At 38.6% G+C, this 121,452-nt stretch overlaps 1 protein-coding gene and 2 long non-coding RNA genes across 5 annotated transcripts; 1 reads left to right on the top strand and 2 right to left on the bottom strand.

Annotated features, from left to right (window-relative positions):
• Positions 1-11,159: 11,159 nt before the first annotated feature.
• On the bottom strand, positions 11,160-20,130 carry LOC131273243 (uncharacterized). The gene is made up of 3 exons (XR_009180389.1): positions 19,530-20,130; positions 17,995-18,120; positions 11,160-15,593 (listed from the first exon to the last, which is right to left on the bottom strand). It is a non-coding gene; the product is annotated as an uncharacterized lncRNA (long non-coding RNA).
• A 123-nt stretch (positions 20,131-20,253) lies between these two features.
• PCMTD1 (protein-L-isoaspartate (D-aspartate) O-methyltransferase domain containing 1) lies at positions 20,254-96,910 on the top strand. Of its 2 annotated transcripts, none has more exons than XM_058275522.1 (6): positions 20,254-20,544; positions 57,277-57,703; positions 72,375-72,477; positions 83,379-83,550; positions 86,018-86,141; positions 93,708-96,910. In XM_058275522.1, exons 2-6 carry the CDS (start codon positions 57,397-57,399, stop codon positions 94,073-94,075), a joined length of 1,074 nt encoding a protein of 357 aa, XP_058131505.1. In that variant the 5' UTR covers positions 20,254-20,544; positions 57,277-57,396; the 3' UTR covers positions 94,076-96,910. The 2 variants fall into 2 exon arrangements, with proteins under 2 accessions (XP_058131505.1, XP_004479895.1); XM_004479838.4 differs by having other exon boundaries at positions 20,341-20,540.
• On the bottom strand, positions 45,312-111,053 carry LOC111760988 (uncharacterized). 2 transcript variants are annotated; one of them, XR_002794489.3, is made up of 5 exons: positions 108,511-111,053; positions 80,554-80,682; positions 58,252-58,398; positions 49,727-49,792; positions 45,312-46,115 (listed from the first exon to the last, which is right to left on the bottom strand). It is a non-coding gene; the product is annotated as an uncharacterized lncRNA (long non-coding RNA). The 2 variants fall into 2 exon arrangements; XR_009180387.2 differs by lacking the exon at positions 49,727-49,792.
• Positions 111,054-121,452: the final 10,399 nt, after the last annotated feature.

The following is a 121,452-nucleotide window of genomic DNA, read 5'->3' as shown; positions in this document are numbered from 1 at the left end:
ACACTGGCTTATTTCTCCTATTCCTTGGAAACCCAGGTGTGCTTGTGCCTTAGAGCCTTTGCAGGTGTCCCACTCCTGGTACCCTCTTTAGACTTCATCATGTCATTCAGTATCTGTTGAACTGCCTCACCAGAAGGCCCTCCTTTGTCACTCGATATAAAGTAACACCCATATCACTCCCAATCACAATACCCTTTAACTTTTTTTCATAGCACTTATCATTGACATTATTTTTTTATTTGATTACTTTTTAATTGACTGCCTCCCCCTACAAGAATAAACACTGCACTAGAGTAGGTGCCTGGCCTATTTTATTGATTTTTTTTTAAAGATTTATTTATTTTATTTATTTCTCTCCCCTTCCCCTGCCCCAGTTGTCTGTTCTCTGTGTCTATTTGCTGCATGTTCTTCTTTGTCCGTTTCTGTTGTTGTCAGTGGCACAGAAATCTGTGTTTCTTTATGTTGCATCATCTTGTTGTATCATTTCTCTCTGTGGGAGGCACCATTCCTGGGCAGGCTGCACTTTGTTTCACACTGGGCGGCTCTCCTTATGGGGCGTACTCCTTGCACATGGGGCTCCCCTATGCAGGGACACCCCTGCATGGCACGGCACTCCTTGCACGCATCAGCACTGCACATGGGTCAGCTCCACACGGGTCAAGGAGGCCCAGGGTTTGAACCGTGGCCCTCCCATGTAGTAGACGGACACCCTAACCACTGGGCCAAGTCCGCTTCCCTTATTCATTGTTGTACAGTCAGGATGTAGAACAGCAAATGCAATAGTTTGTGCCCAATAAAAAAAAATAACATGTGCCCAATAAATGTTGTTAAATAAATGAATACATTTTTTACTTCATTTAATACTATAATCATGTGAGTTGGAAGTACATCTCAAACCCATTTCAAAGTAGGTTTTGGTCAAGATACATATAAATTAAATAAAAATCTCCCTTCTTCTAACCAGTTCATTACACAGAGCCTATCCACTAACTAGGAGAGCATTGTAAACTACCCCCCTTCACTGCCCCTATTCCCCATCCCCTAGTACACTGCCCCCTCCCCCAATATGCTGCCCGCATCCCCCCATTCCCCAAGTATACTATTCCCATCCCTTGCTTCCATGGTACATTGCCCCCATCCCCCTATTCCACGTCCTCCTGTCCATTACACTGCCACCACCTTGGAACTGCCCATCCAGTCCCAAGGGAGGATGACCCCAGGTTCTGGAGGTAGGGCAGTATCAAGTATGCAGACCCCAGCCTGCTGCTGCTGTCTTGACAAGGGGACTGGGAGGCCAGGAGGGCAAAGAGACCTGCAGCAGGTCTCTGAGTGGGGCATGTCCATCTTCCTTGTTTTGTTCTCTCAATTGTCTTTGCATCATGGGACCAAGTGAACTCTTTTGGTCTACACATGAGACATGAGACTGGGATTGTTATTTTTCTTAATTAACACATCCTTGATGAGCAAAACTGAGCCATCGGCCTTAGGGAAATGTAAAGGAAGGGGACATGGAGACCATGATTGGAATTTCCTACACATGGGGAGCTGGAGTCTGTCTGAAATTGCATGCTGGAGACCCAGCCAGAAGACCAGGGATTTTAGTTACTGCAAAGTCTGTTCTAATCATCCATGATGGCGATCCTCTGCTAACACATGTCCTTGGGGCATCTTTGTGCAGACTCTACATCTTTTCAAAGTTTGGCAAAACCTCTGTTTATATCTAGCAAAACTATTTAAATTTTGGAACAGGAATATGTTGGGAATTTCCAGGAAATAATAGGATCAGATAGGAGGATCTCCTCTAGGAATATGTTGGCCATATTCACACACCAGGAACTCAATGAGTCCTGTGGTCCCAGGAAACAATTAGCAACAAACAGACACTGGTTGCCACACAAAGCACAGGGAAGGGTCAAATATTGTCCTAAGCAAACATTGCAGCAGCATGCTGACAATGGAGAAACCAATGGGGTTAACTCTAGGATGCAAAGTGGCACAGTATTCAGAAGATGCTATCTAGGAGTTTCTTTTTATTTTCTTCCTCTCTCTCTTTCTCTTCTGTGACTTGTCTGTCCATGAGGTAGGGTCTACACATGGCTTATTAGTATTTCATCACCAGCACTTGACCCACTGGTGTGTACGATAGTTTATTTCATGTGTCAACTTAGCTAGGTTATGGTGTCCAGTTGTTTGGTCAAGCAACAATTGATGTGATTGTCACAGTGAAGATATTTTGTAGGTGGATTAGAATCTATAATGAGTTGATTACATCCTCAGCTGTTGCATCTACAATCAACAAAAGAGTTTGCCCACAGAAAGGAGGGGAGTTTCCGCATTCTACCTGTTGGAGGTCTTAAAACCAGAACTAGGGATTTCAAAAGTCAGAAAGAATTTCTACTTCAGCCAGCCAGCTTCTGCTGGAAAACTCAACTTCACCTTCCTCAGTTTCCAACCTGTGGCCTGCCCTCTGGAATTCATACTTGCCAGTCCCCATGGTTGCATGAATGAATCCCCATTTTCATATATATATGTTTCTCTGGAGAACCCTGACAATTACAGGGTGTGCAGTAGATACCTGTGGAATGGTTAAGTGGTTGTGATAAAGGTGCCAAGTTAAAGGGAACAATGGCAATAGAGTTGTGGTCAGAGAAGGATGTCCAAGGTGATGAAGGCTCTGGAAACCTGTCGCTTTAGGAGCAGTTGAAAGATGGACTTAAAGGAAGTATTAGACGTACATGTTGTTGCAGGGAGCAAATGCTGAAAGCAAAATAAGGGCCACTGCTTGCAAACTAAAATAAATGGATTTTTATTTACCAAATAGATAGTTGGAAAAAAAATAGGATTATACTATAATGGGATGCTTTATGAAAACATTTCAAGCAAAGGCTAAACTGGCATATACCTAGAATATTGTAATCCCCCTAATGAATTAGAAATTTGAACGAATGACTTTTTCTGAATCCAGGCATTTATGTATCTATGCATTCCTTTAAATAAATTTAACTTCCAACAGGTATTGCTTTGTTCAAAAAACTAAACTTTGGGGGGCCTTTATGACAATGAGGCTGAAATGGGTTTCTCAAGATGCAAGAATAGTGCCGTTCTTGGCAATTGCTTGCATTTATGTTCCTGCTCAATGGGTGCTTTGGTTCTCAATAAAGATATTAATGTTCTCCCAAAGCAAGCAGGGAAAAAACACCTCCCTTCTACTCCCTTCTAATATAGCAGCCTGAGCAAAACACACAGGACAGAAACAAAGTGGGTGGAATGTGGACCCTTCCTTGGTGGCTGGCATAGAAGGAAACAACTCCCACAGAAGTACTGGAAACAGTGACTCCCTTCTCCGCTGGAGGTTGGTTCTTCTAGCTGCTTCAAGAGGCAGGTTCTGGTTTTCTGGATCTCTTGACCTGACCCAAGGTACCTTACAGCCTCTCCAAGCATAACCCCATCGAGTGGCAGTTTGTATAATGCATTGCTCCCTGCAAAGAACAGGCCTTGCTCTACGGCCTCCCTCCCAGCTGGATTCAGGTCTGACAGCTCAGCCAGGCTCCCACCTGACATGCCACCATTAACTCGTCAACATTTACTGCCTCCAGCCAGGAACTGAGACCAGAACTTTGCCAGTTCCTATAGCTGCTAGGCCAAGCTTATTTATTTCAATGTTTTAAAAACTATGGTTTATTTAAAAAAGAGATGTTTATTCATTCATATATAGACAGTGGTCACCAGAAGTTCTGAGAGGAGGGAGAGGGAAGAATAGGTATAACATGGGGCATTTTGGGGGGACATTGGAATTCCTGCATAACATTGTAATGATGGAAACTGGCCATTACACGTTTTGTCAAAACCTATAAAATTGGTGCAAGTGTAAACCATAATGTAAACTATAGACCATGATTAGTAGCAAGGCTTCATTTAATATGTGTTCATCAGTTATAACAAATGTACCACATTAATGAAAGATGTTGTTAATGGGAGAAAGTATGGGAGGGGGAGTAGGTGGGTACGGGAATTCCTTATATTTCCAGAGTAATATTTATGTAATCTAAAGTTTCTTTTAAAATGAAGGAAAAAAAGAAGTGTTTATTGAGATTGTCCTGATGATTCTTGCTAAAAGCCCAGAACATTGAGAAGCCTTTTTGTTGCAGCTCTGTAGATACGTTTCTAACCATGACTTCTGGAAAATGCTCCCAAAGAAAGGGACTCTCAGGACAAAGAACAGAATTAATGAGAATCGAGTGACAAATAAGTGGCCCTAAAAGTATTTTTTGTCACCTTAATGTTTTAGAAATTTTTCAAAATAGCTTTAAGGATTTCGAAGTGAGGGAATCATTATTTGCCAAGAAAAAAAAATGCATCCCATAAAAACAATCCTGAATGTATTAAGACCTTTACTGTGTGTGTCTGAAAAATAATATTCATGAGCAACTCTGGGAATACTTCTCAGACTTTCAGAGTATGAAAAAACAAAAGAGCACAAAGGCACAAAGTTCTTTTAAAAATCACAAATGTGCTGCCTCAATTCAAAGACATTTTATGGAACTCAGTTATTGGGTGGCTGTGTAAACCTCCTGCTGGATCATATTTCATTTGTATGGTCATCTGGAGTAGACTATTAGATTCTCCAGGTGAACATATGTTAAACTCACTTGGCCAGTTCAGTATCTTGTTTCTACACAGTTTTAGAGATTATGGGCCCTTTTCTTGGCTTTCTATCCTATAATGGTCTAAGCATCAGCACCTGATTGTCAGTGTTACACCCTTCAGTTCTGATGATTATTTTTACACTCATTTTAGTAAGTCTGTGTCAGTCTCTGAATAAGTAGGCATGGAACATGAAAGACACAGACTGCTACATTTTTGCTTTGACTCTCTAATTCAAATTATCTATCTCTTTTGTATGTCTTATGGAGCTGTGGGATTTGAATAATAGTTCATTATTGCAATGTACAGGATATAAAAATCATTTGGCATTTTTAATATGCCTAAAGGCCCATGGAGAAAATAAGTATGTTGAAATGTCCCTTAAGCTTCAGTATTGTTTAATAAATTATTGGTTCACTGAATCATTCTATCTAGATGGCTTTATAAACATTTTCTTAGTTTCAAAAACAGAAGCAAACAAAAACCAGCCATGGAAAATGTCAGGTACAGTTTAAGGCATTGTAGGATATGAAATTGTTATTTTAATGAGATATTTCCAGTTCAATTTCATGTACCTAGTATTAGCAAGGGTGTTAGAATGTTAGGGGTTAGCCAAAAAATATACATACAGCCTTTCAGAAAAGCAAGGTACCACACACTGTAGTGGATACTGTGCTAAGCAGTCTTAAGGATGTGCAAATCCAGTTCTTTTCAAAATTAAGGGAATCCATAAAAAACATTATTTTCTCATATTTATACCCTTGCTTAGCCACAGGTGTTGGAAGAGCTCCTAGGGCAGGAGTGTGCCTGGGCTATTGATGTGTGGGGGAGGGCGGTAATCAACATGGAAATCAGAGTTGTGTGGTAAATTAGCTCAAAAATCCAGCCGATAGCTTTCCATTGGTAACAAAAGGTCCACCTGCAAAATGCTCTAATACAATTATGATATATTAAGTGCCAGAGGGGAATAACCACCCAAACCATGCCAATAATGCTGAAAGCAGATTTTCAAATAAAATACTGTATTCGAGTGGTTCTATTAAGCGCACCAATTTAATTTTTAGACTGTTATTTTTTCAGGAGGTACCAGGCATGTACATGCGAAGCAGACACTCACCCACTGAGCTACACTTGCTCCCCATAAGCACACTAATTTTGAAACTACTGTTTTTTCCCCATTTGTAATAAATAGCTTTATTGAGTCATAGATTATATACAAAAAATTTACCTATTATAAACACAATCCAATGATTTTTAGTAATTATATAGAATTATGCAATTATCACCACAATCCATTTTTAGGTTTCCATCTTCCCCAAAAGTTCCCTTTGCCCATTTGCAGCTAATTCCTATTCCCATCTCCCTAAGCCTTAGGCAACTATGAATTTGCTTTTTCTGGATGTTTCAAATAAATGGAATCATGTAATATGTGGTCTTTTGTATCTTGCTTTTTTCATTTAGCCTAATGTTTTCAAGATTAACCCATGTTTTGGTATGTATCAGTAGTTCATCCCTTTTATTGCTGAATAGTATTTCATTGTATGTTACACCACTTTTTAAAATCCACTCATCAGTTGATAGACATTTGGATTGTTTCCAGTTTAGGGGTCTTATGAATAAGGCTGCTATGAATATTTATAGACATGTACTTTTATTTCTCTTGGATAGGTTCCTAGGAATAGAATTGCTGGGTTGTATGGTAAGTACATGCTTAATGTTCTGAAAAATTGAAAAACTATTCAAGTCATACCATTTTACATTCCCACCAGCAATGTATCAGTGCTCCAGGGTCTCCACATCCTTGCTAATACTTGGTAGGATCTGTTTTATAGTATAGTCTTGTCTTATGGTTTATATGATAATTAATACTCTTAGTTATTGGGTGAAATTGCCACATCACACTCCTGCCCCCATTTTAGGAAGAGAGGGAAAGGGAATCAAAGATTTGTCTTTCTTGCTGGTAAAGCTGGATTGGAGAACGTAGCTTACATTTATGGCAAACAAAATTTCCTAATAATGCCCTTGCTGGATTGAAATTCCGCAGGCTCTCCTCCCTTTCACCTGCCACTCTTGGATTCCCAGCCTACCCAGTGAAAGGATGCTGGGGAGGAGAGAGGCAGGCAGTAATGCACTGGGAGCAAAGAGCAGGGCCCAGGGTCCAGGTGCCATGCCAGGTCACATCCAGGTGACAGGGTGGATGTCAGGTGCTCAATTCTCACTGGCGAGAAGGCTGAAATTGTTCCTCATGTCCAGCTTCCATTGGGGGAGTGGAGCTGAAATTCCCGTTGGAGACACAAGGAAAGCAGAATAGAATTCCCTTTCAACTTGATGACTGTGTCCTTCTTGTAGACATTTGCAAACCTCTTTCGTAGGTTTCCTAATGATATCAACCTTGACATCAATACCTTCCATGGACATAGGATTTAACACTACATAAAATGCTACCTCATAAATTATCTTGTTCTAATTTACAGGTGGGAAACTGATCCTCCAGTGGCTTCCACAGCTAATGAGTTACAAAGCTGGAACCTGAGCCAGGTCCGATGCCAAGTCCTGCATCTCCCATTTACAACACAGCTGCTCAGCAGAGCAGCTCAGTCACTGTCTTCAGCAAAGCGTGCTGTGCAACTGACTACTTTTTTTAAAAGACAAAGCAGTATCTGAAATAATCACTAATTAAACCAATATTATTTAAAAAACAAACTACAGCAATATTATATGGACACTAGCAACGTGAAGGGACTGCTTTCTCAACTCTTGAGCCAATAGAAGTAGATGCTTCATGTCTTATATACACTGTGCTGTTTTGTTTCATACCACTGATCTGATGGAAAAGGACCCCCTGGAGAAATTCAATGGCACTACTTCTGTCTAACTATATTGTGCCCCAGAATCCTTAGCACCAAGGAGGTACAGTCCAAGTCATTATTCTCACATAACTCTTCTCTCCTTAGAGCCTCCTTTGTGATTATCCCCGCGGTCATTTCATTTTTACTTTAATAGCTTCATTTCACATGCTCTAGTGAAGTGTTTCCCATACCGTGTTCTGTGTAACATTAAAGTTGAGCAAGATAGTACTAGGCATTCTGTTAAAAAAAAAAAAATTCCCTGGCCCAATACTTTCAGAAAACTTTGGGTTAAAAGAAATGTAAAAATGTTCTTTACTATAAGGATTCTTTGAGCCTTTACTATGCCATGCGAATTGTCAAGAGGGACTATTATATCCATTGTTTCCTGATATATTCATTTCCAAGCTTTTCTTATGGAATGCCTATTAATATATTGTGGAGCTATGGTACTCCCCAGGGACATCTTTGATTATACACTTATCATGAAATAGTGAAGATTTATGTCTGAAAAAAAATGGTGGAGAGTGTTTGAGGGTTGACTCTGGTAAGGCAAATGTTTGCAAATTAATGGTATTAATTGGTAAATATTGAGGGCAACCAAGCTTACTTACTTACATGTTATGATGATATGGTAAGAATAGTTGTCCAGGAACCATTATTGTGCTCATACACCCTGCTGGGGATTGAATCTTGTCCCTTTTAAAAGTATGTTCAGGTCCCAGCCCCTGGTCCTGTGGGTATGAACCTATGTGTAAATAGGACATTTGAAGATGTTATCAGTTAAATTGTGCCCAGACTGAACGAGGGTGGGCCTTAATCCAATATGGCTGAAGTCCTTATAAGCAAAGAAAATTGGACACAGAAAGAGAAGCCGTAGGAGCAGCTAGAAGTTAGAAGTCAACAGAACCTGGAAAAGAAAGAAGAAATTCTGTTTCGACTCAAACAGCCAGCTTCTCCCACGGAATTCATGAAAACTTTCATCAGAGTTCTCAATTTGCAGATTGCCTTATGGAATTCAGACTTGCCAATCCCTACCATAAGCCAATTCCTATAATAAATCCCTGAATGTTTTAATATTTACATACGTGCATGTGTGTATCTCCTGTCAATTCTCATTCTCTGGAGAATCCTAACACATCCCCAAATTCTATGAGATAGAAACTGTTATCCTCAATTCAGCAAAATCAAGGCTCAGAGCTTGATCAGCAGCTAGTAGAAATTGCAGAGCTGGTATTCAAACACAGTTTGTATAAATCTACATCCAACTATTTCCTGTACTTCTCCATTCTAAAATGTAACCTTAACCCTGAATAACCTTAGATACTATCTTCTGTGCCTATCACAGATTGAATTGATGAAGTTTGTGACCATATAGAACTTAGAGCATTTCAAATACAAACTGAGAAGAAAATATCATTCTAACATTATTTTAATGATTCTAGGCTATGGCACTTAATTTTCACAAAGTCCTTGAGAAATTAGAATTGTCTGGAAACAAAAGAGAAACATCATAAATTTTGGGAAGTGGATTTGGCTCAATGGATAGAGCATCTGCCTACCACATGGGAGGTCCAAGGTTCAAACCCAGGGCCCCCTAACCCGTGAGGTGAAGCTGGCACATGTGCAGTGCTGATGCATGCAAGGAGTGCCATGCCATACAGGGGTGTCCCCCGCATAGGGGAGCTCCACGTGCAAGGAGTGAGCCCCGTAAGAAAAGCCATCCCATGTGACAAAAGTGCAGCCTGCCCAGGAGTGGGGCCAGACACATGGAGAGCTGACGTAGCAAGATGACGCTACAAAAAGAAACAGATTCCCGGTGCTGCTGACAAGAATATAAGTGGACACAGGAGAACACACAGTGACACAGAAAGCAGACAATTAGGGAAACGGACTTTGGCCCAGTGGTTAGGGTGTCCGTCTACCATATGGGAGGTCCGCAGTTCAAACCCCGGGCCTCCTTGACCCGTGTGGAGCTGGCCATGCGCAGCGCTGATGCGCGCAAGGAGTGCCGTGCCACGCAAGGGTGTCCCCCACGTGGGGGAGCCCCACGCGCAAGGAGTGCACCCCGTAAGGAGAGCCGCCCAGCGTGAAAAGAAAGAGCAGCCTGCCCAGGAATGGCGCCACCCACACTTCCCTAGCCGCTGACGACAACAGAAGCGGACAAAGAAACAAGACGCAGCAAATAGACACCGAGAACAGACAACCAGGGGAGGGGGGGAAATTAAATAAATAAATAAAATCTAAAAAAAAAAAAAAGAAAGCAGACAATTGGGGAGGCGGTGTGTGTGTGGGGGGGGTAAATGGGAGAGAAATAAAAAAATAAATCTTAAAAAAATTTAGGGTAGTAACACTTGATAATTCTGCTAGAAAACAAAACACTTTTGAAAGCTGTGAAAAATGAGCTGTGGGAAGCAGTTTTATATTCCTCCATATCAATGTCTAGTACCAGATGCCTTGTGAAAAGATCCCAGGAGCACAGGGTGTGTGTGTGAGTGCATGTGTGTATGCATGAGTGTAATTTGTGGGGGTGTTGCTGGGAAAAAAACCCAAACTAAAATGGAAAATGCAGGAGGACTTTTTCTTTTTTCTCCATATTTGCACCCAAAGGTAGGAAATGGCTTTAGAAAGACTTGGTCTTTAGGAAACTTTGCAGACCTAAAGTGTCTCTATTGGGGGCAATTGGAGAAACGAAAAGTGGGATGAGGGTCCATAGGCTTAGACTAGGAGAGTCCCTCTCTGCTATTTTTTATTTTTCTACCCCTTGCCGAAGCGTTGTATCTTGATGACAGAGTAAGCTGTGGGTCACCCCGAGGAAAGTGGTCACAGCAAAGTAGCAGTCTGGCAGGAGCTTTGAATCAGGAGCCTGGGGCCACATGCCAGCCCACCATTCACTTGTTAGCTGTGCAAACTTAGATCTGCTAACTGAGTCATTTAAGCTTCTTTTTCCTCAGCTCTGTTTCAAAGATGATCATACTGAACTAACAGGGTCATGGGAAGGAAAGAGGTAACATCTCTAATATGTTTAGTATGTTGATGGGCACTTAGTAAACATACCATAAATGGTAGCTATAAGAGCTGATCATTGGGGGAGGGAGGGCAGATATTAGCACAGAATAAGTTAGAACTTCCTAACAAAAAGGTAGCTCATTCTGGCCCCAGAGGTGCTAAATCTTAGACTGGACAAACTCTTGTTGAGGAAGTTATAGAGAAAATTCAGGATTGTAGATGGGCTTGTTCCATCTCAGGAACACTGACTGCTGTTTTTCTTTCTCAGTTAGCTCACCTATGCTGTGTTGTCTTCCTCTCCCCACCACCCAACTTCAGACTTGGATGAATCACTAAGTAATGTGGGCTCTAGCTTCCTGTGTGTGCACTGAAGGGCCAGATGACACAACTCAGAGTTGTGGGTGATAGCTCATTAAGACGTGACCCTTGAACAATAAGAAATGGAAACAGGAGGTGAAGGGGTAAGTAAATCCGGCCCTCCTTTCTCTTTCCTATGACCTACTTCAGAGAAATCCTGTCTGTGGACAGGCTTGAAAAGGGACCTTTTTGCAGCGGATAGTGAAATGTTCTAATGTATCATATTACAACGTATCACATATTTCTTAGCCTTGTGCTGTGTCCTAGTTTGCTAGGCTTCTGTGACAAATACCACACAATGGGTTGTCTTAACTGCAGGAATTTATTGGCTCATGTTTTCATAGGTTCGATGTCCAAAATCAAGGTGTTGGCAAGGCCATGCTTTCTCCCTAAAGCCCACGGTGTTCTGATGCTGTACCGACACAGTCCTTGGGCTCTTGGGCTTGCATCTCTGCCTGTTGTCACTTAGTAGCCTCACTCTCTTCTTGTGTCTGCTATTCTCGGTTCTGTTGTCTTCTGGCTTCTCCCTCAGGCTTTCTCTGACTTCTGGTTTCTGATTTCTTCTCTATAAGGCTTCCAGTAAGATGAATTAAGACCCAACATTATTCCACACCTTAACTACAACTAACTTCTTCAACAGGTCCTATTTACAATGGGGTCACACCTACAGGGATGGAAACGATGATTAAGGGTGAATTTACTGGGGTATCTAATTCCATCTACTGTACTTTGCCTTTTATCCCCCACCTCACCGTTCTGGGTTTGCACCTCACAAAAATGTTTTAGCAACTTAATCCTTGCTTTCTGATCTACTTTCTAGAAGACAGGTGGTTTTTGTGTTTTGTTTTCAATCTGATATATGCTTTTATGTCATTAGACAGGACGTCATATAAACAATAACAAAAAAACCCTGATTTCTTTTCTTAGCATTTGCACACCTCTTCATAATAAACTCTCTCATTTTCATGTTAGGTTTTTTCCTTCTCAGCATGAATCATATTTTTTTGTCATTTTCTGTATGTCTTGGGCTTCTGAGATTGGTGCTCCCTATATCAACACTATAATTTGTATGGGAAAACAGGCCATTTCAGCGTCTCTTTGCCAGACTCTGTGACAGATGCTGGGGATGAAGTATAAACTGGACAGATAGGGTCCCTGGTTCTGTGTAGCTTGTAGTCAAGTGGAGGTAACAGAGAAAAACAAAACAAGGACATACAAAAATGACTAAAGTTGTGATTCATGCTGAGAAGAAAACAACAACAGGGAACTGAGAAAAAGGATGATGTGGAGAGAATCTGCTATAAAGGAAAGTCAGAAAAACCCTCTCTGAAGAGGCACTATTACTCATTATCCCCTTGAATAATGAAAAGGGGAGTAGTTGGTGGGGTGGGATGGGCTGATGGGAGCGTATGTGAGATATTGGGAAGAACTTATGCAATATCCCTGAAGTGGGACCCAGGAGCTGTCTTGAGCCTGAGGCAGACACAGAGTCCAGGCAGGAAGAGGTTGTACACATGGGCATCAGTCAGCTCATACAGGTCCTAGGCACCAGGAGCTCAGATTTTAACTAATGTGCAATGGGAAGCTGCATGAGATTTTAAGGAGGGAAGTAACATGATCCAATTCAGGTACTAAGAATTTCACTCTGGTTTCTGGAGCAGGGGAGAGTAAGTTATTGCAGTAGGTGGCATGAGAGGCATCAGTGACCTGAATCAGTAAATGAATTTAGGGGAGAGAAGTGAAGGATTCCAGATGTATTTTAAGGGGAAAATCTACACAATTTACTGATAGATTGGATATGACTATAGTTGGATGGGAATCATAAGCTATCATTAGGTTTCTGCCTTGAGAAATTAGGTAGATGGTGAGAAAGATTGGGGGAAAATGGACAAGTTTAGTGGAAAAAAAGAAACAGTTCAGTTTTAGAAACATTACTTTTGAGTTGTGTACAGAGATATGTAAGGGAGAAGTCAAGTAAGATGGCAAATGGCAAAAGTATGAGGTTGGGTTTCAGAGAGGAGCCCTGGGCTAGGAGTACAAACTTAAGGGGCATCAAATATTGTTGATATTTAAGAGGAAAACCACCTCATTTTGGGATTGTTTAGAGAGAGAGGAGGACCAAGGACTTAAACCTGAAGAGAATCAGTGGGAGGTAGGGGAGGGTTGGATGGAGAAAAGAAGAGTATAGAATCCTGGGAGCTAAGGGAAAGGAGCAGGGCTGGAAGTAGAATGAGCAGCTGCATAGAACGGTGCTTAGAGGTTGAGTGAGAGGAAAATAGAAGACAGAGAAGCGTCCATTGCCTGGTATGACAGGGAAGCCAGTGACCTTGAGGAGATGCGGTATGTGTGGGCAAGCTCAGGGCTGAAGCTAGACTAGATTTTCTCAGAGTAAAGGTGAATTCAGGAGAGATACAAAGCATTGGTGACTGATAGGGGAGTGATAAAGGATCAAGGGATGGCTTCCACACTGATGGGAATAATAGAGGAATGAGGGAGAGAGTGATGACTCCAGAGATAGGAGAAACCAGAATGCAACTTCTCCAGCAAACAGAAAGGGAAGGCACAGAGCAAGTGGAAGAGATTGTCCCTTGATATGAGGAGAAACATTGCTTCTCCTCTAACAGGGAATAAGATGGGCAGACACGGGTAGATGTATATATTTGTTGGCTGAAAGGTGAGGGATGCCTGATTTGTGTCTCCTATATTCTCAATGAAATATGTATAGGTAGGAGATTAGAAAAGAGAAAAGGTTTGAAACAATTGCCTGGGGGAGTAAGGACTTCATTCTGTTAAAGAAACAGAGTAGGATTCCCTAACGGTGTTAAGGGCCCATTTCAGTTTTGTGACTAATTTAAAGTGAAACCATTCAGCTTGGTTTGTAATTTCCTCTAGCAACATGCAGCTGCTGCAGAAGGCAGAAGAAAGCACACAGGATTTTCATCAGGCAAGTGTCATCACCACTAGGTATTAAAATAACATATAATTTTGAGAGGCTTAAAATAACATAAACATTTAGATATAACTTATTCTCTTTGTCAAATGTTAATTGCTACCAGTGACACCTCGAGATTATTCTGGTTCCCTCTGAGTTTGAATAAATCAACTTGCATTAAATCGTTCATCAGGATCAGAGACTTTCTATGGCCACATCTCAGGGCTTCAGAATACTTAAACCAGAAAATACAACTCTGGAGACTAGAGTCAGGGATTTTTCCCAAAAGCAGGTCCCAAGGGAAGATAAGAGTTTGCTTGAGGGGCAGAAGACCAAGCCAAAGTTCCACCCAGTCGTATGACTTGTAATTCACTGATTTCCCACTTTCACATATAACTGTATAGCTATTTATTAAGGAGCTAGTAAAGGTTACAATTCTGTGTTCATAGCCTAAAATTGACTTTTATTTAGATTTTAGGTGGGGATAATACCAGGAAGAAAAATAAAGCTTAGCAAAGGGTTAGAGAGGGAAGAGTGTTTAAAAAGGGTGATGGAATTTTTTTTTAACGTGGAAATAAGATGATGGGGTAACATTTAGGCAGAGCATGACTGAATTGAGTCATTCCAAGTTGAGTGAAGAGCAGGTAGGAGCTAATCCTTCCAGAAGTCAGAGAGGAAAGTAAAGTCCAACAGAGCCCAGAGCTTTGCTCTTTCCAATAGTTGTTTGCTGAATTACAGACTGGATGGGGACAGATCTGCCCAGGGGATTCTCCTTCCTAACCAACAGTACTTTGTATATAAAATTTGACTACCTATGGCTTTCATTGTAAACCTTGCAACAATGAGAAAATAAAACTGTTCTCAAACTTCTAGTCCTGTTTCCAAATTATTAGAGTAGCAGGATTGTTTTGCCTGTATTAAAATGGTCCTTCTGTTATTTGTTAATTTTAGTGGCTGTTTAGTGCTCATAAACAAAGTTAATAGAAACCTTGAAGGGGATCCAACACTGTTACCTATAAGGAAGAAAGACATATAACTAAATACTTTGTACATAGTCACAGGATTCTCAGTTTTCATAGACAATAGACAGACACCAAAATAATGCTCTCTACCACTTCTGCTAAATGGGATTTAGTGTGTAACCAACTCTTGTCAAAACAGAGAAAATATTTCCCTATCACAGTATTATCACATGAGCTTTTTCCAAATATAAATTCACCTCCCTGCCAAGACACTATGACAGAAGAGCTAAACAACTCTGGCATTAAAAGTAGTGGAAAGAGGGAGGGAAATAAGTTCAAATTTTAGAAGGAATTCTCTCATGTATATAGTAAATATGCAGTTATGTGTAGAGTTCTATACTTCCTCCTATGCCAACACATCTGGAAATAAACCAGAGGGTAGATTTTCATTTACATAAGTCCCAAACAGTTTACTTCATTTAAGCGATGCCTTTTACAGGAAAGTACTTGGCATCTGGTTCTTTGCCTCATAGTTGAAATTATGCTGCTGCTACAACTTCTATTATAAACAAGTTGACCAGAAATCATGAGTTCTGGCAGTACCTCCGAATCGCAGTGGCTCCTCAGTCTTTCTCCCCAGTAAATGACTGAGAAGTAGATCATCTGCTTGGGCAGAGGCGATTTAGGGAGATTGAAAGTAATACCATGCAAACAGTTGGTCTTTCAATCACTGGTTCAGTATATTTTTCTCTGTAGAAGGTATGAGAATTCCATTTCCTCCTGCTCCACAGCTGATACATGTGGCAATTATTTAGGCGATTTGCTATTTTGCAAAGGTGAATCCTAAAAAATAAAAAAACTGTTTAAGAACAATAATTTAGGGCAATGAAGCTGGCTTTACCCTTAGGCTACACCTGTCTCCCTTAAATGCCTAACAGATAATAGGACTACGCATGCTAGATTATCTTTGCTTTGTTTTTGTAACAACTCTATTACAATATAATTCATATACTACACAATTCACCTTTAGAAATGTACAGTTCAGTAGTTTTAGAATATTCATGGTATATTCTAAATTTAGAATATTTTTATAACTCCCAAAAGAAACTCCACACCCATTAGCCATCATTCCCCCTGTGCATCCTTGGCTATCATTAGGTCCATCAGTCAGTGGGCTGCACAAGACAAGACTGAGGTCAGTGGGAGAGAGGAGGCGCAGCAGTTTCCCACACTTTTCCCCTGGCTTGCTGGAGACCACAAGGCTGTCAGCACCCTGAACATTCTCAACAAGGTCATGACCACCTAACTCATAAACATTCTCAACAAGGTTGTGACTTGACACTCTAGCCTGAAGATGGATGGCTTGGCTTTGACACTTGTTGCAGAAATATCAGTGATGAATGGTGGCACCACTGGCAAACTGGGCTTGGAAGAATTCAAATATCTGTGGAACAACATCAAAAAGTGGCAGGCCACAAAAAAGTGTTTAATGTTGACCACTCAGGGTTCCACCTGCATGAGCTCCTCTACGGCATGATCATGGCCTGCTACTCTAATGTGAGGGATGGAATATAGAAATCTGGCAACTTCATCAGATGACTGGTCAGGCAGGATGCTATATTCTGTGCCTTCAAATCTCTCAACAAAGATGGCACTGGGAAAATCTTGGTGAATGTCCGGGAATGGCTGCAGCAGACTATGATTTTTGATTTCGTTTTTGCTTTTTCTTTATTAGAGAAATTGTGAGTTTACAGAACAATCCTTCATAAAATACAGGATTCCCAAATACTACCTCACCACCAACACCTTGCATCAGTGTAGAACATTTATAACAACTGAGGATAGCACATTTTATAATCAAACTATTAAAGTCCATGGTTTAACTTAGGGTTCATTGTTTCCATCATTTTTTATAAAAAAATTGTTACCATAAATATCATCTGATATTTCCCCTTTTAATCATATCCAGCCCACTTACTACCTTGCCATAGGAGTCTCCCAAAGCAAATCCTGTCTGAAGTCATGTCTTCAAATGTCCTGCTGACTCACAGGCCTCTGTGCGCCCAGCTTCTCAGTCACCCTGCTCAAAACACCCATCTCACACCCATTCTATAATGCCCCCATGCCTCCTTTGCCAAGTCCAACACTATTCCTTTCATGTCCCAAGGGCTCTTCTCTCAGTTCTGGGAGGATCACTCCAATCCTTATGTACCCTGTCATATCCCTTCACAGTCACACACACACATCATCATAACCAGACACTAGTCTTTCCAGGCCCCACAAGCCCCAGCGCCTTTGTGTGCATTTTGCTCTCAGCCTGCCCAGGCCAGGAGGAAATAAATGCTCCCTAGTTGCTATTTCATTAAAAAAAAAAATTGACTACAAATGTACAGTCTTATTTCTGGACTTTCAGTTCAGTTCTATTTTATTTATTTTTGTCTATCCTTATGCCAATGACACTGTCTTAATTATTGTAGCAACACATAATCTCCAATTCACTGGACTCAACTGGGACAACTAACAAGGAGATGATGGATAAGGAACAGGAAGTGTCTGCAACTGCAAGCAAGATAGTTCCATTCATCTACCCCTTGGGATCTAAGCCTGCTCTCAGTCAGAAGCAGAGTGGGGATCACCATCCCCAATTCCTCAAGATGCCCTTAACTGAAGTAACCTAATCAAAAGGCCTATTTACAATAGGTTTATACCCATAGGAATGGGCTAGCTTTAAGAACATGATTTTCTACAAACCATCACAACTCAGAACTTCTCTAATAAAAAAGGGGTAGGGGCACCATAGGACTATGCAGCACAAACAGTGAACCCTAATGTATACTATGGACTATAGTTAGTATTATATTTGTAAGGATAGTCTTTTAACAATTGTAACAAAGGTACTACCCTAATACAAAACGTTAATAACAGTGGGGTATATATGGGAACTTTATTTGTTGCATGATTTCTAGTAAACCATCAACTTCTGTAATGAAAAAAAACATATAAAAATAGATAAATGGAGAGAGCTATATTATAGATGCCAATCCTCTCAAAAGTGATTTATATATTTAATATAATAACAAAAACCCTTAGAAATTTTTTCTAGAAAAGTTAAAAAAACAAATTTGCATAAGGTAGTTCGTAAATAGTTGTGGGTTTGATAGTTTTTATTGGGGGCCTCCCTCAGCTGAACACTGAAAATTGATAAAATAGGTATTTAGCAAAAGATATTTAAAATAAGACTTACTTGATCTGGGCTTCATTCAAAGCCTTTGAGAGGCATGCACACTTCTTGAAATTATGGGTAAAATTGTCTTGGCATTTGTTTTAGGGGTGAAAATTTTGCAGAACTTCCATCAGAAGGATATGTGCCCTCAGAAGAGTCAAGAATACTCAATTAAGGAAAATTCAAAACCAAAGAACACAACAGATTGAATTCAGTTCAGCTTAATAAGCATTGATTGAATGTGTTTATGTATTATAGCTGAACTAAAATATTAAAGAGCTATACCACCACATTAGGGAATTTTCTACTTAGTAATAAAGTTGAAGCAACCTAGTATGAAGAACTAAGTTGTTATAGAAAATGTTAACTGCTGTTGCCAGAACCAGATTTGCTCCAACAATGGCTCAAAAACTGTAGGAATAAATTATCTGTGGGCTATCTAACCTAAATCTAAATAAATCTTTAAATAATTATAGATGTCAGAATAGTTTCAAATGTATCCATTCAACAAATGCCAAGTACTAATGTTGCAGCAGACATTGTATTAGGCCTTGAAAACAACACATCAGGCATGTGTCCAGCCTTCTTGGATCACAAATTAGTACAGCAGTCAGACACAAAAGAAAAATTATAAATGAAAAGTGCTAACCAGGAACATCATCATAAATGATTTGAATGTGTATATGAGGTGGTGCTTTGAGGCCTGAGCATCATAGGAATGTGATGCCTTCTTTGCTATTCAACCATTTACCAACAAGAAATAGCACTCCATATTATTTATGAACAAATTACTAAGAGTGTTATTAAAAACATCTCGTGTTCAAGTTTAATGCAGTAAGAGTGAAAAAATGTCTAGGACTCTGAAAAATTTCTACAGCAGAAAGGAGAAAGTAAAGAACATACGTAAAGAAAGCAAGGAGAGAAAACAGGAAAGGTGTAAGTTTTGATGCTTTCAGTTATTTTCCTAACTTGACCATTTCTAATATATTGCCTGTGTAAGCTATTGTCAGGTGATAAAATTTCTGCCTGGGATAGCAGAAAGCTAATCCTGTTAAGACTGTCATCGTAGTTTGGAGTGCTTTCAAACCAGGAAAAGAGCTAAAGAGCGCTGATGGAGCTAAGGAATACGTGACCCACCGCTCTACTCCAAAAGGCAGATCGAGAGATTTAATACAGTTCAGAGGTAAATACCCCCGGAGACACGTTCATAATTTAAAGCCAAATAAAGTGAAGTCATTGACTTGAAGGGCAGGTAATCTAGCAGCAATTTTGTTCTTGCTTGTCAAGTTATTTCGTCATTTCGGCTTCGACCGAGCTTTTCTGTTCTTTCATGTTTGTTAATTTATATACTTTGGCACGGAATCAACCTTAGTGGGGATTAGTAAGAATAGCGCTCAGACCTACAAGTGCATTGGAGAGGCACATACCAAGACGAGTAGTGAACAAGAAAGCAGAGCATGTGGTACAAAAGTTATAGCATTTAGGAGAGACATAACGCCTGTTATGCATACTACCAACTCACTGAAAAACCCTATGCAGTTCTCTAGTCCTCTTACAAGTGTGAACGGCGTGCTTATTAATTTGCTTCATCCTATCGCCTGGCCCTCTCTCCTTTCCTCTTCTCAACTTCCCATGCCTTTCCCTCAAAATCCTCTCCTCCTGGTAATGGACTCTGGAATAGTTAAGCACACCAACAGAAACTTGCTTGGCAGTATATCTTCACCGGTACTCAGTCCTAATTTTGCTGAAGGAAGAACACGTTTTAGCCGTGAGGTGGACCACCACGTTCCCGAGGGGTCCGAACGGTTCCCGCCAGAGTAAGGGCTCCGCGGACCGACGCGAGGGCCGGCCTCACTCAGGGATTGAGCAGGCGTCAGACTCTAAGGTGACGCTTTAAAAGTGGCGCAATCTTAAGAAAAACACTTGGCTCTCCGGGTAAACTAATAAGCACCCTCCACAAAAGCCTCGGTAGTTTCGTGGGGGCCGCCTCCGAACCCAGAGAAGCAGCACTTGAACATGCAGGACATAGCGAGGCTCTTTAGCCGACCGCGAAGAGGACCCTACAACCCTCGGCGGGGACCCCCTACACCGCAAGTCCCTTCCAGGCGAGCTCCTTCACTGTACACTGAGTACCTTGGCGCAAAACTTCCCGCAGCCGGCCCGCCCACGCGCGCCCAGACGCTGGGAAAGGGGTGGGCAGGCTGACGCTCTGCTCTCGCGGGATCTCCTCCCACGGCCGCCGTTCCCAGGCCTTTGTCAGGCCTCGCGTTGTTTGGGCCCGGAGGCGGGGCGAGCCCGGAGGGGGGCGTGCCCAGGCCGTGCTGTTTTGGGCGTCCTCAGCCCGGCGGCCCTCGTGCCCGCGGCGAACTGCGCATGCCCAGGCCCCCGACGGTCCTCAGGCCGCGACGGTCGGGCATTCCCCGTGGTTCCGGCCCGCCCCTCCCCCGGCGGCGCGGCGGGCTGTTGTGGCGGAGGCTGGCAGCTGACTACCGCGGACCCTGCGGAGCCCTAGCGCCTGGATCTGCGCACCGCTCGGCGGGCCTGACTGACCCCGCCGGGCGACCCCCGTAGGTAAGGTCGCCTGCGGACTGCGGGTCGTGCGGGTTGGGGCCGTCGGCGTGCTTGGGCGGGGGCGGGGGAGCTGAGGGGAACTTGGGAGACCGACGCTCGGGGCTGAGGATAGCGGGGGGCTGAGGGGGTGGGGGTCCGAGGGCTGAGGGAGTGCGGGAGACGGGTGCTGCTGGGGAGTTGAGGATTTGGGGGGCGGGTGGAGGGACCAACCGAGGGGGGCTGAGGAGCCGGGGGGCAGAAGGGGTCGGGCGAGAGCTGGAGCGGGGGCGCCAAGTCCTTGGGCCCGGCCTGCGGCTCCGAGCGGGGGCTGCGGACCGCAAACTCCGGGATGCTGCCCCGACAGACGCCCGCGGGTCTCGTAGGACCTTCTCAGACCCACCCCGGGACTTTGTGTTGTTTTGATGTTAAAGGAAGAGAGTCAGACCTACGTGGGCTCGGGGAAACCTTGGGGGCTGGGGCTGGGAAGGGATTTAAGAGGTTAGAGAGGGCGCTAACCTTTACTTTCTTTTTGTTTGAGCGCCTACTACTGTTTGTGTTAAGTGCGGTGCCGGATTTGGTACTTAGGTACTTCCAAAACTCCCATTGGGAAGACCCGTGAGTTGAGCCAGAGGGAGTAATTTTGCAAATTCGACTTTAAAAAACAAACAGACCAACAATAAAAGCCAACTTTTATTACTGTGTTTTTGTGTGACCCTTTCTAAAAATGGAGAAATACTACCTGTGTTTTAAAAATTACAAATAAGAAGCAGTTTGGTCCGTAAGAGAACGTATTGCTTTTAGCAGTAATTATTTCCCCCTAGTTATTATTGTTTTTAAAATTTCTAAAGTACTATGGGCTCTTTACGAAAAAATTAAGAAGCCAAACAAGGCTTCGAAAAGCGGTGTGTTAGCCATTCAGATTTTTCTTCTGTCCATATAATGAGTCTGTTTTAAAAACAAAATTGTGGTCATATATTCTATATCGTTTTATTAGTCAAAATATCTAAAGCATTTCCCTCCATTTCATTACATACCTTATTTTTAAAGACTATATAGCTATCTATGTATTTAACGCTATGCTGAAAATTGTCTCCAGTTTTTCGATAATCAGTAGTTTTAAAAAAGAGCTGTGAACCAGTACATTAAAGGGCGTAGTAAAACTTTGAGACTATGGGAGGCCAGACGTGGGTGCTTTTCATATTAAGCAAGTTGAGTAACATGTTTACACAGAATTTAATGGTATCTTATATGAGGCTTGTATGACTTCATAAAGCAGCCTACTAAAATTATTTATTTATTTAGTGCCTTTTTCAAAGGAAATCTAAATTCCCTAGGGTCAGTTGAAAAAATTCAATTCCTTAAACATGTACTGGCTGACCTGTGAAGAGGTAAGGCCAGAGGCTCACTAGTTTGTATTTCAGACAACAACAAAAAAGCACCCAGGGATTAAATATTTTGATATGTAAGCCACAGGGAGTAAGCTGCAGTGGAAGGATGATATTAGACTGCTTACTATAAAATAAAAAGGCTAGTGAATCCCTATTACATTGTGCCTTTCTCTGTGCAAAAGAACTGGAGGCTTTGCTGATTTAATTACCGACTTGGATTTATAAAAAATGTACTGTATTCAAAACTCTGTGTAGTCGCTAGTGAAAACAGAACTGTGTAATATAACCATAAAAAACAATCTGGTTTCTAAACACTTATAGCCTGAATTCTTAGGCTAAGTTGTGTGGCATTTTATTATTTGGGGAATTGTGTTTAAAAGGAACCAAAAATAACCTTGGCATTTCAGTTACCCTTGTTGATAATAATATGCTCTTTCTTATGTAAAATTCTTACAGTGACATAAAACCCTCTACTGTAGATTAATAAACAGAGGCTCTGAGAGGTAACTGAATCGCTCAAGATCCATTGGCTTTTTAGTGGTTGTCCTTGCAGTATTCTGAAGGATGCTTAAATCAAGAACCTTTTCTTACTCTGCCATGCTACCTTTCATTAATAAATACTGCTTGATAAAGTTGATCTTAGAATTTCCTCCTCCTCTTTGAAAGGTTTTTTGAAAATAGAGACATGAATATAGTCATGGTTTGAAAAATAATCTGAAGGATAAATAGTGTGAAATTATAATGGTATCATTTTAGATGAGGTATCTGGTTGTTTATTAAAATATTAAACTTGACTTGATGCTGTTAATCAGGAAGATGAGAGATCGAGTTAATCACTCTGCTTGATGCCATGGTAAATTTGGATATTGTAATGAATTGTAATTTCTCAGGTGCTTATTCCTTATAAACTTGGATGGATAACCTCATTTCCTGAAACTTTTTTTTATGAACCCAGTTGAATACTTTGTAAATTAATATGCTAAAAAGAATACAAAGGGGGCCTTTAAAAGTCTGAAAAGATTAAAATGTGCTTATTTCAATTTTGGTATTTTATAGCCCCTTAAAAATGTACCATGACAACTTAATATGGTATGTGTCATAATATTATGGAATATTAATCTGTTTTAGTTTTCCAGCAGATGTGACAACTGAAACATGGCAAATACTGAAGTTAATAAAGTATGATCAGTACTTTGCATTTGAGAATAAAATGACATACAGGAAAATATTTGAGCTTTTATTCTTGGCAATTTTTAAGTATGGTAACTGAATTTATATCCAAGTGGTATATCTTAGTCATTGATTTCCTTTTGGACAACTTATACTGCATGATAATAGGTTTTATTGTTGTGGGATATAAAAATACTTAGCACCAGAAAGATCTCTCTAGAGTGTTACAAATTACTGAGAGTTACGAATTACTGAGCTTTGCTATTGGAAAAGGGAGGTAGATGAGTAGGGGAAGCAAATGCTATGTGTGTGTGCATACCTTCTTAAAAATAAGAGATCTTATTGCTAATAGGAAGAAATAGAAAGTTTATTTTCCAATTTAACTGGAAGATACTTTTGGGGGACATGTTCACAAGTAGCTATAAAGAAATAAACTATTTAAATCCTTTGAATGATACCAAAAAAAAAAAAATATCCTGAGTTAAAATCTAGTTGGGATTTAAAAAAACTCATTTGTGTAAAATAACTTTTGTGGATTTGCATAAAGGGCCTTTCCCCTGGTAGTTGTGTTTCCTTTGCCTGTATTGGAAAACTCATTCTTAGGACTCAGCTCAAGTCATATTATGTTTGTGAAGCCTTTTCTGGCTCCTTTGTACCTTCTACAGTTATTATACTGTTGTATTGCAACTTCTCACTTTTTTTTTTTCTTCCTACTAAGACTTAGCCACTGAGGACTGAGGACACTCTGTTCATCTTTTCATCAAGTAGGACACTTTTTGGCAGGACATAGGCATTAACATGTATTTGCTGAATGAGCACTTTATGAAGATTTTTATGGAGAAAATGAGATCCAAACTATGTTAGTTTGGATATACTCACTTTGTATTGGTCATTGGACAGTTGTTGACCATAGGGCAAATGAGGTGTGGTGGAAAGAACATGCCACTAGCCTTTGTGTAACCTTGAGCAGTCAAACTAATAGGGTGTCAGTTTCTTCATCTTTAAAACAAGGGAGGGAGCATTAGACAATGTATTCAGCGAGGAGCCATGTCACTGCTGCCATGTTCAAAAAACTCAGTCTCTGCCTTCAGGGTTATGGATCTCTTAGATCTAATAGATCTCTGATCTATTCCCAGTTTTATAAATATTGTATGTAAGTGGTAATTTAAAGGGAATACATGAATTTTCTTAACTAGGGAATGGAGAAGGAGAGAATTACAGATAAGCAAGGATCTCCCTTTTACCTTTTTAGGAGTGAGAGAAGTGGGAGCATCTAGTAAAGACAAAAGAAGATAAAATAGAGGGGAGAACATCTGAGAATAGCTGTCATAGTAGACAAAGGGAGAGGGTTTCCTGAAAGAGTGGGTGATCAGTAGAGTTATATGTATAGATGAATGTCAAGGAAGATGAGAACTTAAGAATTATACTTTTTGAGCTTTGGAGATACTAAAAAAATATCTAATTATAATTATTACCTGTTAGCTGTGTCCTGCTGGGGGTTGAGTTAGAATAATTAATACTCTTCCATAACTTGCAGTCTCTTTTAAAACTTTTATAATCACATTTTTGCAAGTCACTTCAGTTTATAATCTAGAATTGCAATGAGCATCTGAAGAACTGTGGTGTATCAAGTACCTTAAAATCTGTCTCTTTCACAGTTAAAGATCTCCAATTCTTTCTTTCCACTGAGTTTGTTCATTTTTCTCATCTTCCCTCCTAAGTATGGGTATTAATTTAGGATTAGTTATCATCTCCCTTTTTAGAGCTTTATTCTCCCTCTTTGCTGAGGTTCCCAGTTGTGTGCCACCAACTTTGTTTTCTTTCTTATGCTTTAGACTTACCTTTCATATTCTCCTTGATAAAGTCTTTACTTGGCTGTCATTTTGTTATGTTGAATAATATATTCAGAAATAAACTTCTTTTCCATTGCAAATTTAATTTTTCTTCCCTTGTTTCCTTGTTTATATTAATGACCATAACATTCTTTTAGTCATCTAGGCTCAAAATAAAAAGGTCACTTTTGATTCTTCACTCTCTTCTTTTCAGAAATAATTTTTTTGTCATTTTATTTGCATTGTGCTTTCTGATTCTCCTGCTTCATTTCTATTCTTCCAGCAATCGTATATATTTTTTTTTTACTTTTTTTTTTTTTATTGATTTTGTAATAATATTACATTAAAAATATATATGTGAGGTCCCATTCAACCCCACCCCCCCCCACCCCACCTCTCCCCTCCCCCCCCAGCAACACTCTTTCCCATCATCATGACACATCCATTGGATTTGGTAAGTACATCTTTGGTCACCTCTGCACCTCATAGTCAATGGTCCACATCATGGCCCATACTCTCCTCCATTCCATCCAGTGGGCCCTGTGAGGATTTACAATGTCTGGTGATTGCCTCTGAAGCACCATCCAAATCGTATATTTTTAACTCTGCCTCTATTATTAACAAGTTGCATCTCTAGTTTTTAGGTCTTACCATACATAATGCATATCAAATTTAGGACTATGAAATTGTCCTAAATGAAGCTATGACCATATTGTTTTACTTGCCTCATACAGAAACAACAACAACAACAACAACAACAAAAAGCCACTTACTGCTCCTTTTTTTTTTTTTTAGGAGGAACCGGGAATTGAATTTGGGAAACAGGCGCTCAACCACTGAGCTATACCCAATCCCCTCATAATAGTTTTTTGTTGATAGATGCTCTTATTCCGTTTTACTTCTGTATAATCTTGAATGTAGCATTTCAAAAAGGTGAGGAAATTGAGACTTTGCAAGTCTGGAGGAATTATTATATGTAAATAGTCCTTGCTGCTAATTGAGAATTTAGTATATCTTAGTGGTGGTGAAACATTTGGGATTTCTTTTTAAAATGCTTTGTTCATGATTATAAGATAGTGAAACATTCTCAAATTAACCAGTTTTTCATTCTGTCTACCCTCAACTTTATAAAGTATTAATCACAAATACTTGTTTGAAGATCTAAGTATTAAGCAAGTATAAAACAATTCATTGATTTTAAAAATAGGTAATATATCCACTTAGTTCAAATTTTAAGTGATACAAAACATATATAAAGTGAAAATGACTCCCTTCTCAGCTTCCCAGTTATCCTACTGGAAGGTAGGAACTCTTATCTTCAGAGTGATATACTCTGAAGTTAATATAAAGAAGTTAATATTTTTTGTGTATACAAGTAAATATGAATTTTCCTTTTATTTAAAGAGGTACTTTGCAGAAAGTTTTTCACAAGTATTTTTCACTTCAAAATATCTTTAATACCATTCCATATCAGTAGATGAAAAGCTTTTTCATTCTTTTAAAAAATTTTTATGCAGCCTCCAGTAGATGCTTATATGTAGCAACAACTATGGCTTGTTATGTATATACTGTACTTTATTTAACCGTATTCTCTACTGATTGACATATATATTGCTTCTAGTTTTTTACTCATAAGCTTTGAGGAAACTCTTTGAAGGGAGAGACGTAGAAAGGAGAAGTTCTTCCCTGGTAGGGGAAAATAAAGTTTGAAAGCTGAAAGGGTTGTTTCTTGTTGGGGGGGTGAAATGGGTTCCTTTTCAGACCTGATGATTAATAGATATGTGAATGGAAGAATGGTGGAATCATGCAGAGACTCTTGTCGGAATTCATTATTGACAACCGAATTGGAAATGAGAAAACTGAAAAATCTCAAATAATTGATTGCTAAAAGAAAAATTGCCTTCCATACTTGTATTAGTTTATTTCTGTTTGTTTCTATGGGGAAATATTTTTGGACTCCTAGATCACAAAACTAGGAGCATGTTTTTCCTTTTATTCTAGTAATAGCTTTTATGATAATGTCTTAATTATTGAAATAAAGATATGTGGAAGGGGAGGGATAGAAGCTACATTACAAAGGGATCATATAGAAGAGTGGGGATTGCGGTGATGATGGGAAGCTGTTTCTAAGACCATTTATCGGCTTTGAGCAAGGGGCAGCATTGCCAGTGTTTAGAAATTACGTGCTTAGAAATGATAGAAACTGTCTTGGAGACTGTGGACTCTTGTGAATTTAACATAGAGAACTGTTCAAGGGATAAACTAAAATCCCTGTGTATCATATTGAGGGAAACGTCATGACCTACAATGCAGTATATTTTATGTGATTGTAAATTTTTTAAATTGTAAAAGTATTCCATGTTAAAAACAAGATTTAAACTACTGAAATAAAGGTAAAGTCCTCTTCCTCAGCAAACTCCCCTATCCGTGAAGGTTATTTGTGTAATGGTTTTTAAGTTTGGTGTGATCCCTTCACACTCTTACACATGAACAAAAATAATGTTTGTCTATGTTAAGAATGTTAGGAGAAGCCTATTACATAGCAAGTAAATTGTAAGAATAGTAAAGTCAGAATCTTATTGAGTAACAAGTAAACAAGATGATGAAATACAAGGTAAATATTTAATGTTCTTTGATTACTTCAGCCCAAGGATGCTATAAATATAAAGTATTATATAAACTGAAATAGCTACTTAGTTTCTGTAGGTGATCTATCAGGTTATGTATAACAAGTCATTTTCTTCCCAAGATGTACTTAACTTTTTTAGTAGTAGTACATGATTTACTAAATAGTGATATATTATTTTTTCTTTGTCATTTTCCAGTCATTTTATTCAAAATAAGAGATTTGAAGGTTATTTTTTTCTGATAGGTATCCAAAAATTAGTTTTTAGCTTCTTAGGTATGCAATTTTTAATTTTTATTTTATTTTTTGGCGGTACTGGGGGTTGAACCTAAGACATCGTTTATGGGAAGCAAGCGCTCATCCATTTAGCTTCATCTGCTTCTTAGGAGGTACTGGGGATCGAACCCGGGATCTTGTACGTGGGAAACAGGCTCTCAACCACTTGAGCTATATCCGCTCCCTGCAGTTTCTTTTTATGATGGTACTTCGTTTGCTACCTAAGTCTATGTGTTTTGGATTTTGCATTTACCCCATTGCTGTACACGTATGATTCTCTTTTGCTCTATTACATAAACTTTACTAGACATACTGTGGACATAATAAGTAAACTTAATTATCTTTGTAGTCTTCTAATGACTAAGTGGATATTTTAGTTCCTGGTCAGTCTTTTTTTTTTTTAATTGTATGATTCCATTTTCTGGTAGGTCTTGATACTCAAACATAAGAGCAGATTTTGGAACAAATGAAGGTAGTCATCACAACTTTAGTTTCAAGGAAAGTCTAGCAGGGGTCTGTAGTGATTTAGCAAATACTATAAATTCCATCCTGAAAGAAATACTTGAAATATTTCTAAACCATTTTAATGGACTTGACTTTTTTCCTGCAAATAGAATATTTGAATTTTTATTTTTTTTATGAACCAGAGAAATTACTTAAAAATGGAAAGATTTAGTCTTTTCTGTAGTGACTTATGTAAATATTTGTTTACTATAACTGTTCATGAAATTGGTTTGGTTCTAAAGAAATGGTAGAAAAGTTTCCATGGACTAACATAAGTTCAACCATCTCATTGGTTTGATAAAAGACTCTATGTAAGTTTTCTTTTTCTCCTTCAGTTATCAGTATTTTTGTCACTGATTTATCACTGATTTTATTGTACCTAGATAGCATTTAATAAAGCAAACTCAGTCCACACTAATAAATGAGTATGTATACATATATACATATATCATACCTATGTGTGGATATCTGTTGTGCTCACCTCCAGGAGTCACCATTCATGTGAATACAGTACTAATGACTTTTTTCTGTACTGTTCCAGGGACAGTTAACACTGTTTTCTATGTGACTGGTGCTTCTAGGAATTGTGGAATACGAGACCCTGATACCTTTGGTGTTCTAACATTTTCACATTTTTATATAACTTTCAGTTTGCTTAATTTTCACAAGTCTTATCAGAGAGTCAGGCAAACCTGTGTTATTATTTCCATTTTATAGATACGTGAACTGAGACTCAAAGTTACTTCATATTTCTTAATGTGCTTTTCAGCTGTAAAGTGATGATGTTAGAGTCAGTGATCTACACTGTTAAGGACACAGGGTTTGGTATATCAAATTCCAGTTGTGCCTCCTAGTAGCTCTGTAATTGTAAGCAAGTTACCTAATCACTTTTCTTGTTTCTCATCCTGAAAAATAATTTTGTCATATGGAGTTTTGTTAAGATTAAATGAGTTAAGGTACGTTAAGCAGCCCAAAGTTTTTTATAGTAAGTGCTCAGTTAATGATATTGCACTAATAATCAGTAGTTAAGGTGATATTATTTTCGGAGTCTTATTCTGGTTTTCAGAGATTATGATATGAAGCAGTGTTTGGAAGATAGGATCTAACAACATCAGTGGCCTTTTAATTTGTGGCCAAACTTGGACCAACATCACCATGAAGATCGTAGGCATTGAGGCAGGAAGGGAAAAAAGAAAAGCCTGGCAAGGACAGTGATTGCTCCATAGTCAGGACAGGCTGTGGGATAACATTAGACCCAACATAGTTGTATGTGATAGAAAGCAAATTTGAATCATCTAGTAACACTAAAAGAAATGAGAAATTACTGCATTTCATTGGTACTTCCTTGACATATTATTATCACTAATATTCCTCTTATTGGCTCTGAACCACCAAGAAATGGTTGAACTGTGGCGGGTATCCTCTAAGTCTATAGAAGGACTTCCATTAATTAATTAATTAATTTTTACAAACAAATTTTATTGATAGTCTATTAATAAAATATAAATCCACCCAAAGTGTACAATCATTGCTATTTGGTATAATCACATATTTGTGCATTCATCATTTCAGTCAATCATTACAGCATTTTCGTTATTCCAATAATAATAAAAAACACAGACAAAACACTCATCACTTCTCAATATCTCTATGCTTGCCCTGCCCTGCTGTACATAGCTACTATTCTGTTTCCGTCTCTGGTTTATTTGTATTTTTATTTTGTGAAAACAGTCTTGTATATGCAGTATTACCCATATTCACATTTCAATGAAGGAATGTATTTTTAGTGTTCCTTCTAGTAATATACATGCCCTTAGAAGTTCCGTCTTAACTACTGTCATACCCATGTAATAGCTCTGCTAGTTAAAACACGATGATGTGCTTTCACCATTTCTATTCATTTGCAAAGATTTACAAACAATCTTTTTACCAGTTTTGCACAGATTAACTCTCAGTTTTCCATACTCTATCCTCCTCCTATTTTCTGGTGACTATTAATTCCATGAGTTTATGCAATATATTTGGTTTATAATTGCACAATCGTACAGTATTTGTCCTCTTGTGTCTGGTTTGTTTCACTCAACATAATGTCCTCCAGCTTTATCCATGTTGTCGTATGCTTCACAACTTCACTTTTTCTTACAGCTGCATAATATTCCATTTTGTGTATGCACCACAATTTGTTTATCCATTCATCGGTTGATGGACACCTAGGTTTCTAACTGAGAATCTGCTTATTTTAAGTATTCCATATCAGGGAGAGCATACAGTATTTGTCCTTTTGTCTGGCTTATTTCACTCAACATGGTGTCTTCATTGCTTATCCATATTGTCTCATGAATCAGATATTCCTTTTTATGGCTAAATAATATTCCATTGTATGTTTATACCACATGCTTATCCATTCATCTGTTGGTCAACACTTGGGTTGCTTCCAACTCTTGGCAGTTGTGAATAATGCTGCTATAAATATCAGTGTGCAATTACCTGTTTCAGATCTGTATTAGTCAGCCTAAGGGGTACTGATGCAAAGTACCAGAAATCTGTTGGCTTTTATAAAGGGTATTTATTTGGATAAAAGTTTACAGTTACAAGGCCCTAAAGAGTCCCAACTCAGGGTACTATAAGAGGTACTTTCTCACCAAAGTCAGCTGACACATGTTGAAGCAAGATAGTGGGTGAGCTCTGCCTGGTCTCTCCTTCCTTCTTCCTCTTAAGGCTCCATGGCCCCAGCTTCTTTGGACCTCAGCTGTAGCCTGGCATAGAACTCATTTCCTTCTGGGCCTTCTCAGGTGCTCAGCTGCTCTGTTTTCTTCAGCTGCAAACCATTGGGTGAGTGGTTCATCTCTCTTGCTGGGGCTTTAGCTGTTTTAGCCTTCTCCTTTCTGTCACATGGCAGGCCCAAAATGACCAAGTTCTCTCATCTTCTGTATGTCTTCTTTAGTGTGTTTCCACTTATATCAACCCACCAAGTGGGTGAGGACTCAGCCAGAGTCATACCCTACTGATGTGGGCAAATCAAAGACCTAATCTTAATGGTTAATTTAATTAAGACAAGTCAGCTGAATCTAATGCATTCAAAGTGTATTACACGCAGAGTTATAGATAAGTTTACAAATATAATATCTCTTTTTGGGATTCATAAATCTCAAACTACCACAAGACCCAACTTTTAATTCTTTTGGTTTCATATCTAGAAATGGGATTGCCCAGGTCATTTGGTAATTCTGTACCTAACTTTCTGAGGATTTGCCAAACTGTTTACACAGTGACTGCACCATTTTACAGTCACACCGACAAAGAACAAGTTTTCCCATTTCTCTATATTTTCTCTGATACCTGTTGATTTCCTGTTCTGTCCTTAATATCCCTAATTCTGTCAGGCAATTCAAATCTGCTCTTATATGCCTCTGATATATTTTTTATCCTTTGTGTCTTTTCATTCCTATAAGCTATGTTACTTTTCTTTGCAGGCTTTCAAATTGTTCTTTATGCTCACCCAGTGCTGTCTTAATATTCTTTATCTCTTTAGTCATATTTTCTTTCAATTCTTTTGAGTTGATTTAGGAGATTTGTATGATTATCACTGATTAATTGTCTTAAGTCCTATATCTTGTCAGGGTATTTGGTTTGTTTCTTTGGGTCATCCCTTCCCATTTCCTAATATGGCTTGTAATTTTTTGCTGATGTCTTGAATTTACTCTGATGGTCAGTTTCTTTCTTGCCTAGTAGTTTTTTTATTTTTTATTTTTTTTTAATAGCTCTTGTTTGATTTTTGGTTCAATTTATTCTGAATCTTTAAAATTACCAACTTAAGTTATCAAATTCAGGCCAGGGATTCATTAAAGGGATGCAGATTTTCTCTCAGGAGCTCGTGTTAAAGAGAAACCTAAATGTAGTTTTCTCCCTGCAGTTTCTTGGACTGCCAGCAGATGGTGTTCATCAGTGAACCTTTCCAGGGAGGTGTTTCTTTCAACCTCTGCTTTTCTGTTTCTGGTCTGGCCAGAGCCAAGATTCAAAGCAGGCTGTGCTGTCTGAATTCATGGAAGAGAAACCACTCTTGGTCCTCTAATGCATTCTCTCTCTTCCCTTGTAACAGCTGACAGGGATGAAAATGTCTGTTGTCCTCTCAGTTGGCTGCAGTGAGCCGGGGGCTTTATCCAGGCTTAATGTTGTGAGGGTGGGGATGGGGCCCTTCCTGGCTGCCTCGGGGTTTAGGGGGTTTAGTAACTCAACCGTTTGTTGATTTGAGTTCTTTGTCTCTCGCCCTCCTGGGAGTTGTGTAGCACTGTCCTTGCTGCTGACGCCCAAAGCAGTTTGTTTGGATATTTTTTTTTCTTACTTTTTTTTGTCTTTATTTTTCTTAATATTACATTAAAAAAATATGAGGTCCCTATATGTCCCCCACCCGCCTTGGTCCATTGTTTCTGTGAAAGAGTTGAGCCCTGCCTGTCTAGTCCAACACCATCTTCCCAGAACTCACATTAATTTATTTTTATTCTTTGGAACTTAAAGAGTTATCTTTCATTTATCTGTAACATTAATTGTTTTTATTGTCAATGGTACAAGATAAAAATCATTTTGGTAAGCTTAAATATATATTATTTCATTTGATTCTTAAAACTGACTTTGTTCAGTTTTACTGCAGTAAGTTAAGGGCCATGAGTTCAGAGCTTCATAAATATTTTTGATGCTGGGCATTCTTTTCATTGTTACCCTGAAGCTTATTTATAAAGGCTTTTTATTTCTAGGTTCACTATAACCTTGCTTCCTTTCATATCCTTTAGTGCCTTCTGTTGTGTGAAAGCATTACTACAATCAAGTCCTGCTCCTAAATGCCTAATATTATTTTGGCTAGTGTGTCTTTCCATTCACACAAAAAACATTTAACCTCTGGAGAATCTATTTTTAAATGGGTGCTCCTTCTTGAGGCCAACCTGGAATCATATAACATTAAAATTTGGACAATTATGAATGAGGTGCATATATCCCAAGAGGTATCAAGAAAACAACACCATCATTTGGTGATCTGACTCATACAGAACCTGATTTTGTAAGTTTTCAGAATGAATCTGCATGATAACTATCTGCTGTCCAGAATGTAACGCCAGGAATTAGACAGGACAAGGCCCTAGCATTCTATTAAAGTTTAAAGTTTTTATATAAGCAAAATTTCTCTCATTGTTGTAAGATCATAGAAATGCTGAAAACTTTTCATGAAACTGCTCAAGGGTTAGGAATGAACATACATTTCATTTTACAAGAAGAAAATGATTGCATGGCTTTAATAACCAAAGCAAAAGTTGATGGTTGGGTTTGTTGCACTGTGTCTAGTTGGTACTTAAACTTGAGTTTCAAGGTCTTCATAAAGATTTTGTATACTTGACCTGTATGGTTCAGTTACTGTTTTAGTTGGATGACTTTGGGCTGTCTTAAGAATGTGACCATTGTTTTTAACATCTGTAAGAGAATATAAATTCCAAGTTTTGTCAAGGAATAGTAAAAGCTTATCTCTTGCCACTGATCCTTATTTCCTCTCTTGTATCCTGGGTGAGAAATAGGGTGATGGAGAGAGGATTTGGTTTGCAGGTACACATATTTAGGCTGGACTGGTTTGAATCCTTATGGAATAAAGTTAGTGTGAGAAGCAAATAATGGCCTCCCCAAAAGATCTCCCATCTTCTAATCCCTGGAACCTGTGAATATATTACCTCACTTAGCAAAGGGGAATTAAAGTTTCAGATGGAATTAAAGGTTATTAGTCAACTGATTTTTAAGATATGAAGATAATCCTTGTGAGCCCAGTACAATCACAAAGGTCCTAAAATGTGAAATAGGGAGATAAAAGAGAGAACTAGCAGCGTGAGAAGGACTTGGCTTGACAACGTGGGCTTTGAAAATGGAGGAAGGGGCCTTGAAGAGAAAATGGTGGACACTAGAAGCTAGGAAAAGGCAAGGAAACAGATTATTTCCTAGATCCTCTAGAAAGGAATGGAGCCTTTGACACCTTGGTCTCAGCACTGTGAGACCTGTGTCATACCTCTGACCTCCATAACTAATACATTTGTGTTGTTTTAAGCCATTAAGGTTTTGGTAATTTGTTACAGCAGTAATGGAAAACTAATACAGTAGGTATATTGTAGCCATTCGATTCCTTGGGGAAATGTTTTCTAAACAGTTATCACCCTTCCCTCCCCAGTATTAGCATTTACAAAACTGATAAAACTAGTTCTACTGTGTTTGAAAGGAGTAGATTTGAGCCCTGCCAGGTGGGATTCCTCTCATTTTTGCAGCATCTTGGAGGCACCTCTGAATTTTTCGAGCTTCTTCCTTTCTTTAATGATAAAATTAGTATTTTAAGCAGGTGAATCAAAATGGTATACAGGATGCTGTTGAAGTTGGAGAAAACTACAGGTATGAAGACCATTTTGAATGTAGAGGCATCTAGTAACAATAAGGATAGTGATAGAATGGGGTTTTCATTACTGGAAATGGTAGTCATTGAAGAGGGTATATGGTTTGAAAAGTGAGGGGCAGTGTAGAAGATTTTGGTTTCAAACATTAAATTTGAAATAATAGTGGACCTCCCCCCACCAGAACTTTTGAAATTACTCTAAAATCTTTTTGATAACTGGAAAATTGATGGTAAAGAGGATGATAATTTTGAATAAGCAGGGCAAGAAAAGAAAAACATACCTGCTATAAATTCCATGAGGCAATGTGCTGGTGGGGACGTGGGGAAGGAAAGTACAGAATCAACAGCTTATTTAAGTAGCTTTTTGGAGGCCATAAGCTGCAGTCTTTGTGAATTTGGTACAAGGAATCTTTCTAGTTTGGGTGAAAGAGCATTTATTGTTCTTGAAGAAATTTTATATATCCTTTGTTCTCACTGGGAAAGACAGAATATCCCTCTACATTCAGTGTAAGTACACAAATGCATTTCCATTATAGGCTTTCCAGCTGCAAAAAATTTAAAGAAGTACGGTAAGGTTGTTGAATAAAACAAATTACTGAAAATTGTTACCTTTAAAAGTAGTTTTGCTCCTCCCCAAAACATACCAAGACTCAATACATTCTAAGATAAAACAAATGCCCCTCTAGCATATAAGGCTGTCGTCTGACAATTACCACTTTTCATTGTATTTCATTTTTAGTATAGTAGTAAAATATATGGCTTATTTAGAATCATTTATTATTGTCATACTGCAAAATTGTTTTGTGCTAAATGGGTGATACAACAAATTTATTGACTTCATTTGTGCTTTTCTACATATTTGTTATTTTCCCTGTGTTCCTGTGACACAGACTGCTTTTTTCTTTTGAATGTTTTTTTTGATGGTCTTTTCCTCTACAATTTGAAATGTCATTAGCAAGAAAAAGTAACCTTTACTAATGCTTATCTTTGGCATTTGTTTCAAGAATTTGTCTTTGCTTTTTCTCTATCCCTTTGCTCCTTTTTTGGACCTCTATTTTTAGCCTGCTTACTATACCCAAATGAAATTTAAGGAGTTTTTCCAGTGGTTTTATTTTGTCCTTTTCCAGGTTTATAGATCTCCATAGGGCAGAAACAAGGAGTACCAGAAAGACCATGTCCTATAGTTAGCAAGCTCCTGTTCAGACTTGCTCCCATTAAGATGTCCTCCTGTGTAAAGAAAGCATGCTTGATTGAATATATGATAGGCTTTCCTGGACAGGAATGGAACATGGCAAAATTGATAGATGCTGTCCCCAGTCCTCTTAGTCACTGTTGGCCTTTTCTGTGGTAAGGATGGACAGCCTCCTAGGCACAGAAAAGCTTGTGATAAGTGTTTAAAATTTAAGATAGAGTAACTAAGATAATACACACTCCAATACTTAGAAGTTAAAATTGGCATGCTTATAGGATATAGCAAAAGTGATTCATATCCAAGGGACTGGAGATGATTTGCTGGCAGAACAGTATCTATTCTCAGTTGATTTTTATTATACAGTTGCTTGTCCTTCATTCCCTGATTTCCCAAAGTGGAGTCTTTCTGGCCTTTCAGGATTTTGTCAAGTCTGTGTCCAGTTAGGAGAGAAAAAACATACTGTAATTTAAACAGAGAATGTTTAATGTGAAGTATTAACTATTACAAGGAATTGGTTAGTAAGAAGTAAAGAAAACTCTTTAAAAAATACAGATATAGCAGATATTAGGAACAGTTACCACTTTAAGGGCTGAGAGTAGGTGCCCAAGGAGAAAGTCCACTCAGGCTGAGATCCAGACTTGGTTAGGGAAAGTGTAACTGGGGCTCACTGGGTAACAGAGAAGTTGCTGTGGTGCCTCCTGATGGAACTTTCAAAAATCTGCCCTCTGGAACTTGCTGGAAATCTGCCCAGGTGCCAGAGAAAGACATTCATGAAGAGGTATTTCAGCAGAGACAGTCTAAAAATCCCAAGGGAGGGAGCCAAGGGGGAATCTGCTGCCCAAGCTCTGCAGGAACCTGGTGGTGGAGAAGCCTTCTGAATGCCTGCCTTTCCAGTACCCCCCCGAACCAGGAAGCAAAGCCCTTTCCTCTGTACTGTCTCTCCAGTGCCATCAGCTGTTGCACTGGGTCAACACTAACCATCTATTGGAATTAATCTAGGAAATGGAATATTTTTTATCTGTACCTGAGGCATTTAATCTTTGGTGGAATCAGGGCAATGTATTCTGCTGCTTTATGCTTTTCTTGAAGCATATCTGTGTTGCTTTTGTTCCCTTAGCCAATCAGAAACATTCCTTCTAGCTAAAATAATGGTAGACTCCTTTTGACTTAAAACTTAGTTCTTTTATATTTTGTTGTTCCCAGTCAGCTGATTATGACTATTTCCTGCTTGCCTCCTGTATTCTCTCACATTTAAATGTAAAATAGAGTAATAGATCCTAGACCAGGTATTTGAGCACTATTCCTTTCTTTTTACTGCAATGGCTTAGATGAGTGGCTTTTCTACAGCCTTAGGTGGTACTCCCCAGTTCCCTGGTTTATTTGAACAATACAGGATTTTGTTGTGGTTGCTTCAGTTTTACAGAGAAGTCAAAAAGAAGGAATTTTATTTCAGAGACTCCATCACTTTTTGTACCTTTTCTTTTATGATGTATTAGAGTGAAACTCAGCCAAGACTCTGGAAATGTGGAGTCTATCAATATGACCTAGAACATCAATTTTTGTCCTTGTTGGGCTTCAGTTTTCTCATCTATGAATGATCGGGTGAACTGGATAATTTTAGGATTTTCTTTTTTACAGTTGATTATTTTTCTTGAATTGCTTTTTATAAATTTTAAAATGCTGTATGTCATTTGGACTTACATGCATAGGAAAATATATGGATAATGTCTTCACTTTTGTGTATACAAATTATTATATTGGAGATTCTAGAATGAGGTTTCAAGAAGTCAACTACATAGTTTGACTTTTTAAAAATCAGTACCTCACAGAACACATTAAATCTTTTCTTTCCCCAGATCCCAGCTATGTGTATATATATGTGTGTGTATATGTTTATATTTTATTTTCACAAATAATTCCCTTTCACTCCCATCTTCCTCTCCTAGGTAAGTTCTAATCTGCTCTCTGTCTTTGCGGATTTGCTGTTTCTAGTCATCAAACAGTTTTTATCTTTATGTGGTTTGCATTCTTCACTGAGCATAATCTTTTCAAGGTTCTTCCATGGTGCAGCGTATTTCATAACTGCATTTTTTTAATAGACAAGAGTACTATTCCATTGTTTGTATGTTTGTTTATCCATTGACTTATGATGGATACAGGTTGTTTCCAGCTTTTGGCTATTGTGACTCTTGTTGCTATAAATATTGGTGTACAAATACCTGTTTGTGGCCTTGCAGTCCTGTTTTCACTTTCTTTGGGTTATACACTTAGAATTGGGTATATTGGTCAGCCAAAGGGGTGCTGATGCAAAATATCAGAAATTGCTTGTTTTTTTATAAGGAGTATTTATTTGGGGTAGAAGCTTACAGTTACCAGACCATAAAGCATAAGTTACTCCCATCACCAAAGTCTTTTGCCATTTGTTGGAGCAAGATGGCTGCTGACGTCTGCTGTGGTTCAGGCTTTCTGGGTTCCTCTCTTTCTGGATCTTGCTTCTCTCTGGACTGAGGATTCCTGTCTTCCTGGGGCTGTGCTTCTGGGCTCAGCTGCTGTGCTCATTCTACAAGGCCAGCTGTAGACTATCAGGCAAACGGCTCTGTCTCTTTCCCCTCGGCTTCTGCCATGTGTAAAGAGCTGTTTCTGTTCCTCTGTGTTCATCTCCTGTGTGTTAACTTCCTGGGCTCCAGCTCAAAACCCCAACAGCAAAACTCCAATTCTGTCCTTTGCCGTGTCTTTTAATCCCCATCCCTTGGTGGGTGGGGACTCAACACCCTATTGAAGTGGCCCAGTCAAAGCCCTAATCATAATTTAATCACACCCAAGTACAGACCACTTTACAAACATAATCCAATATCTATTTTTGGAATTCATGAGCCATATCAAACTGCTGCAGTGGGTTTGCCAGTTCAAATAGTAATTCTTTAACTTTTTGAGGAACCCCCACCATACTGCTTTCCACAACAACTGCATTTTACATTCCTACCAACAGTGCACAAGAGTTCCATTTTCTCTGCATTCTTTCCAACATATGTTCTGTCCTTTTCCTTTTCTCCCCCCTCCCCTTCCATCCCCTCCCCTCCCCTCTCTTTCTTCCCTCTCTTCTTTATCTCTTCCTTTTTTAAAATTTTATTTTTTCAAAATTTTAAAGAACTATCATGCATACTGTGTATTTCTAGGAATTTTCCAATTCTTCTATTTTATCTAGTTCGTTGATGTATAATTGTTCATAATATTCTTTTATAGTCCCTTTTATTCCTGTAAGGTCAGTAGTGATATTTTTCTTTCTGATTTTGGTTATTTACATCTTTTCTCTCTTTTTACATTTCATTCTAGCTAAACGTTTATCAGATTTAATGATTTTTTTTTTCAAAGAACCAGCCTTTTGTTTATTTGCTCAGTTTTTCTGTTGTCATTTATCTCTCCTTTAGTCTTAAGTAATTCCGTTCTCCTGCTACATTTGGTTTACTTTTTGCTTGTTTTCCTGTTTCCTCATTGTGTGAAATTAGGTGGTGGTGGTGGTTTTTGTTGTTATTATTATTTTTGAGGTCCCAGGGCCGGGGATTGAATCCCAGACCTTGTATGTGGGTTCAAGCCACATCTGTTTCCCTAGCTTATAAATTTTATATTTTTCTTCTTTTTCAATGTAGATATTCATAGCTATAATTTTTCTTCTGAACACTGCCTTCACTTCATCACATAAACTTTTGGTATGTTGTTTCTTTGTTTTCATTTGTCTCTTAAGTTAAATTTCTAATTTCCCTTGTAATTTCTTCTTTAACCTATTGGTCATCTAGGCATATGCTTTTCAATTTCCACATATTTGTAAATTTTCCAGTTTTCTTCTGTTAATGATTTCTAGCTTTATTCCTTGTGAGAGTTTACTTTTTATGATTTCAGTATTTTAAAATTTATTTAATCTTCTCTTGTGCCCTAACATAAGATCTGTCCTGGAGAATGATCTGTGTGTACTTGAAAAGGATATGTATTTTGCTGCTGTTAAGTGAAATGTCCTATATATGTTGGTTAGATTTAGTTGGTTTATCATGTTGTTCAGGTCCTCTGTTTCCTTATTGATCTTGTTTTAAGATAGTCTATCTAGTATTGAAAGTGGTGTACTGAAATCTCCAACTATTGTAGAATTGCTTATTTCTCCTTTCAGTTCTGTCATTGTTTGCTTCATATATTTTGGCACTCTGCTGTAAGGTGCATATATGTTTATAGCTTGTTGAATTGACCCTTTCGTCAATGTATAATGATATAATACCCTTTTTCTCTTACAACACTTTTTGACCTAAAGTCTTTTTTGTCTTGCTCTCCTTTGATTAGTATTTGCATGAAGTATTTTTCTACCCTTTCATTTTTAATTTATTTGTATCTGTGGATCAAAAATGGGTTTCATGTAAACAGCATATTGTCGGGTTATGCTTCATTAGCCGTTCTTCCAGTTTCTGCCTTTTGATTGAAGAGCTTAATCCATTTACATTTAAGGCAACTCCAGATAATGTAAGATTTACTTCTGTCTTTTGCCAATTGGTTTTTTTTGTTTTTAAGATTTATTTGTTACTTTATTTATCCCTCACCCCCAATTGTTTGTGCTGGCTGTCTGCTCTCAGTTCTCCGCAATGGTAGTGTGAGCCAGCTTGCCTTCACCAGGAGGCCCCAATCCCTTGAGCCACATCTGCTTCCTTGCTAATTTTTTTTGCAAGTCTTATACTTTCTTTGTCCTTCCTTTCCTCCATAACTGCCTTCCTTTGTGTTCATATGAGTTTTTTAAATAATGAGCCTTATTATAAATCACTTAACCTTCCATTTTGTGTAGTTCTTTTAGATATTTTCTTTATGATTGCCTTGGAGATTACATTTAGCATAATAAATTTATTATGGTTTAGTTTGTTTTAATTCCAGTTTGACTTCAAAAACTCACACATGCACGGTACTTTTATTCCTACATACCTCTCTTTTGTGTTGTTCTTGTCACAGATTATCTCTTTATGCATTATGTGAACTATACCAACGATTTATGCTTGTTTTTTTAATGCATTTGAATTTTAAAACATAAAAAAAAAAACAGCTCTACAAATGAAAAATGAAATAACACTGGCATTTTCATTTACCCATGTTGCCACTTACACCAGATACCTTTTTTACTTGATCAGGCATTGAGGTACTGTCTAGTGTCCTTTCCTTTCAACATGAAGAACTCCCTTTAGCATTTCCTGTAAGACAAATCTAGTTAATGAATTCCCTCAGCTTTTGTTTGTCTAGAAATATCTTAGTTTCTCCCTCTATTTTGAAGGACAGCTCTGCCAGGTACATTGTTTTTGGTTAGAGGCTTCTTTTCTTTCAGCACTTTAAATATGTTTTTTCCACTGCCATTTGGACTCAATGGTTTCTGTTGAGATATTGGATGTTAATCTTTTTAAGGATCCCTTACACATGACATGTTGCTTCTTTCTTGCTGTTTTTAAGATTCTGTCTTTGTGGCTGGCATTGGGCAGTTTGATGATAATGTGACTCGATTTAAATCTGTTGGAGTTCATTCTGCTTGAAGTTTGTTGAGCGTCTTGGATTTGTATATTTATATCTTTCATCAGATTTGGGGAGTTTTCTATTATTATTTCTTCAAATATGTTTTTTTGGCCTTTTATCTCTTTTCCTTCTGGGACTTCTATGATACATATTTTGCTTTGCTTGATGATATCTGTATTAGTCAGTCAAAGGGGTGCTGATACAAAATACCAGAAATCTTTTGGGCTTTTTAAAGGGTATTTATTTGGGGTAGGAGCTTACAGATATCAGGCCATAACGTGTAAGTTACTTCTTTTACCAAAGTCTATTTGGAGGAAGATGGCTGCCAACTTCTGTGAGGGTTCAGGCTTCCTGGGTTCCTATGTTCCTGGGACTTGCTTTTCTCTGGGTTCAAGCTTCCTTCCTCCCTGGTGTTGGCTTCTCTTTTCTCTGGTACTGACTTCTCCGGTCTTCAGCATCAAACTCTAACATCAGAAATTCCCAACTCTCTTCTTCCCCATGTCTTTTATCTGTGAGTCCCCACCCACCAAGGGGTGGGGACGCAGTGCCCTAATCATAACTCAATCATGCCCAGGTACAGATTAGATTACAAGCATCATCCAGTATTTCATTTTGCAATTCATCAATTATATTAAACTGGTACAGTGTCCTACAGGATCCTCAGGCTCTGTTTGTTTGTTTGTTTATTTCTGCTCCTCAACCTTGGTGATCTTAACCTTGGCAATTTCAGCTGTTTTGTCTTCAGGGTCACTGCTCCTTTTGTCTGCCTCCTCCAGTCTTTTCTTGGACCCTTGTATTGAATTTTCCACTTCAGTTATTGTACTTTTGAGTGCCAGAATTTCGCCTTGGTTCTTCTTTATGATTTCTGTCTCATTACTGAAATTCTCATTTTGTTCTTGTATTGTTTTCCTGGTTACCTTTAGTTTGTCCCTGTATGCCTTTAGTTCACTAATCCTCTTTTTGTGAGTTGTTCTAAGATCTTTGATTAGTAATTCTAGAGACTGTGCTACCTCTGGAATATTTTCTGTCACATTTTTTCCCCCTTATGGACTGGGTCATACTTTCTTGTCTCCTTGTATGTTTTGTAGTTTTTCATTGAGAACTCCATATGCTGACTGTTACCTGTGCATACTCTGGAAATATAGTTCTCTCACTCTTTTTAAAAGCAAGCAAAACAAAACAAAACAAAACACACACACACACAAAGAAAAGGGAAAAGAAATACTAACAAATGGACACCGCTGCCCGCAAAAAAAAAAAAAAAGCAAAGCTGAAAACAAAACAAGGAAAGAATATAAGGAAGTGCACTGCCTCACCAAGCCTTTTGTTTTGTGCCAGTAGGAAGCCAGAAGTTGCTGCTTTCCATTCTGAAACCTAGGCCAGCATCCCTGCTTGTTTTTCAGGGATCTGAAATCCACCCACACCCCACCACCCCACCCCAAAAAAAGAGAGAGAGAGAAAGCAAAAAGTGGTTTACTGGCTCTTTTTGGCTCTGTAGATATTGGTATAAGGTCAGAAGACTCTGCTTCTGAGAGAAACTGAGGCTAATGTCTGCAGCAACAAGAGAAAGAGATAGAAGAAACCCAAACTATGAAAAAGTACACTGCCCCTTTAAGTCCTGGTAAATTGCTAATCTGAGCCCAGAAGCTGCTGCTGTGAAGAGGGCTGAAACCGAGGCCAGAGTCTGTGCTGTGCCCTCAGGAATCTGCCAAACAAGGAAAAGCTCATGGGCAGAAGGAAGGGGAGGGGTGGTAGTAAAGCCAAAGTAGATGCCCTAGGTTCTTAAGTCCTGGTGGGTGCTTTTGGGAGGTTCTTCTGGCTTGTCTTGTGGGCCAAACTAAGGCCAGCTTCCATGCTGGTCCCTCAGGGATTTCCCCAGACTGACCCCTACCCTCTACTCCACCTTTTACAAGAGAAGGGTTCTTCCGCCAGTCCTGGCTCCAGTCCCAGGTTGTGGCTACGATTCCTGGTTGCTTTCCTATAGGTGTCTTTAGCTGCTGTGCAGGGCTGAGCAGTGGGGGCTGGTCACTGGTTCTGCTTTCACTTACAAAAGCTGGACTCTGGGCAGCCTCTTGCTCTTTCTGACACTCCTGTAAATGTTCTAAATGTTCATTTTGGTGCCTGGGGTACTACCTAGTTAATTCTAGTCTCTTTCCAACTCTTTCATTTTTCTAGTGGAAGAAGTGATTTGTAAACCTTGCTACTCATTTTGTGCTTGTTCTCCCCTAGTTTGTTTTTGAGTTGGCCTCATTTTCTTGCTTTTGCTATAGTGCAAAAAAGGAATTCAGATACAAAAAAAAAAAGCTCTTGTAAACTTTTTATAACCTTATATTAGTTAAGTTTGCAGATCAAGAGAATGATTTAGATCAAGAGAAAAAATATAGTATAATGCCTAGGTTGTTTACAGGTTGACTTTCCGAATACATTTTAAAAATCTTTTGGGCATTTACCAGCCTTTATGCACTGCTTCACACTAGATAATATTTGTAAAACAACTTAAAATATTGATCGTTTGTGAAATTTACTGTGGTTAATATTGCATTAATAATTCAGAAGAAATTCAGTATAATTTTCTTTCCTTCCCCTGTGTGTGTCTATATCACATGTTCTCTTTCTTTCTATATATGCTTGTATGTATATGTGGTAGATTGAATAATTTCCTCCAGGAAGACATGCTCAAGTCCTAACCCATGTGCTATGGGTGTGAGCTCATTTTGTAAAAGGGATCTTCAGTTCTTAACCCCAGGTCCTTTGAGATGCTATTTAGGTGAGGCAGAATTGAATGAGGATAGTCCTTATTCTAATCTAACTGGAGACCTTATAAGCAGAGGAAATTGGACAGAGATAATTGAACAGGAGGAGACAGAGACAGATTGCCATGTAATAGGCACAGGCTGATAGCTAGCAAGCCACCACCAAAATGCTGTAGACTTTGAAGAAGGCATGGCTTGCAGATACCTTGATTTTGGACTTCTAACCACCAAACTGTGAGCCAGTAAATTCTTGTTACTTAAGCCAACCAGTTTGTGATATTTTGATAGCATCCCTGGCAAACTAAATGTACTTAAATGTAGCTTTATTAATTCAAATAGTTGAAAGTTACATGTTTAAATAGTTTATATTCTGATGATATTTCTTTTGGTATCACAGGTTCATCTTCTGTCTCTGACTATTCCAGTTCTCTTTGATTTACATAGATTATGAATTAATGAAATACATCAATTGCTTTTTCTTTCTTCCATTTTTTCTTAGTTTAGTTTCACCAACTAAATTGTAAGTTCTCTAAGACTTTTTACTATTTTATTATATAATATACAATACTTTGAGTGCCCAGTACATTATCTACAATATACAGTACACATAACATATAGTATATGTACAGTATATTTAGTATAATATATTCATATAAAGGAATATATAACTTGTCCAGCACATGGCTATGTCTCCTGTTCTTTCCAAATCATTAATACTTAGGAAACTAGACTAACTTAAAAATTAGCTAGGGTCTTGACTTAATCTCTTTGTTATAAGGCATGCCAGTCTTAGAGGCAAAACAAACCAGTTTGTGTTTCTGTGTAATTCAGATATTGGTTTTCATTCTTTCATTTTTATTGAATGTCATGACAAAAGTATTTTATTCATTCACTTAGTCTCTCATCATTTACTGATTACTCCCCTGGGTGATAGGCCCTCAGCTAAGTACTAGAAATAAACAGGTGAATATCATATAGATCCTTCCCTTGAAGAGACCATAATCTAGTGGCAAAAGACAATAATAACTTGGTGTAGAGGTGAAATAGAAGTATACTTGTTTTAGTTTCCCAAATGGCTGCTGATGCAAAGTACCAGAAGTGTGTTGGTTTAATAAAGGGTATTTATTTGGAGTAAAAGCTTACAGTTCCCAGGCTGTGAAAACACCAACTCGCGGCACCATAAGAGGTCCTTTGTCATCCAAGTCAGCTTCCCCATGTTGAAGCAAGATGGCGGGTGATCTTGGCCTGATCTCTGCCTTCCCCTCCAGGCTGTACCAGATCCCGGAGCTCAGCTGAGGGCAACCAGGAATAGGGCTTTTCTCTTACCAGACCTCTTTTCTCAGGCTCAGCTTCTCCTCTTTCTTCTGGATTTCAGCTGCAAGCTATCAACAAATGTTTCATCTCTCCCTGGGGCCTCAGCTGCTTGAGCTGCTGCTCTGTGTCACATAGCCAGATCAAAAAGTGCAGAACGCTTTGCTTTTTTAGAGGATCCAGCACAAGGGTAGAGACTCAACCTTTGTTATGTCTTATTGAAGTGGTTCTTTTGAAAAAAGGTCTCTTACCCACAGGAGTGGATCTACTTACAAACATACTCTTTCTCTTTTTGGAATTAAGAAAATAATTTCAAACTGCCACAATACTCAAGGTATTTTATGAGCATTGAAAAAGCCATCTGATTGTCCTGAGGATGGACTTAGAGCTAAGTTTTCCAGGAGGAGGGAACTCTTTAGTAGCTCTTAATGGACAAAAAGGAATTTCCAGATAGAGAATGAGGGCATATGCAAAGACAGGGAGGCATGAAGAAACATGGTATGGTCAAGGGACCCTCAGATAATTCCTAAGCAAAGGCTATGGGAAGAGGTATGGTTGGAGGTGCAGTAGAAGAGCGCAGATCAGGCCGGGCACCACTGTAAATGGGAAGAAATGGTGTTTACATTTTTAAATGGTTGAGAAAAATAAATAGAATAATATTTTGTGACAAGTGAAAATTACATGCAATTCAAATTTCAGTATCCATAAATAAAATTTGGACATTAAAGTCATGCTTTTCAATTTACATGACTGCTTTTGTACTCCAGTAGATTTTAGAAGTTGTGAAGGAAACTATGGCCCTCAAATGGGAAAATTTGTCCCTGTGTTGAAAATGTTTGTTGAACCCTGGGGTAAAGGACTAGTAAAGTTGAAGATTAAATGTAGTGGTAGAAAAAGATGAAAGATGAAAATAGAGGATAAAAAGGGATTTGGAAGTTGGACAATTGGATGAGAAGATCCCCAGAGTTAAGTGACTTGCAGATATTGTCTACCTTTGGGGACTTAATAGATTGTTTCCTATACGTTGAAGATGCCTCTGATAGTAAGAGATGAAGAACGGAGAAGACTCCAGAGAAGAAGTAGAGATGCCAGAGCTCCAGTAAAGGTGGAAGAGTTGATTTTTTACTGTCCTCAGGATAGGAAGTGGGGAGATTATTATTAATAAATAGGAAAATGTAATAAGTAAAAATGCAAAACATGTTTTCCCACACCTTTTGCCAACAAGTCTTTTTAATCATTACCAATTCTATAGGGAAGTGGACTTGGCCCAGTGGTTAGGGCGTCCGTCTACCATATGGGAGGTCCACGGTTCAAACCCCAGGCCTCCTTGACCTGTGTGGAGCTGGCCCATGCACAGTGCTGATGCGTGCAAGGAGTGCCCTGCCACGCAGGGGTGTCTCCCGTGTATGGGAGCCCCATGCGCAAGGAGTGAGCCCCATAAGGAGAGCTGCCCAGCACAAAAGAAAGTTGAGCCTGCCCAAGAATGGCACCGCACGCACAGAGAGCTGACACAACAAGATGACGCAACAAAAAGAAACACAGGTTCTTGGTGCCGCTGACAACAACAGAAGCGGACAAAGAAGAACACACGGCAGACAGACACAGAGAACAGACAACTGGTGGGGAGAGTGGAGAGAAATAAATAAATAAATCTTTTAAAAAAATACCCTGTAGTCCAAAAACTGTCTTTTAAAAGCTTTGCATATTTTTTATTACTTGTGCAGTTGAAGATAATAGTGTTTTGTCACCTGCCCATTTAAAAAAAAAGGAATGTTTATTTGTAAATACTCCTTGTAAGTCATATGTTAACAATTGTTTTTCACAGCTTGACATTTTTATTTTAATGTCTTATGGTGTGGTTTGTCAGATAAAACACTTCATTTTATGTAGTCAGATTCTTCAATTTTCTCCTTTATGATTTTATGCTTTGCTTTTGTACTTAGAATGAGTTTATATAACTAGGAAGTTTTAGGATTAGGGTTCTAACCTTGAGCCCATACTGTATCACATGATCCCTTATTTAAGCTTAATTTAAATTTATTTTGAACAGAGCACTTTGTTAGAATATGACTCATGGGTAATTAGATATACTAATATTCACTCTACAGATTATCCTTCTCAGCAATATCAAATGGGCAAAGTAAAATCAAGTCACATTTCTACTAATACAAATCCTGTTGGGTTCTGACCAAAATTTTACATTTGTTGGGTGGGTATCATGACTCACCACCCTAACCTATGTGGATTCAGTCTTATATATTTAATAAATTGAATTATGTAATTTTTGTCAGGAGGTTGAAAATATTTTGTGAACTTTTCCTGTGAAGAGAGTGAATAGCTTGCTAACGAGAATAAAAGTAAAATAGTCCAGAAGAAAAACACTTCAGATGATTTCACCTCTTTGACTTTATATTTTCTGTAATAGTTTATTTTTTGGCCTTTTTTCATTTCAGTCTCCAACAGACTGTTATGTCAGGTTTCTGTAATATTAGGTCTTATCAATAACTGAAATATTGAAGCTAAGTAAGAAAACAATATTTTTTTAAAGAAGCATTATAGTCACTTAATTTTAAGAAATCTTGATTTCTCTCAGACTTTTCTGAGTTAAAAATATTTTGTTTTAAAATTTTTTTCTAGGCTGCATCTCCCATAAATATAGTAGCCACAATAACAACAAAAATAGCTAAGTATAGCATTTCTTATATAGCCCTTCTTACATTTCTTTAAAAATTGAAAGATTGTTAGCAAAATCCTCAAATCTGAGGCTCTTAATCTATGTAGAATTGATTTTATTAGCATGAAGATATATAGAACTTGGCATACTGATGGTGTATGCAGATATGGATTTAGGGTTGTGTTTATTCATTGTTGGCCGTATATTTAGATCTCTTAGTAAAAGTGAGAGGAGCACTTTTTGGAGGTACATGAAAAATTATCATCTCATATTCTCTACGTAAACTTGAATGGAAATGTTTTCTGTTGTTCCTCCATCTTTTTGAATTCATTTCACTGCCCAGGTAAGGAAAATAGGATAATTAAAATAATTGGGGAAACGGACAAGAAAAGAAAAGGCATAGGAAGCAACACTGGAATAGTGGAATTGAGAATGTAACTGAAAAGCTTGCATTTGTGAATACAGGTGTGTTAAAATGTGCCAAATATCACAAAATGATATGGCTACTTCTAAGAAAACTTATTTTGATATTATAAATTTATTTGTAGTAATGAGTTGGAAGGATGAGGAAGGAGGCAATCTTGCATTATTTTGAGACAGTGACTTAAACCAGTTAGTTACCTGATCAGATGAAGTTTCTAGAGTTCAGGGGAATATAGAGGAATAACATATACCTGAACGTTGCTGTGGCCAGTGTGTACAATCAAATTTGAAACTGGAAGGAAGGAACTTATTCAACTACAGTGTTTTATACTTAGTTGACAGTTACTTATTAAGTGCTTGCTAAGACCTTCTGACAGTGAGGGATATATTGAACAAATATAATAGACATTATTTTTGTCTTCAGGGAGATTATAGTCTGGACAGAAAAGATGTGGAACCAAGGAAAACTATACAAGACAGTTAATTTTTGCTGAGTTATATAACATGTCTTCTGTTAGAGAAAAAAAAAAGGTTAAGAAGGGCAGAAGTGAGGAAGTGAGATTGAATTTAAACTATCAGAGAGATAGTGCTCGCTTCGGTGGCCCATATACTAAACTATCAGAGAGAAGTTTGGTACCTGATTTTACTACTTGAGCAGCTTGTCCTTCTAGGACTTCTAGCGAAAAACACTGCATTGTCCTTTTTTCACATTGAGTTTTCTGTTTCTGTTAACTTATGTGTGAATGTGTATTCTTTTCACTTCTGGAGACTCTTCCTTGGTTTTTCTCCTCCTTGACCTCTGTAATTCAGGATTTTACATTTTCACTCTTTTGGTTTATGTTTTAAGAAAGCTGGTAAATGGTCATTTCACTAGAATTCAGATGTAGTACTCTTTTGTTTTCCCTTTTTAGTCGTAGGTACTTAAATATGAAAGTGTAAAATGTGCCCCATTTGTCATAGAAGTGAAGGAAAGCTGGCATTTATTGGACAACGATATGTTAGGAGTTTTATATGAAATATGTTGTTCAATTTTAACAAATTTTTGTTGTGGTTGTTATTATTCCCATTTCATAGATAAGGAAACTAAAGACAACTGGTTAAATAATTTACCTGAGGCTGCACAGTTGGTGAATGATGACATAGGGATGCTTTTCTCCCACTATTTTTCCTTTGGAGCTGAGAGTATTAAAAAGAAGGGAAAAATGAGGAAAAGTTGATTGAGAGAGAAAAAAAGATCTGAATTGAATGCCTCTTTATAAGAGTTAATGAAAAGTTCACTTTTGAATTATGGGTCAGGACCCTCTGTGGAAACTGTATTATTTATGGAGGGTTTTATAGCTTGGCCAACTTGGTTTGAGTTGTGGCTCTGCTACTCAAGAGCTTGAGGTCCTTTGGTGGTCTCTGAACTTCATTCTCTTTATCAGTAAAATGACGTTAGTACCTCTTCATAGGATTATGGTGAGAAATTAGAGGCAGTGCTTGCTGTGTAGTAGATAAGGAAATTACAGAGATAGGTTGATGCTTTTGGCAACTGAGTCGTGAACTTTTAAAAATAATGGATTTGAAAGTTGAACGTATTGTTTATTTGAAAGATGGGTATACCTTAAACGACTTGAGGCTTACTGTAACTCATTAATGATTAGTTTTATTTAAGAATATTTCTGGTTACTGAAATACCCTTATTGTATGATTTATTCATTTATTCCACAGGCATGTATTAAGCCAGACACTTATAGCTTCTGAGGATACAGCAGTGAAAATTGACAAAAATTTCTTCCTTCATGGAGCTTATATTCAATGAGAGGAGTTAAGCCTTTCCTTCCCTTTCTTTCCTCCTCTCCCCTCCCTTCCCCTCCCTTCTCCTTTCTCTCTCCCATCTTTCCCTCTTCTTTCATAGTTATGTATTTATATTTCATAATATCTGTTAATTAGTCCCATCATTGAGGGAAAAAAAACATTTCTCAAGTGTAGTTGCTTCCACACACAAGGCAGCCTTGGTCCATGAATCCCATCAAAAGCTCTTCGAGGGCATGAAGAACATCCCTTTTTTTTCATGCTTTTAAATAGTGAAATAGTGTGTTTTCCTTAGGGTCACTGTCCCCCAAAGCAAAGTGAGCTTTGTCCTCACCTTTGCAGTGAAAGGAGCAGCAAGGAGCATTGGCTGTTTGCCACTAGTTGCTAAGAGGGAAGGAAAGTGAGTCAGCATTCATTCTCTGTTCTCCTCCTACTCTGCGACATCTGTCTGCCATCTGTTTGCTTCCCACCGCCTTTGAGTTGTTTTCAGCCCTTAACCTTCCACAAAGCATCTCCCTAACCTGCCTAAAATACACCGTAATTTTGAACTGGGCCTGCAGCAAGTATATTTAAGCCACAAACCTAAATTTTGAAAAAAGAGCAAGCAACTTTTTGGAATACTTTGCAGATCTTTTCAGGTGTTCATATGTGAATGAGTGCTTTGTTTTCTTTGTTACTGCTTCTCCCCTCCCCTCAGGGAAATGCCAGGGAATGAAATTGTGTTGTTGAAGTAAAAATATGACTGCCTTCTCAAACAGACATGACTACTTAAATGGATCAGTTCTTTAATCTGTTCTGATACTCTTTTTCTGCCTTTACCTTTTCTTCTTCCCCTCAAATTGCTTATTTTACTTTCATTTTTTAAATGCAGGACTTGAAAATTCCTAAAATTGTTTCTCCATAGAAGACAAAATGGCTGGAGTGGGAAAGTAAAGATGTGGTCAGAATACCAGAAATGCCAAAACATGGACAGTCCTTCCTAGATAGTAACACAGGTGGTGTTTAAAAGTGCAGGTCTGATTTGTGCTAAAACAGCAGGGAAACTAGAGCTGCAGGAACTTAGAGATGGTCTAATTGAGCCTTTTCATCTCAGGTGGGGAAATGTAGTTCTGGGAGTTGCCCAGAGCTGTGCAGCTATGTTACTAAAAAAAATCAAGGCCAAGATTGAAGCTCTGGTCTGGTATTTGCCACTTTTTCGTGACTAAGACCTAATATGCTGACTTTTTAATACTCAGCTTTACTTTCATAAAAGATGATGTCTTATATTTCAAGTCAAAGGATTATTGTTGAATTATGAAAATATTCACTACAGGTTTTAGATTGCAGGCTCCCCAAATGGGCATCAATTATAATTGATTAAAATGCCAGTGCCCATGAGTGGGACCATTTGCATCCCGGTGCATCCTGCAGTGGAATATCCTACCTCTAGATTTTGGAAGAATATTTGATGGCATTACAAAATGCTTAATATGTATAAACTGAAAAATTAAGCAGTAGAACTGAGTATAATATTAATATTGTGTTAAAACAAGCAAGTTGATATTTAGAAAGTAAATAACAGTGGTTCTTTGGATTATCAGTAAACATTTACATTTTAATTTTCTACAAATAATCACACTATTGTAATTAAATCCATAAATATTATAAAAATGTAATTTAGTTTATAGTAATTCTTCTGCCAAGTTTCAAGAACAGTCTGTATGCTAGGAAGACCTGTATATTTCAAGCTTTGTGGTGTAAATTTTTATCTCCTCTTTTTTTCCCTTGATTTTTCTGCTCTAGACTATTTTATTTGATAAAACTTATTTTTATTCCTGAGAAATTGTTCTCCATGTGTCTTTATTGTACTTCATCTGGTCTATATACACACATACCACTTTTATTTTTATCTTTACTTTTTCAATTTTGTTCAAAGAAAGTGCAAACAGTTTAAAAGTCAGGTGGTATTACAAGGAATAAAACCAAAATATAGCAGTTCTTGGCCTCTCCCTTTCTGCCCCTAGGCCACACTACAGAGAGAGGTAACTTAAAACACAGTTCTTTCATAAGGTGGTTACTACCACATTGATAACTAAGATGTTTCTTCTTCTTCTTAATCCACTAATCTTTTTTTTTAGATTTATTTTTTATTTATTTCTCCCCCCCCCCCCCCCCCCGCCAGTTATCTGTTGCCTGTGTCCATTTGCTGTGTGTTCTTCCACGACTGCTTCTATCCTTATCAGTGGCACCAGGAATCTGCGTTTCTTTTTGTTGCGTGTCAGCTCTCCGTGTGTGCGGCACCATTCCCGGGCAGGCTGCACTTTCTTTCACGCTGGGCAGCTCTCCTTACAGGGCGCATTGCACTCCTTGTGCGTGGGGCTCCCCTACACTGGGACACCCCTGCGTGGCAGGGCACTCCTTGCGTGCATCAGCACTGCACGTGGGCCAGCTCTACAAGGGTCAGGGAGGCCTGGGGTTTGAACCGTGGACCTCCCATGTGGTAGGCGGATGCCCTATCCATTGGGCCAAGTCCGTTTCCCATAATTCACTAATCTTAAACTGCATTTACTTCTGTTATCCTAGATGAGATTTTTGCTCCTATGCCCACCACTCCTCTCTCATCCTGCCAGTGTGGTTAAATGAATATTTAAATTAAATATTTAAATTATTTAAATTGAATCAGCAATTATGCTTTCACTACTGTGACTATGTAAACATTGTTACCCAAAGGTCAAGTAAATTATTAAAATACATTCACTTCTACAGTTTTGAGTTTTTCGTAACATCCTGTTTTAAATGTGGCATCCTTGATTTCTGAAAGCCTTCAGAGGCTCCCCTTTTCTGCAGGAAGACACTGTATTTGATATGCAAGCTTCCCTGGCTCCTTTCTGTCTCTCTAGCTCCACGACACACTTTGTGTCTCTACTTCAGTTCCCCTCTACTATCTGTAGTATCTTGATGTGTGCATTGCTTCTGTTGTCTTTGTCTTTGCACATGCGGTTTCACATACCTCAGCCCTTTTCCTCTCTCTGCTTTCTGGGCTTACTGAGGCTTCATCTCTTTTAGTAAATCCCCTACTCCCTCCGTCTCTCCCTCCCCCAGCAATCATCTGGGTTGGGGCCCCATCACACCCTTATTTCGCCACCATAGCTCTCCTTGTACTGTTTTGTAATTGACTATTCATGCCAGCCATTTTCCAGATGTGGTCTGGGTTCCTGGGGTCCCAAAGGTCCTTTCAGGAGTCCAAGAGGTCAGATACTGAGTTTTTCTATTATAACATCTGAAAACACTTCATGTTTGGCAGAGCAATGGCTTGTGGGGAAAATAGTCACGGTGTAACGCTAAAAACCTTCTCAATTTAGTATCTTTCACACCAGCAAAATTAATAGTAATCCTAATAAGATTTCTAGTATAGTTACATCTCTGTGAATAGATTTGCACCCAGCACCACAGGCAGTTTTTTCCATCTCTAAACACTAGGGGTCATCCTCCTCTTTTGAGAACTGGGCCTTGTAGAACAATTTCCTTGGTGTGGGTATCATTTTTATCAAATTTTAATGTTAACCTTGATGTAGCCTTCTTCATTAATCTGGTTTAATTCAGGAAGAAATGTCTTAGAACATATTCATATACATTCCTAGCTCCCCCAGATAACTTGAAGCCACTATATCAGTCTCTGATTGCCTTATAAGAAGGTACTCTGCATATTTTCACATTTTTGCTTGGTCCTCATAAGTTGCTAAGGGTATCTCTTTAATATGAGAAAGCACGTTCCTTCCTGATTGCTTTAAAATGTGAACATGTGCTGTGAACCAGCGCAGCATTCTTTTTTTTTTTTTAAGATTTTATATCTCTCCCCTTTCCCCTTCACACCCCCCCACCCCCCCACCCCCCATCGTGCTCTCTTTGTCCATTCACTATGTGTTCTTCATCTCCTCGCATTCTCGGCAGCACTGGGAATCTGTGTCACTTTTTTTGTTGCATCATCTTGCTGTGTCAGCTATCTGTGTGTGTTCAGTGCCACTCCTGGGTAGGCTGTGTTTTTTGTGCAGGGCAGCTTAATTTGGGGCACACTCCTTGCGGGTGCAGCTTCTTGTGCAGAGGACATCCCTGTGTAGCACAGCACTCCTTGCGCGCAGTAGCACTGCATGGGCCAGCTCACCACACAGGCCAGGAGGCCCTGGGTTTGAACCCCGGACCTCCCATGTGGTAGGCAGATGCTCTATCAGTTGACCCATGTCCGCTTCCCAATGCAACATTGTTATTATATCCACATCATTACTGTATATACTGTTTAAGCAAATTTGTATTAAAGAAACATGCAGTGTAGCTCCTATTCTAGGAAACCTTTTTTTGACTACCTCCTTCCTGGGTACTCTTGCAGTTTTCTGTCCAAATCTGTCTTTCCTACTAGACCATTAGGAAGGAATCTGGGAGATCTGGTTTCTCCTTCTTGTGCAGCCATTTGTTGATAGGGTGATGTTTTTTCATCTTCCTGATTACCTGGTCTCGGGGTTTATTGCAGTAGCTCTGAGATAGGTCTTCCTGTACACAGACGTTGGATGTAAAATGGATACACAGTTGTCCCTCTTCTGTTAAAATCTCTGTTGCTTGCAGTAGTTGTTCATAAATTAGAGTAGAATCGTGGGTCTCTAGGGACTCAGGATTCTTCTGAAATTATATGTAAAACTTCTGATTTGTTCTTTTCTTTTTTCATTTTAATATAGAGAGGATCCATAAATTTGATTAATGTTCATAAGTTCCCACAGACAGACAGATACACAAATGAAAAATCGCTGACCTACATGTAAAAGGTTATTTATGGTTCAGAAATGTGCCAACTGCATTTAACTTTTCTAAAAGCATCTTGTTCTCTCTTGCTTTGATACCAGCTATCTTCTTAACCTACAATTTCCTTACTCCTTTTAACTGTACTACAGTTTTATGCCTTTAGGGAAGCTTCCCTTGATTTAGGATCTCACCCTCTGCTTAGGTTCCTCTGGGCTCCTACAGCAACAGTCACATCAACTGCAGCATTCTACCCCTGACATGTTTTCCTACTTGAAACTGGGCACGCTAGCTTTCTTATAGGCTTATTGTAATTTTAAAGTAAGGAAATATACTCAGCTCGGAGATGGTGCTGTAAACTCTTTTTTTTTTTTTTTTTTTTAAGATTTATTTTTATTTATTTGATTCCCCTCCCCTCCCCCGGTTGTCTGTTCTCTGTGTCTTTTTGCTGCGTCTTGTTTCTTTGTCCGCTTCTGTTGTCATCAGCGGCACGGGAAGTGTGGGCGGCGCCACTCCTGGGCAGGCTGCTCTCTCCTTCGTGCTGGGCGGCTCTCCTTACGGGTGCACTCCTTGCGCATGGGGCTCCCCTACGCGGGGGACACCCTTGCGTGGCATGGAACTCCTTGCGCGCATCAGTACTGCGCATGGGCCAGCTCCACACGGGTCAAGGAGGCCCGGGGCTTGAACCGCGGACCTCCCATGTGGTAGACGGACGCCCTAACCACTGGGCCAAAGTCCGTTTCCCAGTAAACTCTTGTACTTTTAAAATTGTGCCTCTTTTTTTCTTTTGAATGCGGTCGGGGTGGATCCCACCAAGTTTGTATACATGAGTTTAAATAAGTTGAATATAATTGTGACGTGAGTTCCCAGTATATCTTCTACTCAGAAAGTTCTTAAGGAGATCGTAAGAAAAGACAAAGAAGACAAAGACAGTGATAAGCCCTGCTGAGCCCCAGCAGTGCCAAGGTCGCCTGATTCTAGGGGTCTGAGGACCCTGAGATGCTCTAGGCCCTTATTGCCTTTCTTTTCTAAAGTTAAGGGTGGGCTATAGCATTGCCAGGGTAGCTGTCATTAGTCTTGATTTAGGCCATAAATATTTTATTCCTCACTTCTTCCTTTCCTGATTTATTAGTTAAAAAATAATATATGAACTTATGAGTTTGCTTATTCACTCTAGTTGAAGTAAACTTAAATTCTGTATTCACTGTTATGTATGGAAATTCTTAGTTTTTTCACATTGCACTTATATTTCCATTCAAAGATGCTGGGTCTAATTTTTTAAAGTAATATTTTGTATGTGTGTGTATATATATGTAACATGTTTCAGTGTTTAGACTAAAAAGTTGTTATACAATTTGTCATCCTATTGTTTGTCATAACAAGGTTTTCCCAAACAAAAGAATATTGATAGGTGTGTGTGTATATATATATACATATTCCCACCCCTCCCAGCATGTGAGTCCCTTTGTCTTTACAATTTGTATCCAGTGTTTGGGTGCTATGTTATTCTTCCTGTTAACATTTTGAATTTATGTAGTACATTTTGGAATTGTTAGTGGATTTTAAAATTTGAATTTTAATTCCATCATTTAACTCATAACATGAAGCTATAGTATTACATACTATAAAGAAAGCCCCATGTGACTTAGTGATTAAGAGGATGGATTCTGGAGTCAGAAGTCCTGGGATTAAATCATTACAGTGTCATTTTGTAGAGCAGTGCTGTCTGGTATGGTTGTCAGTGGCCACATATGGCTATTAAGTATTTGAAATCTGGAAATTTAAACTTTAATTAATTTAAATCTAAGTAGCCATGTGTAGCTACTGGCTGTCACCTTCGACATCACAGTACTAATGACCTACTTCTCTTTGTCCCAGTTTCCCATCTGTAAAGATAAGATGATAGTTAGGCTACCTTATGGAGTTGTTACAAGAATTAAAGAAAATAATATATTTATGAAACTGAACACAATGCCTGGCACAGAATATGTCCTTGAGCAATGGTAGTTAATTATAATGATTATTATATATTTACTAAACTGGAATTATTTTTCTTTTTACCGTAAGTTTAAATGTTTGTTTTTATTCTTCCCTTCTAGGATTAATTTATTTTTGGAAATCAAGTGCAATATTAAAAGGAAAACAAAACCAATGTTGGAAGCCATTTCTGCTTATTTTATTATTTTTTTTTAAATTTATGATTTGATTTGAATACTATCATGGGAGGAGCTGTGAGTGCTGGGGAAGATAATGATGACTTAATTGATAACTTAAAAGAAGCTCAGTATATCCGCACTGAAAGAGTGGAACAAGCCTTCAGAGCTATTGATCGTGGAGATTACTATTTGGAAGGATACAGAGACAATGCTTACAAAGACTTAGCCTGGAAGCATGGAAACATACATTTGTCAGCACCTTGCATTTATTCTGAAGTTATGGAAGCGTTGAAACTTCAACCAGGATTGTCTTTTCTTAACCTGGGAAGTGGCACCGGATATTTAAGTACAATGGTGGGCTTAATTTTAGGTAATTCTATTTTTGTAAAATTCTCTTTTTAAAAGCTGAGTTTGTTACTGTATATGATTTACAGGGTTTGTAATTTTGTGTACAATACATGTTTGAATGTGTATATTTAGAATAGTAATCTTCCTTATTTAAATGTGGACATATAAAGCAGTAACCTTTTCTTAAATTCTCAGCCCTGACCCTGACAGCTACAGGTCTCTCTTGCATGCTATCTTGGGCTTACAATAGCTCTTGGAACTGTTCTCCAACACTCAGCTGCTTAAAATTAAGCAGCTGGTAGGCAGGCAACTCAGAAGTATTATGTACTCTTTTTAGGTAAAGTGGTCTTGCTGCTTGCATAGAAGTTTAGTAGTTAATCAGGTCCCTTTTAAAATACAGGCATGCCTTGGAGATATTGTGGGTTCCATTCCAGACCAATGCAATAAAGCAAATATTGCAATTAAGCAAGTGACAGTTTTTTTCCCAGTACATATAGAAGTATTTTTATACTATACTGTAGTCTTTTAAGTGTACAGTAGTATAATGTCTAATAAAAATAATGTACATACCTTAATTAAAAAATGCTTAAATGCAAAACAGTGCTGACCACCATCTGAGCCTTCAGCAAGTGATAATCTTTTTCTGGTGGAGGGTCTTTCTTAGCTGTTGATGGCTGCTGGCTCAATCAGGGTAGTTGTTGCTGAAGGTTGGGGTAGCTGTGGTAATTTTAAAAAATAAGACAATAATGAAGTTTGCCCCTTTGATTGTTTTTTCATGAAATATATCTCTGAGCGTGTGATGTTATTTGATATAGCATTTTTCCCAAAATGACTCCCTTTCAAAGTTGGAGTCAGTCCTCTCAAACCCTGTTACTGTTTTATCAGCTAATTTTATGGAATATTCCAAATCCTTTGTTGTCATTTCAACAGTGTCGATAGCATCTTCACCAGGAATAGATTCCATTTTAAGAAAAACTTTTTTTTACTCATCTGTAAGAAGCAATTCTTCATCTATTCAAGTGTTATAATGAGATTGCAGCAATTCAGTCACGTTTTCAGAGTCCACTTCTAGTTCTTGTTCTCTTGCTATTTCTACCACCTATGTCTTGAACCTCTCAACATCATCCATGAGGATTAGAATCAACTTCTTCCAAATGTTTATTTTGACCTCTTGTTATGAATCATGAACGTTTTAATGGCATCTAGAATGGGAATCCTTTCTGAAAGGTTTTCAGTTGACTTTGCCCACATGTATCAGTTAGAAACACTATTTATGGCAGCAATAGCCTTATGAGATGTATTTCTTTAATTAATAAAATTTGAAAGTTAAAATGCCTCTCTGACCAATGGTCTGCAGGAATGTTGAGTTAGCAGGCATGAAAACAACATTCATATTGTTGTATATCTCCATCCTAGCTCTTGGGTGACCAGGTGCATTGTCAACGAGCAGTAGTATTTGAAAGGAATCTTTTTTTTCCTGAGCAGTAGGTCTCAGCAGTGGGCTTAAAGTATTCAGTAAACCATATTGTAAATAGATATGTTGTTGTTTAGGTGTTGTTCCATTTATAGAGCAGATAGAGTAGATTTAGTATAAATCTTAAGTACCCTAGGATTTTAGGGATGGTAAATGAGCATTGGCTTCAACTTAACAAGAGTGTCAGTCTGTCCTTTGAAGCTTTGAAACCAGGCATTGACTTCTCCCTCACTATAAAAGTTTTAGATGACATCTTCCAATAGAAGGCTGTCTCATTGACATTGAAAATCTTTTGTTTAGTGTAGCCACCTTCATCAGTTATCTTACCTAGATTGTCTTTGTATGTTGCTGGAGTTTCTACCTCAGCCCGTGCTGCTTCACCTTGCACTTTTGTGTTAAAGAGACGCCTTCTTTCTTAAACTTCATGAATTAACCTCTGCTAGCAGACTTTTTAAATGCAGTTTCCCCACCGGTCTCAGTCTTCATTGACTTGAAGAGAGTTAGGACCTACTCTAGATTAGGCCTTGGCTTAAGTGAATGTTGTAGCTGGTTTGATCTATCCAGACCACTAAGCTATTCTTCATATCAGCAATACAGGTTATTTTTTGTTGTTGTTTTGCTTTATCACTCATGCTCACTGAAGTTGCACTCTTAATTTCCTTCAAGAACTTTGTCTTTGTATTCAGAACTTGGCTAAGTGTTTGATATAAGAGCCCTAGCTTTCAGCTTATTTTCTTGGCTTTTAACATGCCTTCCTCACTAAGCTTAATCATCCTGTCTAGTTTTGTTTTTTGTTTTTTGTTTTTTTTTAAGGTGGTACTGGGGATCCAACCTGGGACCCTGTACATGGGAAGCAGGCTACACTGAGCTACACCTGCTCCTCCTTTTCTGGCTTTTGATTTGAAGTGAGAGATATGTGACACTTCCTTTCACTTGAATGCTTAAAGGCACTGAAAGGTTATTAGTTGGCCTAATTTCATTATTCTTGTGTCTAAAGGAATAAGGAGGACCATGGAGAAGGAGAGAGATGGGGAATGGCCAGTCAGTGGAGCAGTCAGAACAGGAACATTTATTGATTAATTTTACTGTCTTATATGGTGGGGTTCGTTGTGCCCCCAAACAATTACAGTAGTAACATGAAAGATCATGGGTTACAGATCACCATAGCAGATAAAGTAATAATGAAAATGTTTGAAATATTTTGAGAATTACCAAAATGTGACACAGAGACATGCTGTTGGAAAAATAGGACCAATAGATTTGTTTGACACTGGATTGTCAAACCATCAATTTGTTAAAAAAAAAAGCAATATCTGCTGAACAGTAAAGAGAATTGCAGTTAAATGAGGTATGCCTGTAGTAAGGGAATTGTGCTTTTTTTTTAAATTGTTGGAAGGACAGGATTATGTGCGATACAGAAGGTATGGCGTTGGTAGAACAAAGCAGGGGATTGTAGGAAAATACAGAAAATAGGGAAGGATAATGCTCTTTAAGTATATATTCAGTGCCTCTGTCAGCCATTGTTTCATGTACTGAGTGTACATTATTAGTGAACAAAGAGACAAAGATCAGTGCCCTCACGGAGCTTCCTGGGTACATGCTACAAGTACTAGGTATTGTTTAAGCACACTACATGTGCTTATAATTTCATGAAGGATGTACTATTATTCCCTTTATGTAGGTGAGGAAACTGAAACCCTGTGGTTAAATAACTTGCTTGAAATGACATAGCTAGTAAGCAACACTTGGGAAATAGGGGATGCTAATGGAAAGTGTAGAGGAAAATCTGATAAGAGACTTTATGTTATGGGGTGGAAGATGAACAACCATGAATTTTACTGTTCCTTTTAGTCAGTCCATATGCCATATTGACCGAATGCTACTGTGTGTTAAGCATTAAGGTAGAGCATTAAAGCCCATAATATAGACTTTCTCAAGTTCATGGACTGATTGGAGAAGGGGTAGGATGGCAACATAAAATAAAGCCCTCATCTAGGGTGTTACATGATGTTTTTTGACAAATATGCCTAAGTTATGGGGATGGGATTTTAAAATTCATTCCTAAAGTGTTAGGGAATCAACAGAGGATTTTAAATCATAGAAATGACATATACTCTAATAGAGTGAGTCTGTGTCCCAGTTTGCTGGGGCAAGCTTGCTTTATATCTATCTTGTCCTAGCATCAGTATTAATAGTGCTCCCTTTTCATTCCCGAAAGTGTTCCCATTTGAACATTAAATTATCTGGTCATATTATATGACTTCTTAAGGCATTTTTTAGACCTGAAGTTCTCCTTTCCTACATACTAGCTTGTTCCTTGCAATCTATTTCTTAGATTTATGTGTGGAAAAGAAAATAAGTCTCCTTTCATTCCACACCTGGGTCAGTTCCTGATACCTAGTAACTGCTCAAAAATGGTCTCAATTTTTACCAGTAAAGAGGAATTTAGACACTTTTAAGTTTTGTGCTTCTCTCCGTTCTTAGATAAGAATTTTTCAACAGGTTGGAACATGCAGGCATTTGTCATTCCTGTTATGAGAGTGTTTGAAAACAGAATCTCAAGGGTTTGAGCCAGTCTCCAAGTCAAGTAAGTTAGTGGTGGAGGGGAGGCAGCTTCTTTTGAAAAAATGAGAGTTGTCTTTCTGGAACCAGTGTATTCCTTCATACCAGCTATGGCAGCTTTATGCTGGAGTCCAGGCCCCTACGGTATCTGGTCTGCCAGCCTCAGAGCACCTATTTTATTCTGTCTACTACTTCTCCAGCATCTGCCGATGGCTCCTGCATAGGGAGGTCATGCTAACCAAAGGCCTACATTTCCATCAGGGGGGTGCTCATAATTAGCCACATTGCTAGCAATGAGTTCAACCTCTTAGAGTTGATTCCTAGTCCTAGTCACTAAGAGTTTAGATTCTTGTGACCAGATATAGTCAGAGCTCAAACTTTATTGTATTTTGAATGTATTTAGTCAATTCCAGAGGGCAGTGTTGGGAAACAGAACCTGCAGAAATGATCCACAATGCACTAGAAGTTTTCCTCCTGTACAAGGCTCTAGGGAGTCATGGATCTTTAGTTATGCTTATGAGCATGACTCTTGGATACTATGCCAAGATTTATCTCTGTCCGATCCTCCTGACAATTAGCACCAAGATATAGCTCCTCTCCTTTTGATTGGAAATATTTATTTGGTGAGAAAGATAATATTTTCAGGAAGGAAAGGCAGAAAGAACAGAATCTGTAAAAACAAACTAACTAATTTAATAAATCTTGGATCTCCTAAGCTTCTGAGGAGGCTTAATCTCCACTCCCCACACCTTTTGGTTTATATTTTGTATGTGTTTAAATCAAGGAGGGGGAAGATACATCCATAAAAATCACTTAGGACTAGATCAAAAGAAGGATGCTTATGTGCCTTTTGTGAGAATATTGAATCAGATTTGACTCCATTGCTTCACAGTGACCCCATTAACAGAAGTTCTCTCCTTTTTAAGAAACTGTATTACTATGCCTCTCAGTCATTTTTCTCTTGCAGCTCACTGAACATTTCAGTAGTATAATCTAGAGGAGTCTGGGTTACATCCAGTAGAGTGGGAAGATGTTTTTTGAGAATTCTGACTTCCATTCCAGAAACACATCTATAGAGTTTGGGCTACAGTCTAAGAGAGGTTTTTTCTTCACATTTTCCAGACAGGAGAAGTTTGGTTTATCGTAACTCCAGGAATTGCTTACTACTAAAGTACACTTAGAGTTATTCATAAATTGAATTTCTTTTTACCCCAGACTTGGGTAATTGATTATTCCAACTCCTTATATGACCCATTGGAACAGCTTTTTGAGTTTCAAATTGAAGATAATTTCTTGTTCCATTTCCTTCTCCTTAGATGTCTTCCCAGAATGAAGAATTTCACAAAGAATCTAGTATTTGATTTTACTCTCAATTAGTACTATCTTGTCTTTTCTAGGGAGTCCCATTTTTAAATAGCACAAGAAAAGAGGCCTCCCAATTACTGTACTTTGCCCTTCAGAGAGTTTAGTAAAAAATCAGAACCAGGAAGGCAAATTATTAAAAAAAAAATCTCTGATTCAGATAGGGATGGTTCTTCTCTCTTCTTTTCCATTTTGCTTAAGGATTCATTTCCATTTTCTTACCTACAATATCAAGGTTCATGCAATTTAGTGACTTTCTTAGACACTAGTCCAGTTCCCAACTTAATAGGTATGACTCTGGGGGAGACTGTCAATCATTTCAGCAATGTGGACGCCATTCCTTTGCTCCTACAGCATTAGTTCCTAAAATGTAACAATTGACAAGTTGTATACTTAACAGGAAATTTGCTGCCAATGTTTATAATACCTATAGCTGCTGTATTGCCCAGAAGGCCTGATTAGTTAAGCTGCATCTTGCTCTCATTTTTGGCCTCTATACTTTTTCTTTCTGTGAATTAAATGGTCCTTATTCATTTACACCATATTGCGTTTGACTTAAACTCTCTTTACATACCATAAAATTCCCTGTTTTGTGAAGTGTTCATTTCAGTGATTTAAGTACATTTACAGAGTTGTGCAAACATAAGGACAGTTTAACTTTGAAAACATTTGTCACCCTTAAAAGATCCTCCATGCTCAATTGTATCTACTCCCCATTCTTATCTAAGCCTCAGGCAACCACCAATCAACTATCTCCAGAGAGAGAGGCCTTTTCTGGACCTTTAATATAAAGCAATTTATACAATATATATATTGACTTACGTGTCTGACTCTTAGTATGTTCCTGAAATTGATCCATGTTGTAACATGTGTCAGTAGTTTGTTCCTTTATATTGATGAATAATAATCCATTGTATGCATATACCACGTTTTTGTTTATTCATTCACCAGTTGATGGCTATTTAGATTATTTCCACTGTTAGGCTATTAGGAATAATGCTGCTATGAATATTTGTGTACAAGTCTTCGTGTGGACATAATGTTTTCATTTCTTTTGTGTGTATTTCTCTTGGTGTATCCCTAAGATTTATTATTTTATATTCCCACAGCAGTATATGAGGTTCCCGTTTCTCCACATCCTCATCAATACTTTGTCTTTTCTGTGTGATATTTTTTTTTCTTTTTATGAATTCCAAGTTTTTTATTTTGGGCTCTGTGAGTAAATCTATTTTGAAAAGAACCTTGTTTTAAGCTAATCACATTTATGAATTGAATATAGGCTCCTGTCTCGTTAAACTGTTTAGTCCCACTTAAGCTTCTGTTTACCTTTTTTCTGCCCTTAAACACTGTATGAGTTGCCAGCACTATTCTCTTTCTTGGGTGTTTTTTTTTTGTTTTTTTTTTAAACTCCTTTTTCTGGTTGTGAAGTAGAAATCATTATGTCAACCATCTCTTTCATTGCTACCTCTGAAAATCAATACCCATGTGATTTTGTGTTTATGCATATTATTGTTGCTTATTACAGGGTGACAAGTAGTAATACAAATACCAACTATTAGAAAGCAATTCAAGAGTTAGAAATTTTCCGAAGTTATAGTAATTCTTCTCTTTATAGTTCTTCATGTTACTCTTAGAAGTTATGAGGAAATTCCCTTAATGGGTGTGTAAAGCATCTTAGGTAGTTCTTTGAGCATTTTTGGGATTAACCTCTCCCTAAGCAGGATCTTCTATTTACCAAATATATTACCTTTAGAAAATTACTAAACTTTAAAAAATTTGCTTCCTTATTTGTAAGATAATTTGTGACATCTCTATTTCCCAGTGTAGGAGCTGGCACCTGTGGAAGAAATTCTTTTCTCTCGTCAAACATTCTTTTCCAGGCTGGACTGGATATTGGTTGAGCACTTTAGATTGGAGCAAGAGCTGTTGGGCATGTGGGAGTTCTGGTCCTTTCTGGAACCAGTTTTCACATTCTTTCTGGGTGTGGTTTCCCGTTGGGTTAGCCCATTCATCCTCCTCCACTGCAGTGGCCTTCAAAGATTCTTCACTTTGTGTTGCCCTCATAAATGCTTTCTTTGTTTTTTATTTAAGCATCTTTGTAGTGAAAGGGGGAAACCTCTGTCTTCAAGTAACATCGGTATGCAGAGGACTCACAGATACCTACTTCCATGCAGCCAAGGTTTGTCTAACTCCAGACAGTCCTGGTCTTTGGCTTCTTGTACCAGCTGAGTATTTAAATGTGTGGTGACTGTATATCTCTGCTTCCCTGTATTAAAGATTCCAAAACTCTACTTCTCCCCAATTTAAGTTATTTCCTTGTCTCTCACAAGACAAAACAATTCATCAAATCCTTTTTTTCTTCTGTGATCCTATCTTGGTGAAAGATACTTTTTTTCCTACTGAATTTATCAAGCCAGAAAACTATCAGTTTTCTTCTCTCTCTTTAATTATATTTTGTGGAGTAGGTAATAAATTCTTGGGGTTCAAAATCCAAAAGTATAAAAAGCCACACTTTGAAAGATTTCCCTTCTCTCCTCCCTCTCCCCCATTTTCCACATTTTCCTCCTAACTTTACTTTTTTTAATAGAATCCTGAGGACACCACCATTATTGCATGTTTATAGCTTTGATCATTGACTTAAAGTCAGGAGAATTCTTTAGGAACACAAGAAAAATGTGTTCCATTTTAGAACTTTCTATCAAACAGCTAAAATTAACAATACATTTATTTCAGATGGAATGTATTTGTCTGTAAAATTTAGATTTATGATTACAGAGAATTACACCAAAAGTATAAGGAATTCTCATATAAGCCCACCATGCCCCCCACCTCCAGCACCTGTACACATTTACCCCTATTATAGACAGATTAATGTGGTATATTTGTTAAAATTGATGAACCAGTTGAACCAATTGATGAACTATACGCGTACATTTGGTTACCCCTATTATAGACAATTTAATATGGGACGTATGTTACAATTGAAGCGTTGCTACTAACCAGTGTCTGGTTTACATTTTGATTTACGCTTTGTGCTGTATATAGTTCCACAGGCATTGATAATCTGTAATGTCTTGTGTCTGTCGTTGCAGTGTTATACAGAAGAATCACACCATCCCAGATATGCCTTGTTCTATTCCCATTCTTCAGTCCTTTTTAGTATGAGATAGATCTGATAATTATGAGAAATATACATTTTTGTGTTTCTTATATATCATCTGCCTTGATCTTAGTTGTGACTTTTAAATTTGGAACTGTAACTTCATTTATGTGCTTTGTCATTCACTCAAAAAATATATCAGACACTGTCCTACCTGCTGAGGCTACAACAATGCATAAGACACATCTCCTACCCTTGAAATTGTGCATGTCATTTCTGAACAAACAGAAGAAGCATTATGTCATGTTTATTAGGTGTTCTTCATTTAGTTTGTAAATATAAATATTTTATGGTACTAGGGCCAGGGAAGGAGATCCGAGACTTTGTATATGGAAACCAGCGCCCAACTACTGAGCCACATCAGTTCCCCTGAGTTGCTTTTTCCTTTATTGCTTGTTTGTTTTGTTTTCAGGAGGCACCAGAGACTGAACCCCGGACCTCCCATGTGGGATGCAGGCACTTAACTGCTTGATCCACATTCATACCTAAATTTTTATTGAGTATTTATAAGAATTGATTACCATGTTGGACCCAGAATTTATTCAAGTACATCACCGGTAAAATGCAGTAGAATGAAAGCTGATGAAAATAGCTCTTTGGGAAATTGCATGCACTAAAAAGAATTTGGATCAAGATCTGAAGTTGTTTAAACTAGTTTTTTAAACTATGATTATAGGTGAATGCATTTTTCTCAGTTTATTGAAATTGCTTCACTAAAATTTAATCTCTATTTTAATGTTCCAATATAGATGTTAGATGTAGATGAAAGTTGCTCTGGATATATTAGATTTGCATATTATCAGCTGTTTGGTGGAAATATATAAATAATCTGATTGTGACATCTGTGTTTGATATTTAGGCATTTTAAACATATCGGGCCCATTTTCTCTATAACTGTTTAAACCAGCACTTTAAGATCTAAGATCAAGTGTTAAATATTTCTAAGATTCACATGTAACAACAACAACAAAATAGCGCTTATATATCCATAGGTTTAGAGGAACCTGAGAAACTTGAACTTGTTTCTGGTAACTTCCTGGAATTGTTTCAAGAGCCTTTCCCAAGCCTAGAGAATAAAAGTCTCCAGTTTTGGATATATCTAGCTATCCTTAAAATGGTTAAGATAACATGGAAAGACTCAATGAAAGCCTTAACAATATGTGTTTTTAATATACTTTTTCAGTGTGAAATAATAGGAAAACCATGAGTGATTAAGTATAATTTAATTTTAATATGTGGCAATACACTGGAGCAGTTTCTCTTAATTACTTAGTTAATGATTACCTTACCTTTTGCTGATTACTTTTTTCCCCTTTCCTTTATCTACCTTTGTGTTATTTTACGGCTCTACAGTATACCACAAGATACAGGCAAAGTAAGAAAGAATGAAACCTACTACTGTCTACTTTTTACCTGTTAATATCTCTAAATACTTCTAAAGCTATATATAAATCTTTTCAAAGATGTCTTTATGTAACTAAAATTAGTAACAATTTATTATTGTTATATATCATATTGTAATTTATTGAAGGCTGTTTTACATACAGTTCATGTCTCCTTGACTTTATACTAGTTTCATAGAAATCAAATAACTGATTCACCTACTCCCCCTTGTGGTAAATATTTAGTTTGTCCAGCATGTTTTTTATTTTATTTTATTTTTATTTTTTATCCTCCCCTCTTGCGCTTGCTTGCTGTCTGCTCTCTGTGTCCATTTGCTGTATGTTTTTATATGTGTCTAGATTTATTTATTTTTATTTATCCCCCCCCCCCCCCCCGTGGCTTGCTTGTTGTCTGCTCTCTGTGTCCATTAGCTGCACGCTCTTCTGTGTTTTCACTTGTCTCCCTTTTTTGTTGCAGCACCTTGCTGAGTCGGCTCTCTGGTGCTTGCGGGCTGGATGGCACTCCGCAGTGTGCGGGTGAGCCTACCTTCACAAGGAGGCCCCAGGAGGTGAACCCAGGGCCTCCCATATGGTAGACGGGAGCCCAACTGATTGAGCCACAGCTACTCCCCCAACATATTTTTATTTATAGTTAACTCTTGATATTAGTTTAGGAAGGCAAAGATTTAGTTACTCAAAAACAGATTTTAAAATTCGTTTAGATTGAGATTTTTAATAATAGAGGGTTTAATTTTAATAATTAGAGCCAGTGGTGTCAATCTCTGGCTGCCTCTTCAGATTACCTAAAACGCTTGGGCCACAGCTTAAAAGAGTCCATCTCATCTGTCTAGGATGAAACACAGGCATCTACAGTTTAAATCAAATTAATTTTAATCTACTTTGTAATTTAATATACTTTAAAAATTAAATTTAAGCAAATATTTATATTTAATTTTAAAATAATCAAATTATTCTAATATGCCATCAGGGTTGCGAACCATTACGGGTTATGGTTTTGCTTTTGCAGTTTAGCCAATTGTATGTATGAGAAAGGGTCCCATAATTTATAACAACCATTTGTAGCCATCTTTTATAGTGTGTGAGGCACTTTATATAATTCATATCCCATTGACTCAGGGAGGTAGGTAGGGTAGTAGATATCTTTTTCATTTTACAGATTAGAAAATTTTCATCAAATGGTAAATGATGAATCTCAGATTTTACAGTGGTAAGAGGAGGAACTGGGACTGGAAATCCAGTAATATGGTCATAAACCCACACTTTTCCTCACTACACCATAGTTTTTAGACTTCAAAGTCCTCAGTTGAAATCATTTATCTTGAATTGGTTGACAGTTACATTTCTTCCAGTAATTTATTATGAAGCTTTATTGTCTGTGGCTGTGTTCTATAAATTAGCTTTACACAAAGTACTGGAGGCGCAGAGACCTTCATTTAAATGTAGTTTGAAGCTGTCAGGTGTCCCTGGTTTGCCTTAGGCAGATTCCACCTGTCGTACCACGTACTCAGACAGCATTCTCCAGGAGCTTCAGAGCCGACAGAGGCTCTCATGACCCTTAATGTAAAATCTCTGATTATTGACTAACTGGTAGATGAGAAATGAGCTAGATTAGGTACAATTACTACAAAAGAAAAATAGTTTATAGATTTTATTTTATTGGGATTCATTATATTTGTTGTTGATCTAAATGGACTTTTTTCAGCCTTAAAAATAATTTCTAGTATTGTATAATATACTAGATTTTTTTCCAAAAACCTTTTTTAAGTAAACTTTGTTTTCTGTGTATATTTTCATTTCCTCTTCAATATTTAGCTATTAATGATAGTGGTCAACTTGTAGTATTTTCTTTTTTAAAAAATATTTATTACAAAAATTAAGTCCAGATTATTTCATAGAAAAAATTCTTCCTTCAAATTGACAAATACAAAATTAAATATATTGAAAATTATTGACTACAGAGTCAAATTTATGCTTCATCTGACCTGTTAGCAACTTTTTTTTTTTTTTGGTGCTGTTTGGTCATTTGTACCTTTCTCCTAGGATTATTTTACATTATTATTTTATTTATTGGAAAATATTATACTCAATTTATTTTTCATTTCTTTCACTTAGCCAAATTATTTTTTAATTGAAAAAATTATACATGCATATGGTTAAAACACACTGCAGACAAAAGATCTAATGAATGAAAATGTTTTCCCCACCCCAGCGCGCTCAGCCCTCTTCCTCAGAAGCAGCTATTTGTGCTTTATATTCCTGTTGTTTTTAATTCAGATGTCAAATGAGTTTTAGTAGTCAGCATTGCATTACCTTTTTATCATACATTAGCTGTGTTCTATTTGTATATCATGTTCTAAATAAATCAGATATTTGTGACAGTGCTATTTGTTACCCTCCCCAGATAGCTCCCTCATCTATCTGCTTGTTGTCTGTTACGTCCACTTGTGTCGACTTGTCTTCTTTAGGAGGCACTGGGAACAGAACCTCGGACCTTCCCTGTGGGAGGTGGGTGTCCAACTGCGTGAGCCACCTCTGCTCCCAACATTGCTATTTAAATTCTTCCTTTTGTTAATACATTTTCCTTTTTAATATTTTCATTATGTTAATTACGATTATACGCAGATTAGTCAGTAGTAATATAAAGATGTCTCCATGTTTAATTTAAAATTAAGCTTCTCCATCCATTTTTTAAAAATCACGAATTGCCTTGCCCTTGATATTAGTGTATAATGTCCTTCTACATTTGTGTTTATGAAATTGTTTGTCAAACAAATCCCTTATATATTAACTTGTCTTTTTATTTTATTATTAATTGTCCTGCATTAAACCTCTTATTATGTAAGAAACTTCTTATAACATTTTCTTAAACTTCCAGTGTTGATTTTAGAAGTTCTCACTTTGCTTTTATACAATAAGCAGAAAGCAAGAAAAAGGGAAAATAGAACTGCAGCATTTTTAAGTGAAGCACCTTCTCACTAGTCCCTTCTGACCCTGAAATCAGACTCTGTCCATTAATTAGGCCATTTGAAATATTGATTTCCAGTTTCCTTATAATATACTGTAGGGCCTTTGTATTTGATTGTATATACTTACTATAGTGCTTATGCATTTAATCTCACAGGAAACTCTGAATATGAGTAATAAGGACCTTTTTATTGATCTTTGTTTTCTTATTTTATAAACATGGTTAATTACTATTACTAGATTTCAATGGGTAATGTACATGTAAAAATCACTTATATTTTACATTGAGGGGAATACTTTAAATGGGAAAAAGGGAAATTAGATTTATTTCATAAAATATTTTCCTTATGGTATATATAATCTGCAATTATAGTTTAATTTGAATTAAATGAGGAAAACTTTATTCAGGTTTCTAACATTCTATGTGTTGACTCTTACAGAAATTCAAGTTCTTAAATTATGCAGGTTAAATACTAAATTAAAAGTTTGCCATTGTGCATGCTTCTCTCTGTTTAATTTTTTGGCATTTTGATTTGTTTATATTTTCTCTCTGAATACATCTTAAAAATAAAATCAGTGTTTTGAAAGAATAATCAAAAAGAATAGGCAGAGGTATGACAGGTTATCTGTGATGAAAAGTTATCCAAGTCTTGTGATTATCTGAGAGTGACTTGAACTGATCATTTTTATAATTAATTTTTATAATTTATTTTCTAGTTCAAAAACCCAATTTTTTTCATAAGCCTTTTGGACATTAAAACCATGATAATTTATGAATATCTGATTTTTTGTTATTTTAAAATATTTAGAGGCAAGTAGAAACAACTACTATAGATTGCATTTTTAATGACATTTAGTGTGGCCATTTCCAGTTAAGTAGTTCCTAAAGGTACAGAAAATAAGTTATGCACCACAAACACACATTTTTTTTTTAGGAGATAAATCTCCAAACAAAAGTAAAACAAAATATGTTGAGTGGGGAAAACTTGATTGGCCCAATTTCTGAAGTTCAAAAAGAACTAGCGTAACTAGATGAACTTGTGTGTTTTATTTTAATATGGACTAAGGGACAATAAGTTGTGTACAGTAGCCTTTGGGAGTGCTAAGTCCTGTCAGTGGTATTGTTAGTAAGCTGGCACCGGGATAGAGAAAGGAGGCATCCCAAAATCATCTCTTGGAGCTGAGAAAGCTCTCCCCCATTCTACTACATTCCTGGGAGCTCATTCCACCCTAGGACATGTAAAGAAGAAATGCCAAGTGAGAAATGTGAAATATTCTGGAACACAAGAGTAAAATCAGCTCTGCAGGAGTGCCTGAATGTAGCATTCTCCTGTGGACACTGAGAGCTCCCAGAAGACAGAATATGGTCTTAACTCTCATGGAATTTAACATTTATTGGTGGGGAGGGTGAAATTTTAATATACATCTATATAAACCCATGGTTTCATATATTTAAAAATTATCAAACTTTTAGCTAATGAGAAGAAGTAATGACAACAAAAAGTTATATGGAAATATTGTTCCTTTGTCACCAGTGTCCTGTCTGATAAACCACCTCCTTGAGAGAACTTTAGGAGTCACCTCTATGCACGAAAGTACTTTTTGATAGAAAACTCAATGGAATTTTTCTTTCTTTTCAAAGCAGTGTGTTAGCAGATGTTCTTGTAGTTTAAGTCCTCTCTAAATGCTTCTATGGTAGATAATCAGAAATTAAAAGTTCTGTAAAGGCATTAATATTTTTATAAAAATGCTGATACTACAATTGCAGGTCCTTTTGGAATAAATCATGGGATTGAGCTTCATTCAGATGTGGTGGAATATGCCAAGGAAAAATTGGAGAGCTTCATCAAAAATAGTGATAGCTTTGATAAGTAAGTATTCATATCTGTAGTTTTGATTTGAAAACACTTGATAAATAGGTGTGCATAACACTTTTGTTTCTCAACACTACTAGTTTATTATAGATCATCAAATACTCATTTGAATGCATCAGAAATGATAGCAAAAATTAAGTTAGGAAAATTATTTTATGCTGTAATTTTTGTTCTATTTAAGTCTATAGTAAATTATAAATAAATGAAATAGCCTTTATTTTTTTGCTACTAATTAGGTATAAGAGTAAGGTTTCATTCATTAAAAATCGTAAGTGTCTTCTCTGGAGATATAACTGGTAAAGATGGCTTGGGATTAGAATGCTTTTCTGGTTTTAAACCTTTGGGGTAGTAATTTAATAGCTCTGCCATCTTGTTAAATAAAGAGTAATGCTAGCACAAAAAGGATTTTTAAAAAAGCATTAAGTTACTTTGTGATACGCAGAGAAAACAAATACATTGATAAATCTTGGGATGGGATTGTGTTTGAGAAGCTTGTTTATAGAACCATTGTTTGGACGCAGAATTAGAAAAAAAATATTGTACAGGGTTTGGTCCTTGGACTGGTAGGAAAAGCCTGTTAGTTTGTAACACAACTAAAAATCAGTGTTGATAATACCATGGGATAAGGACTCTTAGGCTGAAATCCATGAACTCTGTTAAATTATGTGAAGTTTAGAGGGCGTTTACATCTTTCATTTTCTGCATAACTCGCCATATTTTTAAAGGAAAAAGGCCTTACAAAGATTAGGAATCACAAGCTTAGAACACAGTCACTTTATATAACGAAATTTTAATGTAAAATACATTCATAGTCATAACTTGGCTTGCTGGGAGCAGGCCCTCCCTGATCTGCAGCCCTCGGCCATAAATAAGGATGAGATCCTTAGTGGAGTCTGGACCAGAGCAGGTTTTCCTTTAGAGAGAGAAGCTTGGGAGACAATACCAAGAAAGGGAAACCAAGAAGACCCTGCCCCCGTCTGCCTCTGCAGGAGTGTATTTTCCTTTCTCCTCTCCCTTTCCCTTGCATTTTCCCTTTGCCGCTGCCAGTTTGGTTTGCTTCTATCCACTGGCAAAATGACACTTGATTGGCTGAAGAACAGAATACCAGTGTGCTTCAGGAAGGAAGAAAGCAACAGAAGCCCCAGTGCAGTAGAGGAAGGCAAGGTCTTGTGTCCACCTAGATGTAATGGTAATTCGTTTACTAAAGACCTCCGTCAGGCAGACTTAGATAACTTGGGAAGTGTTCATATTTTATGTTTTCATAATTAACTCAGTGTATTTAAACAAGCCACTTGAATTTTATCGATCAACTTCCTGAATGTGGTCCATCTTCTTATTTATGCTTATCTTTAGAAATAATTAACATTTAATTCACATTTTGAATCATTTTTCAAGTGCTTACCGTGTTGGTTCATATTCTGTGTCTAAGAATAACATCTGATAAAGATAAAATAGTTTTAGCTCATTATTTTACATGAAATTGGGATTCAATTTTTAACAGCCTTTTGCATATCTGTATCATTTCTGTCTTGTGACTGATAATATGGTAAGTGCTTAATATGTACATGAATATTTTAGAATTTATTAGAACTATAGAATTTTGCTGAGTTTATCGAATTCCTGTTGTTCCTATTTGACAGTGAAATTTAGTATACATCTAAGGGTTTTTCAGTATATTTGAATTAGAAAATGTAAAAGTAACTAGATAAAGGGAATGGTTATCATACAGTTTATTTTATAATAGATAGTAATACATTTGATGCTGTTAAGTCTTTTAAACACAGATAGTGTTTTGGGTTTTAAATTTGGGCAGCACAAATTTAATCCCTGAAACATCTGTACAGAAATGTCTTTGGAGGTCAGGTTTAATGTAAAATATGTTATTATTTAAAGCATTTCTCTGTTGGTATAAATATTAAATATTAAAAAATATGTATAAGTTTATATGTATTTTAGTGTCTCAATTTCTTAAAATTTTCTAAATTCATTTTTATATACTTAAAATGATCAAATTTTCGTGGCTTGAATTCTTGCTTTATTTTGCTATTATGTGTTATGCAGATTTCTAATTCATGAAGTAATGAATCATAAAATATATGACTCATCTAAATATTTCCTTATAAATTTTAATAGTCTCATTTTAATTACTTTATAAAATCAGCTAAACTTTATAATATACTTGTGAAGTATTACACCTTAATTTTGAAGCAGATCTTATAAACTAATCTGAAAAATTAGACAGTTTTGGAAACTATTATCTATTCTAATTTTCAAGTAGTGTTCTAAATATTACTGTTGTGTATTCGAGATCATAAAAGTAGCTTGCATGCAAAGAGTCGTAAGTACTTGGAAAATGTTTCATTTTGCGTAGTGAGTGGTTGGAAGAAAGTTTAGCAATCAGAGTTCATGCAATAGGCTCTTTTTTAAAAATCTTTTTATATTTAGTTTTGTGACAAATTATAAAGAGACAATTTTTTTCCCCTTCTCAACTTGTGTTTTCATGATTTCTTTACAGTGTTTTTTTGATAATTACAAATATTATTTTTGCTTATTTTCCATTTTTTAAGTGACTTGAGAGAAAAACTGACAAGGGGCAAAGTGATTTTTAAATCATTTCCAAGCAATTTTATTATATTTAATTGTGTGGATCATCAAAGTACATATTTTAATGAATAATATATAAATTAACTCAGGAAAATTAATTGCTTTTTAGGTATACCTTAGCACCAGATTATCTTTCATTATGTGTAACATGGAGAAGAATAGATGTAAAATCTATTACAGAGCTAAAGAATAGGTCTAAGACCTAATAGATATTCTTCAAATCTTATTTAACTTATTGGTTTGGATCTTTTTAAAATCAGGGCCACCCCGTTTTCAAAGATATTGTCATGTAATTCATGATTTGAACTGTCTTTAAAAGTTTTCTTACATACATCTATTGGAGATCATAGTGAACTGGAGATCATAGTGAACTCCCAAATATAGTAGCAGGGAAAATATCCATAAACTAATCAATATCAGAACGATGTAGGGTAGGGTACTCTTTTAAAAAAATACAGTTGTGTATTATGCGTGTGTATAAATCTTGTTTACTGAATTTTGAAAGTAGTGCTCTTTAGAAAAAAAGTATCTATAAAAAGGATATACTTTTAAACTTTCTTATACCACCTAATAATTTGGAGAAGCTACTAGGAATTTACAGTACTTAGAGATGGGAGAGGAAAGGAGGAGCTCTCATGTGCAATTTATCCCTTTGATACCTCATCATATATCTAAATATACTATAATTTCCTTGTAAAACTGTCTGATTTTAAGGATCCTCTGAAACATTGGCAAACTTCTGAAGGGTCAGATAGGAAATATTTTAGGATTCCTGAGCTGAAGGGTCTCCATTGCAATTGTGCAAACTCTGCTGTTTTAGTGTGAAACAATTCATCAATGAATGGGTGTTCCAGTAAAATTATTTATAAAAACAGATGGCGGCTAGACTTGGCCCATGGGACAGTTTTGCTGACCCCTATTCTAGTCTTCACACAAACTCTCCAAAACATTATTCTTTTAGCCCACTCTGATCTAGACAAATTCTTGAGCCTTGAATTTGCATAGGTTTTAAAGGCCCTAATGTGCTTAGCCTTCTGTGAAGGAAGGAGAAAGTTGAGAAACATCCGATTATATGAATCAGTATTTGTGCTTGTATAGTAAGCAAAACTATCTCTTGGAAAAGTTGAAAAAGTTTGTCAGTTAAAGGAGCCTGAATTGTAAAAGTTTTACCCTGTAAATATCTTGAAAATGAGTTGGTCATTATTATATATTATTATAGCATTTATTCATAACACTATATTTATATAATTTATATACATGTATATAGTTGACTTTGCTTCTAGAATGCAGGTTTTGGAGAGAGTGATTTCCTATTACTCTCCCCACCTATAAGAAGTAGAGCCCATTTTGGAAAAACCTAAATATCAGTACTCTTATCAGTAGCCTAATGAATACTTTTTACTCCAGTTTATTGGTGATTTTCATTCTACATGAACAGAGGGCCATCGCTTCTATATAGTTCATCATATAAATGAGTCATGTTAGGAGTAAGTTGAAAACAGTAATGAGATGATTAAATCAAAAGCACTTAATATGTATTGCCCATTTAAGTACATTTTACTGTTCAGAGGACTTTATCCACAGTCCTAGAAGTGATACTAGTGTTCACATTTCCCATATGGGAAAACTGAGGGTTAGAGAGAGAGGGAGTGTAACCCGAGCCAGCCAGTATTTTTTACTTAAGTCTGATTTGCCTATCATGATGTATACAATGATTCTCATATTTCTTCCTAATTAAGTAAACTGCTCCCAGTGAATGTCAACCTTGTAACTTCCAGATTTGAAAGTCAAAGCAAAATTTTATTTTCATAATTTATTCCTTTAGATTAGAATTAAAGCAGTGCTTTCAGAGTGGTAGAGTGGTAGTGGTTAAATGCACTATAGTATTTCTTATTGAAGAGTATACCTATCCCATTCATTAGTTCATTAAGGAGACCTGCCTGTGACATGAACTATTGTTGGGAGCAGGGGTAGATGGGAGAGGTAGCCCATTCCTCAAATTTAGTTGAGGTTTAATAACTTCAAAATTAGACTGGTTTTTTGTATTTTAGAAGATTTAATTGATTTTTTGCAGTATCTAATTTCCTAATTAAAATGTGTATATGTAGATTCATTTTTCACATGTGATTATATTTGCACTGAAAAATATTAAATATTTCTGTCAACTGCATCACTGGAGTAGTGCTGCTTACTTTTAAGGGAATTATGGCAGACTTGAAGTAGTTTTATTTAATTCAGTGTATATTCAACATTATTTCAAAATATTTCTCAGATATTTAAATATGTTATACTAATAGTGTTCAGAAGGTTGCACTTTAACACTTCATGGACTGTAAATGCATTTTTAAATCATTGCAAACATTCAGTTGTTGAGACAGAGAAATTAGGTATATATTTTAGCATATTAGTTAGAAATGACATGCAGAAAAAAATTTGATGACTTAAAACATCTTTCGGAAAAGAAATTATTATTGAAAGACATGAAGGCTCATTTTTATATGACTGACTTGTCATATTTTCTCTAGAGATTGTTTTTGATCCTTAGGATTTCTTCTAAATCTTCATTCAATGAAAAATCACTGTATTTACTCTTAACACTTTGCTTTGAATAATGCTCAAATTATTCTGAGATGAGTTTGATGCAGTTGGAAGGGAAAATACTTGAAAAGGTAAAGTCTTGCTTTTCTATATTATAATTCAATAGTTTAATTATTGGTTATAAGAGACTTTGAATGGTATAAGTACATTTGGAGATGAAGAAATTAACATTTCCCTAGATTTTTATTCCCTATGGAAAGTTCTGAAGTTTTGTTTTCTTTTAACAAAGTGGTCATAGGTCTTAAAACTCAAAATGTGTATTGACAAAATGTTTTAAGAAAAGAAGTTTCTGTGATTCATTTGGCAGTTTTGGATGAGGTATGAGAGAATAAGGTAGGATTCTTTCCCATTTCCTTGAAATTCCTTTATTCCATTGGAATATTGTCTAAAATTTCAATGACAGTGTCGTCCTGTGGCACATGATAAACTAGGTGTGCAAATTGTCAGCCCCCACTTCCACAGTGTATTGAAGGGGAATGTTGTTTTTTCTACTCTCAGTCAGCTCCTAGACCTAGACTATCCGTCTAAGAGGGAAGCTACAGGGCAAGGCTAGGTCACCCTGATCTCCTAGCAGCTTATCAAAAGAATTATATGGGCAAGTTGGCAAAGGTCCCTGCTGTGAACGAAATCATCTGTCCGTCTCAAGATGAAGATATTCCAGCATGCACCTATAAAGAAAACCACTGCTAAGGTAAGAGATTAGAACCTGGTGTTATTTTGGGCAAGTTTTCATGTTCTAAACCAAGATATATGTGTTATACATTTTCCCATAAATAATTTTCAGTGTACATTGTAGTAGGTGTATGTCAAATATTTTTCCCGCTCTGCATAAAAGAAAGTTAAAAAAAATCAGCCATAAGATTTTTAAGCTTAAATTAGCCAGTCATTTAAGTCTAGAGTGAATGAATTTGTGCTTGACACACATTTTTGGACTGTTGATTTTTTTTTTTTTTTTTTTGTATATAGATAATTTATATTGTAATTTAGCAGTGTTAGTCATTTCTATCTGGGAAATTTCGGTTTGGATGTATTCTTCAAAGAGTAAAATGATTGCTAATTTTCAGTTTACTTACAGACATAAAATTTTAACGAACTTTCCTAAAAAGGTACAAAAATAGGGGAAGAATATGTATATCATACTTATAAATTAAAATTATAACTATGGAAGTGTCACTTAGGTAGACTTGTTGCAATTTTTTCTCCTCAGGTTTCATTTAGTGTAAGGTTCGTGTGAAGAGGTGGAACTCAGATTTTCTCTTTGACTATTTATAACCTGGTTATATGTGTAAATATATAAATAGTGTAGTATTGTTTTATAGTAAGCTGAGGACTTTTGGTTAGTTTATTGCTAGAGTCTTCTAAATTTCACAGAAATTCTATTTATGGTTTAAAATATTTCCTTTGCCTATAGGTATAAACCTAGGACAATAGAGCTTTCAGAACAAGTCAAAGCCCAAGAAAGAAAATGTGTTCTTTATGTTCTTCTTTCCCTCAGAGGAATTAAGAGAAATTGTAATTTACTCTGTTTAATAATATGGTAGTCATTATCTGTAACTCAAATTAGTCATTTAGTTATTCATACATGTAAACAGAAATCTCCATAAACATTTACTTGAAAAGTTTTAATCCTAGACTTTTTGAAAAATACTATCAGCAGTGGAATTTTGGTTATTCTGTAACGTGACTGATATTAATTTATTTACTTAAAATGCTATTATAAAATAAGCCATAATTTTAGCGTCGAAATACAAAATGTCGAAGTAAGATTCTCAACTGTATACTGAGTCAGAAATACTAAAGTTCAAATATATAAGTACTTCATTAGGAAAGAAAATCCATTTTTAAATTTTAAAAAGTCATAAGAATATGTATTTTGAGAATTAAAAAAAAATTGTGTAGGATTCATGGATTATGGGTAGAAAAGATCACGCCATAGTTATAATGATTATTTCCCAGATGGGACAAGATCTCCAGTAGACAAATTTTTTTTAGTAACTACTAAGTTTGTTGTGTTGAGACTTTTTTGTCATTATTTTGCCTGTGAATTCTCTTCCATACTCTAGATGTTTTAGAGCCAACATTAAAAAATATTATAGTTTCCCCCAGTTATATTGAGGCCTTTGAATTTTTACCATTTTCATATCTAGAAATAATCCAGCCCTTTTGTGATGATGCATCTTAAACTGAATTAACCTTTCACATTTGAGTATTATGGTAAAGGAAACTATTTAAATATGTTAATTGAAAATGTAAAGATCCTATATGCATTTAGTAGCAGTATATATTTCATTTACATTAGTAGAAAGTACTTATAAATTTAAGAAACTGAATTATTCTCTACAAGGATCTTTTGTAACACTCACCAGATAGAAGTAGAAATGCTTATTCTGATCTCCATTAGGAGAGTAAACACTCAGGTTGTTTCCAGGAGTACTTCCTAATAGTCAAATGATGGTTACTTAAAGAATTTAAGAAAGCTCCACCTCCCTTCAAAACAGTGCCTTTCAATTGTAAAAGAGTTGCTTTATTCATTAAAGGTATGAATTTGTTTTTGTTTTTCTACTGTTTGAGTTTGCTTTTTTATTTTTATGTTTGACATGCTATAAAAAATACCATCTATTCTGTAACACGAAGCCACAATTGTTATAGTAACTGACTTAGTAAAAAATTTACCAGCCTATCAATAGAGAGTGTTATAGGCATGTACGTTTTCTGTAACTTTTGTTCCTGGGCAGGATTTCCTGCTAGCACTGAGGTTTTGTGATTAGCCTATTTAACTTGTACATTTGTGTTCATATTTAAAATTGGTAGGTAGAAAAGGTAATACGAAACACTTATTTGGGAAATGTGTTTAAGTAAATAACTATTTACCTTTATAGGTGATGGAGATACAATTAAAATTCAGAAGAAATATTCAGAGATAGCAGGAAAACCAGGAGAATGTTTCAAAGGGAAGATTGTGTTTCTTTCAAGGAGAAAATATTTGAAGCTCCTATTTACCTGCAATAAATAGAGAGGTAGTTGAGAATAGTATTTTCAATTTATATGGCTGTTAAAACAAAAAATTATTTACATTTTTTTTTCTAAATGTTTAAAACCCATGTGAATTTTAAGCTTATAGTACATCTCAATTTAGACTGGCCACATTTCAAGGGCTCAGTATCTACATGTGACTAGTATCTGCTGCATTGGATAGTGCAACTCTAGATTGTTCTTGTCTCACCTTTCAGATCACAGCCTGTCGTTCCTCAGGAAACCCTTCTCTTAGTATGTCCTCAATTATACAGGATCATATTCCTTTCCTCTGGAGCATTTGTCATAGTTGCAAAGCATACTTTAATTAGGATTGTTTGATGCATGTCCCTTCCACTAGGTATACGCTCCATGAGTGGTCCCCATTGTAGCCCTAGTCCTCACATGCAGCTGGTTGTTCAGTAAATACTTTTTAACTGAATGGACTCTGCTAATTACTGGCATAAGGTAACTTGTTCAGAGTGACATATTTGATTTTAGAATCAGGCACAAAACTCTTCCTAGTTCATTTTGCTGAGACTGAGAATATGTAAAGTATCACTAATAGGAGAAGAGGTTTTAACTCCCTGTAATGGTGTTTTCTTAGGTAATAGTTCTATAAACTGTCTAGTATTTTTAACGAGTAGAAAGCCTTTGAAACTGTAAGCGTATTTTGGAGTTAATGGTCTTAATGATAAGCGAAGTTTAATCATTTAAATTTTTGATTAAATTCCCTGATCACATTCACTGAAAATTATGACTGTCTTTATTATAAAATTAAGTTATTTAAAATGAATTTTTCTAAGAAAGAGGATTTTTCAAGAAAGACCTTATTGAAAATAGTTTAACTTTTTAAAGAATACTAAATATCAGTTTGATTTTAAAAAATTAAACCATGTGATCCATAGTGTCTCATTACTTAAAAGCCAAGAAATATTTTAGTCACGTTTGACTGTCAGAGATTGTTCCATTCTCTTGAGTATAAAATAAAACATAGTACCTCATTTAGAAAGGTTGACAGTATTGTGTGTGCTGTGCAAGTAGCAAAAATGAGATATTACTACCGAGTTGGGAAAGACTTCATTATGAAATGGATATTTGAACTGTATCTTGAGGAATAGTAAGCACTTAGGAAGGCAAGAAGAGAAGAAAGGATATTTCAGTTAAAGGAAGAGCACAAAGATAAAGGGCTTTGAAATGGTTTGCAGTAATTCTTTAAGGAATTAGAAGCAGGTGCCCCATTATAGCATAGTATGTGCTGGTAGAGGACGAGAAAGCAAATGAGCCAGGAAGGGCATCTTGATGGTAGAATCGGAGTGTCTCCCGTGGCACTCTGGAGCTTGAAGTTATTCTGTACAACAGGGAACATGGTGGAAGGGATACCTGTAAAATGTGAGCAGTGAAATGGTGGTTGTAGGAAAAAAAAGTAATGGAGAATGAACTGCCTTAGTGTTAGGGACATGGGGAAAAGAATACAGGGCACGCACTGCTTACCACCTGCATTCCTCCCCAGGAAGATGAGAAGTTGAGAACAGGGCATAAATCTGGTAAACTACTCTTTGAAAATCAGTATTCATAATGTCTCTGTGTTTTAGTGACTTTTCATAGAAAATTACTGTGTAATAAGTCTATTAGTTACTAGATGATAGGATATGTTTTACAAAGCAAAAATGATTGTGATTCAAATAGATGTCATTATTTTCAATGCATGCCAAAGCTTTTAATGTGAATTATTTCATCTGTAAACCATAGTCTGATTTTGCCATATGGTCATATTAACTTAAAAATGAAAGGATATTACGTGAATAGTTTTAAAAAGATTTCATGTTTTATTGCATTGGGGTTTTAATTATCAGTATATGTTATATATTAGGATGCTTTCAGTTTCATTTTTTAGAAATTAAGAAATAAAGAAGAAATCTAAATAGGATAGTTTATAAAAGCATAGCTCTATATACCATGAACCAACACTGTAACCAGGAATGAGTAGCTAGGATAAAAGACCTTTTCTTTGAAACTACATCTCTTCTTTTGTTGCTAAGGGGAGATCACGGGGAACCAAAACAACAGTAAGAAAGAAAAAAAAAAACTTCATTCTGTTCTCTGTCCCAATCCTGTGAAGTTCCTCAGCCAAAATTGCTTAGGAAAATATCCCTAATCTTAGTGGGTGCAAAAGTTTATAGATCAGGACACTGGGTATCCTTTCTTGACAAATCTCTGCCATTGTTATCCTCAGCAAAATGTCAAACTGAAATGAATATTGCTCAAGACCTGTTCATTCCCATTGGCCTCTCACCTTTTTTGGAAATAACAACGGAAAGTGAAATCTTTTCTTATTTGTTTGACCCTTGCAATTACCATATATCATTTCTGGGACATGATGACATTGGTGGCGTAATGGGCTTTTCATTAAAATCATTTTTTAAGGCTTAAGTGAGAGATCAGCGTGACCAAAAATAATGTTAATGTTTTTAAAATGTATACCCTGTATCACAGATAATAAATCAATACGTTTGTACAGTGTTAAACTTCATGAATATGATATTTAAATCAAATTTTATGATTTTTTAAATACTTAAAATAATTTTTTTAACTTCACTATTTCAAAGGACTGGATTATGTTAAACTTTTTAGATTAAATATTTTGTTTAAATGAATTTAAATTTAATTGTTTTTCCATGCAGATTTGAGTTCTGTGAACCTGCATTTGTGGTTGGTAATTGCCTCCAGATAGCATCTGACAGCCATCAGTATGATCGAATTTACTGTGGTGCTGGAGTCCAGAAAGACCATGAAAACTACATGAAAATATTACTAAAAGTTGGAGGCATTCTAGTCATGCCTATAGAGGATCAGGTAACTGTCATTGCTCTTTTGTTTAGTGGCATAGGAAACAAACACATTCGTCTCTACTTTTCTTTAACTCCAAATTATCTTTGTTTCATTTAAAAATGCTTGGTGCTGTCCCAGATGTTGGGGATACAGTTAAGATGCAGTGGTGGAGATAGACATTCATTAGATAATTACATTAATGAATATGTAATTATAAACTAAGGACTGCCCTCCACAATGTCATGGTTCTGTAAGTCGAAATAACACAGCACACCCCCCAACTAGATGCTTAGGCTTCTATTTTCTAAATAATTTACTATTTTAAAAGTAGCCTAGTTGTTTTTCAGTGATACTTCCCTGTCCCTCAGTCTGTTCTCCCTCACACCTCTTACCCAGATAAAATTAGGCATGGTGAGAAATTTCACATCATTTTGAAGTTATAATACTGTGACTATCATTAGATGTTATTTTGGCCTTTTTTATTTTTGTTTAAATTGGAAGGGTACTGTTAATGAAAGATAGATTGTAGTGTTTAAAGAATAAGTACTTTTCACAGATCTATATAACTGTATAGAAAAAATAAAAATGGATTTTTAGTTATGTAACACAAGCAGATCTAGAAAAGATTGCAGTGGAGATGTAGGCTTCTGCCCGAAGCTAGGTACTCCTTGTGTGGCACTGGACAAGCTGCTCCTTCTTCAGTTTCTTCATCTAGAAGGTGCTGGGTGCAGTGTTATGATCCATAGCTGCACAGGTCCAACATTCTTCATTTCTTCGAATATATCAAAATGAATTCCTATTTGTGGTTTGGTTTGAACTACTTCCATTAATAAAACAAGTGAATTTCTAATAATAAAAGTCTTCATTTGGTATTCTATACTTGCACTGGAAAATATTCTTCAGGCATTTATGAGCACTATTAAATTATTTTTTGCCTGCCTTTGGTTTGGAATTATTAGGCATAATAACTGTGTGAAAAGCTAATTTATTCAGAAAATGGGGGGGACCTTTTAAAAGTAAATACTTAAAAAGTTGTAAAAATTTATTTCAAAGAAACAAGATATTCACATTCACCTAAATCTGACATGTTTTAAAACAAGTTTTGGTTTTTACAGTAGAAGGCAAGTGATTTATTAAAATGACTGGGACCTTGCATGATGGTTTAGAGTTTATTTTGGGGGATCCCTTAACAGAACAACTGTCATTTGTGGCTCAATGGATCTCACCCTTAATGATGTGCTATGCTTTGTAGCAAATTGTTTCAGTTATTATAAAGGCATAATATAAAATATCTATTAAAAATTGTTCCTGGAAAACCGTTGTTACTTGAATGCTTCTACTATTGAGATTCCCAGATAATAATCTGTTTTCCTTTTAAGACATATTTTCAAACATGTATAATACAACATTCCCATTGATATACTAATAAATATTTTTCATATGCTATTATACAGTGCAAAATACAATAATTAGCTGCTTATTTAAATTTAAGTTGAAGATACCAGTTCAACTTGAACAAGTCATGTGCTGAGGTACTTTTTTTGGTCTAGTGATGGTTTTGTTTTGTTTTTCTGAGTACGTAAAACTCTGTCTTGGTCACTTTGTGACTAATAGCATTTATTTATGAAATATCGAGTTGGGGTTAGAATTAGAATCTATATATCATTACCACCATGGAAGAGCATGAATCTCTTGGTATAATAATCAAAAGATGGTTTCATTAATACAATGCTTCAACCAAATGACTGAGTCTTAGACATGTATTTTGGGAATCTTTGGCAGGCATCGGTTGGAGTGGTAACCCTAAGAACCTATTTATTTGAAATCTAGCATGTAGAGTCTATTGGCCAAATCTGGATATCTCAGTTGCATTGAAATATTTATCTTGAACAGCTAAAAAACTGGAAATAGGGAAGCGGACTTGGCCCAGTGGTTGGGGCGTCCGTCTACCACATGGGAGGTCTGCGGTTCAAACCCCGGGCCTCCTTGACCCGTGTGGAGCTGGCTCATGCGCAGCGCTCATGCGCGCAAGGAGTGCTCTGCCACGCAGGGATGTCCCCCGCGTAGGGGAGCCCCATGCGCAAGGAGTGTGCCCCTTAAGGAGAGCCACCCAGCGCGAAAGAAAGTGTAGCCTGCCCAGGAATGGTGCCGCACACACGGAGAGCTGACACACACAACAAGATGATGCAACCAAAAGAAACACAGATTCCCGTGCCGCTGACAACAACACAAGTGGACAAAAGAGCACGTTGCAAATAGACACAGAGAACAGACAACTGGGGCCTGGGGTGGGGCGGGGAAAGAAGGGGAAATAAATAAATAAATCTTAAAAAGAAAACAAAACAAACTGGAAATAATTTGATTGCTTTCAAATATAAGTGATTATGTATCTCTTATTGGCAGTTATGCCCTGAAAACAAAAATTGTGACTGCAAGGTAATTATATTTCCAGGAATAAGCTGCTCTATTCCTTTTTTTTCCCTCTAAATAGTTAACGCAAATTATGCGAACTGGACAGAACACTTGGGAAAGTAAAAATATTCTTGCTGTTTCATTTGCTCCCCTTGTTCAACCAAGTAAGAATGATAATGGCAAACCAGATTCAGTGGGACTCCGTAAGTAGTCACTGCTTTTTTCTGATTAAACTGAGACTTATGGTTTTCAACTCATATGCTTGGGATTTAATGGTATATATAATTATGAAGAATTTAATAAATATGCAGTAATATATTTGATGGCCTTATTCAGCATTTTTAAAAGTGTCCAGTGTCTTGTACTAGACACTTAGCTGCATTCATAGAAACATAAAAAGAAAGGAGAGGTCAAAGAAAAAAGGGATTTATTATAATTTGTGACATAGTAGTCATTAGTTGCAGAGAAGGATCTCAACTTTAGATATGGCGGTAAGGAAGGCCTTCTTGGTAAAATAATATCTGAATTATGACCATAATATGAAAGAACCAGTCATGTCAAGATTTGGTGGTAAAGTTTTCCATACAAAGAGACAGTCAGTGCAAAAGCTTTTAGGCCAAAATGAACTTGGTCTTTCGAAGACCAGGAGTAAAGGTCCAGGTAGTCGAAGCTAATTGATAGGCTTATAGGGGGTATAGAGGATGGATTATTGTTGGAAAGTGGGGAGGCCAGTCACAAGGCATTTTTTAATAATCAAGGAGAGAGGATATTGGTGTGTATAGAGTTGTTTGAAGGTAGAAAAATAGTGGACAAATACATGAGTGTAAGAACAAAACTAGCTGATAAGACCAGGTGCTAGGGATGGGGAATGGAGTAAAAAGAGTTAAAAATTTTGCCTTGAGTGGCTGGCTGAAAATAATACTATTTATTGCTGTTTAGAAGACTGGGGTGGAATAGTTTGGAGATAGGTATAGGTATGTCCAAATCAGATATTTAATTCTTTTTGAATTAAATGTTTGAATTGTCTTGTTAGCATGCTCCAAGTATTTGTTAAAAGCCAAGAAAGAAAAGTAATTTAAGAAGGAGGGAGTGATTAAAGGTGCTGCTGAGGCAAAGAAAGAAGAAAGTGTTAGTAATTGATTTGGTGTGTGTAATAGTTTTGGTAACTATTAAGAAAAGTTCTTTTCCAAAATTCCAAAAATGAACTTTATCAAAGTACAACTTTTGCCTATGTTTGCTTTTTAGATGAGTTTATTTTACAACAGTCAGGCTTTATAGAGAGCTTTACTTTTATTTTTGGTATTCATTTTACCCTCTTTCAAGCTGACTTTAGAACCTTTGGGGGTGATTTTGAGAATTATATGAAGTAGTATTTGTAAAAAGTACTTGGCATAGTGCCTGGCATGTAATAATTGCTTAATAGAGTAGTGTTGGGCTTCTGGGAACATCAGTAAATTATACCTTTTATCCTCTGCTCAAGTTCTTACCAGTGGAGAAATGAAAATGGAGGGTCAGGTAGGTAGAATATGAAATGGCAGCATCATTGCCCATCAAAGCAAGTTGGAGGAGAAGGGTTAGGTCTGCACTATAAATTAGACAGACTTGCCTATCCAGTTACAGGCAACTCTGGCTCATCCCTCCCCAGCAATGAGAGTCCGTCCTCTAAACACAGGAGAGCAGGTTATCCTTAATAAAGGGCAAATCCCAGAGAGAATAGAGGGGAAGTGTAGAGAGCCCACAGGGCCAGTTTCTTACTGCAAACTCACAAGCCATATAAACCGTTTTCTCTCCCTTGAAGAAGAGAGGGGTGAGTAGAGAGGACCTGAAGGTCTCTTTGCATGAACTTTGTTTGAGTGGTTCCGAGGCATTTTTCTCTTACATCAAGAGCTCCATCAAACGAGACTTGCTGACCACTCTATATGGAGTTCTAAGATTCTGACAAAGTGCTCTTATTTTTTATCTCATTTAGAAAGATATTAGACACAGTTCTAAAAAATTTGAACCTTTCATAATTTATCAAAAAAATTTTTTTTCATATATATCTGTTGTTAAAGTATGCTTATACTTGCAAAAAGCATTTGAGTTAATGTAAGACAAAAAAATATATATAAATAAAACAGGAGAATTAAGAATGATTTTTTTAAAAAAGTATATCAAAAGGAAGACTCATTCTTTTAGAAATGTGAAGTTACTGCATTGGAATGTTAAATTTAAACTTCCTTCCAGTCTAGTCAAAAAGGGGATATATGGTGGGTATGCACTGGGACCAAAAGGGGCTTTCCTTGTACCAGAATCAAATAATTGGAGCTTATTTTCATGTGTATTATCCTCTTATTTCAGTGAAGTCTACTTTTTAGAAATTAGTATTTCTATAATTAGTTGTGTATCTATTTAGGCTCCTTGCTGAAAGCAACATTGTTAACAGTAAAATTATTTTCTCTCTTTTCTAATCATTACAAGTATAGTTTGTTTACGGCAATTCTGTTTAAACTGTCGTAACTTGATGGAAAGTTCTGCAAAATGTTAACGAAAAAATTCTCTAATACAATTTGGCTTTGACAATGGCCTATTGGAAAGCATCATTTGTATCATACATATTTATGGAGTCCCCTGTAGATTTTTGTGCAACAGCTATTTAAGTGATCTTCATTGTAATAGACACAGTTAATCCTCATGATTCTGTTAGCAGTTATTCTCCTTTGTATCTGACAATGAGTTTTCCTAGTTTAATTTTCTTTAGAAGTCTTAGTTTTAAATTGTTATAGATGTGGTTTTATATAATTTATGAATGACAGGGATGATGTGCTCTAAGCAATTTTCATTCTCCCTTATTTTAACAATGTCAGATAGATCTAGGTAATTAATAAGACTGTCATTAGTTGGAGTGACTGACATTTATAACTGTATTCAAAGAAAGGAATAAATTTAGCATGAATGGATAAAAGCAGGAAAGGCCTAAATTAAAACAACAACAACAACAAAACTATCATATCTCTGAAATATTTATGGATGAAAATATGTGTTCGAATTTTTCATCAGAATAATCTGTGGTAGGGTGTATGAGGGTGTTGATAAAATAAAATTAGCCATGAGTTGGTAATTTTTGAAGCTGGGTGACAGTTTTATAAAAGTTCATTATACTATTTACTTTCCCTTTGTATATACTTAAAAGTTTCTGTAATAAAAAGAATTCATTAGTTACAGCAAGTTATAAAAATGAGTCTGGAATTATGAGAGTTTCTAAAAATAATAGTAATTTTGGGATGTTCACAGAGTGAAAATCAGTATTTGTCTAAATTAAATAGTTGCACGGAGAATGAGAACAAGTTCCTTTTCTGCTAAAAAAAAAATTTAAAATAGCCTTCTGTTCAGAGGACATTATTAATTATAGGAGTTAAAAATATGAAAGAATGCTAGGACCAGAAATCCCTAAATATATATGCAAACCTTTGCCAAGTGTATTTTGTAACTATAAAATAACTGATATTATAATAACTGATTCTAGAACGTAGTAGTAATTTTTCACTCAGGTTCATCACTAATTTTGATTCAACTTAGAGGTTATATTTATTTATCGTATAATACATTCTAAAAATAAAGATACACTGCTTAAAGTTCAGTACAAGCCCTTTAGAAGGGACAGAAGAGACTTCATAACTGTGGAAATATATCAGGTTTTGTTTTTTTTTTGTAGGTCAGATCTACAACTCTTTAGAGTTAGTTCTAAATAATATGGCCTCTTAATCTTTGTTAACAAATAAAAATGAAATTGTTTATTGCAAGGTTCCTGTAGAATCTGTATAGAGCCTACTCTTTGGGAAACAAGTAGAGTTTAAATGTGTGTGTTAGAGATAACTTCAGCTGTAATTCTGGGGTAAAAGCATAAATTCAAGATAAATAGTTATAACTGCCAGTATTAGTATTGTCTCGTCCTTATCTCCTAACCTAAAGCATTAGAAACAAGGAAATATTAAAGCTTAGAAAATATTGAGCATATTTTAATAGGTGGTTCTCAGAATTATAAGTTTTCATATCATTCAAAAGACATTTTAAATGAAGCTCATGTGGATACTATTTTAGAATTTAAGGTTAGAATCTGCTTAAAGTCTAAATCTTTTTCACTCTGGGCCAGCATGTTTTTGTTTTTTTTTAAATGAAGTTAAGGCATTCTTCTAACAGTTTCAGATAGAGAGGTTCATCACTCTAGCCATGCTGGAATAGGAGATAGCATTTTCAAAGGAAGAGCATAATTAAGGTGTTGAAAGGGAATAGCAGTAAAATGAGAGGTTCAAGAGTACAGATCAAGTGAAAAGGTTTATTAGAGTTTCTCTTAGCTCTTTTATAGTTTCCACAAGAGGATATACATTTATTTCCACTGTCCTCCTTGCAGAGGTCATTTGGACTAGGGCCTCTCTTCCCAAACTGATCTCAGGCTGCTCTTATCCAGCTGCTTGTCTTGCATGTCACCCATGGGCTAATGATTGCCAGATTTGTATCTCCAGCCATGACCCTGCTTTGAACTTGTCATTTTCTAATTGCTTGTGGTTAGAAAGGGTCCCTGGACTCTATAGCCAGAAGCCCAGTTCAAATCCCTACTCTATCACTTACTACCTTTATGACCTTGAGCAAGTTATATAACTTCTATTTGTATCATCATTTAGCCTAAAGTGAATTATTATATAATATAAAGTAAGTTATTATAATATATATTATTATTATTAAAATTGCAGGTGGTATGTCATAGTGTTATTTACTTAAGTGTATGCTATCAGTGTATTATTATTATTCCTGAAATTTTGAGTATGTAATAGAAACCTTAAATTTGACAATTTTAAAAATTTTCTGCTGTGTTTGTCATGTCGATAACTGACATGAACATCTTCCCAGTTGCTCAGTCCAAAAACTTACATGCTTTCCTTGATTCTTTCTTTTTGCCCTCATCCCCTATATCCAATCCATCACCATCCGATCTGCAGATATATCTCACATTTGTCCAGTGTTCTCCCTCTGTACTGCCAGCCCTGTCCAAGTGCTGTTGCATGTGCATGGACTGCCCGAGTGTCCAGGCTAACCACCTGCTCCCTCTCCTGCCCTAATACGACCCAGAGTGCACAGAGGAGCCTAGCCTTGTTTTCGTGGCATCATAACCCCTGCCTTCTTAAAACCCTTCAGTAGCTGCAGTCCTCATTCCTTACCCTGGTCATTAAGACAATGTATGATCAGATCTTTCCTCTCGTAACAAACTTGAATCTGCAGTAGCTTTCGTTCACCTCCTTGAACATGTTAAACTTGTATACCTCTTAGGCCTTTCCTATTCCCTCTACCTAGACATCACTGCCCTTAATGGCTGTTTCTTTCAAGAAAGAAACTCCTTCAAACAGACTGTTTTGACCACCCAATCGAAAGTAACCATATCCCCATGCCACTTCCTATCATTCATTGTTTCTTTTTACATCTCCTGTTTTTTTCGTTAAGTATTTTTTGTCTATCTACCCCTCTCCCCCAACATATACATTTGGTGAGAGTGGAGACTTCGTTAGTTTAAATCACCTACTGACTCTAATTTGGTTCTCTAACAGTGTCTGGTATATAGTTTAATAAATTTTTTTTGAGTGAATGTTAAATAACTTAATGAACAATTTTGGTAGATGGGTAAAGCAGATAGTATTTTATACATTTTAGCAAATAAGAGTTGATATCTCACATTTGTTGTTACCTCTGTTTGCAGAATGAATCAGTGGCAGAATCAGAACTTCAACTCAAATTCTTGCATACTGTTTCAGCTTAGAGTTCATGTAGAAAGTACAGAAAAAACATTTCTAGCTGAATATACCCAATATGACTCTTTGGGATTTCTTTCCATTTCAGGTTTCACTAGGAGGTCTAAAAAAAGGCAAGCTCAAAGAAAATTTTATAAAGGTTTTATTGTAGCTGAATATATATATATATATATATATATATATATATATGTGCTGTGAGGGATCCTTGAATAGGTCTGAAAACTTTCCCACCCCAGAGTTCTGTGCATCTACTACTGTAGGTATCTAAAGTACTCTGTCTGAAATGTGATTAGCCATGGCCCAGGCATTGTGATACAGTGGAAAGAAACAGGAAGCAAGCTGTGTTGCCAGGCATGAATCTCTTCATCTCTAAAACAAGGGTGAGAGGAGGAACTAAAAGCAAGAAAATGAAGGGGTCTTTGGATGGGATGACATACTGTACACAGCTAGTATATACTGGACCCTGTGGGAAACAGGAGGAGGAAACAGCCACAATCCCTTCCTTCCCATAGTGTAATTCTAATGGCAAAAATCTGGACCACACACAAGTAACTAAAAAAGGTAGAGTTTTAAATGTCATAATAAGTTTTGGAAGGGGGCTATCTAAAAAAGGCTACCCAAAATACAGAGAGAAATAATGAAGATTTTTATGTTCGTCTGAGGAGGATTGTTTTGTTTTGTTTTTAATTTTAGGTATTTGAGAAGGATCCTTGGTAATTATTTTATTTATTTGAGGTGAAAACTAGGAGAAATGAATTTCAGGTGGAGAGTAGAGAATTTATTTCCCCATGTGTTAAGAATTGGAACAGGCTATAGAGGAAGAGTTTGTGGTTATAGGGTTTATGCATTTATATATCTTTGAGAGATGGCTATGAAGTAGAAAAGATAGAGGATAGATTCTGGCTCTATGATGTATTTGATACAACTAAACATTAGTAACTTAAACTAGTTGTGTTTCTTTGGACTATTAAAGAGTTCACAGCATGATTTCTGTGGTCCTTTGCCTACGAACCAGTTTTATTTGCTGATTTACAGAAAGAATCATATTAGCTGTGTGTGTGTGTGTGTGTGTGTGTGCACGTGTAATAGTGTCAGAGCTAAGACTGAGGCAGCCATCCATATGTTGCCTTTGAGTTTTTGATTAGATAGTACTTCATAAAGTTAAAACATCTAAAAGTATAAAAGGGTATGCAATATAAAGTGTCTATCCTATCCTTATCCCCTAAGCACTTAGTTCTCATGCTTCCTGTATCTACCTTCTTATTTATTCTTTTAGAGAATTTTTATGCATATAGGGTGCCATAAATACCACTATATATGTTTATTTATATTTGTTATTACTTTTTTATGCAAGCAGTAACACTACGCAAATTTTTCTGTACCTTTCCTTAATTTTTATATATATTTTAATATAGAAAAATGGACTTTACAGATCTTTCCATTTTTCAAGAGCTTTATTTTTCATTTATAAGCTGCATGATGTTCCATTTTATGGGTATTCTATATTTTATTTAATCAGCCCCTTAATGATTTTCCTGCATCTTTTTTTTAGAAAAGCATTTGAGTTGTAATCAGATATTACTCCATACATGGAGAATATTTATATTAAAATATTTTTATAACAAAGTGTTTTTTTCATGACTGACTTTTCCTCATTTTAGAACTTTCTTCACTCAGTTGTCACTCATTCAGAGAGGCCTTCCTGACCCCCTAATCTGAAGAACTTGTTGTATACTTATACTGTTAATAAAGGATATTATTGTTGTTTGCTTTTTTATTTCTTCTCCCCACAAAGTGGGATCAGAAAACAGTCTGTTTTGTTTTCTGCACTGTCCTCAGTACATAGAATAGTGCTTGGCATATAAGCACCTCAGGATCTTTGAGTCAGTCAGAGTTTTATACTTTCTCGGTTATCAAATATTCACTAAGAAATTCATATTTTGAAGAAATGAATGATATGTGATACTTTATTTTTCTGTTTTTTTTTAGCCCCGTGTGCTGTCAGGAATCTACAGGACTTGGCTCGTATTTATATTCGACGCACACTTAGAAATTTCATAAATGATGAAATGCAGGCTAAGGGGATTCCTCAAAGGGCTCCACCAAAAAGGAAAAGAAAGAGAGTTAAACAAAGAATTAACACTTACGTGTTTGTGGGTAATCAGCTTATTCCTCAGCCTCTAGACAGTGAGGAGGATGAAAAGATGGAAGAAGATAACAAAGAAGAGGAAGAGAAAGATCACAGTGAAGCCATGAAGCCAGAGCAGCCTCCTCAAAATTTACTGAGGGAAAAAATCATGAAGCTGCCTCTTCCTGAATCTTTAAAAGCATACTTGACATATTTTAGAGAAAAGTAACTTAGGTCAAGAAGAAAGAATGCCTACTGATAATTCCTTTGGTCTTGAAAATGTAGCGTTTGTTAGGAGTTAAAAGAGAAAATTATTTCTTTCAGAGCAAATTCTAGTGGGGAAAGTATAACATGTTTCTGTCTTAGTAACAAAAATAATGTATTGAGTGATTAAAAAGAATCCCTTTTATAAAATCTATTTTTCTTTAAAACTTGGAAAAATGCTGTTTTAACTCTGAGTGATTTCAAAGTGGAATGCAACAATGGTCTAGACTTATGTACTGTAAATCCTTTTCTGATTCCTAATAGATTTGTAGCAATGAGGGTTCAATTTAATTTTATATAAGGTTAAATAATGATTAAGCATATATAATCTGATTTGAATTGCAGTTGTTTGAATTTCCACTAGGAAAACTTTCTTATCTAATAAGGAAATCAAACACTTTGTAAATCTGTTTACCTTATTTTTGTTGCAATCACTATTGCTGAGTTGCTGTAGATGTATTCCGGGCAATATATGAGTGCAATAACAGTAAAGATATTGAATAATTTAGCTTTAAAGAAAAAAGAAAACAAGTTTCATGGAATTCAACAGCCCTGCTACTTTTTACTTTTGAATCCATTGCCAAAACATGAGGAAAATAACTGCTGCTCTCACAAAGATCTTAAGAGCACGTGGAGTGAATATTAAAGTCTTCTTAATACAACACTTGTTTTCTATAGATCCTTTACATTTTCAGTATTTATAAATAATGAGGTTACCCTACTCTCCAGAATTTTAAAAGATGGTATATTTAGGATTGTTTTTTTTTTCTTTTTGGGATTTTTTTTTTTAATAGTCCATTGTATAAAGTATTTAGTTTTTAAAAGTCCTTTGTTCTGGTTACTCTTAATAGCACAGACAATGAATGAATAAGCATGAGTAGCTGCCGCCTCTTAGATAGCTCTTAGTAGCAGGGCCAGAGCAGATTTGTTCAGCAGATGCACTTTAGTAAATGGAACTTTTATTCATATGAATATTCATCTTTGACAAGATAGGGCTGAGCTAGCCATCATTTGCTTTGAAATTAATCTTTTTAATATAAGAAATATTCATCAAAGTTATATGTAGATGCCTTTTATTTTGAAAATCCCTTTGAGAATCATAGTGTAATCTTTGGGACCTATGTTGTGCTCAGATTTACTTCTTCCCATGTTTTCTTTAGTTTCTTTTGGTAAACTTACAATGGTTGTCATTTTTTGCTTATTATCACATGCATAAACTATCCATGGTTTGAATTTTAGTTTAGTTGTAGCTTGTCAGTAATAAAACAAATTGTAAATGCCGTTATCAGTTTATTTGGTTTATTTTCCCAGTAGGCTCTGAAAACAGTCATTCCTTGTCAAGAAAGTGTACTCTGTAACATATTTACTCCTTAATGTTACATGGATTGCATCTTTTTAAAAGAAAAATTTAAGAGTGTCATTTATTACACCAGCCTAACTATTATGATAGTTCATCAGATTTGCTTAAGGAAACCCAGTCAAACAACAGTGAGAGCATTATTCTCTTTGAAAAGAAGTATTCTTTGAAAAGAAGTATTGGTAATATATAGATGGTTTAAAAAATCTCAAGTCTGGTAATTCCATATAGCTGCAAAGAAGTATTAGAAGTATTCCAAGCATCCTTTTTCCCAATAAATGAGCATATTTTAGTAATGTGAAAGATAATTTCATGGGAGATAATTTGTTTTATACCAATGACTGGGAGAGGGGAGAGGATTTCCACATTTCTTTTGAAGGTGATTACTAAGGTGTTGTTAAGAAATTACCCCATCTCATTTCTATTGAGAAAGGAAAATTTTAATTTAGTTGGTTTCATCCAGTTGCCAACTGTTAGAAATGCTCATTTTGTTTTTATTTAAATGTGTGCTTAAAAGTTGAATCCTGAATTCCTTGTGCCCACATATTTTTATCTAGAAAACCTGGAGGAATATCATTGTATTTCCCCCCACTCCCACCTTTTTTTGTTGCAGCTATTATCTAGATATGTTAAAGATGTATATTCTTAAATGATGATTTTACTGTTTAGGAGAGAGTTTTTGTTAAGGATATATTTGAAGATTGACTTTTTTCGTATTGTCTCATTCTGTTGATAGCAAAATGTATAGTAGATATTCATGATCATTGCATAATTTTGTCATTAAAATGTATCTTGTGTTTTAAAATGCGTTCATTTTCAATTGTGACTTTATTATGAATTTTAAATAAAGAGGTAGAAGTAAAAAAATGAAAATTCATGTGAAAGCCCTTTTATCTATTAATGGTGATATTTTAGAATAACAGGAATTTGGGCTTGTGTTTACTTCTTAATGTATCCATGTTACTTGAATATGGAAAAATATGCATTGTAGATGGAGACATAGTAAATAAGGATGAAATAAAATTAAGTGAAAATGATTAGGAATATAGTCCTGGTATTTTGCAATCAGATAAAACAATGGAAACCATCTCATCTAGGTCTTTACTTTGCAGATGAGAAATACTTAGAGACATGGCATGATTTGCCCAAGTCATGCAGCTTTTGGGACAGGGCCTGAAATAGCATTCAATATAAGGTAAATCTCAAGACAGTGTCAATGACACCATAGCTATCAGGAAGATGATTTAAATCTATATTGATTATTGATGGATCTATTTGGTTCTAGTATTATGAAAAATGTTACTAAAATAGCATATGAAAGGATTAAAATAAAACAAAGTTTGTGTTGATTTCTAACTCTGAGATAATAAAAGTGAAGCAAAGCCTGTTAAATTATGAGAGAACTTGGAAACTTATTTTAAATAAACAGCTGCATATAATTAAGCATCTTTCTCACATGGCCTGGCTTTCTTTTTTCTTTATATAAAATTAGACAATCTTAATACACCTATGGATATATACAGAATTAGGATTTATACTTGTCTGTATTTTTGGACTTCTTCCTTTTGATTGTTGCCACTTCTGAAGAGTGTAGGGTTTTAAAAAATTATTAAATATATATTAATATATTAGTAATATATATCATGTTTATTTAAATATTGAGTGATATGAAAGGATATTTATCAAATATATGCAACGTACTTATAGGTACATATATGTACCTGTTTGCCCCTTCTCAGTCTTAATCCCTCACTTTTCACAGGTAACCCTTTTGTGTTTATCATTACCCTGTTTTTGTCCTGTAGTTTTGTCACAAATGTAGTTTTGCATGTCTAACTATACGTTTTTTGGCTTTATACAGGTTTTAAGTTTATATTCACTCTACCTTACCTTTCTGAGATTGATCCATGTTATATATAGTTGTATAAAATTCACTGAGTAATTATATCACAGTTTAATTGTTCAACAGTAGAAATGTCCCATTTGTTTCTTGAAACACTTAAGTGGTGAACATTTTTCTATATGTCTTATAGCTTATATGTGTACAAGAGTCTTCTTAGAATGTACTTCCAGGAGTAGAATTACTGGGTTATAGGATATGTTTATATTCAGCTTTGCTAGATGATACAAAATTATTTCCCCAAATAATGTAACAATATATGTCCCTTGCAGAAGTGTTTAAATGTTCCAGTTATTACACATCTTCACCTGCACTTGAAAGAGTTGAGTGATTTTTGCCAGTTTGATAGTATGAAACGATATCTTGGAGGGATGTTGCTTATTAAGGAGTTTAAAAAAAACTTTTAAAGTGTTTGTTGTAGGTTTTTTTTGTTTGTTTTTGTTTTGTAATGTGCTTAAGTCTTTTGTAAATATTTATGACTAGTTTTTTTTTTTTTTTTTTTTTTTAAGATTTATTTATTTATTTAATTTCCCCCCCTCCCCTGGTTGTCTGTTCTTGGTGTCTATTTGCTGCGTCTTGTTTCTTTGTCCGCTTCTGTTGTCCTCAGCGGCACGGAAAGTGTGGGCGGCGCCATTCCTGGGCAGGCTGCTCTTTCTTTTCACGCTGGGCGGCTTTTCCTCACGGGCGCACTCCTTGTGCGTGGGGCTCCCCCACGCGGGGGACACCCTTGCGTGGCAGGGCACTCCTTGCGCGCATCAGCACTGCGCATGGCCAGCTCCACACGGGTCAAGGAGGCCCGGGGTTTGAACCGCAGACCTCCCATATGGTAGACGGACGCCCTAACCACTGGGCCAAAGTCCGTTTCCCACTAGTTTCTTTTTAAAAATTGATTTCTAAGAGCTGTTTTAATCCATTACCAGTTATATGTGTTGCCAGTATCTTTTCTTAGTTTGTGATTTATCTCCTGTTTATGGAGTCCTTTTCATGTACTGGCATTTTCAGTTTTAAAAGTATGTCATATTCAGTCTTCTTCCCACATCCTCAGACCTAAGGTCATAAAAATATTAGCCTATACTTCCTTACAAAGGTTCTATGATGTTTTCTTTCCCATTCAAGTCTGAAATAGAACTGCAATTGGTCTTGGTATATGGTGGGAAATAGTGGTCCAGGTTCTTTTTTTCCCCTCTTTATTGATTATCAATTGTTCCAGCACCATTTTTTGAAAAACCTCTTTTACCTCCTCTGATCTGTAATCCTAGCTTTGTCATAAATGAAGTTTTCACATGTATATGGCTCTCTATCTAGGATTCCTTTTCCATTTTATTAGTAAATTTATGTATCTCTTTACTAACACTACATAGTCTCATTTGCTGTAGATTTACAATAATTCTGATCTTGATCTGGTAAGGCAAGTCCCTTCAACTTATATTTCTGGAGTTTCTTGGCTATTCTGGGACTTCAGATTTTCATATAAATCTGCTTTTCAGGTTACACACATGCATATATGCGCAGACACAAACATTCTTGGGATTTCCTTTAGAATCACATTGAAGTTACAGCTCAGTTTGTGGGGGAATTGACATGTTTTTTAGATGGAATTTTGAAATCCATGAACATGGTATTTCCTCTTATTTAATGTCCTTTCTAAGAAACTATTTCAACTTCAAAAAATAAAACAGACAAAAAGCAGCTTAAAAAGTCATGGAATCATTACTTTCAAAAATCCTGTCCAGTTATATTTGTCTTATTTAATCCTAAAAACAAGCTCAGTTGTTTTCTAGTGTTACAAAAGATGAGTAAATGAGCACAGACTAGTTAAATGAAGTGACCAAGGTCTCCTTGTTAATAAAGAACATGCACATTAAAAAGCTTGATTATATATATATCTTATAAAACTAAATCCCTTATTTTTTTACCTTCAGCATTAATACAGTACTTTCTTTGTCTTTGATACAAAAATATTAAAATATTACTATTGTAGTCTATAAATCCCATTCATTGTACCAGTGACTTTCAGGTCCTTGTTGTGGGATTTTTTTCTTCTGACTTTCACTTTGCTTATAAAGGACTCCAGTGATCAGGATAAAGCCCAGCTTGATTCATCTGGGCCACACTTCAATTGAAGTAACATTTTGAAGAGATCTTATTTATAATGGGTCCATACCTACAGAAATGGATTAAATTAATAACATGTATTTCTATATAGCATATAGCTGTTTCTTAAAAATTCATTCTCATTCTGAAAATCTTTGATTTCTAATTTAAATATTCCTTATTTATATGGATTACAAATATTACTATAGAGTGATATTTTGTGCTATATGTCTTTTTGACGTTTTTGTTTTCGGGCTTGCCTGTTTTTTTCTTCAGATAATTGTTTCTCCCAGTTTTTGCCCATTATTATTTTGAAAGTTGAACACTTTTTTTTTCTGCTCTTTTAGTGGTTACTCTCAACATTCCAGTACAGTCTTACCTCACTTATTTTCAATTCCATAGTTAAATTCTCCCTTTATCTTCCTTCTAAACTCTTAGCTCTAAGCACTTCTGAAATCACCTCAAAATCATATGCTAGTGTTGTCCTAAATTTTTAATTTTATAAAACCCTGTAAGCACACCAATTATTATGTTTATATAGTCAATATTTGCTTTTCTCCCATATTTGCCCTTCTTTTTTCCTTTTTTGCTCATTATTCTTGCATCTTAGACTATACCAATTTTTCTTTTGCTTATACTAAGTACCTTCTCCTCCCCTCCCCTCCCTTCTCCTCTCTTCTCCTCTCCTCCCCTCCCCTCCCCTCCCTTCCCTTCCCCTCCCCTCTCACATGGAAAGATCAACCATTGAGCTATAACCACTCCCCAATGAAAGTTCATTTTTTTGTTTATTTTCAGGAGGTACTGGGAATCGACCCCAGGACATCGTACATGGGAAGCAGGTGCTCAACCAGTTGAGCTACATCTGCTCCCTAATATATCCTTTTGATTTCACTTCAGTGAGTAAAGGACTCTAGATGCATAACTCTTAGCTTTGTCTGAAAATATTTTACCTCACCTTGTTATTTAAAAATATTTCTGTTGGTTACACAGTTCTAGATTGACAGTATTTTCTCTAGAATGATAGAGTTTTCAGTCTGGCTTTCATTGTAGTTATCAAGAAATCAGCTGACAGCTGTTCCTTTGAATGTAATCTGTCTTTTATCTCTGCTTTAAAGATTTTGTCTTTGACATGGTCTTGAAATTGTTACTCCTTTCTTGGCAATTTTAATCCTCTAGTTTTATATAATGTACCTAGGTATGAATTTCTTTTCATTTTTCCTACCTGATATTTGTCTTGTAGTTTGTAGCTGTGTCTCTTTCATTAGTTGTAGAAATTCTTGGCTGTTTTTGTTTTGTTTTTTTTTTTGTTTTTTTCAGGAGGTAACAGGAATTGAAACTGGAACCTCATACCTGTAAAGGACACACTCAACCACTGAGCTATACCCACTCCACTTATCTATTTTTAAAAAATAAATATTACCTCAACCTTTTGTCTTTCATGATTGAATTCTAGATCATCTCTTAAGATATCTTCCCATCACTCAGTTATGTTAAATCTGCTGTTAAACCTTTACATTGAATTTTTTAAACTTTATTTTTAGAGAAGTTTTAGATTTACATTTATTTATAGAAAAATTACACTGTAGGGAATGCCCATATAACTCCCCCTCCACACCCACGCACAGTTACCACTATTATTGACATCTTAGTGTGGTATATTTTGTTACAGCTGATGAACCAATATTGAACCATTGCTACTAACCAAAGCTATAGTTTACATTATGGTGTACACTTTGTGCTGTACAGTTCCATAGGCCTTTACAAATGCTTAACGTTGTGTGTCAGTCATTGCAGTTATTGTACAGAACTGTTTTCATGCCCTAAATATGTCTTGTGTTTCACCTATTCCTTCACTCCCTCCTTTCTGAACCCGTGGCAGCCGTTATCTTTTTTATCAGTGTTAACTAGTTCTTCCACCAACACAAGGTAAATCCACAATAACAGCTAATCCATTTTGGCCTGTGACCATCCCTGTACTACCCCCATGACTGTTCATTTCCTAGTCCTGAGGATCCTGGGATGACATCTGCTCTGATAGCCCCAGGCTGAGAGGGGACCCAGATACCCCGGGGCAGATGTAAGGAATTATTCTGTCCACAGCTCCAAACACTCCCTGATTTTTGGGGTGGGACCCCTCCGTCATAGTTTTGTTGGTTGTCCTGGGCAAGCCCAAAGAATTGGAGAGTAGGAATTGTCTGCCGGCTGAGTACTGTAGTTAAGAATACAATGAGTTGTTCTTTAAAAAAATGTATTTGTCCATGTAATTTTTCTCCCAAACCTGATCATAAATCCCTTTCTAGTTAATGGTAAGGGATAGTTTCTTCTAATTATCAAACAACCAACAAGTCCGATGATCTCTGCAGAATTATATGAAAAAGGAAGCAATGGAAATTTTCCCAATATTCTATAAAATAAGGCTAATACAATGCATTTTTCTAAGTTGATTCTATGATATCAGAAAAAAAAACCCAAAATATTGGATTCATGCTCCGAATAGTAATCAAGTGCCATGCTGCCAGGGGCTGTTCCTATTATCAGGGACACTTAATGAACTGACAAATTCCTCATTTATTTCTCTAGCTCAGTCATTTCCCCCAAACTTCAGACTCGCATATCCAACTATCCCATTTAGTATCACCACTTGGGTGTTTACTTATTACATTTCACGTGTTCAAAGCTTAACTTCTGATGTCTCTGACATGAACCTACTCATTTTTTTTAAATAGCAGAGTCAGGGTCTCCTTATTAATAAAGAGAAGAAAAAAGATGCTTAATCATATTCATATCCCACAAAGCCAAACCCCATATTCTTTTTTTTTTTTTAACCTTTAATAAAATACCTGATTTGTTGATGAATTCCAAAAAGAAATACTGGATTATGTTTGTGATCTGGTCTGTACCTGGGCCTAATTAAGTTATCGTTAGGGCTTGATTGGGCAATGTCATTAGGATGTTGAGTCCCCACCCCTTTATAAGTGGGGACTCACAGATAAAAGACATGGCAAAGGATAGAGTTGAGGGTTTCTGATGTTGGAGTCTATGCTGAAGTCTTAAGCTGGAGCCCCAGGAAGTCAACATGCAGAGGAAATAGAAGCAAGCCCCAGGAAGAGAGGACCTGAGCCAGAAGAAGAACACAGAAATAGAGAAGATTCCTTAGACATGGCAGAAACCCCACTGAAAAGACAGAGCCATTCACCTGATAATCTACAGCTGACCTTGTGGAGAGGGGCAAAGTCTAGAGAGCCTCATAGTCTACATCTGACTTTGTGGAGAAAACAGGAGCTGAGCCCCGAGGAACCCATGAAGTCTGAACCCTCACAGACGTCGGCAGCCATCTTGCTCCAACATGTGAAAATCGACCTTGGTGAGGGAAGTAACTTATGCTTTATGGCCTGGTATCTGTAAGCTCCTACCCTGAATAAATACGCTTTATAAAAACCAACTAATTTCTGGTATTTTGCATCAGCACCCATTTGGCTGACTAATACAGTACCTTCTTTGCTTTTGCCATAAAAACATTGCAATATTGTTAACTACATTTTCAGCATTTTGTTTTAGGAACATTCCTATATTTATATTAACCACAATCCTCATCTACTGCCGAAGTCACTGTTACACATTTCCTATATTCCAACTAACAATAACCTTCTACACTAATCATTTCAGCCACAATCACATCCATAAATAGTGTTTGTTACATTATAATGTGCTGCCATCCACTTCTACAAAAAAGGTTATTGGACTTTTTATTGGAATTGCTTAAATCTGTAGATCAGTTTGGGTAGAATTGACATCTTAATGATATTTAGTCTTCCAACCCATAAACAGACTGTCCTTCCATTTATTTAGATGACCTTTAGTTTCTTTTAGCATTATATTATAGTGTTTTTTGTTTAAGATTTATTTATTTCTCTCCCCTTCTCCCCCCCTCCCTCCCATCTGCTCTCTGTGTCCATTCGCATTGTGTTCTATGTCCACTTGCATTCTTGTCAGCAGAACTGGGAATGTCTGTGGCACCATTCCTGGGCAGGCTGTGCTTTTTCTATGCGGGGCGGCTCTCCTTGTGGAGCACGCTCCTTGTGCATGGGACTCCCCTATGTGGGGGACACCACTGTGTGGCACGGCAGTCCTTGCGCACATCAGCACTGTGCGTGGGCTCGCTCACCACATGGATCGGGAGGCCCTCAGTTTGAACCCTGGACCTTCTATATGGTAGGCAGACGCTTTATCAGTTGAGCCAAATCTGCTTCCCTGTATTATAGTTTTTTGAGTACAGGTCCTTTATGTCCTTGGTTAAGTTTATTCCTAAATATCCAATTCTTTTAGTCACTATTGTAAATGAGATTTTTTTTCTCTTCTCCTCAGATTGCTCATTAGTAGTGTGTAGGAATGGTATTGATTTTTGCATATTAATCTTGTATTCTGCCACTTTGCTGAAATTGTCTTAAGTTCTAATAATTTTGTTGTGGGTTTTTTGGGATTTTCTAAATACAGGATCATATTATCAATAAATAGCAAAAGTTTTATTTCTTCCTTTCCTATGTGGGTGCCTTTTTTTTTTTTCCTACCTAGTTGCTCTAACTAGAATTTCTAGTACAATATTGAGTAAGAGTGGAGCAGGTGGGCTTCCTTGACTTGCTCGCGACCTTGGTGGGAAAGCTTTCAGTATTTCATCATTGAGTACAGTGTTAGCTGTGGGTTTTTCATATGTGAACTTTATCATGTTGAGAAAGCTTCCTTCTATTCCTATCTTTTGGAGTGTTTCATCAAGTAAGAATGCTGTCTGTGTTTTGTCAAATGCCTTTTTTGCATCTATTGAGATGATCATGTGATTTTTCTTCTTCAATTTATTAATTAAAGTATTACACCGATTGGTTTACTAGTATTGAATCACTCTTGCATACCTGGTATGAAGCCCACTTGATCATGATGTATAATTTTTAAATGTGTTTTTGGAGTCAGTTAGCAAGTATTTTGTTGAGGATTTTTGCCTCTATATTCATTAGAGAAACTGGTCTGTAATTTTTTTTAATAATGTCTTTTATTTGGCTTTGGTACTAGAGTGATGTTAGCTTCATTTAATGAGCTTAATAGTATTTCTTCCTATTCATTTTTTTTAATTTGAGCAAAATTTGTATTAGATCTTTTTTAAATAATTGGTAGAATTCACTGTGATGACATCTTTTCCTGGGCTTTTCATTTTGGTGAGGTTTTTGATGCCTGTTTTAATTTCTTGTGATTGGTTCGTTGAGGTCTTCTATTTCTTCTAGGGTTAGTGTGGTTTATTTGTGAGTTTCCAGGAATTTATTCATTTCATGAATGTTGTCTAGTTTGTTGGCATACAGTTACTCATAGTATCCTGTAATGATCTCTCTTATTTCTGCTGGGTTAGTGGTAATGTCCCCCTTCTCATTTCCGATTTTATTTATTTGCACCTCTTCACTTTTTTTTTTATTCATCTAGCTAAGGGTTTAACAATTTTGTTGGTCTTCTTGAAGAACCAACTTTTAGTTCTGTTGATTTTCTCTAATTTTAAATATATATATATTTATTTTTAAAAGATACATAGATCATACAGAATTCTCTAATTTTTTTATTCCCCATTTCATTTATTTTTGCTCTAACCTTTAGTATTTCATTCCTTCTGCTTGCTTTGGGATTGATTTGCTGTTCTTTTTCTAGTTCCTCCAGGTGTGCAGTTAGGCTTTTGATTTTTTTTAAAGAAGTTTTTTCCTTCTTTATTATTTTTTAAAATGTTACATTAAAAAAATACGAGGTCCCCATATACCCTCCACCCCACTCACCCCTCTCCCACATCAACAGCCTCTTTCATCATTGTGGCACATTCATTGCATTTGGTGAATACATTTTGGAGCACTGCTGCACCACATGGATAGTGGTTTACATTGTAGTTTACACTTTCCCCCAGTCCACCCAGTGGCTCATGGCAGAACATAAAATGTCCAGCATCTGTCCCTGCAGTATCACCCAGGACAACTTCAAGTCCTGAAAATGACCCCACATCATATTTCTTCTTTTCTCTCCCTACCCTCAGCAGCTACTGTGGCCACTTTCTCCACACCAATGCTACAATTTCTTCCATTACTAATCACAGTAGTTCCATAGTAGAATATCAGTAAGTCCACTCTAATCCATACTCTATTCCTCCATCCTGTGGACCCTGGGATGGTTATGTCCAGTCCCCCTCTACATCAAGAGAGGGCTTAGATTCCACACGGATGTTGGAGGCAATTCTCTTGCTTGCAGTTGTAGGCACTCTTGGCTCCCTGGTGTGGTGGTTGACCTTCTTCACCTCCCTGTTAGCTGGCCAGGGTAAGCCCAATAAACCAGAGGGTAGGAGTTGTGAGTCTGCTGAGGCTCAGGGCCTGGCAGTCACATGGACAGTCCAGAGATTCAGGTCTCCTGAGTATATACCAACCCCAGCACCAACCACAGGTCTGGTAAAAGTAACAGAAGAGGCATGTGTAGAAAGGTCATATCTGAGTCCAACTCCATCACAGTCAGGAACACAAACTCCAAAGTAGGGCCAACTGACATGGCAGTGAACTCCAGAGCCATCTCCCATGACCGTAGAACCTGTGGGTCTCTGTAGCCCTCAGGAGAACCAGTGCCTGGACTTCTCTCTACTTTGGCTGTCTCTGGGACCCCGCGGAGGCGTGCATAAGCATTACCCCTCTGTTGACCTCCTGACTCTTTTTTTGGAAAGTCATAGCCATATAAACTCATTTGTCCTTTCCATTTCCCCCTTTTGTCCAGAGTCATAAAGCAGTTTTTAACATCTGATATTACATGTAGGCTGAGATATTCTCCTGGTCTGAGTTGGCCCTTTTATCAAGGTCTTTTTCTAGTTAACATCATCAGCTGGTGCTTGGTAGTAATTCCTCGGCACCAGGGAGGCTCATCCCTGGGAGTCATATCCCACGCTGGGGGGGGGGGGGGGGAGGTAATGCATTTACATGTTGAGTTTGGCTTAGAGAGTGGCCACATTTGCGCACCATGGAGGTTCTCAGGAGGTAGCTCTTAGGTACCCTGCAGCTCTAGGCCTAGTTCATATTTCAGGCGCACAGGCCCATAATCGTAGCCATCAATATCAAGGGCTCATTGTTGGACCATCCATCTTTATTAGTCTTTACCATTGCACTTGGGAGATTGTTGCTGTTCCATTGGGGAATGTGATAGAGCTCCCCTGGTTCGGTACTCCTAGCTCAGTACCCCCTCAGTTGTCATTTTTAACTGAAACCACTATGAAAATATCCAAACATTTTTATGTACCCTGTATACATGCCCTGGAGAACTCCCTCCCAACCATGTGCCGCCCCCCACCCCCCCCATCAATAACACCCTGCACCAGTGTTCCTCCCCTGCCATAGCTGAACCTCTCTGTGGTCCAAAACTTCTTTAAAAATGAAGCTTAATATATTGCCAGGTTCCATTAATAGTAAAATGGAATATCATGATGGGTTTAAAGGTAAGATATAGAATACATACTAATTTAGAAAAATTAAAGCTAAAATAAATTGGGGTATCAAAAAATGAAAAAGCTTTTTTCTTGATGTTTTGCCTTTCATCACTGCTATAGGTGTTGCCCTGTATGTACAGTGGCAAGGCAATTTCTTCCATTTATTCCTCAGTGTCTACATCCTTTTTTTCCCCTACTTATTTTGTCTTCACAGAAGGTTTAGATCACAGTAATTCACACAGTAAATCACAATATATAATGCTCCCACATATCCAACATCAAACACTTTGTCCCTTCCCCAGCAATGATCTTTTTACATGTCCATATTATATTTGCTGCAGCTGATGTACAGACATTGAAACAATAGCTTTTGAACATGGTTCCATTTGTATTTACATTATGGTGTATATTTTAGACTACACAATTTTCTAAATTTTTATTTTTTTTTAAAGATTTATTTATTTATTTAATTCCCGCCCTTCCCCTAGTTGTCTGTTCTCTGTGTCTATTTGCCACGTCTTGTTTCTTTGTCCGCTTCTGTTGTCATCAGCGGCACGGGAAGTGTGGGCGGCACCATTCCTGGGCAGGCTGTATTTTCTTTTGCGCTGGGCAGCTCTCCTTACGCGTGCACTCCTTGCACGTGGGGCTCCCCTACGCGGGGGACACCCCTGTGTGGTGTGGCACTCCTTGCACACATCAGCACTGCTCATGGGCCAGCTCCACATGGGTCAAGGAGGCCCGGGGTTTGAACCGCGGACCTCCCATGTGGTAGACGGATGCCCTAACCACTGGGCCAAGTCCGTTTCCCTAAATTTTTAGTTATGTTTTACATTATGGTTTACATTTTAGCCTATAGACTTTTATACGTTTTTGGTGTAATTTAACATGTCCTATATCCTCATTGCATGATCTTGTGGAACACTTCCATTGCCCCACAGTTACACTGATTCCATCTATTCAATACCTCTTTCCCCCTCCTCTTAGTGCCCACAGTGACAATCATTCTTCATTACTTGAAAGACCATATTCAGAGATACTTGCAACAATGCTGAGGGCTTGACATACTCAACTGCCCATTGGGAGCCACCAATTCTCTCAAGCTATACACTGTTTGAGAACATCAGTCCTCCCCAGGACGTGGGTATACCTTCACTCTCATTGTATGGGTCTCCACCCAAAGATATAACCCACTATGACAAAATGAGCACTCACACACTCCCTAGAAGCTTGCCCTGTGTCAGATGCCCCCCCCCTTAAGCATCTTAAACAGGTAACCTTCCTTATTATATTTTCTAAAGAGTTTTCTCTGCATTATAATTTCAACCACACATCTGCATCTGACAATCTCCTAAGTTCAAATGTTCCCTCTACCCTCCCCCCAATTTCTTGGGCTTAAGCATTGAGGGCTATAAATTTCCCTGTCAGCACTGCATTTAAACTTGCCTTCATTTCTGAAGGATAGTTTTGTTGGATAAAGAATTCTTTGCTGGCAGCTTTTCTTTTTCATTACTTTAAATATACCACTGCCTTCTTGCCACCCATGGTTTCTGATGAGATATTGGCACTTACCTTCTTGTAGCTCTCTTGTAAGTAATACGTTTTTTTTTTTTTTTTTTTTTTTTGCTGTCCTCAGAATCCTCTCTTTATCTTTGGCCTTTGACATTCTCAGTAATAGATGTCTCAGAGTAGAACAATTCAGATTTATTCAGTTTGAGGTATGTTTTCCTTCTTGCATATTGATATTTATGTCTTTCATAAGGGTTGGAGACTCTTCTTTCAGTATTTCCTCAAATATTCTTTCTACCCTTTTTCCATTCTCTTCTATTTCTGGGACACCTATAATGTATATGTTTATGCATTTCACATTGTTATTCAGTTTCCTGAGATCCTGTTCAGTTTTTTCCAATTCATTTTTTTTCTTATCTTTTCAAGTTTAGATGCTGTCTTCCAGTTCACTAATTCTGTCTGCACCTAATTCAAATCTGCTATTATATGTCTCTTGAGGGAAGGCTATCTAGGCGGGCTGCGGTGGGCCGAGGGAACCGGTAGAACGGACGGGCTTCCTGCTCTCCGCAGGGGCATGGGCGAGTCCCGCCCTCCCTGTCTGGCGAACGGGCCGCCCGCTCTTTGCCGAGGTACGGGCGAGCCACGCCCTCTTGACCGTTCCTGCCTCACCGCCCAGCCCGACCTACTGCTTCCCCCTCTTCCCCCTCGCCGGGGCCATGCCATCCAACGACCACCGGCCAATCCCCGCCGGCCAACTTTCACATCGCCTAACTCCCACCAGCCCCGACCAACCAACGCCCCACACGCCGTCTCCTGCCTGCCCCGTCCCCTCACCCCACAATATATATTGTCCAGCACTTCCTGAATAAAGCAGACTGCACATTGCCACCACTTGCCGTCTCCGCAGCATTCTTCGCGCCCGCTGTGCGTCCGCCTAGCCCCCCCCACCTCGAGCAGCCTGGGCAAAGCCAAAGGAGCCCCCCAATACATCAAATGGCGCCCAACGTCCTGGGGCAGGTAAGGACCCCCGTCTCCTCTGCATAACCGCTGTTAGAGGAGACCCCACCGTCTGCCTTTGGCGGACCCCCGTCTCCTCCGCATAACTGCCGTTAGAGGAGACCCCACCGTCTGCCTTTGGTGGACCCCCGTCTCCTCCGCATAACCGCCGTTGGAGGAGACCCCACCGTCTGTCTTTGGCAGACCCCCTCGACCCGCCCCGATCAGGCGCGGTCCCCTCCACCTGGCACTCCGCGCAGGCCCCTTCGTCCTCCGTCTCCGGAGGACTCTGGCACACGGCAGCTCCGGCCTCTCAACCCCGGCTGCCACCACGAACTTCCCTAACAACCCCTCTCTTCGCTGCCTTGCTCCATAACTTGGCGGCCCCTAAGAACCCCTCTTTTCACTGCCTTGCTCCATAACTTGGCGGCCCCCCCAACCTCGGCGCCTGTCCCCCACCCTCTAACTTACAGTGTCTGGACGCGGGAGCCAACCCGCAATCCCTGAGTGACCTCATACGATCAAAGGTGGTCTGGGGGGGTCCCTGCACAGGGACCCTCTTCCATGTTGGGGGATTATACCGACCCGCTACGGTCAAGAGGCACCTAGGATTCCCATGGAGTCAACTCTCTCCCTTTTGCCGGCGCTGGCCACACCTCTCTCCACCTCTCTTGGCGGATGAACCCCCACAACTTCTTCCCTTGCCTCCTCCTCTCCCCTCTTTGCGCCCTCGCCCTCACAGCTCTCCTCTGCCGCTCCAACCCCTGCCTGGCATTCCTCTTTTTCCTTGCAGTGCTAATCGCCCTCCCCCTGCTCACCCTCCTTTTGCTCGGCGAGCTCTCACTGTAAGTCATGGGAGCCTCTCTTTCGCGCAAGCAGGCGCCTCAAGTCCGCGCCCTGGCGGCCCTGCTTGACTATCACCAATGCAAGTTCTCCATCCAGCAGCTGCAATCCTTCTGGGACCTCCTTCTCCCCTTTAATCCCTGGCTCGTGACCGCTAACCTTTGGGACCCAGACACTTACCGGCTCTTAGTCGATCGAGTACTGGCAGCTACGCAACACGACAATAAGCGTTTCCCCCCGGGCCTTATTCCCGCTCTCATTACGCTTCAGTCCTGCCTCCAAGGGGCGCATCCCCCCGAGGCCTTTGTTGCGGAGGAGGAAAACAGCACTCCCCCCGCGCCCAGCCCTGACTCTGTCTCAGCATGCGCTCAGTTGGAGCAAGTGCTAGAACAAAGCCCACCAGACCAAAAGGGCAAACAGGGCCCGCTAGGCCAAAATGGCGAACTTCCGCCTTCTTCCTCTGCGAGCGGCCCGCCAAAACTGCGGGGCCACATACAGCTCGAGTACCCGGATATCTCCAACGTGGGGCTTCCTAACAAAGGAGAAGTGGGCGTGGCTCCCCCTCCACCGCCTTATGGGACCGCCTCCATCCCGCCCGGCACACCCCCAGCGCCTGCGCCATCCGGCTGGGGCGAAATCCCTCCCTCCCCTTCCACCCCTGCCTCTTAGGATCCGCCCGCTTCTGCGTCATCGGAGGGGCCGGCCTCACTTGCAGCTTCCGACCCCTGGGCTCCGCCTCTCCGCAGCACTTCCTCTCTCGCCCCCGCCCCAGACTTCCCTTCCGCTCGCCTGCATGCCACCTCTCAGCACCTCCCCCTCTCCCCAACCCCGCCCTCTATTTTCCCCATCAATGTTACACGGTCTTGCAACCGGCCACTAGCCTGGTACCCCCAAGACCCCGAGACCGTCAAGCGCCTTCGCAAGGCTGTTAAGGAGGATGGGCTCCACAGTCCTTATGCCAAGCAGCTCCTGGAGGATCTCTCAGGGGAGCTTAATATCCCATATGATTGGTTCTCTCTTGCCCGCGCCATCCTCACCCCGGGGCAATACGTTACCTGGCGGGCTCACTTTCAGGATCAGGCTGAACAGCAGGCTGCCGAGAACCAGCGTGCAGGGGTCCCTGGCGCCTTGCCGGCATTCATGGGTACTGACGCCTATGCCAACCCTGCCGTCTATGATCGCGCGCCCCTGCACTTTTGGGGCCAGCTGCGCCCCTGTGCCATGAAAGACTTTTCAGAGTCCGCCAACCCGGCAGGCCAAACCTTTGCCAAACTCACCCAAAAGGCCGGGGAAGATTTTGCCTCTTTTGTCTCTCGAGTCCAAGAGGCCTGCGAACGTAAGGTTGAGGACCCCCAGGCGCAGATTGCCCTAGCCAAGGAACTTGTACGGCAAGGAGCCAATCCCGCCTGTCAGCAGGCCTTGCTCCCTGTCCGCGACAAAGATCTTCATGACTGGGTCATAGCTTGTCGAGATCTTGACCCCTCCCCACAGGCTACCCGCGCCTTAAGCGAGTCCTTGCAAAAAGGCACCGAGACCATGGCCTCCTCCTTGGCCTCCTCCCTCGCGCAAGCTCTAGCCATTACTGCTGGCTGCTTCAGATGCGGCCAAGCTGGCCACTTTGCGCGAGACTGCCCCAATCCCGCCCCGCCTGCTACCGGGGGCAACAGGGGCCCTGGGGGCCCGCGCCCCGGCCGACCCGCCACCCCCTGCCCCCGCTGTGGCCGCGGCTACCACTGGGCCTGAGAGTGCCGCATAACCTCCCTCCAGCCTGCGCCGCCTTTAAACTCCCAGCGGGGCAGGTCTCAGCCCCAACACCAAGAGACCACTGCGCGGCCTCCAAAGCCCTGATGTGGGCGCTCCCCATCGGGAACGACCGCCCAACGCTAGCGCTCAAAGTAGACGGGCAATGGTTTCACGGTACCCTGGACTTGGGAGTGGAAGTTTCCTGCTTCCCCTCCCTCTATGAAAATTACTGGTACCTAGTGGATGGCCCCCCCGTCCAAGGGGCCACAGGGGCCGCCGCCTCTAAGCAGGCGCGTGATACCCTCACCTGGGAGGATGAGGAGGGACATTCTGGCACCTTTCGGCCCCTCTTCCTCCCCATGCTCCCCACTGTCCTTTGGGGGAGAGATGTCCTCTCACAGGCTGGAGCGTCCATCACCACGGCCCCCCCCAATAGAATGGGCCACTGCTCGCGGCACTCGGCCAAAACCTGCCCCTCTGCAGTGGGACACAGAGGAGCCTATATGGGTTGAGCAGTGGCCTTTACCGCCCCACAAGCTCGAAGCTTTATCGCTTCTACTACAAGAACAATTGGAAAAGGGGCACATAGAGCCTTCCACCAGCCCCTACAATTCGCCTGTCTTTGTTATTCATAAGAAATCCACAGGCAAGTACCGGCTTTTACATGACCTCAGGGAGATTAACAAACACATTATTCCCATGGGTTCTGCGCAGCCCGGTTTACCTCACCCGTCAGCCATCCCTGCACACTATCATATACTCATCCTAGACATCAAGGATTGTTTCTTCTCCATCCCATTACACCCTAGGGACAGGCCCAAGTTCGCCTTCACGGTGCCCCTGGGCAACCACAGGGGGGCTAACCCCCGCTATCAATGGCGCGTCCTTCCACAAGGCATGCGCAACAGCCCCACCATCTGTCAGAATTTTGTCAACTACGCAGTCGCCCTGCTTCGACCAGAGGCATATATCATCCACTATATGGACGATATCCTCCTAGCCCATCAGGACGCAGAACATCTACAAACCGTTATGACTAAGCTCATTGATAACCTGTTGGCACTAGGCCTCACCGTCAGCAGGGAAAAGGTCCAACATGCACTCCCATTTACATTTCTGGGGTTCTGTATATCCTCTCATGTGCAGCCCACCGCCCCGCAACTGCGCGTACCCGATCGCTTGTCGCTAGCCGAGCTGCAACAACTGTGCGGCAGTATTAATTGGGTTCGCACTGCTATCCCAGTCACCACCGCCCAACTCGAGCCGCTGTTCTCCCTCCTCGGGCAGCCAGGACCTATGACATCCGCAGCTGCCTGGAGCATCAAGCTCTCGCCGGAGGCCAGGGGCGCTATTAAGTTAGTCAATGAGGCTCTGACCAGCATGTCCCTACAGAGGCATGACCCCTGCAAGCCCATCTTGGCCCTTGTACTCCACACCCCCGGAACGCCTACCGGCGTCCTCTGGCAAGAGGGCCCACTCCAATGGGTGCACTTATCCAAGAGCCGACTTCCCATAATTTGCCGCTGCACCCATGCCTGGCTCAGCCTGGCACATGACCTCCTAACACTCAGCCTCCACACCTACAATACCACACCCTCCACCATAGTCTGGCCCCTCACAGCGCAAGGGTTCAGCCTGCTTCTTCAAGAGGATCCTTCAGCTCAAATCCTCCTGTCACGTTTCCAGGGGTCCTTTGATAACCACTACCCCTCCCACAAACTCCTCCAGGGACTTACTTGTACGACCTTGGCAGCCCAGCAGCACTCTTTCCCTTCCTCTACGCTGCTGCCTCACTGTACCATGGCCTTTACCGACGCCTCTAAAACTAAGTTTGCGTTTGTTGCCTATGTCAAGCGCCAAAACCAGCCCATTAGGCGAGTCTTTACTAACCCTCACTCGGTGCAGGCGGGCGAACTCTCGGCAGTTGTCGCCTGCCTCCAGGCCTTTGCAGACCAGCCCCTTAACATCTTCACAGACGGCTTATATACGCTGCAGGTATGCAAGTCCCTCGCCTGCCTATGCGGTATTCTTCCCGAGAGATACACCCATTGACACGGCCCTCGCCATGCTCCAGCGCCTCCTCGAAGGGAGGTCCCACCCCTGGTACATTGCTCACATTTGGAGTCACACAGCCCTGCCTGGCCCTTTGGCTGCGGACAACGCGGAGGCCGATCGGGCAGTCTCTGCCCTCGCCCTCGCCGCCGCTGGGGATCATATTAACCAGGCTAAGTCCCTACACGCCCGTTTTCATTTCTCGGCAGCCTCGCTGAGGCATCTACTGCCAGACTTACCTATTGAAACGTGCAAGCACCTCGTGCGCTCATATCAGACCTGCGCGCCGTTCCTTCCGCTTGGGCCCTTGCAGCCTCAAGGAGTAAACCCCCGAGGTCTAAAACCCAACTCTCGGTGGCAAATGGACGTTACCCACGTCCCCTCATTCGGGAGGCTCAAATATGTCCACGTCGCTATTGACACTTACTCACACCTCACCTATGTGGCCGCCCTCCCAGGAGAATCAGCCAAATACTGCATCCAGGCCCTTCGACAGGCCATCCTGTTCATGGGCGTCCCCTGGGATCTAAAAACTGATAATGGGCCCGCATACCACAGCAGCAGCTTTAAATTATTCCTGCAAGCCTATAACATCATGCACCATTTTGGCATTCCTTACAACCCACAGGGGCAAGCGCTCATTGAAAATACGCACCGCCGCCTAAAAACCCAAATAGAGAAAGAGAAGGCAATTGCCCCCCAAAATTCTGCAGATGAAATCATTACAACATGCCTCATCCACCTAAACCTTCTAACCTTCAACAACAAGGGCCTCTCGCCCACCCATAAGCACTGGGGGCCATCTTATCTGCCCACCCCCATGCCCATGGTCTATTGGAAAGACCCAGAGAAGAACACATGGGAAGGGCCATGCCCCCTCCTTACCCAAGGGAGAGGTTTTGCTTGTGTCTTTCCAGAAACCGCCTCACAGCCAATCTGGATCCCCAGACGCAACATCCGGCCCGCCACCACCGCCCACAATGACACGACGAGACAAGCGCAAGCTGCGGTTCCTCGCCCATCGGGTGTCCAGAAACCGCCTCACAGCCAATCTGGATCCCCGGACGCAACATCCGGCCCGCCACCACCGCCCGCAATGACACGACGAGACAAGCACAAGCTGCGGTTCCTCGCCCATCGGGTGTCCAAGATGACGCTGAGCGAAGAGACCTCGCCAATCGCCCCAACCAATGACCCCCAACTCTTGCAGCTAATCCGGCTCTACCACCGAGCCCGTGACATCTCAGGCCGCACCCCCCCACACCGGGTACTCCTCCACTTAAATCTTTGCTCCTCTTAATGCTCGCGCTCCTATCCAACCCTGCACCTGTCCTCTCTAACCCATCACACCAACCCTTTAATTGGACATTGAGCCTCTGGCAACAGGAGAAATTACTTCAATACAAGGTCACCTCCACCTCCCCTATCTTCTCTGTTCACCTCTGCCGCCTTACAGGCCAAAGTCCCAATTGTTACCCGGGATGCCAGGGACGGGGCTGCTATGGCGGCGGGGGAGGTGCTGTCCCAGGCCCTGGGGGACCTCCAATTTCAGGCTACTATATCTGTCCTTCTTCAGCAAGCTCCTCCTCCCGTTCCTGCCATGACCCTGCACATTATTATTGCCCCTCCTGGGGGTGCGAATCCATGGCAGTCGGATGGCGGGGAGCCCCAAATAATGACCCCAACCTTAAGTTACTCAGTTGTCAACTCTCCCCGCAGCAAACCAACGTCACCCTACAAGTAAAAAATCCCAGTGACGTCCAATGGCTTGCTGGCCGCACATGGGGAATACGGCTCTACATGAATGGGCATGACGCTGGTGCCTTCTTTCTTATAAGAAAAAGCCCGGCCATCTCCTCACCGTCCCCCATCCCAGTCGGCCCTAATTCAGTCCTCAACCCATTGCCTCATTATACTCGCCCTATCATTTCTCGTTCTAGCGTCTCCTCTCATGTCTCCTCTGATGCACCCTCACTGAGTCTGCATAACCCGCTCATCGCCCTCCTTAATGCCTCATTTCTCTCTCTAAACTCTTCCAACCCCAATCTCACAAAAGATTGTTGGTTATGCTACTCCTCCGCGGCACCATACTATGAGGCTATAGCCACCAATGCCTCTTACCAAACCTCCACAAGTAGCAATCCTGCCTCCTGCAGCTGGAATCAAATGAGAATAGGGCTGACAATTCGGTCAGTCTCTCAGAGCGGGCTTTGCGTCACTAAGATCGGGGGTACTATCGTTTTTTCCATGAAAACTCTTTGCAATTTCACCGCTACCCCTGAAGCAACTGCCCAGTTCCTAATACCCCATAATGACACAAGATGGCTACATTCCTCCACCGGCCTCACCCCATGTCTTAGTGTCCAAACCCTCAACTCTACCCGGGAAACCTGCATGCTCGCTATTATACTCCCCCGCATTCATTTTCACAATGATAACCAATTCTTTGACTCCTGGCAGCGCCACCTTCTACCAACCTACGTACAGAAGAGAGAAATTATCACCGCCATTACAATTGCTTCACTTCTAGGTCTCGCTGGAGCTAGTACTGGGATTGCAGCCCTCACTACACAACAAACCTCCTTTTCTTCTATCAGGAGAGCCGTCGACGAAGACATAACTCGTCTGGAAAGCTCCATTTCCCACTTAGAAAAATCCCTAAACTCTCTGTCCGAAGTAGTGCTCCAAAATCGCAGCGGTTTAGATCTCCTCTTCCTTAAAGAGGGAGGGCTCTGCGCAGCCTTAGGGGAAGAATGTTGTTTTTATGTTAATCATTCCGGCCTCCTTAGAGATAACGTGACCCAAGTGAGGGAGGGGCTAGCAAAACGGAAAAGAGAAAGAGAAGCCCAAGGAGGCCTCTCCTGGGGATTCAATTGGATCCTCCCTATTTTGGGCCCCCTAATTATTCTCCTCTTCGCATTGGCAGTCGGACCATGGGCCATCAGAAGGATCGTCCAACTCGCCAAGGATCAGGCTAATGCAATTTTTAGCTCACACGTACAGGTCAACTATCAGCGACTCGCCACCACCGAGAACAACCCCCACATTTCGTCTTCCCGGCCTCCTCCCGCCTGTTCTCCCCGCAGGTGCCCTGCGCCTCCTGTAACCTCGGCCCCCCCTGCTGCCCTGGCTCTCAAGCAGCTACGGCCCCGCTAAACCGTCCACGACACCGCGCGCTCCCACTTCCCCCAGCCCACGGCTTACCCGCCTTTTAGCCCCCACTACCTTTTCAGGAGATGGATCTTCCAAAGAACCAAGCAGCCATTCGCCTGTCCCATTGCTGGACCACCTTCGAGCTGCGGACCTGCCGACCGGCTACCTGCTAGCCCCAGATTGCCACTATGCCCTCCCCCTCCCCCCTCTTTCCTTTGCCGATGCAAACTCCGCCCACCTCCCTGCCACTCTCCTGGTCCATTTTTATATATAAGAGAGGGGGAATTGAGGGAAGGCTATCTAGGCGAGCTGCGGTGGGCCAAGGGAACTGGTAGAACGGACGGGCTTCCTGCTCTCCGCAGGGGCATGGGCGAGTCCCGCCCTTCCTGTCTGGCGAACCGGCCGCCCGCTCTTCGCCGAGGTTCGGGCGAGCCACGCCCTCCCGACCGTTCCTGCCTCACCGCCCAGCCCGACCTAGTGCCTCCCCCTCTTCCCCCTCGCCGGGGCCATGCCATCCAACGACCACCGGCCAATCCCCGCCGGCCAACTTTCACATCGCCTAACTCCCACCAGCCCCGACCAACCAACGCCCCACACGCCGTCTCCTGCCTGCCCCGTCCCCTCACCCCACAATATATATTGTCCAGCACTTCCTGAATAAAGCAGACTGCACATTGCCACCACTTGCCGTCTCCGCAGCATTCTTCGCGCCCGCTGTGCATCCGCCTAGCCCCCCCACCTCGAGCAGCCTGGGCAAAGCCAAAGGAACCCCCCAATACATCAGTCTCTAATATATTTACTTTTATTTTTACTCCCCCTCCACCCTCCACACTGAGATGGTTCCCTTGTCTGTCTGCTCATTGTCTGCTCATCTTTCTCAGGTGGCACTGGGAACCAAACCCAGGACCTCCCATGTGGAAGGTGAGCGTCCAGTTGCTTGAGCCAATCTGCTCCCCTCTAATATATTTTTAGTCTCATCCATTGTGTCTTTCATTCCCAAAAGCTCTGTTACATTTTTGTAGACTTTCAAATTGTTTTTCATGTCCTTAATATAATTTATCTCTTTAGTCTCATTTTTCTTCATCTCCTTAAATTGATTAGGGCTTGTGTGAACATCATTAGCTTGCTGTCTTAAATCCTGTGTCTCATCTGGATTCTTGGTTTGTTTCTTCGACTGGGCCATATTTTCCAGTTTCTTAATATGGCTTGTTATCTTTTATTGCTATCTAGGCATCTGATTGTGTTGGTGATTTTACTCTGTTAATCAATTTTTCTCTCTTGCCTAGTAGTTTTATTTCAAAACCCTTCTTTGAGGTTTGGTTTAATTTTTTTCTAAAGATTTAAGACTGCCCCCATTTAAGTTATCAAAACAATGGCAGGGAGCTGCTAATGGGGCATATACCAGATCTGTGGTGCCTGGGAATGAAACAGGAGAGACAAGCCTGTCTTCCTTCACTTTCCTGGTTGGCTAGAAGATGGCACTCCTTGGCAAACCTTTCTATGGAGATGAATTTATGGTGGTTACATTTGTCTAAGAGAAACTACACTTGGCCTGCAGTCATACCCTCCCTCTTTCCAGGGAGGAATATGTCCTTTCGCCTCTCCACTGGCCACTCAGCGGCAGGCTTTACTAAAGCTGTTTGCCTAGGAGTTGGGGGATGGGTGGCATTCTCACCCACTGGGGCAACTCATGGATATCCGTTTTGCCTCTTTGTTTCTCTGTCCCCAGGTACTTCCTAGATGATGCATGTGGCACTCTCCTGGTCTGCAGGTCCCCAAAACAGCTCCCTTGGATAACTTCCATGTCTTCTCCCCTGTCTTGCAAGAGAACCGAGCCCTGCTTGAGCTACTATGATGCCACCTTGAATCGTTCTCTACTAATCCAAGATAAATTTCTACTGATTCCACTGCTGATCAACACAGGCATTTGACCTGCTCCATTTCCTACCTGAGCCAGTTCAACCTTCCTTAGGCAACCTGGTGGTCCCATACTCCTGGGAGGTCACCATATTAATGCCAAACTTAGTGCAGGTACCCAGTCAACATGGCACTTGGAAGCCAAGAACTCCTGGGCTCAAGCAATCCCCCTACCTTAGCCTTCTGAGTAGCTGGGAATACAGGTACATGCCTCTGTGCCCAGCTAAGTATACACTGAGTTTTAATGTCAGTTAAATTTTCATATCCAGTTCTGTTCTTTCAAATCACTTGTTTTTAGACTCTTCTGCTCTTTATTAATGCACTCAATTCTCTAAACACAATGAACCTAATTGTTTTCTATTCCATGTTGCATTCCAATATCTGAACTTCTGTTCTGATGTTTCTGACTAGCATTCATAAACTCTGTTTCTCTTGTATTTCGTGGGTTTTGATTAAGCTTATATTTTGGAACTCTATCTATGTAGGAACTATTTGAGGCCTGGATTGTTTTTGCCAGGAGCACTGCCCAGCTCACGAACTTTTTAACTAAATCCTTAACCTAAAGCTTTTCATACCACCCAGATAGAGTGCCTGAAAATGTATATGAGAGTTATTAATAGTTTGGGGATACCACATCTCCAGGGAGATTTTACTCACCATCCCCCAAGTTTCGAAATAGACAATTTTTCTAGGGTTGTGGATGGGTGATGGGGGGAAGGTAGATTATTTATAGTTCACCTTTGAGATATTACCTTAGCTTGCCAGGCTACTATGACAAATACCACACAATGGGTTGTCTTAACCCACTGGCTCATGGTTTAGAAGGCTAGGATTTCAAAATCAAGGTGTTGACAAGGCTATGTTTTCTCCCTCAAATATTGACAGTTTTGGTACTGGTTTACCATGATTCTTGGAGTTCCTTGGCTTGCATCTCTGCCTCTCGTCACATGGTGATATTCCTGTGTCTGCTCTTCTGAATTCCACTGACTTCTAGCATCCCCCTGTGGCCTTCTCTTTCTGTGTCCAAATTTCTTCTGCTTATAGAGGATTCAAGTAGCACAGATTGGGAAACGGACTTGGCCCAGTGGTTAGGGCATCCGTCTACCACATGGGAGGTCCGCGGTTCAAACCCCGGGCCTCCTTGACCCGTGTGGAGCTGGCCATGCGCAGTGCTGATGTGCACAGGAAGTGCCGTGCCACACAGGGGTGTCCCCCGTGTAGGGGAGCCCCACGTGCAAGGAGTGCGCTCATAAGGAGAGCCGCTCAGTGCGAAAGAAAGTGCAGCCTGCCCAGGAATGGCGCCACCCACACTTCCCGTGCTGCTGAGGACAACAGAAGCGGACAAAGAAACAAGATGCAGCAAAAAGACACAGAGAACAGACAACCGGGGGAGGGGAGGGGAATTAAATAAATAAATCTTAAAAAAAAAAAAAAGTAGCACAGATTAAGGCTCACGCTGATTTAGATGGGCCACACCTTAAATAAAAACATCTTCAGAAGACCCTATTTGTAATGGGTTCACACTCACAGGAACGTGGATTAAGATTAGGAAAATGTCTTGCTGGGGTACATAATTTAATCTACCACAGACATGGTAGTAATGTTATGCAGGAGATTTTGCAATTAAAACTCCTCACTTAAGATAGGACGGCTTGCTTTCCTCCCTGTACCCTGAGACCCTAACATCTGAAGTTAATTTCACTTGATTAGTCAAATTCCCTCTCTCTAAACCAGCCTTCAGTATTTACTCACCTCATTGGCTTCCGTTTTTCACTTAGTTTTTGGATTCTTGCTGATGCATTTAAAAAGATGTTTTAAATATTTTATCCAGCATATTTAGTTGTTTGGAGAGCTGTCCTAAGGCTCTATATGGGAAGCATTTGCTGTCATTAGTAGGGATGTTTCCCAAGTGTGTTCCTTTTCTGTCCTTTGCAGTTCTTAGTCCTGTCCTCAATAATAGGTAATTGGGATATTCATAAGTTAAATGGTAGCTGAGATTTCTAACATGGAAAGTTATTCACTTTTCCTTCTGGAAGAAGTATTTTTGAATGCAAGGTATTTATTTTATTTTCGACTGAAGACAGTTGCACAAACGTGCATGTCTTTTAATCCTTCAAATCAGACACTGGTGATAGCATAGCCATTGTGGAGGTGGGTATTGAAAGGAAGAAATCTGTTTTTGTGGTTTTACTAGTGTAATTAGACAAAACAAGACACATGAACAATGCCAAGCATGCTTAAAAGTTCATTTTTAAAAAGTCATCCTTGTCCATAAATGTGTTTCTTCAGATACTCTTAGTA

Source organism: Dasypus novemcinctus, chromosome 14, assembly GCF_030445035.2.
Source record: "Dasypus novemcinctus isolate mDasNov1 chromosome 14, mDasNov1.1.hap2, whole genome shotgun sequence".
Lineage (NCBI taxonomy): Eukaryota > Metazoa > Chordata > Mammalia > Cingulata > Dasypodidae > Dasypus > Dasypus novemcinctus.
The sequence above is the reverse complement of the archived record's forward strand: the minus strand, read 5'-3'. Positions and strand labels throughout refer to the sequence as shown.

Coding starts and splice junctions, on each gene's coding strand:
- PCMTD1 (XM_058275522.1), top strand. CDS start 57,397: ATGGGAGGAGCTGTGAGTGCTGGGGAAGATAATGATGACTTAATTGAT. Junction 72,478..83,378: donor AATAGTGATAGCTTTGATAA/GTAAGTATTCAT, acceptor TTTTCCATGCAG/ATTTGAGTTCTGTGAACCTG. Junction 83,551..86,017: donor TCATGCCTATAGAGGATCAG/GTAACTGTCATT, acceptor CCCTCTAAATAG/TTAACGCAAATTATGCGAAC.